The sequence below is a fragment of the Nomia melanderi genome, chromosome 2, assembly GCF_051020985.1.
Source record: "Nomia melanderi isolate GNS246 chromosome 2, iyNomMela1, whole genome shotgun sequence".
Classification (NCBI taxonomy): Eukaryota; Metazoa; Arthropoda; class Insecta; order Hymenoptera; family Halictidae; genus Nomia; species Nomia melanderi.
In genome coordinates this window covers 8,960,839-9,073,398 of record NC_135000.1, presented here as the reverse complement: position 1 = coordinate 9,073,398, position 112,560 = coordinate 8,960,839, and the positions used below count along the sequence as shown (strand labels likewise).

Sequence of the window (112,560 nt, the reverse complement as noted above, 5' to 3'; positions counted from 1 at the left end):
CCTGATCTAATTACTCTCTCGAGCGTGCCCTCGCGCCGATTCCCCCGCGCCTTTCGGTTTTCGCGTTTCGCTCGCGTCCGGATCGAATGGATTTCCTCGGATCCCGTCGCTGTGGATCCTCGTTTATGATCTTCCCGCGCTCCGGATCGATCGAGCCTTTTGCTCGGATGTTTGCCCGTTCGCTGCAACACTCGATTTTTTCCGCGATCCGCTCGGAAATTAGCTAATTGCTCCGTTATCGCGCGGTGTGGGCTGCTGGAATGTCGCGTTCGTTGGTGGATTCTATTTTTACGGAATTGCCTGTTGTTGTGGAATGGTGGGTGGAACAGTGGTTTGGGGATGGAGGGACATTGATGGGGTTTGTTGGATGTTGAGGTTCGGTTTTCGTTTGGAAGCTTGTTTGCTGGATTGTTCTGTTTGTGATTGGAGAATTGATGAATTGTACTAGTGAAATGGTGAGTTATTGAAGCATTTAGCAGTGGAAATATCAATTTTTCTCGACAATAGTTCCGAAATTATCGAATTTCTCAATTGTGGTATCCAAATAGTAAGTTGCTAGAATATTATATACTTGAAACATAAATTTTCTCCATAAACTGGTGAAATGGTGAGTTATTGAAGCATTGAGCAGTTGAAATATCAATTTTTCTGGCCAATGGTTCCAGAATTATTAAATTTCTCAATTGTGATAATTTGTGTAAGTTACTAGAATATTGTACACCTCAAATATAAATTTTCCCTATAAACACTTCAAGAATTAGTAAATTACCGAATCACACTACTAAAACACTGAATCATTCAAACGTTCTACTCTTCAAACGTAAATTTCCCTGACGAATACGTCAAAGATTAACCCTTTGCACTCGAAAGGTGACTCTCAGCACTTGATTTGATACAGCAAAACTATGAAGTTGAATATTCAGTATTTTAAATTAAAATTACATTTTGCAATGTGGAATATTTAAATAAAATATCTGTGAATTATCGTTAAATTAGTTTCAAACAATGTCGTCTATATTTCATCAGAAAATGTCTAAATATTTCTACTGAGAAACTTCCGAGTGTAAAGGGTTAATAAATCCCTCGATCGTAGCGTCAGAATCTAAAGTTACTGAAACATCCTGCCCTTCGATTATAAATTTCCCCCACGAGTACCTGAAAAATTAATAAATTCCCGGATCATATCATCAGTAACTCATCGAGCCGATCAATTCGAACCTGAACACTTCCGAGGAGAATCCAAAGTTCCAATTACAAACGAGTCGTCCCACGGTCCGGCGTTGAAATCGCCGACACTAAAAACGTGAACGTTTAGCGTGGATCGTTTCAAATTACACGAGGGAAACTGTCGTTTTCCATAAAAATTCAATAAAATCCAGCCGGAGCCTCGCGTTTCCACGAAAAAACGCGCCGGGACTTTTCGATCGCGTATGCGAAACCCGCGACGCGTGTAATTTCGCGGCGCGCAAATGATCGGTGTGCGATTCTTCGTATTTCTGTTATTTTTACATCGATAATTACAACATAACCTGTTTCTAGAGACTATCGAAATCGTAGAATTCGATTTTGAACTGAGTTTCTTTATTAAAACAAGAAACTACCCTCATTAGTGGTGTTTCTTAATATTATAACTGCCGTCAAAATGACTGGTTTCGATTCTTTTGTTTAGCAATTATTGATATCTTCAAGACATTGAATATTCGAAATGATTTTGAAAATCAATAGCTTCATTTCAGTACTATAATGAACATCTGAAGAAACTGAAAATAATCTATTGTTACAATTCTTATGGGAATTGCATATTAATCGGATTAAATACTCGGTAGTTCAGTGTTAAGAAAATTCTTTGTTAATTGATTCGAAATATGTTTCAGTAAACTCTTTATACAAACATAGCCTAAGAATTGCATAAATACAGTTATTGTTAACAAAATATAAGATTCCTGTAATATTCAAACGTTCAGACGTTCTGCACAAATTTTCAATGTTTATCAAATGAAAATAAATCGGATCTTTCTTTTCAAGTTTGCTGCTTATAAAATATTCTTCTTAACCTTTCATATCAATATAACAATCGTCCTCAAAGGGTTATGGGTACGATACAAACTTTAGTGTCTTCTCAAGCAAGTTGAAAATTTGAATTCAGTCGTTTTACAGTCCCGGGCCACAATGCACCGCGAAAACCTGGTCCGCAGGAGACGTTGCGGAACGCGGCATCTAACAGAGTGTGTCCCGAGGGTTGGTGGGACCGTCGAAAGAACCCGATGACATTCCTTGAACAAATAAGGGGCTAATAACAACATTTAAAGCGTCGCGTGTTCCCGCGGCCCGGAAGTCGGCCATTACTCAGTCGACCGGCAATCACGTAACGCTGCGTCTCGGAGAGGTTTCAATTCAAATTCCAGGCTGGAAACGGAATAGACCGTTGCTCGCGTTGTATACTGGCTGAAAAGATTGACGAAATCGACTTTTCCGAAAATTCATTCAAACATTCTACCCTTCAAACATTAATTTTTCCCTCAAATTATAGATCGAGAATCGGATTGGTTCTCGTTTAACAGTTGAAAATTGACAGTTGCAGCTTGGGATGACTAGTTTTTCATAAATTCGTTATTAGTACAGTTCGAGCTTTAATATCAGTGAAGGAAGCTTTAAGAAACTTGAAAATTTTTGTTTTATAGGTAAAATATTTGAGAAATCTTCCTTTTATAAATAGAGAACTTGAAGATCTTCGCTTTATAACTAAGAAACTCGAAAGTCTTCGTTCTACAAACAGAAAACTTGAAAATCTTCGTTTTACAAGCAAAAAACCGACGCATCAAGCGCAATTATGAAAGAAAAAGTAGAACAAGTGTCAGAACACAGAACACATGCTACGGAGAACGATATTTCAGTCGGTTTAATCCGTTTTCGCTTTCCGTTGAACGATATTCCGAAAGAAATCGCTCGACGCGCTTAACGCGACGATCGGCCGGAGCGATTTAAATTCGACGCGCCGCTTTTTTACGAGCCCGCCGCGCGACAAACGGTTTTTAACTTTTGAACAGTTATTTATTAGCCGGACGGAACACCGGGGATCACTTGTTTATTCGCCGAACTGTGGAAATCCAACGATTTTAAGGAACTTAACCAGATATTTACGAAGCTGCGCATTATCATTGACGTTGTCGTGCCCGAAACGTGTCGGAAATTGATTGTTTCAGCGAATATCGATCCTCGCCGCGATATTTTGCGACAGTTAAGCGAGAACTCGTCGGAATTTCAATTTAAACTTCGGAAAATTGATTTTCGAGTTAAAGAATTATTACATTACCGTTATTTATCCGATTCGATTAAAGCCCTCACGTGTTTTTGCCACTTCTGTGCTCGTCGATTATCATTAACCTTCTCGAGAATATTTTCCTCGGTATTCATTATCTTCTGATGAGATGTCGATGATATTTTTTGCAACTAACGTAAAGTATCTTGTAAATATCAACCCCTCGACTCGCGATATCCTGTCGAACTCGCGGAAACGTCGAACCGAGCTCAAGAAGTCCAACTGTCATTCGTTTCTCTCAAATATGAATCAGATATCACTTTTCTATTATCCAGACGGATAAGCATCAACATTCGTTTTTTTTTCTAATGAATTATTCACGACGCAATAAATCATGGAACAAGGGTTGAGTCGATTTCAATTGTTCCTCGTGGTTCTCGTCTACTGACGTTGATTTTTTGTTAATTGCTCTGGGAATCTATCATTTCTCTTGTATATTCACTATGAAATAGAAACTATTTTTGCTGTCATGAACTGATATGGTTGATTTCGAGGTTTCATTGAGAATTTCTTTGAAAAGAAATAAAACACCTTTCTCAGAGGTTTCCTTCGAGATTCGTTCAGAACCGTTTTATTTCGATATTCCATTAAATGCAGTATTCAATGTAGAATATTATAATCATCGCAATTTTCAGTCAATTCCAGTGCGAACGGTTAATCAACCGTTCCGTTGGTTCGGCTGGAATTTCCTCCGGACGTTTCGTGCAACGAAAATTGCCGCGGCGCGTTCCCCGGGACAAATAAACCGCGAAGTTCGCAAATTAATTTCGTTTGAAAGGAGACGATACCGATCTATCCGGTATTCCCGATCGTAACGGCCAGTGTGTTTCTGAAAGAAGTTCCCTCGCCGGCTTGTGCAACGTCATCGCGGTGAAAGCGGCCGTCGGCCGAGAAAATCCCCCGATCCATCGATCATTCCCAACAGAAACACAATGATATCGGTCGACGGTAATTTTCTGAATCGATGCGAACCGCTTTAAACAAATTCGAACAGCCCGGCGAGTGGAAATGACCTCTCCATGAGAACACAGATTTCACGAATTATTCGGAATCACGTGATTCCACCCTTTTCGGGTGAAGATTCTTTGAAATGCACGAAATCATCGGTAGATCAAGCTGAATTGTACATCGATTGATTAATTAAAATTTAAGGCTTAATTACCGGAATCAAATTTTTATGTTTGGAATATAAAATTACGAACAAATGATTTAGCTATTCGAACAGTAAGGAATGAGTACACGATTTCATTATTCTCTATGACTTAAACATTGAATGTTTAATTTAGCAGAATATGCAGAAGTTTTCCTATACTTTCAACAATCTTTAAAGGGTTAATAGAGGAAAAGGAAATTGCGCGTTGATCTCATGCTGTTTGAGTAATTACGTCATTTTGAATATGAACGTTTCATCTCGTCGAAATGTCGACATTGGCGTGTAAATGATTAAAGGGGTGCATCATTAGAGACGTTCTAAATATAGAATTTTCAGAGTTTTATTGACAACTTTTCTGTGTATAACCTGCTTTCTTTTTCCTAAAGTAAAATGTTACAATAGTATTATAATATTATTTTTTGATTTCTATGGAAGGTTTGAATAATGGATGATAGTGTTCGTTTTAGTAGGAAGTAATTAATTGGTAACTGGGATTGTTTGATCGAATTAGAGTCATTGGTGTACTGTTGTAGGAATGATTGGAGCAAAATTGTGGGGAATTTTGTAGTTGACTGTTTAATAAAATGCAGTTGCACGCTGAATTTATTAATCAGGTTTATCATAATTCATTTGGAAACATGATAATGAGTTTATTCATCGGAGATTTTGGTAATAACCTTGGGAATTCTAAATTTTAGGTGATCCGAGTTCGAGTTTGTTCTGCGAGCAGAAATAAGGAGAATGGAAGTTCAACAATCTGACTCCAGGTAATTCGGTTTTTTCCAAAATTAACGTAAATTTAAAATTTCGAAAGCTTGTGATAGACGTTCAAATATAATCCACTTCTCAATGGAGTTTATTCTGAAACTTTAAGAGAGAAGTTCGTTCTACACTTTAAAACTATCATTCACAATTCATTGAAAGAAGAGAAAAATCCTAGACACTATCTACATTCACTCTAAATTCATTCACTATCTATAAATCTATAAATCTAATTCACTACCAATAACACTAGAATAATAAAAAAAACTGACTAACATCCACGCTTGTTAAACTCACTTTACCACTAGATTTACGGGGATTTATTCCATATTTCATTCCATCGTCCCTAAAAGACACGTTCCTCTATATCAAGAACAGAGAAACATGTGTATTCACATAATCGTAAAAATCTACAAAAACCAGCAAATAACATTGATAAAATCCCAGTCCATAAATTCCCTGTAGATTCTAATATTAACACATTGCTTACCGGGTAATTTTCAGAAAACTAACAACGGCAATTTTCAGTGAAATCAATTTATATCATTGTATGTATATATGAACAATTCAGATATATTATTATGTAATATATTTTAACCCTTTGCGGACGGATGTCGTTTCGGTGAGATGAAAAGTTGAGATTTTGAAAACTGAGTCGTGGAAAAATGATCTAATGAGTCGAACAGTAAGAGATCAGTAGTTTTCTTTCTTTCCATTAATTAAGCGATTGATATATAATTTACCTTTATATGTTGAAGGTTTTATATGTTTCGAAGAATCTTCGTCCTCGAAGGGTTAAATAGATAGTCAATTTTCAAATTGAATATATATCTAACGCTGTGGTAATTAGCAAAGTTACATAGCTAAGTGTCTTTACAGAAAAACGAGATTTCGACGAGATGAAATGTTCATATTTGGAAGTCTAAATCGTAAACAAACGATTTAATTACTCGAACAGCAAGAGATCAGCACGTAGTGTTCTATTTTCCTATTGTTCAAGTAACTGATATATAATTTAGCTTCATCTGTTGATGGTTTTCTATATCTCCGAGAATCTCCGTCCGCAAAGGGTTAACATCTCCTCCGTTTCTCGCGAGACAAACATTTGAAAGTAGGACGCAAGTGAAACGGAAGCTCAACGTTCCCAGAGCATCCGACTTCGACGACTCGGGTGTCGATTACGATTCTACGCAAATGTTCCAGCGAGGATCGATCTTGGCAACGCGAAATCCCGCGTTCTACCCGACCGAGCGTCGACGCGGCAAAAAGGGAGGGAGCACGGAGGGAGAAGAGAGAAAAAAAAGGAAAAGAGGTGGCCACGGAAAAAAGAGAAAAAATGGTAATAGTAATTTTCCACTTGAATCGTCGGTAATTGAGGTTGCGGGCCGGCCGTCCGCCATTTTGAAGGCCTCGAACGGCCCGCGTGGGCTCGGAACACGCGTTCGCCCGGCGCGGCGCGGCGCGGCGCGTTAACTTATTAATATTAATTGTATCCTAAGCAAACAGACGGATCCAGAACACACGGGGCAGCGTAAAGCAATCAGAGCCCGGCGTTCTATCTGATTTTTGATAAAGGGAAACCAGCGAGCGCGGACGCACGCGTGTTCCTTCGTGTGTTCACGCCGCGACGATTCCATTTTTCTTCCCTTCCGCGGCTCGTTTTTCGTTTAGATCCGTTCCTCGTTGAAACCGAACGGCACGGGTGCCTTTTAAATTCACGGCATGGTCTCCTGGGAACGATAACGATAATGAAGAGGGATGGGCTGGGTGATAACACCGCTCGGGACGCGAAACCGCGTTGATAGCGACTGGTATATTCGTTTTTGTCGTTGTTATCGGTGACAACGGCGCTTCTGTTTGCGATTGGCAGCGATGATAGGGGTTGTTGAGCTTTTTGTTCTGGTTGCTGGAAACTGTGTTAAATTTTGTGGTCGATACTGGAAGTGGATGGAGGTGTTTCTGAATTCTTTGCTTGGAAAGGATGACACTGGTGAACGACGAATTACTTGGAAATCGTGATATGCGGGATAACCTGTGTAGTCAACGTGCTTAATGATGTAAGTTGATAGTAGTGCGAGGATTGTAAAATAATTGCCAGTTAGTTTGATGTTTCCATAGACTTTTGGAGTTTCTATGGAGATATTTTGAAAGGCGATTTATAGTTGACTTCTATTGTTTATGTGTTTGATCTTGTTCTGAATCTTTTAAGCTTTCATTGTTTAACGGAAATGAATGGCAATTAGCATCCTAACTGTCCATATTACTTCTTACACCTCCAGTTAATCTGATCTTCTTTATTTCGAATCATTGTTTCATATCAATTTAATCAATCTGCGTAATGCATTCACCTGAAATATTGAACTAAAGCAGCTAATTTCTCAACTCCCTTAACTATCATTTACCAAAATCCAGGCCACAATCGCAGCATCCACTATCTATCGCTAATATACACTCCATCACTCGTGCCATTCACATTTCTCCCCAATGGCAGAGGCTTGATATTAAACATCAAACTTTCTATAACGCATCAACACGCGAAGCATCGAAAGAAAATAGTTTTCCTCAATGTACACCTGCATCTAATTAGAAAGTATCAAACATCTCCAGCTAAAGACTCCAAGAGTGCAAAGGGTTAATCTCCTACTCCCCCATTCTCAACCCTCTACAGAACATTCCATCGAAACGAGACGTTCACATTCAAACTACCAACTCAACCAACCGATCCAATTCCCCAGGCTTCAACAGATCATCAGCCATTCAAGCAATCATACAATCTCCATCCACTAACTCTTCACATTCCAAGTAATCTTCAAATATTTAACCCTTTGGACGAAGATTGTTGAAAATATACAAAACCTGCAGACTGCTAAATTAAATTCTGAACGCTTAAATCATAGAGAATAAAGAAACTGTATTGATTTCTTTGAATAGTTAAATCATTTTTTCAACTTGGTACTTCAAACATGGAAATTCGACCTCAGAAAAATTTCGACGTTCGTCCTGAAATGATTTAACACTAGAACGAGCAGTTAAATCGACTTTCTGAAATTCCTCCATAAAAACTCTCAGAGTTCATTTATTCTGACTTCAATTGATCTACAGTTCAGTTTGCGTATTGTAAAACGAATTTCTATAATAATTCAAAGAAACATCTGTTATCCTTTCAATAATTTAACCCTTAGCAGTCAGACTCGACATTCTACTTTATTGCAACCTCTACCTGTTTCAACAATTTTTTCTATATTTATTTGTAGCATCACGATTGTACCATTTAAAGGTAACATTTCAACGACCCCCAAATATTCTTGGATAAATAAATAGAGCGTCATAATAAGCTGTAATTGAATGAACTAATGTGAACCTCAAAGTGAGAAACCAAGAACACTTCGGACAAGGGTTAAAGAAGAAACCAGTGGGTCACATTGACCCGTCTGCTAGTTTCAGTGTTAACCCTTTGCACTCGAAAAATTTGTCACTAGAAATATTCACTTTATTTTAATAACGAGGAATCTATTCACAAAATAAGGGGAACAATGGTATTTTATTTCCCCATTTCACGTATCGACAGATTACTCAACATTTAATGTCAAATACGGAATTTTACAATTTCAATGCACCAATCGAGTGACTGAGAGGCACCTTCGGAGTGCAAAGGGTTAATCCCAGAATACAACCCCCAACCCATCAACCTCGAAGGGTTGCTTCCTCCCCGGGTTTCCCATCTCTTGCGATGCAGACGCAGAAAACGCAGTGCAACGCGAACAAAGAGGATCTCCGCGGCGTGATCGACTTCTACGAGGGGTATCCCGGCGAAGGCATTCGATCGTTAGTTAAAGGGCAATCCGTTAAAGGTGCGGAGAGGCGAGGGAGAAGTGTTCTCGCGGTGCACAATGCCTCTAACAGAACGAACCAAGGAACGAACGAACGAACGAACGAACGAACGAACGAACGAACGGACGAACGGACGAACGAACGTCCGGAGGGTCCCGTGCCGGCAGATGAATCCTAAGCAATTTCTCGCTGGTCGGGCCTCTTTGATGCTTTGAACTCTCACCGCGCTAACCGATCCTCCTGGTAATCACGCGGCCCTCGCCACGCCCCGAAAAACACCTTCGATCCTCGGCTCTTTCGCCTCTTCTCCTCGAGCTCTCTGCCTTCGTCGCTTTAATCCTTTTCTCTCCGCAGCACCCCACCCCCCCTTCCGCCCCTGGATTGCTCCTTTTTTATCCCTCAGCGAGGGCGATCCTCCTCCGAGTCGATCCACGAAGCAGCCTCGCTCTGACCGACTTTGTGTTCTCGCTACACGTCCTCCTCGTTGAACCTCGACGACTCGTCTTTTTTCCCCTCGTCCTTTATCCGCTCCGTCCTCCTCGCTCCGCCGGCCGATACTCGAAAAACTCGCGGCCCGACGGTGTCCCGGGCACGGCACGTTTTCTTCTTAACCCGTCCGTCGCCGCCCCCGTCGTGCCCCGTTTCCTCGGTTCACGGTTTTTCTGCGCGGCACGTTCCCTTCCTCGTTCTTCCGCGCGAGTCCACCACGAGCGGTCCCTTCCCGGCCGGCCGGCCGGCCGGGTCCCGGTTTTTTCGACTTGTCCGGGACCCCTCTTCTGTTTGCTTTGCAACGGATTATTGCTGCCTCGAAATTCTACCGGAATCTGTAATTAACGAGCGCCCCGCCCGGGACTTGTCCTTCGTGGGACGACGAATCCGAAAAATTCCAAACGGCGGAGGTTTTCGGGCTGAGGTTTTCGATGATGATGATGAATTCTGATGGTTTTCTAGGTTGACCTGGGTGGAGTCCTGGCGGATGTACAAGGGGCTGAAGGGATACTGTTTGTTGACCTGGAAGTTGTCGTTTGTCGCTGTTGGTAGCTGTTTTGATGTTCGTTGAGTCAATAGCACCTGGAGCAATTAGGGGGTGTCTTGTTAGGCTACCTGTTAGGGTGAAGCTTTCAGGTTTCCTCGTCTGATTCTCGATGCTAATTCGCTATTCATCTTCCGGACGAAGTCTTAGAGAGATAGAATTTAGATACTAGACACAGCTCTATGAACTTCGTTGTCAGTCTTCGATCAGCTTCCAAGTTTTAGATTCACTCAATTTTTAGATTTATTAATCATTTGGGAGAGAGACTTATACTTCATACTTTCTCGCTGATGGTAATTAACGTCCTTTATACCTACATTCACCTGCATCGGCATTTACGTCAACGTATCAAGGTTGAACAATACATGTTACAATTTGAATGAAATGTAATTAAAACATTGTAACCAGAGAACCACAGCTCAAACGAACATTGTGTTCACAAATTTGTGAACAATTGCTCTCTGCCACACGAAAAGCAGAAGAAACTCCTGAACCCATCAACCCTTGCCCTATGATTTCTTCCTGAACCGTGACTGATCTAATTTCATTAATAATGCATTGAAAAAGAAAACTCCAATTTCAACTCGGAATTTCAATTTTGAAGCACCAATCGAAAGTTGACTGAGGCGCCTTTGGCAAAGAGTTAAATTCCATTCGAAATCCCCACAAATCTAACACAATGTTACACAGCAATCGATTAACCCTTCGCGGTCGGAGATTCTTTGAAACGTACAAAACCCTCAACAGATGAAGATAAATTATACATCAATTTCTTAAACAATAGAAAAAAAGGAAACTAAGTGCTGATCTCTTGTTCGAGTAATTAAATCATTTCTTCGCGACTTAGTCTTCCAAATATGAAAACTTCATCTCGAAACGTCGACATTCGTCCAAAGGGTTAAACTCATCGAGCAATCAGTACAAAGTTTCCTTATCCTACGATTTAAGCATTCAGTGTTCCATTTAGAATCTACATATTTCGTACTTCCAACAATCCTCGTCCAAAGGGTTTAACTCACCGAGAGCAAAGGACAAGTCGTACGGAGCACTGCTCAAAAAACGAGTCACACACACGCTGGCAAAAGGGTTGGTGGTAAATCATTGAAGAACCAGCGAAGCGGGGTGTAAAGGGGGCGAACGAAGGAGCCGAAGGAAAGCGCAAAAAGGGAAGAAGACGAAGGGGTTGGCAAAAGGAGGAGAGAAGGATGCTCCTAATTCGTAGTTCGGGGCGGGGTTTTTTCCCTCGAGAGCCCGTCGGAGGGAGCGAGAGCGGGGAGGGCGGCGAGAGAAGCCGAGGGGAATCGGGCCCGAAGGTGGACGGAGGAGAAGCGCACAAAAGCGGGCCCGAGGTATAAATTGGTTTGTTTGCCGCGGAGATAAAAGGGGCCGCTAAATGTTATCTTTAAGGTGTCGGATCAACGCAAATGTGGCTGAGTTACTCGTAATTATAGTATACACGGGGCTCGGCCCCCTCGTCTCTACCTGGCCGCGCCATATCGGTTGCACCTCTCTCCCTCTCTCTCGCGCGCCTCTCGCTTTCTCCTCAAGTCCCCCTGCGGAGCCCTCCGCCCTCCCGACGCCCCTGCACGCCTCGTTTCTCGCGCGGCGCCATTGGCGTAACCAACGGGCCCCGTTTCTCATATTCCACGTTTCCGAATATCCCGGCGTTTCCCCTCGACGTGTATCGATGTTTGCTAATTTATTTAATGACTCGGAATATTTCGCCATGTTTCCTTCGGAGTATATCGACGCGGGGCAATTTGCTTAATAAGTGAAATGCTTTTCGAGGATAGTCTCTTTAGGTGCTTTTCGTGAGATGTCTTCCTTTTGCGGTGACGGTAATCGACGACATGAGTTTACCCGGGTACTCTTTAATTGTTTGCCGTTCGAGATGGCTTCTATGTTTGGTTAAGCACTGAATTTATAGCGGCTGTTTGTTCTTTGGCTTTGCGGAGAGGTCGGATACAGGGTTTTCTGGGGTGTTTGTTTATGGCGTGCGGTATTTAGGACTTTGGGAAAGGTTAATTAAACCGTTCGCTTTCTTTTTATTGGAAATTGGGAAATGTAGCTACGAATTCCAAAAATCGCTGTTTATCGATTCAATATAGTCAGCAGTATGTTACAGTATATTAACACTAGAACTACGTACCAGTCAAAATGACTGGTTTCGATTGTTTTGTTTCACAAAAACACTGAATATTCGAAATGATCGAAAATAAATAGCTTTGACTTGAATACTATAATGAATCTGAAGAAACCGAAAATAATCCATTAGAATTTTTATAGGGATTCCATATCAGTCGTATTAAATCTTCGGTAGTTCTAGTGTTAATATTCATATTAAACTTTTACTTCATTTCACAAACTTCAAGCTTCAAACTTTTACTTCACTTATTCGTATAGTTTAAGCAACAAAACTATCCTACCTACATTAGAAGCAACAGTGAACTCTCCTCATCTTTAACCCTTAGCCCTTCAGATGGTTTTGTAATCTATCAGCAACTGCAACTAATTTTCATAGTATCCCTAGCGAAAATTAGAAATATAACATTTCGTCGATCTTTTATTTTCCTTAGTGCAAAATTTGAATGTGTGGAGAGTTTAATAATTTTAGGGTAGTTTATTTGATTCATTAAAATATCTAATATAACTGGTGCAATATTGGAGCCTAGAGTTCAAAGGGTCAACAATCCGTTGAACTTGTTTGTACACCGAGTAGAGTACACTGACTGACTGCCTCGTGACGAAGTTAGAGAACGAATGTCAGCGAGGTATTTCCGAGGCGTTACGCCAATGGGTGTGCTTTTTATCTCAGTTTCCAACAAGATGGGACTCCCCGTTGGTGTGACTTGAAACAGCCGCGCGTACAGTGGGGCCAACATTATAGCACAAAATAATAATTCATAAATTATACGCGCCGCGATCGTTTAGAGGCTTAGGTATACAGCTCACTGCACATGCAGGTGATTCCGGTGCAGGTATATCAATAAGCCCGGCTAGATATGTAGTTGTCATACCGGGTGGCGTGGAAAAAAGTAATGTTTATCCTCGTTTTTCGTGGCCTGCTCTTGTTTAATCAAATTAATGTTTTTTTTTTATCGCATACCCGCGGACAACGAATCCTGCATTGCGCAAACGACTGGTAGCATGTTGCTGTTATTTACGATCGACGTCGTTGAACGATAAATAATGATATGTCGGACAGATTCGATATTGTTTATGATACTGGGATTGTGATATTTAGTTATAACTATAACTTTGTGATATTTTTGTGATTTAGTTTCTTTGAGATTGAACATTTACGTTATAATTATATGAAAATGTGTAGACAATTTGGGAATTGTTTAGGTTTTGGAATGTTTGAAGAATTGATTGTTAACGACAATTTGCGTAGAAATTAGGATATCGCCATCTATCTCTGGAAATTAATTTCATGTTTAGAAAGTGGCTGTTAATTAGTTTCGAGATGAATGCAGAAATTTGAAATTAATAATTCCGAATTTGAGTAAACGTGTGCAATAAACAATGTTGAAGAAACTAGAGTTTTATTAGTGTCTATAAATTTATATAATGTACTACTGGTACTAATTTATAGCATAATTGTGTTATTAATTATTCCTTCGATTTTTAGATCATTTAAAAAATAATGAAATATAGAGTCATCTATTAATGTTTATAATTATATATTCAAGCTTTATATTATAGTTTCATAGAGTTAGAGAAGTCTAAAGTCTTTTTACAGTGAAAAGATTATACAAAATTAATATTATTTTAAAAATATCATGTCGACTGAAATACACGCTGCCATCTACGGCAAAATCGCCAAGCTACTCGCTGATTAGTGTCACATTTCTCCAGCAGATGACAGTAAACGTAACTTACAACATTTATGGTGTAGTTTCAGTTTCTCCATAGATGGCGTGACAGCCATATCAAACCATTGGACGGTGATCATCGATGAAATGATTGTCGTTAAACATTGCGTCTGAAGACAATTGTTAACGCTTAATATCGACTGAAGAGAATTTAAACTAACAATTTGCCGTTGGAGTTTTCATTGTAGGTAATTTACTGCTATATGAATTGTAATCCATAGTCGTTTTTGTGTGTTGCAAGAATATCGAATTTGAAGGTTATATTTCAATGACTGCACAGTATTTTTGATAGTGAAATTGCTTGAGCAGTTAATAAACGAGTGAGAAGTCGTGTAATCAGAATTAAAGAGAATGGAAGAACGCAGGGCAAATGAGACAGAATGCGAATGCAGTTTTAAGTTCCATGATTTTGCGGTGGAAATTGGTAACACAACGTTCACCTGTCATACTATTAAAATGGATGATTGCCTGTATTTGTGGGTGGGTGATTCGCATGAGAAAATAATGAATGACTTGTCCTTTGCTATTATATCGCCTTCCACAAACGAACCAATTACTACGAAAATTATTGGACCAATCTCTGACGACGTATCGAGCAATCTTGCCAAGAGATTGTCGAAGAAACTTTCGAAGCCTGTTTACGTTAGTTTTAATGCTCAGGTGGACAATATGTCCTTGCCTCTGTTGGAGAAGAAGTTGAAAGACGAACTGAATGCGTACCCAGAAGTCTTTTAACTTCGGTTTTATTGTTTTCGTTGATCAAATGTAAAAAATCAATTGTACTTTTTGTATGTTAAATTAAATATAGATTGAAACAATTTACTGGTCCATGGTACCTTTATTTTTGAAGTTTCATACTTGAATATTACTCGTAGAGATTTAGGAATAGTTCGTTCAAGACAAATTGATTTATTGGAGTTGCTCCATTTATTCTTATATATTGTGTGTTTCAAAATTCCCGCATATTTCTAGGGACAAATCTAGTGATGGAAACACCCTAGGGAGTTTCTTCGTAAGAGGAGTCCAGCCTGACTTTCATGAAGAGTTATCTTCAGACAAAGTGTCCGAAAACGCGGGTAGTTATCCATCGATTTAAACGATTACATCAAAGTGCACGTGTAATCTGTTTTCGTGTGATTTACCATGTTGCTGAAAAGTGTGGCGGTTTTTGCCGAGAGAAAAAAAATCTATGCACAAAAGTTTGCTGCATATAAGAATGTCAAGGTACGTCGTACTTTCTTTGTGTTTGTTCACGCCGAGTTCCTTTCGTTAACCTAATTAACCTAACAATCTTCAATTTTTAAATCCGTATTATGTTATAGGAACTTAATAAACATGATCGTGAGAAGATTTTGAATATTTTATGTGATTTTTTGATGAATTCAAAGTGTACCGACGATGTTGCTGAGTGTTTTCCACAATTATTACCCGCATTAGTTTCTACAAGCATACCTCTGGAGAAAGTTTCTTTCAGTGATGGAGATGTGTTTCACAAATTAAATTGTGTTATTTTAGGAAAACTTATTTCCAAGAATCGTGATTTATTAACGTACGTGTTATTTTTTTTTATGTTGTAATGTATGAGATGTTTTGTGTTTATTGTTTACATGCGATGTTACAGACCATAGAATTATTAAGGAATTACTCATTATTTAATTATAGATTTGTTCTACATTATTTCGATGTCAATCTAGCACCATTCGAGTCACTAGAAGATGATTATACTCCATCTTCTAAAAAACATAACAGAAGGAGAGCATCGTCTATTCCTGAAATTTCCGATTATGATTTAATAAAATCATGCTATGACATTCTGTGCAGTGCACCAATGCATTTTCAGCATATATGGAATTGGTCCAAGTTTTATAAATATTTGACTGCTGAAGATGAAGCTGTTAAATGGTAATGCTATTTTGGATATAATTATCTTCTACCAATGGAGTAGCAGTATCAATTGTGCTAATACATAAAGGTAATTGTTTCTAATTACTTTCCAGGGTAGCAACGAATTGTATTGTAATAGTATTAGAAATGTCAGAATCATCTAGTGTAAATCATCTGATTAACTTATTTCCAAAGAGCCATGAACTTTTTTTACTACATAGAAAAGTTAGTCAAAATAACATAACATCCGTAGACACTGATGAAATAGATGAATTGTTTAGTGATCTGAAACCGGTAGTTCCTATTGGAGGAGTCCTCCTTCCAGTCTTCAATAAATTAAAGTCTAATAAAGAAACGAATTTAATACCAGTACCATCCACCAGAAGAAATTTGCAAAATGTAGCGTTTGCAGTGTCTTCTAATAAATGTGTATGCTTAGAAGGTGTTGTTGGTTCTGGAAAGACCGCATTAGTGGATTTCCTAGCAGAGGCAACAGGCCATGATGCAAAGAATTTTGTGAAAGTACAATTAGGCGATCAAACAGACTCTAGAATGTTATTAGGAATGTATTTATGTACTGATATCCCTGGAGAATTTCTGTGGCAACCAGGCATTTTGACGGAAGCTGTATTATCTGGCAAGTGGCTACTTCTGGAAGACATTGATTGTGCCCCAACAGATGTTCTCAGCGTTATTGGGCAACTTGTTGAAAATAAAACATTATCGGTTCCTGGATACAGAGATTGTATACGTGTAAAGAGTGGATTCCAGTTATTTGTCACTGTGAGATTAGCAGCTGAAGGAGCACGCAGGTCACTCAAAATGCCCATACCATACCAGAAAGATTGGGTCAGTGTTTATGTGGAACCATTATCCAAAGAAGAACTTGTGACTGTTGTGCAAGTCTTATATCCAGTGTTACAAACAGTGGCCACAAGAATGATCGATGTATTTTTGTTGTTTTCCGTCGATAATCACGAAGATGATGCCATAAATAGTATACGAAATGCCAGACAGATTTCTACTAGGGATTTGATTAAGTGGTGCTCTAGAGCTGTTGTTGATTTTGATGTATCATCACCTGTATCCGCATTAAAAATATTTCAAGACGCTTTGGATGTCTTTTGCTGTTCCGTATCCAACTGTGGTATGTACAATAAATTTTAATCAGCTTTTGATATCCAGTTATACCTTACAGTTACTAAAAAAAGGGTGTTTACGTTACAGCTCAACGACTGAATTTAGCAATAGCAGTAGCAAACAAGTTAGGTATTATAAAAACAAAAGCAGAGTACTTTTGCAACGTGCACAAGCCATCAGTGAACATATATAAACAGAGTTTAACAGTTGGCAGGGCAAAATTGGACATAAAAAGATCCGAAAGCGTTAAACTCGCAAATAAAGGTTCGAATTTCTCTTACACAAGACCATCCGTGTGTCTCTTAGAGCGAATAGCCAGTTGTGTTGCTCAGAAGGAGCCCGTTCTTCTCGTCGGCGAGACTGGAACAGGCAAAACGAGTTGCATTCAATATCTCGCGCAAATAACGGGTAGCAAGTTAACAGTGATAAACATGAATCAACAGAGCGAGAGTACGGATTTGCTTGGCGGCTATAAACCAATAGATTTCAAGCTGCTCATGCTTCCAATTCGCGAAGAATTCGAAGTTCTGTTCCGATCGTATTTCGCGATCGAGCCTAATAAAAAGTTTCTCACCCACATTGGACATTGCTTCGAAGAGAAAAAGTGGAAGACACTGTCCACTCTGATGACTCATAGCACAGCCGCAGCATTGAAAAGATTAAGAGCAAGTCCAACGAATCAGGACACACTGAAGATGTTGAAGAAGTGGGAAATCATGGCTCAGAAATTGGAGAAACTGCAATCCCAGGTACAGAGCAATTATTCATTGGCATTTTCTTTCGTCGAGGGCGGCTTAGTGAAGGCGTTGAAGAATGGAGACTGGGTTTTACTGGACGAGATCAACTTGGCTGCCGCAGAAACATTAGACTGCCTGTCTGGCTTACTGGAGCACTCTGGCGGATCACTCTCTTTGTTAGAGCGCGGGGACAAGGAACCGATTAAAAGGCATCCGGATTTCGCAATTTTCGCGTGTATGAATCCAGCCACCGATGTTGGGAAGAAGGATCTTCCCGTGGGACTCAGGAATAGATTTACAGAATTTTTTGTCGATGAGCTTACAGAGAAGTCCGATTTACAGCTTCTTGTGACCTCGTACTTGAAAGACCTAAACCTTCCAAACGAGAAGATCGATAATATCGTTAAGTTTTACTTGAACATCAGGAAGGAGGCTGAAACGAACCTTCTCGATGGAATCGGCCATAAACCACACTATAGCTTAAGGACATTATGCAGGGCATTGAGCATATCTTCGCAGAATCCATGCGGAAACGCATTGAGATCTCTGTACGAAGCATTCTGTTTGAGTTTCCTAACACAACTGGACAGCCAGTCCTATCCGTTGGTACTAAAAATGATAGTGAAAGCTATCCTAGGCAATAAGACTGCAAGTGCACTTCTCGGGACCCCTATTCCAAGGCCACATAGTGTAGTTAGCGACAGTTATATCAATTTTGCAGGATACTGGATTCACAAGGGTGACCTTAACCCTGAAATTTCAGAGAGCGTATGTCAAGATTCTCTTCGTTCTAACATTTCCTCTTCGAAAAGGTTGGAAGCTACTGATCTGCTTTCTATTTCAGTACGTACTTACAGAGACCGTAAGACAGAACTTGAAGGATTTACTACGGGTAGTGTCCATTGGAAAAATGCCTGTGTTGTTACAAGGAGACACATCTGTCGGAAAGACCAGCTTGATCACCTATTTGGCGAAAGCCTCTGGACATATCTGTGTTAGAATTAACAATCACGAGCATACCGATCTGCAAGAGTATGTTGGTACTTACATAGCTGACTCTACTGGAAAATTAGTCTTCAAAGAGGGTATTCTAGTAGACGCCATGCGCAAAGGTACAACCTGTGCACAAATTTTATGACAGAATTATGAAGCAGGATGTAGCTTCCCTATTAAGAAACGTAAAATTCTCTTCAGGATATTGGATAATCCTGGACGAATTGAATTTGGCACCTAGCGACGTTCTGGAAGCTTTGAACAGAGTTCTCGATGACAATAGGGAATTGTACATCCCAGAGACGCAACAGGTTGTTAAGGCAAACGAGAATTTCATGCTGTTCGCCACCCAGAATCCTCCAGGATTGTATGGCGGAAGAAAGGTAGTGACTTATCACCATTTATTACCATTTAACAGAAAGGTCGTGAGCTTCATTATTTATTCATTTTGTTAGGCGTTGTCGCGCGCATTCAGAAATAGATTCGTCGAGCTGCATTTCGCTGAAATCCCACCGGTAGAGTTGGAAGAGATATTGCGCAAAAGATGTAGAATGCCGGAGACGTACTCGAAACAAGTAATCGGAGTGATGACAGAGCTTCAAGTCAGAAGAAAGAGTACTGCTACATTCGCTGGCAAGAAGGGTACGAGATAAGAAGATATTTTAACCCTCTGTAGGCCCATTTAACTTTGAAGTCACATATCAGTATATTGGCAGCTTGTTGATTTATTTCATTTTGCACTCAAAGTGGCGAATAAAATTAAGTAATCAGTTAACTTAAACTTTTACACGCCCAGGCGTGACAGTTTAACGCCATTGAAAGTTATAAAATATACTTGTTTGATGGTATGTGGATATTTATTAATTTTGCACAGCATAGATTTTGTTATAACCATGAACAAAAATTCAGCCCATAGAATTATTCCCTGCTACGATTCAAACATAATTCTTCTCACAGGGTTTATGACTCTCAGAGATCTGTTCCGCTGGGGAGAAAGATACCGACTGGCGCCTGCTCACGAGGGTGTTCTATACGATTGGAGCCAGCACTTGGCCGACGAAGGGTATCTGGTCCTTTCCTCGAAAGTTCGCTACGCCGAGGAACATTCAGAGATTATACAGGCCATAAAGAAGCATCTGAAACGAGACGTCGATCCAGAGTCTTTGTTCGTCGACAGCGAGAAGACGTCACCCGTGACTAAAGAAATCGTGAAGTCTCTTTACGGAAGCAGTGTACAGGAGTTTGAGCACGTGGTTCCTACATACCCAATGATTAAGATGGCGGTGCTGCTCACGAAGGCCTGCGAATTCAAAGAGCCAGTGCTCCTGATAGGCGAAACGGGATGCGGCAAAACGACAGTCTGCCAGATGCTGGCGAGATTCAGGAATCAAGAGCTCAGCACCATTAATTGCCACATGCACACGGAAGCCTCAGACTTCCTGGGCAGCCTTCGACCTGTTAGGGAGCACAAGGATAACCAGAAATTGTTCGAATGGGTGGACGGGCCTTTAGTGCAAGCCATGAAGGAGGGAGGTTTCTTCTTGGCGGATGAGATATCTCTGGCAGATGATAGCGTCCTTGAACGATTGAACTCTCTGTTAGGTAATAATTAACGAAATGAATTCTTGTATGGCTCCCTACATATTTTCTCGTTTTTTCACTGTAGAACCTGAACGCAAGCTTTTGATCGCCGAGAAATCGTCTGACGATGAAGACGCGACCATCACTGCACACGAGGATTTCATCTTCGTTGGTACCATGAATCCTGGTGGCGATTACGGGAAGAAAGAACTGTCACCTGCACTGAGAAACAGGTTCACCGAAATTTGGTGCGGCGGCTGTCCATCGCCCAAAGACCTCGACCTCATTATGCAACAGAACCTTCACTTTGAAGTGCAGGATTGCTCGGGTATTAAGTCAGGAATCCTGGAGTTCCTCGAGTGGCTGAAGAAAACGGAGATAGGAAAGAAGCTGGTCGTCAGTATCAGAGATGTAATGACGTGGGTGACGTTCATCAACTGCTGCGTAGACGCGAAGATGGAAGAAGCTTTCGCTTTCTACCACGGAGCCGCGGTGACGTTCATCGACGGTCTGGGATCCGGCGCCACTGCTAATGAAAAGTAAACGAGCCGAAAGTATTTCATGAATTTCAATGAAATTTATCTGCACAGCTTTTGCTTCATATAGAACGTTATGTTCCAGTCCAGCGAAGTTGAAAGAGTTCAAAGATTCGGCGACAGAGTTTATCAAACGTCGAGCATGGGACATCAGTAAAACCGAGTTGGATTTCAGCTGCGAACAAGCGGAGATAGAAACTAACGAATGCAATTTCGGCATTTCGTCGTTCTACGTGACGAAGAGTTACATGCCAATTCCGGATAACATAGGTTTCACTTTCACGAGTCCGACGATTAAAATGAACACGTTGAAAGTTCTGCGCGCTGCGTACTTGAATAAACCAATATTATTGGAGGGCAGTCCAGGAGTTGGCAAGACCGGCTTGATCTATGCTATCGCCGTAGCATCCGGGCATCGCATTCTTAGGATAAATCTCAGCGATCAGACGGTAAATCGACGGATTAACATTCGAATGAAATTATTGAGAATTGCAATTACAATCGGTGACGTTACGCAGGACATTTCTGATTTATTTGGAGCTGATTTGCCAGTCGAGGGGGGCAGGCCTGGAGAATTTTCATGGAGGGACGGCGTATTCCTCAGGGCCATGAGGAATGGCGACTGGATCCTCCTCGACGAATTAAACCTTGCCTCCCAGTCGGTCCTGGAAGGGCTGAACGCTTGCTTCGATCATCGCGGAGAAGTGTACATTCCAGAATTGACGATGAACTTCCAAGTGAACCAGAACACGCGATTCTTCGCTTGCCAGAACCCTCTGCGCCAAGGCGGAGCTAGACGCGGACTTCCAAAGTCATTTCTGAATCGTTTCACACAAGTACATAATAACCGAGTTGCTCAGAAGACAATATGGTTAAGTACAGCAAACAAAAATTCAGAAATGTGTTTCAATACATTGGTTTTTCAAATCTTTGGTTCATTCGTTTAACACTAGAACTACCGAGCAGTTCAATTGACTTTTGAAAATTTCGCTACATCTGTTCAGACTTTAATTGATTTACAATTGAATTTGCATAGTACTACATGAATTTCTTTAATAATTTAGAGAAACATTTGTTACCTTTCTAATAATTGCAAAAAGACATCAGATGGGTCATTTAATCCCTCTGGTAGTTTTAGTGTTAATCAGAGTATACAAGAATCAGAAAATATTAAGAACTGGACTTGACTCCATTGACTTCTGAGCGACTCAATGAACCACTCTAAACGTTAATTCAATCTTTCTTTAGCAATGAGTCTTATTAGTACTAATTTTGGTGTGTCTTTTAGGTTTTCATTGACGCCCCGAACCAAGAAGACTTGCTGATCATCTTGAAGAGTCAGTTCCCGCAGTTCCCCGAACTGTTACTAACCAAAATGATCACGTTCAACGAGAAAGTGTCTTCCGAAGCTGGCGTCACGTGGGCTCATTCGGGGTCACCGTGGGAGATGAACATCAGGGATCTCGTCAGGTGGTGCCAAATCACCTTGGAGGCTCGTACACCCACAGCGGTCGTACTTGACCCCGCGAGGGGTGCTCGGTTACTTTACATCGACAGAATGAGGACAGAACAAGACAGAGCGAAGGTAATTTCACCTCATTCATCCTCCGGATCTGCGTACTTAAATTCATCCTCCTTATTTGTGTAGGTGATAGAGATTTTCAATGAAGTATTCCCGTTGGAGTATTTCCCCTTGCCGGACTCAGAGTACTCTGTTTGCTTTATACGAGAGAGGGTCTTTGCAGGGCTTTATGATGTGTTATGTCGTACGCAGTCTATGGTGCTCGGGGAAGATGATTTGTTGCTACTCAGAAGTCAGAAGAATGTTTTCAGAAGCCTCGTGCAGTGCGTTCACATGAATTGGATAAGCATCCTTGTAAGTCTAGATTGTAGCGAGTAGTCAATTATTAAATTTCTTAACACTAAAACTACCGAGCAGCTCAATTGACTTTTTATAATTTCGCTATAGAAACTCCAAGAGTGCATCTGTTCAGACTTTGATTGATTTACAGTTCAATTTGCGTAGTGCTAAATTAATCAGAGAAACATTTGTTACCTTTCTAATAATTGCAAAAAGAAGACATCAGGCACGGGTCATTTGACTCCTCTGGTAGTTCTAGTGTTCATCATTTCCATAGTTACACGATTTCTTAATCATTTTTATAATTCTATAATTGTTTTATCATTTATGTATTTCTACAATGTATTGAATCGTTTTTATGATTATATTTGACGACGGTTTCTTACGGTTTATAAAATTCTTAATCAGATTGGAGACACCGGAAGCGGGAAGACCAGTCTCGTTCATCTTCTGGCGAGTGTGGCAGGGCAGAAGCTGAAAACGATCGTCGTGAATTCCGCGACGGACACCATGGAACTTTTGGGTGGCTTCGAACAGGTAAGTGCCTTTTCATTGATATTACTCTTTATCGTTTCATTCGTTCGCTTCCCCGTGGACAATGGTTAACCGTTTGAGTGCTGAACGCTGAGTGCTCTCTTGTGTTGTGCCAAAATTGTGGAGTATCAATTATAATTTTCTTACTATGTTTTTCAAGAAATAAATCAAAGTAAATTTATTTGAATATACGTTATTTTTTGATATTTTTTGTAATACAATATTTGTGATCTCATTAGATAACTACTCTTATTAATTTTTCATTTTTGGTAAATATCCAGAAAAGTTGTTTAGCATCCAAACGGTCAAGATAGATTTTAAGCGTACGGGGATAATCAAGGAGTGAATACAACGATCGCCGTTGTCAAAGATAATCTATCTTTATTTACACATACAATGACATCGAATGAATTCTTCTTTTAATAGACGCAAAATGTAAGTGCTTGTATAATCAGCGATACAAATATTGCAATCAATTCGTCGGACGATTCTCGTAAAGGTCTAGTTTTAATCCGCCAGGCACCGTTTATCAATGAACTTAAATTATAATTATCCTTAACGTTATCGCCGTTCGGATACCGTTCAACCTTCAATTAATCGTTTATAATTAAGCTTACCCGCAAGGTTCTTTATTCCCAAGTCTCCTCACGAAAGTCTTTCAAGAGAAATTGACATTGTTTCAGGGATTTTCCGGACTTGATTTCGACCAATTCATCAGAAGGGATTTCACTAAGATTTCAATTGAATTTTCTAATTAACTTAATCGTACGCAACTGAACCATGAATATTCATTCAATATACTGAAATATTTCTCAATATAACTCACATATCAAAAGCAAAACGAAATTCCAATAATTAATCAATTAAACTATTTCAATAACAACGTCATTTTTTCTTGTTCACATAATTATTCAAACGTTTAAGTTACATCTTTCTAAAACCGATTCCCTGTTAATTATGCAACTAAGAAGGCAGGAGGGGAAGGAATATTTTTCTTGGAAATTATAAGCTTCACAATCTTTTAATTGAATTCAGGGGATTGAAAGGAACGTGTATTTAACCTTTTGCACTCGGGACACTCTCAGTCACCACTTGGTTTAATACAGTAAAATTATAAAGTTTCATGTTTAATACTAAACTTTATATAACGCATCATTATGGGAAATATCAAAGTAAATTACCTTGTCCCTTAACTTATCGATTAACACGTTGAATGCCATGGGGGTCACCGGTGACCCCCAAGTAAATCGAATTACTATAATTCACTCAATTAAACGATGATTGTTCGCAAATATTTCTATATTATAAATAATGCTACCCATTGTGGTGACATTCAGTTTGATGAACGTGCAATGATAATATTCCAATTCAGTCAAATGGTTTAATATTGTATTTTTTCCATTTTGTGTATTTTGCTCTATGAAATCGTGCGGCGTTCAACGTGTTAAATTATTTACATTAGTCGCAACAAGCATCGTCTATATTTTATCAAAGAGCGTTGAATATTTCTAGTAAAAAACTTTCAGTTCAGAGTGCAAAGGGTTAATTCACATACTCCATATAAACGAAACTTATGAATTCCCTTAAGTAACTTACAGAGATCTGCGAGGAAAATATCTAACGGAGAACGCACGTCCGGAAATCCCGAAAGTTTTGCATAGAAAATATATGTGTATATAAGTATATATATTTACGAACGGATACACATATACAGGGGGTGGTTTTCGTCGTTGAAAAGTCTTATCATCCTATTTTGGCAACAGAACGTCTTATATTTCCACGGAACATTTGATTATAATACCCTCTGCATCGGTGCTCTCGACAATAACGGTTACAAATAATATTCCCTACAACAATATCGACGATCACTTAAAACAGGCACAATGCAAAGTACAGTATAATAATCAGCAAATTACAGTTTAATACAAGATCTCAAATTCCCACGAGAATATCCTACATTTCACATTTTTTTTCCATGTTTCAAAGATGGCTTCCCTTTGAACATAAAATAATGCACCGTTTCAAACGAAGCGAATCTTTTTCTTTTCCTTAAGAAATCAAGAAATTCGTCGGGAATAATTCAGTTGAAATTGGTTCTATTCCGTTGCGAGTGAAAATGAATTAAATAGAATTCGAATTAATCAAACAATCGATGAAATTAACCAAGTAGAATTGATCGAATCAAACAGAATTAATGGAACAAATCAATTAACCGTTTGAGTATCAATTTATCAGTATCGATTATAATTTTCTTACTGTATTCTTCAAGACATAAATCAAAGTAAATCTATTTAAATAAATGTTATTTCTTGATATTTCTGTGTAATAACACAATATTTATGATCTCATTAGATAAGTACTTATTAATTTTTCTATCCAAACGGTTAATAGAATTTATCAAAATCGATGAAATTAATCAAATAGAATCGACGAAATGAAACAATAAACCTAACAGAATTATTTTAACACTAGAACTGCCAAGCATTTAATACGATTAATACGTAATCCCTATAAAAATTGTAATAATTGCTTATTATCAATTTCTTCAGACATTCATTACAGTATTCAAGTGAAACTTTCAAGATCATTTCGAATATTCAATGCTTTTAACCAGTTAAGTGTAGAACTTCGTTTGAAAAATCTCTCATTGTGCGCGCAATAAAATCAAATAATGAAGTTTATACTCGTTAAATGCAGGCCAAATGCACTTAAAATATATCCTAACGAAAAACTAAAGCAAAACGAAGAAGAATTAATTTATTCAAAAAATAAATAACCCATCGTTGAAAAAGTTAGCACCATTAAGAGTTTTAAGATGACGTGTATACTTGTCAAACACAGTTAACTGGTTAAGATATCAATAATTACGAAATAAAAACGTCGAAACCAGTAATTTTGACTGATGCGATTGTCTAGTGTTAACACATTGCGTACCGGCTAATTTTCAGAAAATTGAATTGTGCGAATGGCAATTTTCACTGAGGTCAACTTATATTACTATACATAGAAAAACTCAGACATCATATTGTTATGTAATATATTTTAAATAGATAATCAATTCGAATTAAATTTTATATGTTTTTCAATGCTGCAGTAATTAGCGAAGTTGTATAGCTAAGTAAAAACGAGATTAAACGGGATTTCTCGTTACCGGTACGCAACGTGTCAATAATTCAACAGAAAGTGACAACAAACCATGGAAACCGGTGAAAACTCTTTTGGCAAACGATATTCTCCGCGCTCGTTGAATACGTCCCCTTATATGTGCACGCGCGTTCTCACGTCCGTGTATAATATATCTTGTATAATATAAGTGTATAATAACGACGATAGTAAATAATACAATACTGTAAGTACGGCCGGCGGAAAACCCGCCGGCCACTCTTGAGTCCCCCAGTTGAGTGGAAAGCTCATTTAAATGGTGCAAACTAGCTAAAACGGGCACGCCCCTAAAACGATCATTAACTTTAATCCCTAATTGGTGCGTCTAACGTTTCGATTCACATTAAGGAACTATCTTTGTCGGTGACGGTGTCGCTTCATCTCTACCAATTTTTTTTTCCTCGTTTCTCCGAATTTTCTTTTTCTTTTTTCTCTCTTGACACCTCCGCTAATGTCCGTTGTTTATTGCCGTTACCTATATATACTCAATCTAAAAGCGAAATTCTTACGTGGAAACGTGCGTAAAGTTTGGCGATCGATGGACCTACGTAACCATTGTTTTTTTTCTCCCTTTTCTGTTTTCGTCTCGGTACACGGCGAGAGAAAAGCGTTCGTTGTCTTTCGATCGTTGAATCGGAGTTTCCTTCCGATCTCCTATTAACGATTTGTTCTGTCGATGGTACCGAGCGTTTTAACCCTTTGAACTCTGTAAGCTCTAATATTGTACCAGTTACAATATTAAATATTTTAATGAATCTTAAAGAAACTACCCTAAAATTATTCGATTTTCCACACATCCAAATTTTGTACTAACAAGTTAACACTAAAACTATCGAGCAGTTCGATTGACTTTTGAACATTTCGCTGTAGAAACTCCAAGAGTGCATCTGTTCGGATTTTAATTGATTTGCAATACGATTAGCGTAGTGCCAAATGAATTTCTTTAATAATTTCTCAGAGAAACTTTTGTTAGCTTTCTAATAATTGCAAAAAGACATCAGGCGTGGGTCATTTTTTACCGTTGCCGAAATGGTTAGTGATTTCTTTTGCCATTGTAAGACTAGTACTTCGGGGAATGATTAGTTGGTTAATTAATACATATATCAGTTGATCGAAATTTTGAGGAATCTGCAGTTTGGAATATTCTTGTTTCTTTACTTTGAAATTTCGAGCAGTGTTTAGTTCGATTTGAACGTTTGGAGATTAGAAAATTAGTTAATGAATTTTTTAATTGAAAACTTCCACAATTTCGAGCTCGAAGTTGTTTGAGACGTTGGAGTTCTAGTTATATGTTACAGATTTATATTGTGAGTAGTTGTAATAGGAATTAATAGAGCATTTAATTAAAAAATTTTCAATTCAATATTAAACCTTGTGTAATATATCAACACATAAAATATCAAAGTAAAATAGTTCTGTCTCTTAATTTATAGAAGATAATCAATTGTGTTAGTTGCGAGAAATATCGTTAATATTTAGTCGGAAAGTAATGAATATTTTTAATGAAAAATATTGTCAAGTGCAAAGGGTTAATGATTGCGAATGGTTAAAAATGGTCAGTTTAATTACACAATAGTTCCACTGTTAATATCGTAATGGAGATAATATTGTTAAAGGTTTCAGTGACGCGTGAATACTTTTTTCCCACCGTGTACATCTCTTTGGCAACATCACCAGGTTTTTCTGGTTCCGCTCTTGGCGGACGGTTTCTTAAGAAAACTCGTGGCTGTCCCTTTCGTCGCGTTTTTAGAAATTCTCCGGTGTCACCGCGCGAATCTCGGAATCGTTCACTTGCAGGAGGAATTTCTGATACGAATTTTTACGGTTTTCCCGACCGCTCTGGCGATTCTTCGAATTTCACGGTCTGGCGAGCGTCCCGATTGAAAGAAAATTTTCTGTTTATTGATCGGAGTTCGTCGAGGAACTGTTGCTGTTCTTATTGGAACTTCGGTTAGTCCTTGGTTAGCGATCGAAGTGTTCTTTTAGTGTTGCGATGGTTGATGGAATAATTGATATTTGGATTTTTGGAAATTTAGAAACTTAGACATTTAGATATTTAGATATTTAGATATTTAGATATTTAGATATTTAGAAATTTAGACATTTAGACATTTAGAAATTTGGAAACTTGGATAGGTGGAAGTTTGGGGATTTGGAAATTTGGGAATGTGGATATTTGGATATCCGGATAGTTGGAAACTTGAAAATTTGGATCTTTAGATATTTGGAAATATAGACATTTAGGAACTTATAAATTTAGACATCTAGAAATTTAGACATTAAGAAACTTAGACATTTAGAAGTTTAGAAATATAGAAATTTAGAAACTTAGAAACTTAGAAACTTAGAAATTTAGAAATTAGGAGATTCAGAAATTTATATATTTAGGAATTTAGATATTTAGAAATTTGGAAACTTGGATAGTTAGAAGTTTGGGAATTTGGAAATTTGGGAAAATCGGAAAACAATTCTCCAATTGCTAACACAAGGACTAACACGTGGCTAGACCCAGCGTATTAACATCTCTCATATCAGCCCCTCAAAAGTTCATTGCACGTTCCAAGAAAGTATCCACCGATTACAAGCTGAAAGCTCTCAATGTCAGAAATTCAATGAACTTCTAAAGAATCTTCATGAAGGTATTTACAAGATTGCTCGATCTCTAGTTGAATACGAATACGAGATGTCTAGTTTGACACGAGAAAATAGGTAAAAAGAAAATTCATCGCAGAAGACCAAATTTCTGAATTCATTTCCAGCGCAATCGGTTGAACAGAAATGAATTCGGGATAGTTCAGAATTTCCTCCGTGACCTCGAAGTGGGATGAAAGAGAAAAGGAACAGTTCTAAAGGATTCACTCGCTAGGAGAGTCGCTGCTAGTTGGACTGACATTTACTTTCGAATTGTTTAACAATGGCGGTAACAAAATGCTCGATCTTCTACTACTGTCCGACTCGTAAGCGGTCGATGTACCTTTCGACCTCGCGACCAGCGTCCATGGGTCCGGCGGTATGATCATAGAGTCGTCCTGCACGTTTTATAATTCCGCGATTAATTACGACTAGTTAATCTTAAACAGAAATCGTGAGAATGGACACCTTTTATTCATGACACACAGTTAATATCGAGTTGTCGGCTCGCGTGCTAGTCAAAGTCTCGTGCAACAGCCATTGCAACAGTTAAGGCAGTTGTTTATTTTGAGAGTGGGTTGTTTTTGGTTTTTGAATAAGATTCGGTTGACGGTTGTAACTTGATTGCGTACCTTTGTGCGAAGTTAGGGGTAGAGTATGCTTGGGAAGTAGGGTTACTATGGGGAATTGGTTTTATTGATGGAGGGTGTGGGAAGTTGTCTTCGGGTGTTGTGTATTGGAAGTTGTTTGATGTTGGTGGTTGGAAATTTGGATATTTTGATATTTGCAAGTTTGGGAGTTTGGAAGTTTGGAAGTTTGGAAATATGAATATTTAGATATTTGCAAGTTTGGAAATTTAGAAATGTAGAAATTTGCAAGTTTGGGAGTTTGGAAGTTTGGATATTTGCATATTTGCAAGTTTGGAAGTTTGGGAATTTGGAAATGTGAATATTTAGGTATTTTGCAAGTTTGGAAATTTACAAGTTTAGAAATTTGTAAATTTAGAACTTTAGAACTTTAGAAATTTAGAAATTTGGATATTTGAAGATTCGAAGATTCGAAAATACGAATATTTAGATACTTGGAAGTTTAGAAATTTGAATATTCAGATATTTGAAAATTTCGATATTGTGTTCCATACAATATTGCACTCCCACATTTCCCACAAACGCACAAAGATCCACCGTCTTATCTCCAACCAGTTTGCCTCACAGCTTCATCCACATTCAAAACAAACTACTTGCGCACCCGGCAAGCAGCGAAAAGTAAATAAACAATTAGTACGTACCAAATCGATGCAACGTTTTTGCCACTGACTGTATGCAACGATTAATTCTTCAATTTCTTACCGCAGTTCCATACAAAAATCGTGTAAAATACAATTCCAATGTCTAATATCTTACGAACCGAATTAATCATTAATCGAGTTGCATAAACTCCAAAGAACAATAACCACAAAATAAAACATTAAAAAATTCATTGAGGCACAATCCAAGAAACGAAATTATTCTCAGCATTCAATTACCTTATAAAATATCTAGCAGAAATTCGTCGATCAAAAATTTTCAATTATTTTCGAGCGATGAATTTCGATTAATTCCAAGCACAGGACGGACGTTCGTAAATTTTCATGCAGAATGGCTTGTGGTCCCGTTGGTGCTATAGTAAATTACTACAACCATTCTCTACGTTCCAGTTTTTTCACGTGCTCGTAAATACGAGGGACATTGTGTCCAGCGAAATGCGACATGCAAACGTTTCCTAAATTTCAAGGAAAAAGCAACAATGTACATGCGATTCAACCCTTAGCGGACGAGGATTCTTCGAAATCGAAACTTTCAGCAGATGAAGCTGAATCACGTATCGACTGCTTAATTAACCCTTTGCGGACGAACGTCGGCATTTTGCCGGAATCAAATTTCTATGTTTGGAATACCAAATTACAAACAAATGATTTAGCTAAGGAAACTACATACTAATCTCTTGCTGTTTCAACAACTAAATCATTTGTTTGTTGCTTAGCGCTGCAACTATGAAAATTCGATCTCTCTAATGTCAACATTCGTCCGCAAAGGATTAACAGGCTCACTGATAAAGATTTAAATTAATTCCACATGCTGTCTAACAAAACACAGCAGATTCTTGGACGCCAAATTTGAGTCACTGACAACAACAGATCTTTCGATATGTCAAATTTTGAAGAATCATTTTAAACAATGCAATTCAACAATTTTTCTGGAGGACGATCATTCCTTCGAATCCATTGTGCTCTATTAAAAGTTCATTGAAGCACAAGGGTCTATTTACACGAATCAGTGAATCCCGATCATCTTCGAAATAATTGCTTTCCTCGAGATAATCTAAAATGTAGATCTAAAAAGAATTTATAATCGATGTTATAATTCTTCTTCGGGTTTGTAATTTATTAACCGAGTTTTCTATACTATTGTTGTTCGGAAAATATAGAAAAATTAAGGAATAATCGAGAAATGTAGGTGACAGTCTAGAAACATCAATGACAGAGTCATCGCGGAGACCGACACGTGTAAATAGACTCGAAGAGCTGGCTCGCGTCTCGGGAGGCTATAAAAGATAGACTCATCCCCCGCAAAGCCCCAAAAAACTGGTACAAACCCCCAAAACTCGTTTCCCGAAGGAAATCGCTCCCGCCGCCCGAATTTCGGAGCAATCCAATCAACCGCGAAGGAAACACCGCGAAAATCTGCCAATATCCTCCGCGGCATGGTCCCATCAAAACCGTGGACCGGGAATCAGAAGAATTTCCTTAGTTCCCCGGGAAACTGATCGCAAACACGGGAGCTGCATCAAGAATTCGCTCGATCGGGGTGCAAACGATCGCGGGGTGGGGAAAAAACGGGGGAATCCCGAAATTGCGAGTCTTCCTTTCATCGTTTCCCGGACGCGCGCTTCGTCCGTCCAGCGCGGGGATTGAAAACAGTTGTGAGACTGGTCCTTCGGTTCTGGAATGAGTTCTGGAGAATCGAAATGAGTTGTAAGTGTTTTCGTTGTTTTGAGTTGTGTGGGTTTGTTGATTCTGTAGTGTTTGTATTTTGGTTCGACAATGATTTTAAGAAAAGAAGAATAACTGTTGTAGAACTGGTATTTCTTGAGAATTTTATACAAACTCTATAACTGTCATTTTGCAAAAATAAGCGTTCTTTGTTGTTGTTTTGAGTTATGTGGGTTTCTTGGTTCTGTAGTTTCTGTGATTTGGTTCGGCAATGATTTAAAAAAAAAGGAGAACTGTTGTAGAACTGGTGTTTCTTGAAAATCTTATATAAATTCTGTAACTGTCATTTTGCAAAAAATAAGCGTTATTTGTTGTTCTGAATTACGTAGGTTCCTTGATTCTGTAATTCCTATGTTTCTATGTCATCAATTTCATAAAAGTTCTATAACCATCATTCCTCGGTTCCCAAAACAGTCACCGAAAAACACCAGTGATACTGTCATTTGCAAACTAACATTTCCCAATTCTACAAAACTTAAGACTCATCAATCTCAGTTTCCCATAATTGTTCCAAGAACCGAAAACCACCAGCTACAAAACCGTGATTCAAACAAACATTCAACTGTTATTTCTCGTTCTCCAAAATGATTCAAAGAACCGAAAGACAACTGCATAACTTCCGTAACACAGTGGGAACGAGATACACAACCGTTTGGAACAGTTATTTTCGGAAGCTTTTCAATCCCCGCTGGAGCGTGCAGAGAAAAGCGTGCCCGTTGATCCCCGTCGTGACAGGGGTGAAAGGTGAAAGTTTGCCGTGTAATAGCGGTGTTCCCGTGAGCAATACCAGCAAATGTTTGCCCGTCGGCGGCAACGGCGGCTTCAGAAGGGCGACGTCGGTGAGGTCCGGGCAGGTGTTAGGCTGCGCCGCGGGCGGCTCCGGCGGCGAGGGCACCGCTTCAATGGGCTCCTGGTAGCGCGGCGGTTGCACCGATTCACCCGGTATGCTGGGGCCCAGTATCCAGCTGGCGATGCCCTCGCAACAGCCGCAGAAAAACTCGGACAGACCCTGCCGCAGGCCGCGGTGCAGGCTCAGGAACAGCACCGGGTTCACGAATGCGTGGATGTACGCGATATGTAGCGTCACCTGCAACCGTTTCTCCGTTTCTTTCCAGTTCTCGGGAATCTGTAGACTTTCATAGAAGTCGAATCGAGGAATTTGTGTTTTTTCGTTGGTTGAACGGTAACGTGTGCGTTGATTCGAGGCTGAGGAATTTTTAGGTGTGCAATTTGAGTTTAGTTTCGGGAGTGTCTGTTCATTGGATTTTTGGAATGGCAATTCAACCAATTTGGGAGTTTAGATGATTTAGAACTGGTGGGTTTGAGGATTTTTTGAGGTTTCTCCGTTTCTTTCGAGTTCTCGGGAATGTCTTTTGATTGGATTTTAGGAATTGAATCTAGAAATTTGTGATTTTTTGTTGAAAATGGTTAGATGATTGGTTGAATGGTAACATGTTTGTTGATTTGATGCCGAGGAATTTTTAAGTGTGCAACTTGGGAGTTTAGATGATTTAGAATTGTTGGGTTGAGGATTTTTGAGGTTTGGAAGTTTGGATTTGGGAGTCTTGGAAGTTTGAGTTTGCAGTGTTTGAAAGGCTGTGTGACTTGGAAAGTTTCGTCTGAAATTGTGTAACTTGGGTAATTCTATAATTTGTGGTTATAGAATTTCTATAACTTGGACATTTGTGTAGATAGAACCTTTGTAACCTGAAAATTTGTATCGTTTTGATGTTCGTAACTTGTAAATCTCTATGACTCGAATATCCGCAGGTAAAATTTTTAATTTGATGTGGTTAGGACGGTTGCGACATCGTGCCGCATCCATATTCTTCGATATCAGCGCCCGGGGGTGGTTTTTCAGTGATCCACGTGAATGGGGACGCGTTGACCCATTTAGGTTACCGCGAGCTTTCTGTCTTTTTAATGAGTTCCTCTGTGTTTCGTTGTGATTCTTGTTGATTCTCGTAAGCAATTCTACACTAAATTTTGCACCAGATTCTGTATTATATGAAATTCTGTTTGCTTCTCACTGGATTCTGCTCTACACATCTTTTTTCTCTTATTCCTCGTTCTATTGGGACTTTAAATTTCGAATTTCTTGTATTGCAAACTTTCAACTGTTTGAACTTTAAGTTTCGAATTTTTTTTATTCTAAATTTCAAATTGTTTGGACTGTAAGTTTCGAATTCCTTGGATTTTAAATTCCGAATCCTTTGAACCTTAAATCTCGAAGTTCTGTGATTGTAAATTTCGAATTGTTCGAACCTCAAATTTCAAATTCCTTCGCTTGTAAATTCCGAATTGTTCAGACTTCAAATTTCAAATTCCTTTGATAGTAAATTTCGAATTGTTCAGACTTCAAATTTCAAATTCCTTCACTTGTAAATTCCGAATTGTTCAGACTTCAAATTTCAAATTCTTTAGATTGTAAATTCTAAATCGTTTATACTCGAAGTTTCAAACTTCTCAGATCGTGAATTTCGAATTGTTCTGGTAGCTCTAAACTCCGAACTTCTCGATTGTTTTTTTACCTCGTAGCCAGTTGGATTCCCAATGATAGGATGATCCACCAGTGTGACGAAGAACAGTGGTCCCCAGAAGATGCCGTAGGCCGCCGTTATCACCAGAAACATTTTCACCCTCTGCACCCCCTCCCTCTCCATCCTCTTCAAGTAGTTCCTCATTTTACGGTGCTCCTCCGCCGCTCCGCTTCTCTGAAGTGAAACTTCCTTTTCAAACGGGCCGATGCAACGTTTAGAACATTCTGAACCGGGGGCCCGGCGAAACGTGTTGCGAAATTTAGGTTGAACTTCACTTTAATTAGGCTCCTCGAGGGTCCCGCGTATTAACCCTTTCAACGCGAGCATCGTCGAATCATTAGCAAATTTTCACCGAAACTTCCGGGCGAACGATTCCATTGTTAAACTGAACGACGAGATCATTATATTCTACTCTTAAAAATTCAATCTATAAACTGTTCACTCGACTTGCTAAACGTCCAATGATTTCGCAAAAATTTTATTCCATTTGAAAACGATTCATTCAATAAACTGAACAAGATCATTGTGTTCTCTTAACTATTCAATCTATAAACTGTTCACTCGCTAAACATCCATTAATTTTGCAAAGATTTTATTCCATTAGCAAAGGATTCATTCAATAAACTGAACGACGAGATCATTGTGTTCTGTTAACAATTCAATCTATAAACTGTTTACTCGCTAAACATCCATTAATTTCGCAAAGATTTTATTCCATTTGCAAACGATTCAATATTCAAAACATTCATCCTTCAAAGTATCAATCAAATTTTAAGATTCAATCTCCAAAATTTCAGAATATTCAAAAATCTAATTCAATTTCCTTAATTCAACTTTCTCCGAATGTTACCAACTATTCGAAAGCTTCGAAGCAGTTCGAGCCTAACAACGAAAATTCAGTCTGAAATTAGAAAACACAGGGAGAAAATTAAAGAAACAATTAGAAAAAGGAGACTACAGTATGAAATAAAGGAAACTATACGGGACAAATGATCAAACGAGAAAACATCATTAGGACATCAGGTTCGAAGTTCGAATCGAAAGGGCAGAAATGAACAGAATCTCTATCCGAAATAATTTTCTACTATCGGTACGACTGCTTCCAACCTTCTGGTAGATAGCAACAAAATGGCAGCGCAACGGAAAGCGTCGTTGCTCGTAAATTGTTTTGGCGAAAGGAACGCAAAACTGGGACGTCGACGTTGATTGAAATTCGTTCCGAGGCGCCCCGTTTCATTAGTTTGCCGTGTAAACGGTGGAAATGATTTTTTGATGGCCGTGATTATTACCTTGGGCGTCCCGCCGTTCGCGGATGCGCCGGAATTTTCAGGAACCGCGTTTGTTTGCTGATTACCGGTCGCATTCACGAGAATCGTTAGCAGTGCTACTTTCACCTGACACAGAAATCGTTTCGATTAAAACAGAACACGGGTTTTCATCCGCGCGACCGGATTCCCCGGGAAATTTCGAGCGAACGCGATCGAAAGGGATCGGAAAATTAAAGTTAGGATAATTGGGGAATTAGGGAAACTTAAGTGGGATAGAAAAATGTAATGAGGAGAACTGAATGTTTACAAAATAGAGCAGGGATGAACGTTCTGTCTTTTCCTTGTCGAGTGTGTGATTCAGCTGTTTGATTGTGTTTTGTATTGGTGAGTAGTTGCCATGGAAATTGCATCGGTAAGGAGAGATTGTTTAGTTAATTGCATTTGGGGAAATATAGAATGAAATTGTGTTGACGTGTGATTTTAAGTAAGAGATTATAGAATATTGGGCTAGATTTACTGAGATTAGTTAATGGGAAATGAAATAATACTGTTGTTAGATTTGACAGTATCTCGTTTCAGAATGATATTTGATGTAATGATTTTAATGCGAGAGATTAAGAGATATTTTCTTATTCGGGGAACCGAGAAGATTGCAAATTTGTTCGTTCTAATTTGAAAATTGGAGATAATAGTTTCAAATCAGTTTTTTGAAAACCGTTTCCTCGTGGTTGAATTGTGAAAAGTCGCGAAAATAAAATTTAACTTCAAAGCAACTAATAATAACTTGAAATCGGTTTTCCAAAAACAGAAACACGAACTAAATTTAGATTTCCCCATCATTAAACCATGAAAAGTCGCAAAGATTAAATTTTACTTCCAAACAACTAATAACAGCTTAAAATCGGTTTTCTACAAACAGAAAATTCACATCTCCCTATCAGAGAACCGTGAAAAGTTGCAAAGATCAGCTTCAACTTCAAAACAACTCATAACAACTTGAAATCAGTTTTCCAAAAACAGAAACACGAACTAAATTCACATTTCCCCATCATAGAACCGTGAAAATTCGCAAAGATGAGTTTCAACTTGAAAGCAACGAATAATAAGAATTTGAAATCAGTACACTCTGCAATTTCATTGGCAGCTACTGCGATAAGACACAAAGCCTTCGTTAAGGGACGAACGTACCGCTTCGACGTTCGCTTTAGTGAGATCTTTGTGGAGTTTCCTGAGGTGTATCAGCGTGAGCGCAACGCAGATCATGTTGATGGCGATCCAGAGTGCATTCAGAATGTAATGTCGGAACGGGCCGTGCACCAAAGGGCAGCTCGGCGCGTTGTGGCCGGTCTCCGTGTTCGCGGCGAGAGCTCCGCTCAAAAATGTCGGGCCGAGGTTTATCGTGATGCTCGCGAACCAGATCATGAACGTCCCGAACAGGACGCACTGCAATCAGAAATGTCCATCTCTCAGCTACGGTTTCCATTAAAAATAAGAACTTTCATTCGAGAGGGAAACTGTGCAGAAAATTCGAGGAAATGATCTGCAACATTGTTTCTGTTTTATATTCATCAGCTTTGCAGTATGGGAAATGTAAATTTCACAGGGGTTCGTTAATGTTTGAAGTTTGGAATTTAATTCTCATTTGTCTTCGATTAATTCAATTCTCATTCATCTTTAATTCATTTATTTCCGATTCATCTTCAATTCGTGCAATTCTCATTCACCTTCAATTCATTCAATTTTCATTGATCTTCAATTCATTTAATTCTCATTTACCTTCAATTCATTCAACTCTCACTCACCTTCAATTTATTCAACTCTCATTCACCTTCAATTAATTCAACTCCCATTCACCTTCAGTTCATTCAATCCTCATTCACCTTCAGTTCATTCAATCCTCATTCACCTTCAGTTCATTCAATCCTCATTCACCTTCAATTCCATCCTCCGTTCAATCCGAAAAAGGAAGAATCGCAGAACTCGCCGGAAATTTACAGGTCGTAGAAAGTTTCCGTCGCATAAATACAGAGTGACGTCTGCGTCTCGCGAGCAGATGGCGTCCGCGGGGCGGAACCGGTGACCGAGATGTCCGGGCAGCTTCTCCGCGCCGCAACTTCCTGCCGCATGCGGCACGGAGGGCCGCGGCGCGGAAGATCCCGCAGAAAATTGGGTTTATGATACGTCAACCGGCGTATCAAAGGAAACGCCGGAGGTGCGCGCGGTCAGCAGAAACTCGCCGGCGAGATGCAACGTTTCAGGGACTCTTTCTGTCAATTACGCGATCGATACCGCACACCGGCAGCGATCCACCGAGATCTTCGGTTCATCTCGAGTTTCCTGCTCGCGATGCTGATTGCGGGGGATGTTCATTCCGCAAGGTGATTAACCCTTTGCTTTATGGTTTAGTTCGTAGCTGTGACCGATGTCACTGGCTTATCGTTAATGATTTGGTAGGGAAACGCGGAATTTCTGTGTATACGTTTAGGTCAAGGGTTACTGATAATGGGAAAGTAATGTTTACTTTATTGCATTTATTGCTTTATGGTTTAGTTCTTGGTTATGGTTGATGTAACTGGTTTGTTGTTGATGATTTAGTAGGGAAACGTCGAATTTTGGTGCTCTGTATTACGTTTAGGTCAAGGGTTACTGAGTAGTGATGGGAAAGTAATGTTTAATTTGTTTTATTTATTGCTTTATGCTTCAGTTCTTAGTTATAGTCGACATGACTGGTTTATCGTTAACGATTCATTAGAAAAAGGCGGAATTTTGATGCTCTGTGTCTACGTTTACTTCAAAGGCTAATGAGTAATAATAGGAAATTGGCATTTAATTTATATTTGGAGAATACGAATAACACTTAAGTATATAAGATTCAGCTTGAAACTTTCATCGCATACCTAACACGATATCGTAAATGTACAAAGAATTATATTGATGTTGAAGTATAAGTTGTCATGTTGAAGTATAGTAACTCATAAGATGTTGAAGTTAATCTACAACAGATTACTATAATACTATTGCTATAATTGCGGATGGCAATTTTCACTGAGGTCAACTTATATCACTACACATAGAAAAACTCCGATATCATATCGTTATGTAATATATTTTAAATAGATAACCAATTCAAAGTCACACAGCTAAGTGTCTTCACATAAAAACGAGATTTCTCTTACGCAATGTAACATTGATTTGATTGAATTTCGATCGGATCGACAGGGATCGATCGCGGCACCTGTCCAACGATGTGTCAGCACTCGGCACACGGGTTCAGCGATTAGTCCAGGTTATTTTACGAAATTCGAAAGGGCTGGCCGCCGGAAAGCGTGCAAATTGGCAGCGGAGAGAGAAAGAGAGAGTGAGAGAGAGCAGTAACACGTGCATTTGATGGAAGAATTCAGCCCGCGCGCGGGTGTAATGGAAGCGTCACCTGCATTGTTAGGGACGCGGACCCCATGGCGTACGATTGCGGTGTAAACTGTCCGCGGCGGGATGACTGCGCTTTCACAACGGAATTAATTGTGACGCGCCGTTTAGACGAGCCGCGGCCGGCGACCTTAACACGTCGCCGGACGGATCACGAGAAATTGTCGTTCAACGGCCGATCGTTGCTGGCCGACCACGGATTTATCAGGTTTTATTTGCCCTGCGTCGGGTTCCTTTGAATTTATATGCGTCGAGCTTGTTCGTTAACTCTTTGCGATCCATTCTCAATACCTTAACACGTCCCGTGCCACGGAAATTTCGGTCATATTTTGATTCAAGATGAATCAGTATTCAATTTCATATTCAAATGAAATATTAAGTTATATTCAAGTTTTTTTTTTTTAATTTTATATATTTTGATATCGTTTCTTGATGTTTTCGGTGCTTTGTAACGTATACAGCTATTGACCATGTGTCCCTTGAAAATATTTTGTTACGAAAATTAACGTGTACCACATGTGGTACACGTGGCACTAAGCGTGTTAAAATGGAGAAGATATAATATTAACACTTTGCACTCGAAAAATTTTCACTGGAAATTTTCAGTATTTTTCGACGAGGTACAGACGACACTTGAAACTAATTTAACGATAATTCACAGATAAGTTAAGCAACAAAGCTATTTTATTTAAATAATCCGCATAGCAATGCAAAGTTTAATTTAAAATACTTAATGTTCAACTTTATTCACCTCTCGAGTGCAAAGCGTTAAATATTTTAATAAATAAATTTCGAAGAACTACCCTAAGATCACTGGATCTTCTATACATCCAAATTTTGTATTAAGAAGGAAAACAAAGAAATCTAAATTGAAAAACAAAGCTATTTTAACTTAACATTTCACACTTGCAGTGATGCAAATTATTAATGCAAAGGGTTAATGAAGAATTTGTTATTAATGGATTTAGTTTTGGATTTATATGGACCACTGTTGAAGTTTGGTAGTTAATAGGTGATTAGTGACGATCAAATGATTGATTCATGATTTTTTAATGTTTTTTCTCTCGTTCTCTTGAATCTCAATGGATTGGTATTGGAATTTGTTTAGTGATTAGTTTTGAATTTACATGGATTGCTGTTGGAGCTTGCTTAATAGGCGACCAATTGATTGATTCACGATGTTTCATTATTTTTCCTCTAGTCATTTTAGATTTAAGTGGATTGATACTGAAATTTGTCGGTTAATAGTTGATTACAGGTATTCAAATGATCGATTTACCAGTTTTCATCACTTCTTCCTCTATTTTCCTTAAAATACAATTCTATTGAAATGAAAATCTACGATTTCATTCTTGATTTTTTTCCCCTTGAAATCCAATTACACTAGAACCAGATTTTTCGCGGACAGACCTGTTTTTATAGAGACGCAGGCACGTGACGTGTGTAAATATAAATTGAAATGTGGTCGAGCACACGCGTCCCAGGACACCGCGGTTTATTGAAATGTCTGACGTAATTAAAGCGGGTTAAGTAGCTCGAGGATCTTCGCGTGGATCCCCGTTTCCTGGGACGAGTTTTATGAAATTCCCTGACAGCGAGGAATACGTTTGATCGGTACGGATGAAGCGTGCTCGGGAATAAATAAAATATTATCTCAATATTTATAATAACATCGGCGAAATCGATAAAGCGACGCGTAAACAACGGCCACGCGTTATTCTAAAATGTAATTAGTATGGAAATTATATTATTCTATAATAACATTGTTATAAAAATATTCTTTCGAAATTTCAAAGCCTTCGATGAAAGAAATAACGCAATTGATCCAAATTTTTATAAAATCTTTGTAAAGTTATTATAGGAATACTCTTTCAAAATTTCAAAGCCTTCGATAAAAGAAATAATGCATCGATTGATCTACTTTTATAAAATTTCCCTAAAACACAATTATTATAAAATCCCAAAGGCTTCGTTAACAAAAATAACCAGTAATTTTTCTGAAATATCTACCAACGAATTTCTCAAATTTCCTCTGGTATTCACCGTAGCATTAATTTCCTCAATGATTTCCACATCGAATGCCTTTCAGAATATCCATAACAAAAAAAGAAGAAAACGGTGAGCAATTATTTGAACAGGTAATTCTATCGTTAATCGAACCGATGGAATTTTTGCCTGACCGTCGCGTTTACTGGAAATAATCGTCGAGTGGCACTTTCGGCCCCGCGTTTAATTCCACGAGCCGCGCTTTATATTAAGGTCTCGCTCACACTTGTTAAATCGATCCGAAACTTGAGCTCGGTTAAAAGGCCTTTTATGTTACTTAAGTCCCTTAATTAAGTTCAGCCGCGGAGAATATACGCGCGAGCGAAGGAGCTCGTGGCTTGGAACCTTTTTCATGTCTACCGTTTGAAAAACGAAACGATTCTCGATAAGAATCTCTTCTGATAACTCAATGAATTTTCAACGACAAAGGAAATCTTTTTGAAATTTATATAATCTTAATTACCAGATAATTCATTATAGAAAATCAGAAGTTGTTTTAAATAGTTCAAAGTAGAAACTCATGTTTTCTGTTAACTTTCCAGTAAATGAAAAATTTAATTTTATATTTATTATAGTTTATATTACGTGTATCTTTATAGCTGGATAGAATTCATGATTAATTACACTTTCGTAACGATTTTCCTCGAGCATTGAATCTTCGAATCCCAGACGAATCCACGAAATGGCGATTCATCTTTCTTTCGTCCAAACCGCGCCAGCTCGAGGTAAGACAATCGATCGTCTGAATCAACTTGTCGTCCAATTAGCAGGGATAATCGTTCCTTTGTAAATTTCCCTCCCGCCCGGAAATTTCCTTGTTCCACCGAAGTTTCTTCATTATCTCAAATCTGTTTCCTTCTCCTCCGAACGCTGCATTGAGTCGCATTCTCCGAGGAACTTTTACTTGAACAAATCTTAAATTCTCTATTGTACACGAATTCACCAGAATACTTCTCTTCGGACGAAATTCAAGGGAAACTTTCGTTCGACTAAACTATTCACTGCGTGTTTCGCTTGAGAAATGGACAAACATCGAACAGAAGACAATAATAATTCATTAATCCGACCAACTATTCAAAAGTTGAAACTCTGTCTCGCTAAAAATCCAACGTTGATAAACATAATCATTCCAATTCATAAAATTACAATAATAATACATATTGAACCATCAACAATCTTTGAATTAGAAACAGAATAAATTTCATACGAAATTCAAGAGAAACTTTCGTTCGACTAAACTATTCACTGCCTGTTCCACTTGAAAAATAAATAAATAAAGAAACATCGACCAGAAGACACTAATAATTCAATAATCGGACCAACTATTCAAAAGTTGAAACTCTCAGCCTCAGTAAGAATCCAACGTCGATAAACAATCATTCCAATTCATAAAATTACAATAATACACATCGAACCACCAGCAATCTTTGAACTAAAAACAGAATAAATTTCCACGCGTCTTCGCCGATTCACACCGGTCACTCGTAAATTCTATTGTACACGAATTCATCAGAATACTTCTCTTCAAACGAAATTTAAGGGAAACTTTCGTTCGACTAAACTATTGGTTTGAGAAATGAACAAACATCGACCAGAAGACACTAATAATTCATCAATCCGACCAACTATTCAAAAGTTGAAACTGCCTCGCTAAAAATCATTCCAATTCCCAAAATTACAATAATAATACACATCGAACCACCAACAACCTTTGAACCAGAAACAGAATAAATTTCCACACGAAGCTCGGCGTCGTTTTCACCGATTCACGCCGGTCACTCGTAAATTACGATAGGAGGAGCGCAACGAAAAGTGAAACCAGACATTTAGGCCAGCCAAATAATTTATCGTCGAAGGAGGAGCATTGATTCCCGTTGAATCCAGCGAGAAATCTTCGCGGCGAGCTCCGGCCGTGTTCGTTCGGCTAAGGGGTGAAAGCCAGATCGATACGGCCGAAGAAAAATGGAAATCTAAATAAAGATACGTAAACACGCTTGCCTGGGGCGAGTCCATGAGCAACGGGGCCGTCAGATCGGCCTCCTCGTCGGTCTCCGGGAAGATCGGGCTGTCGTTCAGCACTGTCGTCAGCATGTTCACCGTGGAGACCGTCACCAGCAGCAGAAACGCTGTCTCCACCAGGGAACACTTGGTCATCGGCTGACAGTTCAGGATGCTCGAACCGAGGGGCAATAAAATGGCGGCTCTCGCGCAGTCCACCATCGCCTGGTGGAACAGCAATCCTTGCGACCACCTGGGACACAATGGGAAATCATTTGGCAGCGCTGTCGTTGACACTCGGTCGATCTGGGGATGTTAACGTAACGTTTGATCTGTGTTTTGGGGAAATTCTGCTCGGATTTGTTGCCAGCTGACAGAATCGGCTGACATACTGAGTTAGCTTGTTTAGAGATGGGACCGAGGTTTCATTGGTTGATTACTGATTGTAGATTATGGTGGTCTGATTTTTGGACGGGAAGTTGATTTCACTGTTAATTAGAGTCCTAGAAACTTAATGCGTATTCTTTTGTTAATGACAGTTTTGGTATATTTGATTGGGAGTTGGAAGTGTGCTAGCATACCCTAAGTTTGGTGTTTGGAGGGATGGAGGTTTCATTGGTTGATTACTGATCGTAGGTTTCGGTGGTCTGTATTTTGAATGGGAAGATAATTTGATTGTTAATTAGGGTTCTAGAAACTTGATACGTATTCTTCTATAAGTGACAGTTTCGTTATATTTGATTGGAAATTGGATCTGTGCATACCCTAAGTTAGTTGCCCGTTCGGAATCGAATCGAAGGCTCCATTAATTAATTACTGACAGTAGGTTTCCCTATTCTTCCTCTCCGGAAATAAATTGTTTCAATCCTTAGACTCCGAGAAACTTAAAACACCTTCCTCCCAACCGTCAGCTTCATTACATTTAACGCGAATCGAATATCAGCTTCGAAAATACGCATTCTCGGTGTGCAAATAGGTTGAACTACATTTCCCTTCGACAATTGGTTATCTTTCGTTATTGAAGAATATAGACTTCGTTTCGTAGGTGAGTTACGTTGTCCCCTGTGTAACCGGGGAGATAAAGTCGATATTTCGGAGATCGTTCTCCGCTGAACGTCGAGAAGTTGAAAGGTCACGTCTCTTCGGACTATATTCCGCGGGTTGCACGAGGGCACAATCGCGAGATAGCGCGGTGTAAGTGGTCCGCCGCGGTGGTTCTCGCGGAAATTACCTGCGTAACTGTCGTTTAGCCAGGATTAGAGCCATCAGGACGAAGTTTGCCCCCATGCCGAGGGCACCGAGGCTGAATATGAGTGTGGCCTCGGTCGCTCCGCCCGGATGACACTGAAAAACCTTGGTCGCGTTCGACGACACGTTACCCGAGGCGCCGATACCAAACCTCAAATTCGCCCCTATCATCGCCACCGATGGTTCACCTGTTTAACAAAGTTTATTTGTTAATTAGCATTAGGAGATCTTTGATTGAGCTTTCAATTTTAATGGGATTATCGAATTTTTGAGGTTTAATTGTCATAGATGGTACACCTGTTTAACAAAGTTTTATTTGTTAATTAGAATTAGGACATCTAATGATTGAGCTTTCAATTTTACTGGGATTATCGAATTTTTAAGGTTTAATTGTCATAGATGATTCATCTGTTTAACAAAATTTATTCGTTAATTAGGATTAGGAGATCTTTGATTGAACTTTAAATTTCATTGAAATTTTCTAACTTTAAGGTTTAATGGTTACACATGATTCACCAGTTTAAGAAAGTTTTATTTGTTAATTGAAAATAGATCTCTGATTGAGTTTTAAATTTTATTGGGATTATCAAATTTTTAAAGTTTAATTGTCATAGATAATTCACCTGTTTACCAAAATTTTATTCATCAGTGGCAATTACGAGTTCTCCAATAAATCTGTGAATTTTGTAGGGATTATCGAATTCCCCTACTTTAATTCTCAATGATGATTCATCTGTAGAACAAAGCTTCATTCATCAGAATGCAATCACAAGGCTTTTGACAAAGCTTTCAGTTTCATATAGATCCTGAAATTCCCAAATTTTAATCGCTTTAAATGATTACCCTATCAAACAACCTTTTACTCAACTGGATTTTAGGAATCATGAAATTCCTAGGTAGTTATTTCTCATACCGAAACTCGAAAATTTCAATTAATCCCTTAACTTGCACACTCGAGTTGATTCGAGCGCGCCAAACAGGCCAAACTGTGAAAATAACAATGTGAAAGCAAAGAAAAAAAATCGTTTTATTGATATTTATCATTTACATGGGATTGTAAGCTATAACACATATTTATTCAACAATAAAATATAGCCTTTTTCCATGGAACAAAAGCGCAGTATATCAAAATTGATTGTTTTTGGCCGATTTTTTTCAAAAGAACTGTGCGTTAAGGGGTTAAACCAACTACTCAGTATCATCAACTCGAATTCACTTCTCCACCGAAAGCTTCACGTAAAATCAGAAAAAAAACTAGACCAAGGTTCAATTCCCGATGGAATCAGCGAGTTAATCGGTGGGCAGGACAACGCGACGATAAGTCACGCGCGAATTATTGAGATTAGAAGAGGAAGGAAGAAAAGCAACCGAAATTCCGCGTGCATCAACGGAATCCTCGAAGCTGTCGCAGACGCGATGGGATCGTTTCAGATAAGGCACGCTGGGAAAAGTGACCAATCATTACACCGCCTATTATACACCGGCGTTCGGAAGTTCCTTGTCCAAATCGTTTCTCGAATCGAGTCCACTTCGCATCGATGTGACGCAAATAGGGAAAAGAAAATATTGAAGTGAAAAGCTGGTACAAGTTTTACAAATGTATATTTATTACACAGCTTAACACAAGAAATAGTAATAACGAGATTTTCGAAAACAAAAGTATATTTTATTCGTTGTTACTAAATCGAGATCGCGGGTTGTAAAATATTTAACATTAATTACGTCAAATACATTGAATTACAACAATAAAAAACAAGCATTTCATTTGTTAAACATTCTGTTCGAAAACCTTCGAACAGGTTGAATTTCTAGAAAAATGTGTGAAAGATGTCGATTTTCTTATATTTTATACGTGATAATAAGAAAAAGTAACGAAAGATCTGAAAACGATCTGGTTAACTTTTGAACGCTACTGTATATAAATACAGCGTGAAATTGCAGTATTGCATTAGAGACAGCGCAACATTTGTATTATTTCCGAGAATCGAACGCTGTGCAACTGTAAACACCGGGCAGCTGATACGTTGACCCGTTCTACTGGCTCCGCGGTGCAAGCTTATTCTACTCGCTGGCCTCTAGGTATCGACCCACTCCCCTTGCCTTCGGTCAGACAGCTTTATACTACTAGTTCGACCGAAGATCCCTTTTAAACTTGCTCGATCCAAAGTGCTCTCGGTCCTTCTGGAAATTGCGTCGACATTACTTAGTTTATTGTTATTTATTGTTGCATTCGAAAATACTGCAATGTGGCTATTGATGTTGTGGTAATTGTTAATAATGAATCTATTAATGTTACTGTAATATTGGGGTTTATTACTAGTCATCACTGCAGAAATAATGATAATGGTAATAATAATAAATCTATTAGTATTACAATAATATTAGTAGACTTGTTGTTAATTATTATCACAATAATTTATTATTATCATAGAGATACTTATTATTATTATTATTTGTGCAGTGGCAACTAGTAATAATAATAATTCTTAATATTTGTGCAGAGACAGCTAGTAACAGTAATAATTCTTAATATTTGTGCAATGGCAATAGTAATAATAATAATAATTTTTATTATTTGTGCAGAGACAACTAGTAACAATAATTCTTAATATTTGTGCACAGACAACTAGCAATACCAATAATTCTTATTATTTATTAAGGCTAGCAATAACAGTAGTAATTATTCCCGTTACCACACTATCGCAAGCACATCGACACGCGAATCATCAAAACGATTGTCCCACCATCAACAAATCCAGCGAGCCAAAGCGCCGACATCTCTCCGAGCGGAACGCTTCGATCAGCCCGACAAAGTGGGTCGATAGCCAAGTAGAATAGATAAACGTCCGGCAAAACATTCTCCGTTCTATTGTCTTTGCGACGCGAGTTTCTTCTGGTCCGATGAAATATCGAGGTCCCTCTCTGTCCGGGCAGCACGGGTTTATTCCACTGGCTCGATGCCTGCCCGAAATAATGGGGTAACTCTAACGCAGCTAGTAGAACAGGTCGGCCGTTATTCAGACCGACGCACGACGCGACCGAACAGCCGTTCTCTAGATAACTTAAAAACTACGAGCGATACAAACAAATACTTCGAACAAAAGTTATAGGGTACGGACCTAAGCTTATGGTGGTTGTGTGTTTTCTTCGCGTTATGGGGATGTTATGAGGTTTTCTCAATGGTAATGCGTATTTCGCGTTTCGGTCAAGATTTTGTATAAATAGAGAAACAGTATTTATCCGTAGAAAATTGTTATTTCTCAAATGAAAATCATTTGAAATCATTTTGTCTAGTAGAGAGTAGATAACTATACATTGGTAACTTTTGATTTTCGTTATGGGAGTACTAGAATTTTCGGGATGGGGGATACAGGCGGCCGCGCTGCGAGTTACCGTCTCTTGAAATATTAACCCCCTCAAAGGTCAGTTTCTTTTAAGCTTCCATCGGCGACTGCGGTACGTCTAGTAGAAAGGTTAAGCATTATTAGAACCGGCGTATTGCTCCTGCGGCCGGCTTAAATATTCATCTCCGCCACTTGTGTTCCACTAGCTCGAGGAGTCGTGAGATTAACGCGACTGATTTCATCCGCTGAAGGCTCAGTATATTTCAAAGATTCTTCATTGGCAAAGGGTTAATCTCTTTCACAGAATATTTAAATCAATATAATCTCATCGCTCCTAATTATCTGAACATACGATACCTCACGATTAATTAACTACACGGATAATCTCAGCGAACGCGTCAACGAAAATTCTAATCGCCGTTTCCGCCAGCAATTTCCGCGAGCACCGCGCGGGATCAATGGAACGAGGTGAAACTTTCATTTCCGCTTTCGAATTAAGACGTATAACTCGGCGAGTGGCCCGTGGGTGTCTTAAGAACGAGCGGAAGCAATGGTATTCGCGATAACAATACCATTTCTACCCGACCGGGATGAAGTTCTTGTCTCCGAGGATGAACTTACGATTGCTCCACTCGCGGTTTGCTTTATTTGCGGCCGGAAACGGGCCGTAGAGATTACCCCGGCACTAGATTCAATAAAACTATCCTGAAAACTTTCGGTCCGCGCGAGCCTGATAAGAAACTTACGGGACGAAGCGTCTCGCCGCTCGAAAAACGGAAATCAACGGTAGAACTACCGAGCATTTAATGCGATTAACACATTGCGTACCGGCTACTTTTCAGAAAACTGAATTGTTCGGATGGAAGTTTTCAGTGAGATCAACTTATATTGCTGTACATACAAAAACTCAGATATATTGTTATGTAATGTATTTTAAATAGACAATCAATTTCAATCAAATTTCATATTTTTCCAAATACTATAGTAATTAGCGAAATTGCATAGCTGAGTGTCTTTATACGAAAACGAGATTTCTCGTTGCCAGTACGCAATGTGTTAATATGCAATTCCTATAAAAATTCGAACAATAGATTATTTTCGATTTCTTCGGACATTCGTTGTAGTACTCAAGTGAAACTATTTATTTTCAAAATCATTTCGAAGATATCAATAATTGTTAAACAAACAAATCGAGTCATTTTGACTGATACGGTAGTTCTAGTGTTAGTCATTTCAGATAATTAGGAGTAATGAGATTATATTGTACATTTTAAGTGGAATATTGAGACGTTGGTATATAAGTTTATGATTGTAGATTTGAGTATTCTGTGAAAGTTAACTAGTTTTAAACGAGGTATAGTTAATTGAGAAATTGGTGAATAATTTGGGAATGAAGTTATATCCTAAATTCGATATGGAATATTCGATAATTGTAATATAGGTTTATTAGAATTTTAAATATTGTAAAAGAGAAGGGCGAGAGATTTCCTAGTTACTACAAGAAAAAACACACACAGTTAAATCATTCGTTCACAACTGGGTATTCCAAACATGGAAGTTCGATCTCATCAAAATGCCGACATTCGTTCGCAAAGCGTTAACTCTTAGATCGGCAGAACCTCGAATCCCAAATTGCTGGAACAACGTTTCCGGCGCATTGTCTCTTTCATTCGCATTACTCCCTGGAAACGCTGCGCGAGGAGAGCAAGGTTTAATTAAGTTTCGTTCTGGAGAGCCGCAGGACAGCTCGTCGTCCTCATGCATAAAATAGGGATCCCGTTGACGAGGCGCGGACCTATCGCGGATTTTCCACGTTCGATCTTCCGTTTACGAGCCTATTTTCCGATGCGCCTTCCGCCCGGGGACGCGAAACTTTCCCACGGAACGTGTTTCCTCCCCTGCGAGATAACGGCGATCTCGGGTATAAGACACACGTCGTTCCGCCCGTCCTCGCTGGTAATATACGCGGCGACGCTACGTTTAACCGTGGCAACGCGTGAATCATTCGCGGGAATTGTCGCTGGAATTTCCCTCTGCGGCCGCGCGTCAATTTCTGTTGTTTCCTTGAATAATTCCGTGGGTTTCCTCGATTCGAATTTATTGTCGCTGCTTTGTCTCGGCCGACGCTTTATTCACTTTGTATGTTGTCCGAAGATTTATTTAGATCCGAGCAATGCGATGATTCTACGGAATTCTAATAAATCGTTTCGAGATGCAGATCTCTTTTGGAATTGCAGGGAACTTTCAAAGATTAATCCTTTGCACTCGAAAGATTTTCGCTGGAGATATTCAACATTTTTCGACGAGATATAGACGACATTTGAAACTAATTTAACGATAGTTCACAGATAAATTAAGTAACAAAGCTATTTTATTTAAATATTTCACACAGCAACACGAAGTTTCATTTAAAATACTAAATATTCAACTTAGAATCCATTTCCTTTTGTATTGTTCCAAATGATTGAAAGTTCGAACTTCAAGTTTAACCCTTTGCATTCGAGAGGTGATTCTCAGTCACTTGATTTGATGCAGTAAAACTAAAATTTGATATTCAATATTGAATGTACAATGCATCGGTGTGTGAAACATTGAGACAAAAAAGCTTTGTTTCTCAATTCACTTGTGATTTTTTAAAAAGCATCGTCTTTGTCTAGTTAGAAAATGTTAAATATATCTAGCGAAATATTTCCGAGCGAAATAGAAGCTAGGAACTCGAGGAGTCATTTAATTAACCTTCAGTTCAGCAATAATAAACCTGAAGGATCATTTAATTAAACATCCCTTAGTTCAGCATTTCTTCGATGAACTGAAATTATTTTATCGTCGAAATAATCGAGTAATCTATTCAGTCGAATGATCTCGTTCAAAGGTCCAATGTTCTTAGCCATTTCAGTAAGAATTTCGTCCATCTTGCGTCACCATCGTCCCGTTTCCCGTTCCCCATTCGCGGTTGCCTACCGTTTTACGGCGAACCGTTTACAAGCCATAAGACTCGCGTGCAGGGTGGAGAGAAGGTAATAAACGAATCGGAGACATTATTTGGGAATCTGAAGTACCGTCGAGAAGCGAATTATGGCCAGTTTCACTTGAACAGTCGTAGCTTACGCGTCGACGCGCCGCCATTTTGTTAAGCGCTTCCGTCGTTTCGGGTATCAGCGATCGTATCTCCGTTTCACGACGCGATTCCTGTTCCTCTTGTTTATTCCATGCCACTCGTTTAACTTTCATTCATATCGTACACGATTCTGCGTGAAAAATAAACGAATCTTTATCAACCATTCGGCGGCCATTTTGTAGACAGATCAGCCATTCCGCGATAGTGAGTTTATAAATGTTCATTGAATATATTGTTTCAGTCTAATATGTTGTATTAAAATTTTTATCCAACGAAATTGTGTAACAACGCGTTGGAAATAATGCACATATGCAATTTTAACTTCTTCGTGTGATTCTCGTTTCTTTTCGGTTCTCGTGTATATAATACAATGTATTAGAAATACTTATTATTATTATTATTTGTACAGTGACAACTAGTAATAATAATGATAATGATAGTGATAGTAGTAATGATAATGATAATGATAATGATAATGATAATGATAATGATAATGATAAGAAATCTATTAGTCTACAATAATATTAGTAGACTTGTTATTAATCATCACAGTAATTCATTATCATAGAGGTACTTATTATTATTATTTGTACAGTGACAACTAGTAATAATAATGATAATGATAATAATAAGAAATCTATTAGTATTACTACAATAATATTAGTAGACTTGTTATTAATTATCACAATAATTTATTATTATCATAGAGATAGTGTGATTCTCGTTTCTCTTCTGTTCTCGCATATATAATACAATGTTCGATGCGAATGAATAAATAAATACACGTTTATTAAGTGTTGAACTGTGAAACAGGTTGGCCATTCAAAAATGGCCAGTGAATTTTTATCACTATTTATCGACGCGCATTCCGTTGAATTTATACATCGTTTCATCCTTTGCTCCTGTTTTAACAGAAATAATCAACAGTTCGAAACAGTGTCCCGCAAAAACCGTCATTGCTCACGCGAAATTTCCATGCACGCGACGCAGCCCGACGGCGGGCAGAAATTTCTCATGAGTTTTTTAGCGACACGCAGCACGGGACAGATAAAAAGCTTAAACCGAGAATTTATGGGCGCGAAAGCAACATTTCCAGGGCCCCCGGCCAGCGAATAATGGCATAATAAACGATTACGGCTTTAATCTTGATAAACTTGGCGCGCGAGGTCGCCGGCGGAATTTTCTGAAACGGAAAACTCGATTTTCGAGTCGTCACTGGTGACCTTATTACTCCGTCAACGCATCAAACCGCGTTATCTTCAAATCTACCCATAAAAATCCATTATGAACATTAGAAACCAATGATTAACTATACAAATACACTGATTTGAAGCTTAAACCCTTCGAATCTCGAAGGATCTCGATGAAACTTCAACCAAAACGCGTGAAAACGGTCGACGAGAGAAACAATCGGCCGAAATGCAAATTCCACTGGAAACTTCCAATTAACGTGGAATTTATATACAAAGTTTCGAGTCTCGAAGTGTCGTGGAAGCGTATTTCGAGCTGGTTCTCGCGAGGAGTGTCGAAACGACGTAGAATTTCGAAGTGAAGCGGGGAAATCAAGATGGCCGACCGCTTCCGCGGAGATCGCGCCATTTACCCGCCAAAATGGCGTTTCCGGGCAGTTAGCTTTTCGGCAACTCTATTCAAAACCTGGAGAACTCCCCGTGACGGAGGAAAATGTCTGAGAAGAATGGCCGAGCGATTTTTCGCTCTTTCTTCGCGTTGTTCCGTCCGCGTTGGAGAAACTTCGGCTAAAGTTCTCGCAACTCGAATGAACTCGTTGAATCATAGACGTCGTGTTCCCAAATTTCAAGCATGTAGACGTTGAATTATTCGAAAACAGGAAAATTAAATTTTCTACTCGAAGAAACATTCGTTAAAACACTGAACTCGAATCATAGACGTCGTGTTCCCAAATTTCAAGGATAGAAATTGAATTATTCGAAAACAAAGGAAAACTCAATTTTCTATTCAAAAAAGCATGTGTTTGAACTGTATTCGTTGAATCATAGCCGTGTTCCCAAATTTCAAGGATAGAAATTGAATTATTTGGAAACAAAGGAAAACTCAATTTTCTATTCGAAAAAGCATTCGTTAAGACATTCATGACTTCGAAGTATTCGATAATAATCATTCGAAGCTAACAGAAATGAAATCGCTTGATGTTTATGATAAAATCAATTTAATAACGATTGATTGTGTTTAACATATAAAATTAGAGCGTAATAAAGGTCTCCAAGGATTTTAAAATTACAAAGAAGCTAAGCTCCTTTATCCCATGAATTTTCAGCGTCATCGCTCAGCTGCTTCTCCTGCGAAAAGAAGTTCCTTTGATCTCGTTTCTTCCTTCAACTACTGCACGTTAGATTGCAATATAAATTCCAGAATACCTCAGTACATTCCGGTAACCGATTTTAATAAACCATTACCATCGCGAGGAGCGAGTACACACTTCGAGCAACTTTTTCCTTCGGAAGATCTGTCGCTGACGTTTCGTTTCCGAGTTAATTGCGAGAAACTTTCATTTCCACATCGAATGCTTTATAGAAAATTTAATTTATTGGTAGCAAAAGTTTCTTGCGATTACCTCGAAATACAAAATGTCAGCAACGGTTTTTTCAGAGGAAAAAGTCGCTCGAAATCGGCAATCTTTGCATAAACAATGTCTCAAGGTTTCATTAGAATCGGTTACCAGATCTAACACAGTTTCTAAACAGCTCTGAAAATTCAAGATTCAATTAATCGATATCGCTGCTACATCGATCAATCGATTCTATCGATCCTCTATATTTATGTCGGCGTCGCCGAACAGTCGAGCCGAGAAAATTGAAAAATTTCGGGCGAAGAACGCGCGGAGCGGGTTATTCGATTTTATTGGCGCGTAAAAATCGAACGTTTTTTCCCGCCGCGGTTTATACGGGGACGAATTTTGATTTAGACTCGATAGCGCGCGCACCGCGCTAGATGGGATCTACTTCCGCGCGAAACAAGGTCGGAAGGTGCAAAGTTATTTCGAAGTTTCGGAATTTCGGGTGATATTGAATCGCGACCGTTCGGAAATTATTGCGGCCGTACCTCGTAAAGTTCCGCCGGAAGCTGGACGCGCTCCCGAAACTTTCGGGGCCCGACTTTTAACTTAATTCGGAACGTTCGTTTATTATTTTACCCCGAAACTCGGCGATCCTCTTGAAAATTTCGTTCTCGGGCTCGTTTCCGTTGGGACGAGCAAGGAAACATGCTCCGTCGTGTTATCATTGGGTAATTGCAGGCAAACAGCGTTTGGAAAGATGAGCAACGAACAGTGCAAAGTTCAGGGTTTTTATCGTGTCTTTAATCATCCAAAGAAGTGGAAAATTTGAAAGTTTCTTAGAAAATACGATTTTTCATGATTTTGTTGTCAGTTGGATTTTTGGAAGTTCATTGAAGTGTCTATAGTCAATTGATGATAATTTTGTCGAGTTTCAAGCCTGAAATGCGTAGAATACCTAATTAGCACTATTAACCCTTTGCACTGCAGAAGTTTTTATAATATTCAATATTTTCTAATGAGATACAGATGAGATTTTCTCAGATCGAATTAAGAAATCTCACATTAACCCTTTGCACTCGAGGATATTTTTCTCAACAAATATTCATTATTTTCTGATGAATTATCAATGATATGTTTTACAACTAGCATAAGGAAATACCTTGCATAAATTAAGTAACAGAACTATTTTATTTCGGTGTTCCATGTGTTGATCCATTATATAAAAATTTAATATTGAATTCTAAATTTTATCATTTTCATGGGTCAAATCAAAATGGCGACTAAACGGCGCCTCTCCAGTGCAAAGGGTTAAAAATTTAGTACTAACCCTTTGCACTCGAAAGTTTTTCACTAGAAATATTCAATATTTGATGAGATACAGACGACGTTCTTTGAAACTAATTAACGAGGAAACATATATAAATTAAGAAGGATAGTTATTTTATTTCAATATTCCACATATTGATGCATCATGCAAAGCTTAATATTATATATAAGACTTTATAATTTTGCAAATCAAATCAAGTGGTGACTGAGAGTCACCTCTCGAGTGCAAAGGGTTAAATATCAAAGTTTACAGTTTTGCTGTGTCAAATTTGGTGACTTAGGGCTTCTTTAGTGCAGAGAGTTAAAATTATAGAAAACTCTATTCTTCCGTCCGAATATCACTTCGGACATTCTCGTCGCGTGTTCGTTAATTTCAAAAAGGAAACTCGAAGAAGCGAATCGGTTCGCATTGTTCTTTTCGAAATTACGCTGGCCACCGCCCAACACGTATCCCCGTATCTGCGGGATCGAGACAGATTGTTCAGCTCTCGCGGATTTCGTTGTTGCTAGCCGGGGAAAGATATCGAGCACTCGTGTGTCCTCCCTTTGTGAGCTTATTTTTCTGATCCTTCGTTGCGCCACGTCAGCTTTGAGAGACACCGCCGAAAGACGACCTAAATAATAGGGAAACCTTAGGAACCCTTTTATTACAGTTTCTCATATCGAATTCACCCTTTTCAAACGTTCATCAAATGTTAACCCTTTGCACTCAAGTTATTTTATTTCAATATTCCATGTATTGATGTATCATACAAAGTTTAATATTATATATAAGACTTTATAATTTTGCAAATCAAATCAAGTAGTGACTGAGAATCACTTCTCAGAGAGAAGAAATTAAAAATGTTATTACAAACAGGTGAATTACATATTCATTTAAAAGTGAAATTAACATACTGGCTATTTTTCAGAAAATGAATTGTTCGTATGGAAATTTTCCGTGAGAACTTATAACGTTATACGTACAAAAACTCAGATATATTGTTATGTAATGTATTTTAAATAGATAATCAATTCGAATCAAATTTCATATTTTTTTAAGTACTATAGTAATTAGCAAAATTGCATAGCTAAGCGTCTGTATATAAAAACGAGATTTGTTGCCAGTACGCAAAGATAAAAATTAGTAATTAGCAACTACTTTTCCAAACTTCTGATTTCTTACTAATTAACATTCGCTGTTTCAAATGAAATATATAGAACTACTTAATTACAAGGAAATTGTGAATGCAAAATCCAAAATATCTGAAAATTCCGATCTTTTCCGAATCAGTGTCAGTTCCTGTTTATTTATATTTTTCCCAAGTCGAGATGTTAGAAAATGGCGTGGTTGTTGGCACCCGAGCGACTCGGTTGTTAACAAGAGAATTCCTAAAGTTCACCTATATTTAGGAGGTTTCTAGGTGGGGCGTCTATCTTTAATCTCTTCCTCCATTTTCGCGGAACGGGGAAAAATTATTTTATTAATGCGCAGCTGTTCCGTTCGCTGGCGCGATGCACCGACCCGGTATTCAACGTTTATCTTCTTTATCGAACAGCTGCCTCTATGGAACTCCGTTTTAATCGGTGTTATTTATCGCTGTTTGTCGTTGCTCGTTGACGGTTATCGTCGGCCATCGTTGTTTGCTACTATTTCATCTTGTTTACCCTCGCTTCGTGTTGTTTCATCGTGTGTATTATTTATTATTTTTTAATCCTACTCATCGTCGTTTATTATTATTTAATCCTATTATTATCTAACCTCATTCATCATTTATCTTATTTATTTCTACCTTCCACTCGTTTTTATTAATATTTCGTCAATCTTCGTCATTATTTACTATGCTCTATCTTCATTGATTATTATCCAACATTATTCACAATTTTCCTATTTATTTATACCTTCCATTCGTCTTTTCACTTTCCGTTTCCTCCAACTTACAATTATTTAATTTTATTTCTACCTTCCATTCATTTTTATCAATATTTCTTCAATCTTCATCATTCTTTACCATGTAACTTGCTCATCATTCCTCATTTTTCCCTTACTCCTACGAATTCCCCATTCTTATTTACTCAATAATTTCATCTTATCCATCGTTCCCCTTTCATTTATCCTCCCAGCTCTCCCTCGCGTTTCCTCTGCTCCACTATTATTTACACCGCCACGGAAAATTCTCCGATCCCGTTTCTCCTCTGTCTCCGAGAAACGGCTGCTTAACATGGCAGAACGTCTGCCAGAGCGGACGCGTTCATTGTCCATTTCCTTTTTTATGATACTTCTATCCGCTTTAGAGGCTGTTTATATTATCTGTAAATTGCACGGTTACTACCGTAGCCGCTCGGACAAGCGAAACTCGCCGGGAACGATATTTCCCGTGTAACAATAAACGAAAAACAGTCGACGAGACGATTGTCCGAACGAACGGTTCATTTTTTTTCCACGAGAATTCCCGTGTTTGCATTGAAAAATACCACGGGATTGTTCGCTCGTTCGCGTTTTCAGTTGTCCCGTTCGCCCGGCGTCGCGTGCAGCGTATAATTTAATGAATAATATCCCGGCGGACTTGAATTAATGACTTTATTCTGGTACGGAGATCATTCGCTGCGGCCAAACAGAGAGTTTAACGCGTTGATGCGACGCATAGCTGCGTGAAATTCATTACAGTGTTCCGTTTAACGATTCAGCCGTTATTTTGCGGCAATTCTGACGGAAAACTTCAATGGGAAACGTAAATTCCTGTTTAATGGGCGATTCGTTTGTCTGTGATCGACCAGTCGCGTGATGGACGTCGCAGGTAAACGTTTGGCTTCGATTTTGAATGGAGATCTTCGAGGTTTTAGTAATTAATCGAGTCGTTTCTGTTTGAGTTTGATATAATCGGATCGTTGCAGAGAATGTTCTCGTATTGAACCTTAATTGTGGGGAATAATAGTTGGATATTATGTATTTTATCGATCTATTTCGAGGAGATAAGCTTTCATTGTTTTTGGATTAGTAATATTGCAATTATTACTGTCGGTAATTATTAATGGCATTGTAATATTAATTATCGTTGATGATAATAATGATTGTTATTATCATTACCAAAGAATATTAATGGTAATAGTGATTATCAATATTCAGAAGTATTAATTACTTCCAATCATTGATACTAATAAATCTTTCACAAACATTCTTACATTAATTCAATGCTACTATTGCCTTCATCACTATCAATAATTAATAGTCACTCATATCAACAACACTATCAATCAAAACAATATTAACCCTTTGCACTCGAAAATTACTTCGCTAGATATATTCTTCATTCTGTAATGAAATATCAATGATATGTTTTATAATTAATATTGTTATAAATATAGGAATTAAGGGATAGAACTATTCTATTTTAACGTTTAATGGATAATTAAGTTAAATGAAATTTAATATTGAACATCAGAGTTTGTAATTTTTCTGTATCAAACCAAATGGCGACTGTGAGTCGCCTCTCAAGTGCAAAGGGTTAATCCCTTCCAATCACCAATATTCAGTTAATCCCAGAACATTCCATCCCCACTCTCGAGTCTTCATAAATAAAATTTAAACTACTCCCAGCCAGCCAATTATTCCATCACCTTTCTATCTCTCGTAACGAGGAACAAAATGAAAATCAGACACGTCTGGGACGTGCGAAGACTGACGTATTTTAGTCGAGAGCCGGCTAATAGAGCGCCGGTCGCGAGTTGGAGGAGCGCTCGCGAGATGCACGACGAGAGGAACCGTATTATCCTGAAACCAAAGTCATGTTACTCGTCCAATAACTTCCGCAAATACACGCGGCGCATTGTGCCGAAACACTCAAGCCAAGAGGCGGCCCCGAGTTCCCAGGTTTCATTTCTGCGCCGCAGTTTCACCTGGCCGTTCACGAGTTTTTCGAGTTGATTGTACACTCCTCGAGAATACCCCGGTTAATTCCGGCTTACGCAGCGGAATTAAACCGATTAACCTGTTAACCGTGTAATTTAATTTGAAAAATTTCTCCTCTTGCGCGCTATAAAGTGAAAAGTGTATATTTGTCAAACGCTGTACGAATGCGCCTAGGGTATATTTTAATGAAAAACCAAAGCGAAAGAAAGAATTACATGTTTATGTGAAGAAATAAAGAATTCATCGCTGAAAGAATTGGTATAATTTTGATTTTAAGGTGACAATTGTTGTGATTATTACTTTGTTTACTAGCGTCTTTGCGAAAGCGAAGCTTGCACAGGGGCTTCTAATGCTAATGAATTTTAACTTTGAGTTTTTGGGCTGGGAGTATAGAAGATGCAACGTGAAAGTTTGATAATCACTTGTTTATCTTTGTTTTTTTGCGGAGCAGCTTCAGAAGGAGGTTCTATATTGGTTTTTATATTGTGGATTTTAGATACATTTTGATATTGATAAATTGTGATTTTGTGACCTTCGAGAGTTGAAGGAATGGAGATTTCTAAGTATGAATTTCTTAATAATGGTTTCTCTGTTTATTTTTGTTCGATTTTGTATAGTTTTGCTTGTTGATTGTTTTATATTTAGAATTCTGTGTTTATTTAGTTATTCATTCTCGTAGAATTGTTTTAAATTTAGATTTCTGTATCTATTTAGCGATTAAATTTTATGGAGAACGATTTGAAGTTTATTCTCTGTTTATTTAGTTATTCATTCTTATAGAATTGTTTTAAATTTAGATTTCTGTATCTATTTAGCGATTAAATTTTATAGAGAACGATTTGAAATTGTCTATTTACACTTAGAATTCTCTAACTTCATTACACTCTCGTTCTAATCACCTCGCGAGAAAAAAGCTCCCAAACAATAGTTCCCCAATATTAATAAAGTTCATTTCCGCCATGTTCGAAGCGGAAAAAGAGAAATAAAAACGTCCGTGTAAAAGTTGCCGCGAACGCCGATAACAATTCATATTTTCGTCCCGAAAATACCATCAATTTTCCACGCACAGCCGCGCGTACGGACAGATTTCCATTGAAACGTCGCCGGCGGTCGCGTGTTCCTTTCAATCCTTTTATCGTTCCGTGTTTTTAATTCGTCGGCGGTTATTTTTATCATTAATGATCGCTGGAGGTGTCGCTTTCATCCCAAATGAAACGAATTTAATGCTGTTTCACGGTTCATCTCGTACTCGCCTTGGAAAACGTCCACATTTTCACTTATTGTCACATCAACACTAATTCCTGGCTTCTCCTTAATCAACCATTACACAAATTAATTATTCGCCTCCTTAATAATCGAAGAAATGGTCACTTCAATGCGTAAACTGAATGATAAGTCAGAATCTCAGTGAACAATAGATTATTTTCACTTTCTTCAGGCATTCATTATAGTACTGAAACGAAACTATTTATTTTCAAAATCATTTCGAATATTCAATGCTTCGAAGATATCAATAATTGCTAAACAAACAATCGAAACCAGTCATTTTGACTACGGTAGTTCTAGTGTTAACGTTTTCATGAAAACAGGAAAGGCAATTCGATTACTGTCAACTGGATTAATAATTAATCTAATTAGTAAAAGAAAATATTGCTACTGAGAATAATAATTATTCCTCCCTTTAGCAGTGAATTATTTAGTTTCACTTTATTCAATGTTCTGGCGTTTGCACACTTTCTTTGAAAATTTTATTTATTCTCTTGATAGTAATGTTATTAATATTATAATCAACAGTGTCTGTTGTTCATTTTATTCGAAATTTATGTATCGACGTGTTATCGAGTGTTATTTTGTTCCTTATTCAGTTGCATTATTCAATCCGCGGAGAACACGGGGAATCCAATCAGCGCGATTGGTAATTAAATCACAGTGTTTTTCTGTTCGAATGAATATTCATTTCGTAGAAGAAGGAACACTGGACTCCATCCTCGCGTTTGGTCTTGTTTGTTTGTTCCCTAACTTGAATCTCGTCGCATAATTCCGGCGATTTTCACGGGGAACTTCTTATTTCGCTTGTTTTCGCGAGCACGGCACAAGCTACGAAATATTTGCGTTACCTTTGCGTTCGCGCGTTTCGTTCGTTGGAAGCTTCGTAACGAACGTACGGAGATATTCATTTTCGACGGAGAGCATATAGAATTCCTTGTATTACTCGATTCTCTTGCGAATCGACCTAGAAAGTTTCAAGATTTATTTGCATTCACGATAACTTCCATAACATGCTACAATTCTGAAGAAAATTATCAATTTGACAAATTTGAACGTTATTTATTTATTTTTCATATGTATGAAATATTAATTGTCTATTGTCAACCTTTGATCTTTTAAATAAAAGTTTTAATCTTTTAATTGTTAAAATTTGTCGAATTAGATTAATTTCCTTCAGGATTATGGCGCGATGTTACAGTAAATGTTATCATGAGTAAATCTTGAAACTTCCTAGGTCTATTTACAAGAGAATCTGTTAATACAAGCATCTATATTAATTTTAACCCTTCGTGGACGAAGATTGTTTAGAGTATATAGAATCTTCTGCAGAATCTGCGAAATTAGATATTTAATGATTGACCAATAGGGAATAAGGAAACTATGTACTGATTCCTTGCTATTTGAGTAGTTGAATCATTTGTTTGCGACTTGGTAAGAGCAATCTCTTCGATTCATTCGACAGTCATTAAGTTAACTAAATTAACCCACATGATTAATCCCGTTACACTCGAGAAACGTCTCGAATTTGCTCCAGCAACGTTAAATTAGAAAATTTAAAATTCACCGTTCAATTCCATCGAGCACGGTCGCGAGAGAGACAGGTCAAAGGGTTAATTGTCGTCGAACCGGTGTCATTGTGCCAGCAATTCTTAGTAATCAGAGGCAGCGACACGAAAGGGTTCCCGATGGGAAAAGAGAGCGTTCTCCCAGGCGTTATGAAGCTCCGAGTTCGAAGCATACCGCAGGACACGTTCCCGTGCTGCCCCGAAGGAATTTGTGAGTCAATTGCGGCACACCGCCTCAAACGGAGGCCAGCACCCCGAAAACTTGTTGCGCTAAATTCCCATAATATTCTTGCCGGCTGCGGGTCGCGGACCGCGTTTAAACTTCTTTCAACTTTGACACGGCTTCCCGTCCGACGCGTTTCGCGTTCATTCGAGGATTAGTTTGGAAAAGATGACCTTCAACCCTTAGCACTCCAGATTGTTCTGTAATCTATCAGAAACTACAACTAATTTTTATTTTGAAAATTAGAAAATTAGAAATGTTGTAACATTTCTTCGATCTTTTATTTTCCTTCTTAGTAGAAAATTAGGGTGTGTGGAAAATCGAATAATTTTAGGGTAGTTTCTTTGAGATTCATTAAAGTATTTAATATCATAGCTGGTGCAATATTGGAGTCTACAGAGTTCAAAGGGTTAATATGGAGGGAAACCCTTAGGCAATTTAATGGTGCAATTAATTACAATTTCAAATCTTTACACTGGCATGTCACGTTCGTTTAACATTCAAATCGGTATGAAACAGATTGCCTTTAACATGGAAATAAAGCGTTTGCTAGTTTGACGATCTATTAAATTCATTTTAATTTTAAATCTTTGGACGTTGACATTTTATAGAAACTTGAGGAATAGGGATTGAGGATTTTTTTTAGAAATGCAGAGTTTTAATATATTTCTGAAGAGAAACTTTCTCACGATTTCTTTTGAAATATCACCGTTCGATTTTCCTTCTCCCCGTTTAATCGCGACGCATCAATTAAGATTAAATCGCAGGAAGACTCCCTGGGAATCGGAGCGGATAATTTCGCGAAATTGATAATTCCATTCATCTTCCGAGCTTTAATGCGTTTCGCGTTAGTTTGGACTGGTTGGGAAAGATTTTCGATAATTTCGATTTCGCTTTGATTGTTCAGAGCCTTTATTCTTTCTGAATAGATCTCGCGTTAGTTGCAGATGCTTTAAACGAATGACCTACACCAATGATTTTCAAAATATCTTTCGTCAATTAAACCACAACTTATTCAATACTCTTCTGTGCCTATAAACAGCTCAAGAATTCAATTTCAAACATGTCAAAGTTTCATATTTAATCTCTTGATCCTCTACTGTTTGAATAATTCAATTACTTGGCACATTACATTTGAAATGTGAAAGCTTGATATTTAATATTAAATTTTGTGTAACGCATCAATATGTGAAGTATCGATAGAAAATAGTCTTCAATGTACTTGTTATTTCTCTCCAACCCGATTTCACAAAATGTCCGCATCTCGTTAAAAACTATCGAGTATTCCCCCTATTAGCTATCATCTCCCAATAATTCAATTATTTAATACATTGTATTTGAAATATGAAAGCTTGATATTTAATATTAAATTTTGTGTAACGCATCAATATGTGAAGCATCGATAAAAAATAGTCTTCTCAATGAAGAACTTCCGGAGTGCAAAGGGTTAATGATCGCCTAATAATTCAATTATTCAATACACTATATTTAAAACATAAAAGTCCGATGTTTAATAGAGAAATCGAAGCGGATAATTCCGCCGGCGTTGCGACAGGTGTGAAAATATTAGCGCAGGACCGGCTCGATCGAGGAGCTGTTACACCTCGGCACAGAGGCGAGCGGCGTCCGCCCGGGGGTGGAAATCGATTACATTCTTTTGAAGGGGTTTGAAAGGATCTTAAAAGCGGCGAGATATCGGATCCCCGTTGGAATAGCGCTACACGGAAATTCAAGACGGTCGCTTACAGCCCAATTTTCTCGGCCCTTTGTGGGCCGGCGAGGGAGAAAAAAACGGGGGGGGGGGTGGCGACGGGAAAAGCTGAAGAGAAGGGTAGTGAAAAAAAAGACGGAAAACGAAAGATGATGAAAAAGGTCCGTCGACAAAAATTTTTCACCGCAACGGTCGGCGAGGCTAAATTGTTCATGAAGAAGGAATCTCGGAATGGCGGTCTACTTGCTCGCCGGCCCCGCTCAAAGGCTAAACACATTTTCCGGGGCACTTAAGCGCGGCTAATACACTCGTTTTAGTTAAGAACGGGGGCGAGAGGGATTCCCCGAGTTCCGACTCGGTTCTTTAGTATTATAATACGCGCAAGAGGCGATGGGGTTAGCTGTTCGGTTGTTTGGGAGAGTTGTGGCGGTAATTGGCGGCATTGTGTTGATTGCGTTGTAATTTCTTGTGTAATTGTCGAGTCGTGAGAATGTAAAATTAGTTGTTTTAATGTTATTGTATTGGAATTAGTAAGTATTTAATAATATTGTAATCGCAATTTTCTATTGGGTTTAATGCGATTGAGATTTGATATGGGATTTGGGGTAATTGAAATTTAATATTGTGATTTAGTGTAACTTAAATGTTATATTGTTGATAATTGAAATAGATTGCAATTTAGTAGAATTGTAATTGTATTTTTTAGTATTGTTTGGTTGACAAGTGAATTCTATTTATCGATTATATCTATTACTAATTAGCCGTTGTTCATTCGAACGGAGTGATTACATGATTATTCGCGTGAAACGTTAATTGCATCGGACTCGTTTGCAGCGAGGACGTTAGTGTCTCTTAATTAACGTGAATAATCATAGCAAAAGAAATCATTAATAATTTACGTAGAGAACAACAATTCGATATATCGTTAATAATCTAACACAGTTTAATCACCGTTTAATCACACAATATACAATGATATTAATAAGAAATAAATTACTAATCAATTCTAAGCGTATTCAAAGTTCTAACAATACGAAAATTATCACAGACAAAGAGTAAAACGGTTAATTGAATCAGAGTTTCCAGCCGTAAAGCGGGAAAACAATTTTTGAGTGTCGAGCACCCGGCGGGGTTGTTAATTATCCCGGTGATTTCAATTGGACAGGTCGACGCGGCGTTATTATTTCATTGGAATAATTCACGCGTTACCATTGTCCCGTTCGGATGAGCTCGTCATTATCGGTGTCGTCGATCGATTAACGCTCGATTGGCTCCTCTTTAATTGGAAACCGGCGTCCTTTGTTTGGACACGTGTACCCTGCGCTACTTGCCCATTCTGACCCTGGTTTAGGGGGTGTTAACATGTTCGCTGCCACCGGAATTTTTGCTGATTTTTTTAGAATATTAGTGATGATGCTTTGTATAATGTTATTGCTACTGGTTCATTGAATATTATTATTAACATTATATAAACGTTGACTTAATGGAATATTCTTTGTAGATCCTATGCTAATCAAAGAGTAAACCTCTTTCAGTATTTCAATTCAAATCTCGTAACGTAAATTCCATATTGAACATCGAATTCCATCGTTCCTCTATATCAAATCATATATCGACTTCACAGAACTTTCTTCACAGAATTCCCACGCTAGTCTAGTAGTAAATATTCTGTTTTAAATCCCATCAGATATAATATTCAACTCGAATTCCATTCTTCCTCTATAATAAATCATACATCGTTTTAATAAAACATTCTTCCTGAAAATTCTACGTCAATCAAATAATAAATCTGCTACTTCAAATTAGATAATACCAATCTTAGACTACTCAAATAATAAACATTCTGCTTCAAACCACATAACATCAAATATCGAATTCTATTATTCTCCTACATCAAATCATCGCCTTAATAAAAAATTTATTATAATAATATATTCTCCAAAAAAACTCCTCCGATAATCAAAGAATAAATATTCCGCTTGAAATCCCATCAACTATAAGATTCAACATCAAATTCCATTATTCCCCTACATCAAACTATACACCCCTTTAATAAAACACTCTCTAAAAAAACTCCTCCGCTAATCAAAGAATAAATATTCCGCTCGAAATCCCATCAACTACAACGTGGAACATCGAGTTTAACCCTCTCTCTATATCAAATCAAACGTCGGCCGAGAGTCGGCCGTCGGGTTAATGGAACATAGCTTCGGGGATGATCGTTGAAACAAACGCAGGTACATATACCGAGCGTGTTAAACATATTCCCGGCGTGGTCTCGCGGCGCTCGTTAAATAATTCCGTGGGCCCGTAACGTCGTTCCGTTTTAATGGCGTGTTCGACTTGGAAATGAGCGCGCCGGCCCCGTTACGTAAATTTTAAATAAATATCGGCAGCCCGCCGCCGGCCGCGTTTCCGATATTTAAATGGCGCCCCTTGAAATCCTGGCCTCGGCCAAACGACGGATTTCCACAAACATTATTAAACGCGGTGTCCGATCTTGATCGGGGCTAGTTCGATATTAACTCTCTCGCGACACGGGTAAGTTGTTTCGTTGTTGAGATAGGGGGATTATGATTATAATAAATGAATGGATGTAGTTGTTGGTTTATTGATGGTATTGTTATCGAGATTTCAAGCTGATTTTCGATGGAGTTCATTCTGTTCGAGGGTAGTAATTTTTGATTGTGAAATAGTGGTGGTGAATTATAGGGAATTGTAAGAATAGGAATGATAAGGATAGTTGTAGTAAATTATAGTAAATAGTGATAATAGTCGTGACAGTAGTAATAGTGAATAATAGAAAATAGTAAGAATAGGAGTAACAGTGGTCATGGTAAATTATAAATAACGATAATAACCATGACAATAGTAGTAAATAATAGAAAACAGTAAAAACAGAAGCAACAGTAGTCACAGTAAATTATAATGGCGATAACCATGACAATAGTAATAGTAAATAATAGGAAATAATAATAATAGTAAACAATCAACAGCAAATACTGATGAACAAATTCCAAACAACATCAGTGACTTTCATTCCTCGAAGACCAAAAAATTCATTCGAATTCCACAATTAACCATGAACAATTGCCAACTACAATCAAAGTTCGCTGAAAGTTAGATTACAGTTTCTTCAGCTGTCGCGAGAATAAAAATATCTGAATGATTCCGTTGCGCGCGAACTTTCGGGATGAATCGACGGAAGCCGGCAATTAGTTTCCCAGCTGGACAAGTTCCTCAGCTTTTCTGGAGCGCAGCCGTTCCGTTTCCACCTTGGAATTAACAATTCACCTTCGGCCGGAAGGGAAACGTTCCTCCTCTTTGGCTCTCCGCGCAACGTAGGGTCGAAGGGCGAATGATTAGCGAGAATTCAACTGGAATTCGGCGCGTCCCGGTTTCCCGCGGAAGATAAACGAGAACTCCGCCCGCGCGGTTTTGCAACTGGAGCAACCGGTTTCTTTCGCCTGGCAAATGTTTTCTTCTCCTCGACTCGAGTGGACGGTCCGAACAATCGACGCTTTTTAACCAGTTAACCGTGGAATTCAGTCGGAAAAACCTCTGGTTCTGCGCAGTGAAATTAAAAAATGGAGCGTGCACTCGTCGAACGCAGGATGAATGCGCGTAGAGTAGATTTTAACCCTTTGACCCTTTGACGAAGATTCTTTAAAGTATACAAAATCTTCTGCAGAGTTTGCCAAGTTACTTTTCTTAAGTTAGTTAGTTGGTTAGTTTCTAATTGGTTTATTTTTGTGTTTTTTGTAGTTAACATGGATTAATTTAAATCATTTCAATCGTTGACAGCGCTGGAATTAAAAATTTGAACAGAAGAGTGTCAAGTTGTTGATTAGACTTTGTTTGTCATACTTTATGTCATTTCCAATTACTTCGTTTCTAATTGATTTATTCTTGTCATTTTTGTAATTGACCTCGATTAATTTGAATCATTTCAATCGTTGACAGCGCTGGAATTAAAAATGTGAACACAAGAGTTTCAAGTTGTTGATCAGACTTTGTTTGTCATACTTTGTGTCGTTTTCAGTTACTTCGTTTCTGATTGGTTCCTTAATTACTGGAATAGTTGTAGAATGTTTGCGTCAATCCCATTGCTTCCGATAGATTCCGATAGATTCCGTAGCTTCTCTTCCCATGAAATTATTCCAGTGACGCCGAACAGCGGCGCGTTTCGTTGAAAATTCGCCGGTTTCCTCCGGCCGCGAACTTCCGCGGAACTGGACAGCTTGTGATAGCAGTTTTCTTATTGATGACGCGCGCGGGGGCGTCGCCGACCGTTTAAACTTTGCAAACCGGAAGTTCCCCCTTTCCCAGCGGGGTATTTTCAACGCGACGCGTCTCGTCGATTGAAAGGCGCGTGAAACGATTAGAGCCGCGCGATTTCTGTGGAATTCAACGTCGGAGAGAACTTTTTAGAGTTCTAGCGTTCTCTGGGATCTTTTTTAGCGAAGATTTAGTATTCTTTAGTGAACTTTTCCGGAAGTTTCAGAATTTTTTAGTAATCTAGTACTTTAAACGTTTGCGGACGAATGTCGAAACTTTGCTAAGATCAAACTTCCATGTTTGGAATATTCAGTTGTGAATGATTTAACTATTCGAACAGCAAGAAATCAGTACAGTTTCCTTATTCTCAGTGATTTAAGCATTCAGTGTTTAATTTAGCTGAATTTGCAAAAGGTTTTGTATACTTTCAATAATCTTCATTCTGCAAAGGGTTAATAGATTCATGTACCTTCCAGTAATTTTCTAATGAGTTTGTCTTAATATTTTTTTAGTAAGTTCTAGTATTTAATAATTTAATACTTCAGTAAGTTAGCATTTAGTAATTTACTGCTTCAGTGAATTTCTGTATCTTCTAATTGTTTAGTAAGTTCTAGTATTTAATAGTTTAATATTTCAGTAAGTTCCAGTATTTAGTAATTGACTGTTTCAATGAATTCCAGTATCTTCTAATTGTCCAGCAAGTTCTATCATTTCTTAGTAAGCTTTAATATGTTAAAAGCTTCTAAGAGCTTTTCAACATTCACTCTCCGCAGAACGATATCCAGTTCTCCCTTGAAAAAACGAGCCCTTCGCTCCCGGAACACTTACTTGCTATAAATATTCATAATTTCCCGGTGAAACGTCGATGCCATTATGCAAAGTTTGATATTAAACACCCCTCCAGTTGCGAAGGGTTAAAAAATGCAACGATCACACGTTGCATTTCCACGTTAATACACTCCGAAACGCGGGTGATAGTTGGCTCGAGCAGTTAATTAAAAAAAGATGGGATTCTGAAGCAGCGGTTACGTGCCCGGCCGAATGAAAAATGCAGCCGTTTCATTTAAATAATATATGAAGCCCGCGGAGTAATGGTTTGCTTATGTAAATGCCTCAAGTTCTCGCGCAAGTTCCTCCGCCATCTTGGATGGCCGAGTAAATACGTCCGATTTACATATGTACAAAGTTCCTTCCAAAGAATTCAATTATGTAAACAATGTAACGCTACATTTTCTTGTTTCTCAACGTTCGAAACTTCGATGTATAATTTATAAATTACAGGTCCTTACGCAAAACTCCGATTCTTAAGAATATAATCAAACCGAAATTGTACCATAGGAATTCATTTTCCCTATCGAATATTATGCAGATACTTTGAATATTTCAAATACTATCTGAATCTACATTTTCTGTGATTTTCCAACTTCAAATTATATATGAGTACAATCTATAATTGAAATGGAAATTTCCCTCCTACACTGTAGTACAGAAAATTCAATTTTCAATTCAAATCTCACCATACTACACTATACAAAATTCAAACGTTCAATGTTCAATTCAAATCTCCCCATACTACGCTACATAAAATTCAAACGTTCAATTTTCAATTCAAATTACATATGAACACAATCTATAATTAAAACAGAATCTTCCTTCCTCCACTATAGAACACAAACTTCGAACGTTCAATTTTCAATTCAAATCTCACATATAGTAAAAACCCCAAGCCTTCAATTTCCAATTCGAGTCTTCCACACTACACGAAACTACAAACACGCCAATTGAATTTTCCATGAACCAGATCCCCAACGCTTCCAGGCAGCCCGCGCAGCAAAGGGTTAAGCAACAACGGCAAGTTCCCAGTTCGAGCATAGCCCAACAGTTCCCGTAAAATTCGCCTGACCGCGGCGCGATAAATAATTTCCGGTCGCGCCGACGTGTATCGCGAACGGCATAAAATATTAGTCCTTAATTTCTCTGCCAAACAATCGGTGCATCCAGTTACTCGGTCGCGCGCTGCGTTTCACGGTGAAACATCATCTGACTAGAGCAAACACGATCGCCGCGCGCAAATAGAAATATTTAGCGTCGGGATTTATTAATTAACCATAATTCCGCATTGCCGTAACGCGGACGCTCGCCCCATAAATTCGCCTCGTCTTTTATTCCACCCGTGGGAGAGACCGACCGATTGTCCCCGATCCTCGAAATATTATACAGGCCGCACGCCACCCCCGCCCGGCGAGTGTCCCGATTTCGCGTCTCCTGCGCCGCCGGGTTCTTTTGACACTTTGACTGCCGTGTCGGCTGAACTCGCGACACGATTTTTTCCCGCGCGCTTGGAAACGAATTCGCCCGGCGACAATGCGTCGAACGAACGGCTCTTTGGTAGCGGCGATTGCGTTAGCGTGGAAGTTGTTTATTGAGGACGGCGCGTTTGACGAGTGAATTTGGGAATGAAGTTTCTCGGTGATAATTGGATTGGACTTTTGTGCGATTTTGGAAGTTGGAGTGGATGTGTAGGATGCGGAGGATATTGGGAGGTGGGCTTAGAGCCTGAATGTAAGTTTTGAAGCTTTGAAATTCGAGGTTTCAAGTTTCTAAGCTTCAAGTATCAGTGCTGCAAGTTTTGAAGTGTTAATACTGCTACTTTCGAGGCTTTAAGTATCAATGCTGCAACTTTCAAAGCTTCGAGTATCAATGCTGCAACTTTCAAAGCTTCAAGTATCAGTGCTGCAACTTTCAAAGCTTCCAGTATCAGTGCTACAACTTTCAAAGCTTCAAGTATCAATGCTGCAACTTTCAAAGCTTCGAGTATCAGTGCTACAACTTTCAAAGCTTCAAGTATCAATGCTGCAACTTTCAAAGCTTCAAGTATCGATGCTCCAACTTTCAAAGCTTCAAGTATCAGTGCTGCAACTTTCAAAGCTTCGAGTATTAATGCTGAAACTTTCAAAGCTTCGAGTATCAATGCTTCAACTTTCAAAGCTTCAGGCATCAATTCTGCAACTTCTAAGGCTTCAGAGTTTCAAGTTTTAAAGCTTCAAGTACCAATGCAACAACTTTCAAATCTTCAAACACTAAAGCTTCAAATCTCCAACTTTAAACCCTCAAAGTCTCAACTTTCAATTTTAAACTTCCCAACATTAAAGCTCCAAGTTCATCTCGAAACCTGCAGGCTCACCTACAAACTACCAAGCCTCAAAGAGCTCTCACAGGAAAGTTACGAATCGAATTTCCACGGATATCCGAGAATTCCTTGTAATCTTCGCAAACGTCCATCACTCCTTCAATAATCGAATTCGATTTCACGTTGCCCTGTCTTCGTTTCGCAGTTCCCGTGGAAAAAGAATAAAGACCATCCGAGCGTTCCGCGGAAGAAGATTATTAAAGTTTCCTGCGCCGGAGGCTTCGTCACGAGATTATCTCCCGATGAGAACGTGTTTCACGGAGATTCACGGGAGAGATTACGGTCCCTGGGACGTCGGGCCGGTAGGCCAGGTGACGGCGATTTGTCTTTCGCGCCGTTTGCTGCAAAGGATCCACGACCCCGCGTCCTGTGACCTCTTTCCCTGTTCGCGCGCCATTGTGTGTCCGGGCACTTCGGCTGATGTCCCTGTGCGCCAACGCGAAAAATTTCGAGAAATATGTTCGCTGATAAGAGAATCGTCTCTCTACACGATAGGCGCTTTGTTTAGCTACCCCTTTCGGTCGCGGCGGAACGGAGGACCGCGTATCCGCCGAATTCATTGACCTGATTGCGGCATCGAGGCTTCAAACGTTTTTCGAGTGCTTCTCGTTCACTGATCATTATTTGTGGGATTAATTCCGCGTTAATCCATTACAGTCTGCTTACAGTATGTATCTTCTAGTGTACTGCATTCTCTTCTAAATCGAACGAAATGAGAAACGAAAATAAATAATGATTCATGCGAAGCTACATGTACCGGAGAAGCTCATAATTATCACGGAACGTACGAAAAGGCCATTCGCTGTCTCGGGAATAATAATAACCCGCAATTCCGTCGAACTGAATAAAACTACCCCCGTCAACTTTAACGTTGCTCGGTTTAATTTTCCCGCGCTTAATTCCGCCCGCTGTAACGAGACTTGACTTAATTTAACTGCGGCCCGCCTCCCTTTTTCATCGCGGCAGGAACTTTTGGTTTATCACGCAGTAAAAAAAAAGATTCGAGTGCTCTGAGAATTGCTTATTCATTTATTCCGATTCGTTCATTATGATTCCCTCCCGAGCGCAGGCGCCGGTAATTAATTGAAATATTTTCGAAGGGAAAGTCCGGCGACTAATTGAAATAGTTTTCATTGTAATTTGGAACGTGTCGGCACGTTGCTCGAAATATTTTAAATTTCTGGAACATTTTCAAAGTCCACTGATTGAAACGTTTTTAGTTATAATTTGAAACGTTTTCAAACATTTCGCGAAGCGTTATCAAATGGAAATGTTTTTCATTGTTGAAATGTAGTCACTTTCGAAACGAAGGTTCGACGATTAGTTTTCATTCAATTCTATTTTCCTATTAATCGAGCGACTCACGTTTAGATTCGCAGTTTACATCGGTTTAAGCTTTGATATTACATTAACGGTTTACGTTAATTCCGGTTTAACGCGGTATCATAGGCAAATAGCAATTTCGCGCAATTTCCCGTGCATTACACGCCTGTGTCCGCTGACAATTGTCGCAGCTGCCTCTGTCGCGCTCGAAATAGTCCGAGGGTTATAGTAAAGTGGTTGTTGTACCGTAATTATAGGAAATAACAATTCAGCTTACCAAAATCGAGGCGACATTAACGGTCCCAGCGCGACGCCACGATATTCACGCTAAAAGTCAATCTCGAATCCGTCATTTCGAAATTACGGAATCTCCGAGACCGAAACAACACGATTTCACGCAACAATCCACGTTGCAGAACTTCCGGGTGCTCGAAATTAATGATAACAAGATCAGATGTGCCATTCGTCAAGGGAAACGAGAGAAAAACGCGTCGAAACTCGGGCAAATCTGGTTCCAGTGAAACAAGTCGGGGTAATGAAGATAAAACTGAATTTATCTCGGAGCGTTCCGGTCAATCGAGCCGATCGCACGAAAATTGCCGCCATGAATCAAAGCGGCCGATAAAAAACTCGCTAGAAAAAATACTTGTCTCTCGGACCCATCGGGTTTTAATAAATTTCGCTCGATTCCGCTTCGCGCGGGAACGGGAGGACGTATCATTGCGTTTTCGGTTCGACCGGCTATTGATTTATCGTATCGATAGATTTTGTTTCGAGGTATGCACACAGAATTTCCAGATAAGAGTTTAATGATGTAAAGATGTAGCAAATTTATTTATTTCGATTGGAGTCACTTAAAAACAGGTTTGCATCAGTGCAAGTAAATAAATTTAACACGGTGGTCATCGAACACTGCTTTCAAAATGCCTGAAAACAATTGCAATAGAAAACTTAGTATCAAACACAAATATTTAGTAACACATCAAATGTGTTAATAAATAGATGAGGCAACGAATAAGTAAATAAGCAAGTAAATAACGTATTGAACAAGCAATACAATAAATGACAAATATTCGATCATCGTACAGAGCTGAAAGCTCCAAAAAGATACAGCGAATCCAAACAGACGAGTCGAAACGAACAAAACAGTTCCGATACATCGTGTCAATAGCGTCCGCGACGCGAAACGAGCAGCTCGGCATCCGCCATTTTGTCGGGACTGGCCGTCGCAGCGCGGCCGCGTGTGCCCCGCCGCGGCGCTCATTCTCCAGGCTCTAACGGCCACAATTTTGTGATTCATCGGGCGAGATCGCGATTTACGGTCGCCCTCGAGGCACAGTTTCGATTCTTTAGCGGAAACGGAAGTCCGTTGGCCGGCCGCTGCGAATGTAGATGAAATTGTCCTCGGTTGCCCGGCTAAGAAATCGAATACTGCGCCGTGCGCGCGACGCGGCCGGGAACTGGCAAGACAAATTCGCCGGAATCGGTAAACAGACCACGGAACCGGAAACGCCGACGAAAGGATTTCCCCCGAGGATCAATTGAATAGCGCGGCCGACGGAATTCTTCGGGAACTTCCGTAATTATACGGAGTGTACGATTTGTTCTGGTCTAGTTTCGGGGAAAACAAGCTTCTGGCGTTTGTGTTTTGTCGTGGAAGTGTAACATCGGTGTTTGTACTTTCTTTTGTACTCGGATAAGTAAATAGAAATTTAATTTGAGAAAGTCGTGCTTGCGTTTTTGGAGAAAACAAGCTTCTAGGGAGTAGTGACTTTATTAGAAATTTATTTTGATTGCTGTGTGTTTCTGTGTTTGGTAATAACAGTTTCAAGTGATACTTGTATTTTCTCGGGTAAATAGTAATACGGTGTCTTTTGTTGATGATCTGAAAGTTTCTCTTGTTTTTCCTGGCTACGATAACTTGCTGGCAGCTCGCTGGTTTTAGGAACACCCTGTAGTTGGAAGATATTGTTCGCGAGCACGTTTCTTTTAACTTGAGACCATTCCGCGAGTAGGGAGAAGGGAACGCGCGAAAACAAAAAGCGAAACGAGTCTGTTTCGCGCCTTTCGCGTCCCGTTTCAGCCATTCATTGTATGCAGACGATAGCGTCTAGCTGCTGGAGGCTTTTTCTCGCTTTGAACCCGCCGGCAAAGCTGCAACGCTGTGGATCGACTTTATCGACACCCGTCGTTTAGTTTTAAAGCTCTAAAGCTGGAACCTTTACTTCTTAATTTTTGAGTTTCGAACTTTGAAGCTTCTAACTTCAGTGATAAAGATTCAAGTTTTAAATTTCAAATTTGAAAGTTTCAAGTTTCAAGTTTTGAAGTTTCAGTTTTCAAGTTCGAAGTACAAAGCTTCAGTTTTTTAAGTTTCAATATTCAACTTCGAAGTTGAAAGCTTCAACTTTTAATTTGAAACTTAAAAGTTTCAAATTTCAAACCGCAAACTTGCCAGTTCCAAACCGCGAAGCTCCCAAATCCGACCGTTCACCTGTCAAACTTCCAAATTCCGAGCTGGAAGTCTCTGGTTTTAAGGTTCAAGCGTGAGATTTTCGTGAGTACCGTCGCCAGGCGAGAAATTACGTGACACGTGCATTTCATCCAGATTTAACGCGCCGGCATTAAGGGAATTAAATCCGACTATTATTATATTTCCATTAAAAATGAGGCAGAAAATTATTCTCCCGAAATACTTGTGGAATAAGATTTAATTTCCACCCTGCAATTACACTCGTTATCTCTTTAACACTAGAACTACCATTTAATACGATTAATATACAATTCATATAAAAATTGTAACAATAGATTATTTTCATCTATCGAGACTTTAATTAATTTACAATTCACTTTGCGCATCGCTAAATTCTTATTGCTAATTGATATTGCTAAATCTTCGATACATCCTCGCAAAAACTTCTGTTATTTTCTTAATCACTGAAAAAAGAAGTGAAACTATTTTCAAAATCATTTCGAATATTCAATGCTTCGAATATATCAATAATTACTAAACAAAAAATCGAAACCAGTCATTTTGACTGGTATTTCTAGTGTTAAATAATTCTTCTACAACAAAGGCCAATTATTTCCTCATGCTATAATAACAACAGCCACAATGTGTGTCTTCTCGGCGAATCGTTTATAAACAACTGTTATACAACGATACGAATTTATCAGAGATTTAGTGGCCATAAAGCACGTCCGACGGTTTATTATAACTTTCTCAATTTGAACTTTCAATATGAGGTTGTAAATCACCGTCCCGCGGCGTAATACACGTGAAAAACAGGTTGACGACGTTACGACCTCATCATCTTCGTCATATCCCGAAATATTACTCCGCGAAACAGCGGAATCTAGGGGCGCAGTATTGAAAATTAAGTTCCGGGGGACTCGTGCGTGCTCTATGTTTATTATATGCAAATTGAATGCCGTACAGTTCCGGCATTCTCAAAGGATATCGAGCCGGAGGTAACTGCTGGCGCATTATAGAGTTATTAACCCTCTCGTGTCGTTCGGACCGAGTTATCCTGAGAACGATCCCCTATTCTCGTAGCTGGGTGTTTCCTTCTAAAAATAAATAAATCAATTCATCGCGATCGGTTTACACGTAGCCGACTAGAGACGCGGGCGGGCTCCTTTTCTTTAATTGACCTTTGACCAGCTTTCCATTCCGCTATCCTTCGCGAATTGTCGATGATTAACTTGGGAATTGAGGATTTAGTCGAATCTTGGAATTGTTATGGTTTGAAATATTGATATGTTAACATGTTTAAATTTTCGAAGCTGTGAAGCTTCACATTCTCGGAGCTGCAAAGCTACAAATTTTCAAAGGTTCAGAGCTACAAATTTTCAAAGCTTCGAACTTCTAAATTATCAGATTCACGAAGTTTCAAAGCCTCGACGCATCAAATTTTCGAATTCTCGAAGCTCCAAATTTCCACAGTTTCAAAGCTTCAAAGTCACAAAGCTCCAACTTATCAAATTCGCAAAGCTTCAAAGCCTCAACGCACCAAATTTACAAATCCTCAACGCACCAAATTTTCAAATCCCCAACGCACCAAATCTTCAAATTCCCGAAGCTCCAAATTCCCCCAATTCAAAGCTCCAAACTCTCAAATCTCCAAATTCCCAAACCTCCAAATCTCCAAACGTTCAGATTATCATAATCATCAAATCACCGAATCCTCAGATCCTAAAATTCCAAACCCCCGAAGCTCCAACTTCGGATCGCCGAAAGCACAACTAGAAAAGCAAAAGTGCAATAATCAATAGTCAATGCATGTTCCTATCGCGTGCATTCCGCGCTTCCCACGGCCGCGGAAAAAACCACGGTCCAATTACGAGATCTCTCTTCTGGATCTCGAAGAATATTAACGGAACAATCAGCCGGCAGGCTAATACGCGGGTTAATGAATTACAGGCGAAGGTGCACGAAAATTACAGCGCGGCGAGCGAGACGGAGACACGATGGCGTATCGATGGCCGGTAATTCTTAATTAACGGTTAATTATGACGGAAGCCCGCTCGTTCACTTAAGTCCGACTTGAAGGTTAATTAGCCCGAAGTGCCCGGACGATTGAATTGATAGGAAACGCTGGGAAAGTTCACACGTGCGCGAGGCGTGTCTCGGACTCTGACACACTTTCCGGGGAAGTTCAAATCGGGGGTACGTTCGCGCGGTTGCTTTACTGAAAAAATCGGGAAAAATGGGAAAAATGGGGAACGTGATCCTTAAAGTACTTCCACGCGTCGCGTTAATTAATTTCCCCGGCCGGTGGGAATAATTAATGAACGGAGGATTCGATGCTTCGATGTTTTATGCAATAACGTTCTGTTGCTTTCAATTGTAATCACTTATTAACCCTTTGCACTCCAGAGGCTCTGGGTCACCAAATGATTTGACAAACTGTAAACTTTGATATTTAATGTTAAACTTTGTATAATGCATCGATGTACGAAATATCGAAAAAATAGTTCCCTTCCTCGATGCATGTGAGATTTCTTAATTCAACCTAAGAAAATGTCATCTATGTCTCATTAGAAAATATTGAATATTTCCGGTGAACGTCTGGAGTGCTAAGGGTTAATTTATTTTGCGTTATTAAGAAGGTGAACTGCATTTATTGTATGATTTATTATAAATGATTTTCGGAGTTTTAATTAAAATTGAAAAGTTTGTCTTCCGTTGGTTATAGGGATTGCATTGTTTCTCGATGGTAATTGAATTTTCGGAGAATTTCATTGGATGGAAGCTTATTTACTTTGTTGGTATACGATTCTGGTTTTATGGAATTTTTCTTTTTAATATTTGAGGAGGGTAGATGATGGAGAAGTTAATCTGCTTAGCTAGTTGCAGCTTTTTTGCCTGGTGCAGTTGTCGAGTCGATTTATGATCGATATCGGAGCTGTTCGTCGCGATAAACTCTTTCAGCGGCATTGGAAAAAGGATAATTAAAGGCTGTTTAACTTTTCCACTGAAATTTATCGGTGAAATTGGGCGTTCAAGCGCGACGTTCCATTAAAATCGCCCAGCCTCGAATGGAATATCATCGTCGTCGCAGTTTTCGTTGAAATTTACGTTGAATCATGCTAGAGTTTTCTATTTTTTTGTTGTTGCGCGAATAATTCCCAGCGCATTAATAAATGCAAGAGCGTTCACACGCCAGAAAAGTATTTTAATACAAGTTGTATTGAAAGTTTCACGGTTTTTTCTGGGGAATCGAAGAACTCGCGACGTTTCGTGTTTTATTCGAGATGAGTTGCTTAATAATGTAAATGATTGTAATTATTACGTGTTAATGAAAGCAAACGACAGATTTATTATGCAATTTTTAGTGTACTAGAGAATGAATTGTTGGGTTTCAAGTTTGAAGTTTTCAAGTTCTAAATTTCGAACTTCAAAGCTTAAGCTAAGTTTTAAAATTCAAAGTTCCATGTTTCAAATTGAAAATTGCCAGGTCTTAAGTTCCAAAATTCAAGCTTAAAAGTTCTATGTTCCAAAATTCCAAGCTCTAACTTTTAAATCCTCAAACTTCAAGTTCCAGCTGTTAATGTTACAAATTTCAACGTTCAAACTTCAAGTTCTAACTTCTCTCAATTTGAAATTTAGTGAGATTGTCCTCAGAATTGAAAAAATTCCGCTGAAACCCGCATTTCCAAGGCATTCGTGAATTACAGTTGAAGAGCGAAGTCTCGCGAACGAACGGCCGCCACGTCAGACGCATAAATCCGATTAAGACCGTCATATCAGAAGATTACTCCCGCTAATCCGGCAACATTCGTTTCCTTAATAAATTCGTCCGCGCAAACCGGAGAAGCTCAACGAAATGAACATCGTACGAACAAGTATCACGCGATTCGAATAAGCCTTCCGTAATTAACACAGTCAAATGAAAAATTCAACTCTGTTAATTTTAACAAGCTTTCTCGTTGATCCTAAAACCGAAAATTATTTCGATCGATCTAAATGTCGATCCAAAAGATCCAAGCTTGATTACTTTACTTATTTAGTACTTTATTCGTTACTTCATTTATTTATTACTTCATTCGTTACTTCATTCATTTATTACTTTATTCATTACTTCACTTATTCGTTACTTCATTCATTTATTAATGTTCATTACTTCACTTATTCGTTACGTCATTCATTTATTAATTATTCATTACTTCACTTATTCGTTACTTTATTTATTTATTACTTTATTCGTTACTTCATTCATTTATTACTTTATTCATTACTTCACTGATTCGTTACTTCAACGAATGAAACGATAATTGATAAAAATTGAAAAGAAAACGCTAGCCGAGCAGCACGTTCCTCAATGGATTATTGTCCGCAGGGAAGCGTCATTATAATCCCGCCTAACCAGAAACCGACCCTTCGTTAGCGTATCACGCCACCGTTGCCGTTCCTGCCAACCCCTGAAACTTAATCAGAGTCCGTCGTCCTCCGTGTCGAAATAATCTGCGCTAATATCGTAAATATCGGAAGATTCCCTCCGATCCACTGACCTCGAAACCCACTGAAACTCATTAAGAAACGTAACTTACTATACGTCCCACTTTTTACGCCATTTCTTTATTGTATCTCATTCCATTGTTCCATTCTAGCAGCCAATTCAGGTGAAACTTATATTCCGAAACATTTTCATCCCCTTGAAACAATGAATGATCTTCGTTCAATTCTCATGATTACAATCCTCCAATTCTAAAATACTTCCTTTCTCTTACTTTCTTCAGGCAATTAATCGCTCCGTCTTAATTGTTAATTAAGTTACATAAATATTAAGTTATATAGATAATTGAATTTCTTGCACTTCCATAAGTCGACAGACTAAATTCTACTGATCCCAAGCATTCCAAAATCTTTTCGCATCATTACCTCGAGACAATCAACCACCCCCTAGTTCATGATTAATTCCCTGCCATAATTCAACAAACCCTGGAATTCACCCCAAACACACCCCAAATCATCTGAAAGTAATCTCCCTCGTTCTTGTCTCGAGACAAATCGTCCCAATGTTGACTCATCATTAACTTCCCATACTTAACCCGTTGCACTCGAGAGGTGACTGTAGTTACTTGATTCGATACAAAAACTATAAAGTTGAATATTTAATATTGCAAATTGAAATATTGAAATAAAACACCTTTGTTGCTTGATTTATCTATGAATTATCGTTAGATTAGTTTCAAACGATACGACCTATGTCTCGTCAGGAAATGAATATTTCCATTGAAAAACTGTCGAGTGCAAAGGGTTGATTCGCAAGTCACCCCCCAGTCCCAATCACTCCGAGCATTCCAAACAATTTCCCGTGGAACGGTTCCTCAAGACAAGGAATAATCCGATTCACCCAGCACCAGCTACCGCCTAATAAAGCATTAACCCAGATCCTCCGGCTGTGGAGGGCCAACTACACCCCTCTACGCACCGTTGGCTGCGTGTGTGCGTGTTATTCCTCACCCAGTCCACCCCGTGGTCGCGTCCCTTGCTGCGGGACTGAAATCCGGCGGCCGTGCTAATAATCGGCCGTCCTTTCATCCCCGTGTTGTCCCTGTGTCACGTCCGCTCCGGGGGTGTGTCTCCGTGAAAATTCACCATATTTACAACCCCAACATCTCACCGCCCTCCTCCGCCGCCACCGTCCGGCTTCGCCGCACTCCTGCAACTCGTAACCGCCACGTTTCCCCCGAGAACCGAGATCAACCCCTTGGAAAATCCTCGAATCTTCCCGGCGACCCGGTAGAAAGAAGATCCGCGTACGGTAGCGAAGTCGGGAGACGCGGAAAAACAATTTGAAAATAAATCGGCCGGAGTGCGGGAACACTTGGCGCGTGTAAGGGATGAATGGGGATAAGCGGACAGAGGGTTTCCCGTTCGGTTCCGTGGGTTTTTTCAAAGTGACGGCGGAAAAATGGAGGAAAAGTCGCAAGATTCCTCCGCGATTCTCTCGGCTCGGGGTGCGAGAGAGCACTGAGTAACGAGTGGATGGAGCCCCTGGCGCGGGGGATGCACGCCACCCCCGCGGATCGACGCGCGCGCGTATTTCGAGCGTGTTCCCGGTGTTGTTTCGACAAAGGGGACGAAGGGGGTGGGTTTTAACGGAGGGATACCTACCGATGGCTCGTCTAGTGGCACTCGGGGGTTTCAACCCCCGCAACTCCGTCCAACGATCCGGCAAGATAAATTCCGACGCCTCGGATTATACTTGGCGGTCCGATCTCTCTTGATGCGGGGCGGCGGCGACGGCGGCCGATGTGGGTTATGGGGTTCTTCGCTGTTCTGTTTGTTTGACCGTTGGACGGTCGGTTTTCGGGTTTCTGCTTTCTGATCTTTGAGTTTCTGATTTGCAAATGTTCTAATATTCTAATTTTACAATTGTCAAATGTTCAAATTTTCAAATGTGCCAATTTGTCAATCCTCAAACGTTCAAACATTCTAATTTTCCAATTTTCAAATTTTCAGATGTTCAAATGCCCTAATTTCCCAATTGTCAAACGTTCAAGCGTTCCAACGTTCAAATTTTCCAATCTTCAAACGTTCAAACAGTCTAGTTCTCCAATCACCAACCTTTTCAACTTCCAAAATGCTCTAACATTCTAATTCTCCAACTGTAAAGCGTTAAAATGCCCTAATTTCCCGATTGTTAATCATTCAAGCGTTCCAACGTTCAACTTTTCAAACATCCTAACACTCTAATTCCCAAATGTGCCAATTTTCCAATCAAACTCCCCTGCCATTCGGGATTAAAATCCACGTGCCTCCATCCAGCGATCCGAGAAGACAAATTCCGATGCTTCGGATTATACTTGGCGGTCTGCTCTCTTGATGATATTCGGGGGTGGGAGCGGGCACTGCGGTCTTTGAACCCCGAGGGGCTACTTTACCCCTCCTACGCCAGTTTCGAGGGCCGATCGTGTCCCGTTACGTGAGAACGACGCATTGTCCGAGCCAGTTCGATTCCAATTCCGGGTGAAAGTGACAATCAACCCCTTGCACCCGACAATTTTATTCAGAATAAATATGTAACACTTTCCCCGATGAAATTTGAATGACACCTTCAAGTAACTCGAGGAAACAAATTATGGAACAAACATACTTTATTTCAATATTTAACCAGTTAAAGAAAGTTAAAGTTAACACAGTTTGTGTTTGAGTCTTAATGGTGCTTTTTCAACGATGGATTATTTATTTTTTGAGACAAACATGTAATTCTTCTTCGTCTCGTTTTAGTTTCTCGTTAGGATATATTTTAAGCGCATTTGAAGTGCAATGAGAGATTTTTCAAACTAAATTCCACAGTTAAGTGGTTAATATTAACATTAGTATTAATATTCAATTAACTTCAACTTGAAACGTACACCTCTCACGTTGCGAAATTAAACATTCTACACACAGTACTTCCAAATATTTGAAACTCAATAATTATTTAACACATTGTTGACCGGCGATTTTACGCAGTAGTTAAATCGAGTAATTCGAGTAATTAAATCATTCTTTCGTGACTTAGTCTTCGGAATATGAAAATTTCATCTCACCGGAATGCCGAGATTCTTCGAAATGTAAAAAACCTTCAACAGATGAAGCTAAATTATATATCAATTACTTGAACAATAGAAAAATAGAAAACTACATACTAATCTTTTGCTATTCCAGCAATTAAATCATTCTTTTGCGACTTAGTCTTCCAAATATGAACGTTTCATCCCGAAATGTCGACATTAGTCCGCAAAGATTAATGTATGTTAATGTACTCCACACAACATTCAACTAAAATTAATTTAAACAAAACTCGCGTCACGCGAATTTCCCTTCGATTCGGTAGTCCTCTCCGAGCAGGATTAATAACGGATTCCCCGACTGTTTACCAAGATGAAAAATTCTTCAGCGTTTCTCGCCGGGGGTCGTGGACTTAATGGCGACGTTAATTAAAAGCAGAACGATCGTCCGGCCGAGCGCCGTCCGCGAAATCGTCGGAAAGCTGAATTCTTCGACTAATATTGAACATTGAAATTCGATACGCGGCAGAGGGGAACGGATGTAAATCAATTTCTATGTAATTTCTGTCGCGATCCGGCTGGAATTAATCGCCGCAATTAATTCCGGGGGCGGAGGACCGTCGTTCCTTTCGAATTCATTAACGGAATTCATTCTCGCGCCGTTCCAGTTCGCCGGAAAAATATTTACATTTCGAGGCTGGCGCTGTTGTGTGTATTGCACTCTTTATTTTCGAACAACTGTTTACCAGCGGAGGCTGGAGGGTTGATTTTGTCTTGTTTTAGGGGTGGTACCTCTTCGTGCTGCTCTGGTTAATCCCCTCTGGTGTGCGATAGATAGTTGGCAATGTAGGTTGTAATTTATTATTTATTGTTTGGCGTTTTGGAATTTCGAGTATTCGAATTTGTGATTTTGTTAGTTGTCGCGTTTTATGGTATTGTTGTTTATAGTGGTGGAATCTGTGAAATTGCAATTTGCAATATTTGAAAGTATGATCTTCGAATTCTGAATTTTCTGGTTCGCAATTTTGCAATTTTTAATACTGTAATTTAAGATTTCACAATTTAGGATATTGCAATTTAAAATATTAGAATTTGGGATATTGCAATTTAAAATATTAGAATTTAGGATATTGCAATTTATAGTGTTGCATATTTTATATCGCGATTTGCAATATTGGAAACTACAATCTTCAAATTTTGAATTTTCTGGTTCGCAATTTTGCAATTTATGATACTGTAATTTAAAATTTCACAATTTAGCGTATTGCAGTTTGAAGTATTACAATTCAGGATATTGCAATTTATAGTGTTGCAATTTATATCGCGATTAGTGCAATTCTGCAGTTTATAATACTGTAATTTATAACGTCGTTATTTATAGCCTTTCCAGTTTCTAATTTTTAATTTATAACTCTCGTCTTCTTCACGGTTCACAAGATCAACCCCCAATTTGAAATTCCAGAAGTTAATAATAATAATTAGATAAGAAACCGAACCGAGAATCAAATTTCCTCGTGGGGGATGGTTTTCCGAATAATCGAATTTCAAAGTTCGTCACGTCCACAGTGGGACTCTTCGAGAAGTAGGTTCCATAAGTCACGAACGGAGTTTCGGTTCACTTGCGCAGCTTCTCTGCGGATCTTTAAATAGAAAAACTGTCTTCCAGATCTGTGAGCAATTTTTCCGTGAAAAATGAACCCCTGCTGGATGCATTTCGAATATTAGTCGGATAAATGCATTTTTTTCATTCTTTCGAACACGTGCATTCCGCTAAATGGTTAACCGAGTTGAAAAAAAATTCAATGAATTACACGGAGTAACAGATGCAGTCGAAGAGTCACTCGATACTCAAGAATAATTAACGCAGTCGTTAACGATTCCATAATTAAACGAAGTATCTCGCGACGAACTCGAAAACATTGCTTGTATCATTAATTTCTCAAATGTCTTCATTTCCAAAATTCAAATTTCTAGATAAACCACTTCTCCAATCTTCCAATTACCAATTTCTCAACAAATTACTAATCGTCAACCCTTAATTCAAACCTCAGATCGATTTTCCGTTTCCCTGTTCATACCGTACCAATATGGAGCGCGCAAAAATCTTGAAAACCCATCAAAAATTTCGAATGTACAATAAAAAATTTACTTAACAAGGTCACTAGAAATCGTGACCATGATGCACCGCGATGTCCCCGAGCCGCCGAACGCGTTAAAGTAGAGGAGGAACCGGAAGCAGTCGGCGCAATCAAGTTTATAGGGCGCGCGCGTTGCCGGCTGCCGATGGAAAAATACTTTCCCTTCGCTCTGATTGTTTCAGGGGCGAAACTTAGGCATCGCGGGGGTGCGCGGGGGTCGACGGAGTCGGCCGTGTAATGAATTAGAACCGGGGAGTAGTGCTGGGCGTAAATTTAGAGCCTGAAATATTCATGCGACCGTTCGAGGGGCAGCCCTGAAAAGTTAAACGCGAGCGTTTCCGCCGGAGAAACGGCGTATCCAGGGCCGTCTTATTATTGGATTCGAGAAGTGGACCGGTACCGTGCTCGACAATCATCGAACAACCGGAAATAAAAAATAACGAGGCCCATTTGCCTGCCACGAGCCGTCGAGAGACTGCCGAGCGGAAGAACGGCGGAACTGAGAAATCCGCTAAATGGACGTTTGTTTATCGAATTTCGAACTTCCCGGGCGGTTTTTCCGCGTGTTGCAGGCAACTTCGGATGTTGGTTATTTATTAATCTTGTAAAAGTTCGGTTTTGACCGTTGTTTTTCATCTGGTGGACGAAAGTTCGAGTGAATTTGGTGTTTTAAGGAGATGTTTTCGGGCGACATTGACGATTTGGGAATGTTATCTGGTAACTATGTTGATGTTTTGGTAGTTCTGTCGGAGAACTACATTTTTGACTGTCTGTTGAACAGTATTTGATAGGTTAAGTATGTTTTTGTTGTTTAGTTTGCGATTTGAGACGAAATCATGGGTTAATTGTCGAGTTTTAACGTGATATCCGTGTAAATGGTGTCAGCTCATTCGCTGATTATTTTTTATTTGAATTTTTATTACGGATTCCTGTGGTACTTGTTACAATGAAGTGATAATTTATGTAAGGAAATCAATTGTTACGTTAATATTTAACGCAAACCGTTTAGAAATGGTCGATTTAAGAACTGCCGGGCATCGTGATCGAAATTTATCGGAAAATTGCGAATTCCATGCATGTATTCGCCGGGAACGTCGATAATCGAGCAACTACGAGTGTCGTCCGTTCGATCATCGAAAGTTTGATTAGTTAATGACAACGTGGCCCATGAAAAATAAAAGAAACACAGCCAAACGAAAAATTCCCGAGCAACGTGCTGAATCCCGCATCCGAATTGCCAACTTTGGCCGGAGTTGCAGGACCAGTAGCGCGGAAACAATTGTTTTGTAATTGTTCGCTGCAGGCTCTTCTGACTAATTAACTACCATCGCTGTATTTAGCGTATGTTTATCATCATTAACTTTATCGCGCTGGAATCATTACACTGTTCCACAAAATTGCAATGGAGAAGTCATCGACATTTGAACCTCTGCAACTTCACCATAAAAAGTCGTGCGACATTGTACCTGGGCTCATTTTAAAGGGTGAACCTCCTACTTTCAAACCTGACAAGTCACTTTTATCTATTACAATTTTTCCGCATATAACAGCTGAGACAGCGAACATACTTTCTCGTTTTTAAAATAGCACCGCTTCAAACGCCTCGACGAACGTCGAGCAATTTTTCCCAACACTGAAACCACTACAGATTTAAAGATTAACCTCTCCCCTTTGCAACGACCCCTTAAAACTGAACGTACTACTTTCCCTCGCCGTTTTATTCAACCTGAAGCGTAAAATGTACCCGTAAAATTCATAAAATTCGAAAACCGACAGAGTACGATCGCCTGTTCAGCCATTGTGTACAGAGACGAAATCACGGGGAAATGTGGCTTATGGGAAGCGAAAGTAGAAGCTTCAAGCTTTGAAATGAACCCAGGCGGAATATCGTACGATTTTTTATGGCGATCTGACAGAGGGTCTAAGGTCGACGTTAGTTTTATTGAAATTGAACGGTGTAATTTGTTGAAATATTTTAATAATAATTCATGATTTGCAGGGACCATTCCGAATGTAATCGGGTGGGAACGAGCGTTACATAAACGTGTTTATAAAGTTCCGCTGTCGTGTTCCGGAGTTGCGGTGCAAGTGGGTTAAACTTCGAGACCAAGTCTCGCCGGGTAATAAGATTCGCGATCCTAAATGATATTTGGGATTACTCTTTGCTAAGCCTCGTGTAATCGTCCGGAGGTGACGGTGTATACGCCGGCTAAATCATTAAACCGTCTCGCGGAGATTTAATTGAATTCCCCATAAAATAATCCCACGGAACTTGGATTAATCTTGTCGATTCGTTTGTTCGCGCCTCCGCGCGCATTCAATCACGGGAAATTGATATAACATAAATCAGTGTCGCCGCTGTGGTTGCTGATTCGATTGGAGCTTGAATAATTCAATGGAGAACCTCTGCGCGTTCTGATATTCTAAAATTCTCAGATACTAAACTTCGAAAATTCTCAGATACTAAGCTTCCGTAGTGCCGAATTTCCAAAATTTTTAAATTACAAAATTCTAAAATATGGAACTTCTAAGATTCTGAGATACCAAGTTTCTAGAATTCTAAGATACCAAATTTCTACAATTCTGAGATACCGAATTTTTAAATTTGTAAAATTCCAAAATTCTAAAATATGAAGCTTCTAAACTTCTGTAATACCCAACTTCTAAAATTCTAAAATTCTAAAATATGGAACTTCTAAACTTTCACAATACCAAACCTCTAAAATCCCAAACATCCGAAATACAAGAATTTCAAACTACAAACACCCCAAAATTCCCACATTCTAAAACTTCCAAATATTCCAAAGGTTCCAAAAACCTCAAATTCGAAATCTCACCTAATCTACCTAAAACTCGAGCTACAAACCATACTAAAGAACGTATCCAGAAATTGGGATAACGCGAAACTTCCCCAGAAAACCTTTAAAAGCACTACAAGGGCGGATTGCTCGAACATTTAAAAATGTTCTGGAGACCGAACATTAATCGCATTGTTACAAGGGAGGTCTAATAACGCATTCGAGCAAATGAATTTATCAACGCGTCGGAGTGGCCCGAAACGCAGGATCATCGCAGGGCCGCTAAAAACGGAAGCGCCGTGGTACAAATGAATTTACGAGGCAGCGCGAGCGACAAAAATTACCGGGAACGGAAGCTGTCCGCGGGACAAAGGAATTTATCAACGAGTCGTTAACATCGGGAGCGGAAGGGAAAGTACCGTCGCTTGCTAGGAACCTGGCACTCGCGAAGCAAATGAAATTGATCTTTCCTCTATCGCAGGTTCATATTTTATTTCTTTAAAATTAAAAACCTAAAAGTTTCTCAGGAAATCCATTGAAACAACTGCGAAAGTTTCAAATGAACTAGTTCAATAATTTTACTGTCAATCATTGAATCTATAATCGTCTGACTGATTCCTAGATACAGATTCGAGAATCACGATGTATCAAATAATTGAATTATTAGGGGATCATTAACCCTTTGCACTCCAGAAGTTCTTCATTGGAAATACTCAATATTTCCAAACGAGATGCGGACATTTTGTGAAATCGACTTAGCGAGAAGTCGCAGGTACATCGAAGAAGACTATTTTCTCTCGATTTTTCACGTAATGATACGTCACACAAAATTAATCGTTTCGAAAACCGGTCGAATAATGCCAAGCGGCGCGATCGCGCTTCTTTCGCTTCAGTTTCGAAACTGAATGAAGCTTTCCTGTTTCGACAGAAACAAATTTTAAATAGTGCAATCGTTACATTTTTCCAGTCTTGGGTAATAAGGAGAATGAAAATGAATAATTAGAAGGAAAAGAAGTAAATGAGCTTCATCTGATTCTACGAACCGATAGACTGCCACTTTTGGGCACTGTTACAGAGAAGCGCCATCGCGCCGCTTGGGACTCAAAGCTTAAACATCAAACTCTACGATTCTACTGTGTCAAATCAATTGAAAGGCGCCGAGATGCAAACAATTAACCCTCTATCTCTAACATTCCGAAGTTACTCGAGATTTCCCCGCCGACGATTTCGAACGCTGCCCGCGTGAAAGGTTGATCCGCAGAGCTCTCGATTCCGCGACAACCGTCTTGGCTCGCGTTTTTGCTTTCGTACGCGCGGCACTTGGCACTAATCTCGCAATTACAGGTTGTATCGATCCTCTTCGCGGCCGGCCGCGCCATTTTGCGTTCGCCGGGGCGCCGCGACACCGTGGATTCCGACGGTTCCCCGTGGAAATCGGCTGCCCGGCTGAAAATAAACGAGCGGATCTTGGGAGCGAAGCCGGCGGGTTTATTTTCAGGTGGAACGCGGCCTCGTTACCACGCCGGAACGGCCGGGAATTAATTAATTCTCGCGTTCGAGGGGAATCCGGGCTCCGCGGCTTCCGTTTCTGGCCCTTCATTTGCTTTGTCGGCCGGCCGGCAGCTCGCGTTTTTCAATTTTACGCATCGCGGCCTTTCTTCGGCCCCGTTCCGCTTCCCTCTCGCGGAGTTTTACTCTTTCACCCGCGTCTCGAGCGGAGTTCCCTTTTGCATGGGGTAGGTTAAATATTTGTTCGATACACACGCCCGAATTCTTGATTTTCAGTGGACTTTCGGCGGACGTTCGCCGAAAATGGATGGGAACGATGGTGAAATAAGGTGAACTTCGGTCGATGCTTTTTTCGGGTGGCTTGTTGAGCTTTCTACTTTCGGCGGGAAAGTGGAACAGTTGGTGCTTGGGATTTGAATTGTTGAGTTTCGGGAGTTATTTGGAATTATCGAGTATGGGGGATTGTGAGAGAAGTAAGGGTTAGGGTTGATGGAGAATTGGGATGTCGATGGTCGTTTCGAATTACACTTCTGTAATACCAAATTTCTAAAATTCTGAAATATGAGATTTCTAAACTTTTATGATACCAAGCTTCTGAATTTCCAAAATTCTAAAATATGAAACTTCTAAAATTCTGAGGTACCAAGTTTCTAAAATTCCGAAATACCAAATTTCTAGAATCCTGAGATACCAAACTTCTAGACTTCTGTAATGCCAAACTTCTAAAATTCTAAAATACGAAGCTTCTAAACTTCTGTAATACCAAACATCTAGAATTCTAAAATTCCAAATTCTAAAATATGAAACTTCTAAAATTCTGAGGTACCAACTTCGAAATTTCTGTAGTGCCAAACTTCTAAATTTCCAAAATTCTAAAATATGAAACTTCTACACTTCTGTAATACCAAACCTCTAAAACCCCAAACATCCAAAACACAAGAATTTCAAACTACAAACACCCTAAAATTCTACCATTCCAAAACTTTCAAGGATTCAATTTTCCCCATTCCTTTTCCTATTTCCTCCCCATTTGTTCTTTTTCTGTTTATTCCTCAATTCCTCATTTCCCAGTCGAACAGCCAGCGCGATCGCGGTCTCCCACGAAGACAGCGGCGCGTCCCCCGTGATCATTTTAATGACAAATCCTTTATTCGCCGGCCGCGAGGCGTTCACCAGTAGCCCTTTAACATCTAATGAGAACAGCGCCGGCTTTCAATCTCGCCGGCGCGAAAGGACACATTAGAAAGAATGAAATCCACGTCCCAAATGCGATATCCGCTCCGGGGCAACGGTTGACCGGCGGCTGGCCGACGCGCCGCTTCAAAACTCCTCTACGTGCCTCCCCGGCCCGGGATCATTAAGAAGCGATCCTTATTTCACGCGACAGTAGATTTATCTCCCTTGTCGCGGGAACGAGACGGTAATAGAATTCATTTGTCCCGTCGTTACCGCGACGGGGAACGATCAATCTCGAAACGTATTGTCTTCCACCATCCTCGCTGAACCGTGCTGCCTTCAGAACAGTCGGAGAAATACCTCCGCAAACATTTTATTCGGGGATTTCCCCGGATTTCTGCGTGAAATTACGAAATGTTCGGTCGAGATGTCGTTCCTCTTTTGACTACTGTAACTTTCCCGTGAAAAGTCGCGCGATAGTCTTCCTAGGCTCGTTTTAAAGGGGGTAGTTTCTAGTTTGTGTCCTGTAAGTTAGGTTTTTCTACGGTGTTCTTTCTCTATGTAGCGAACCTGACGGCGGACGTACTTTTTTACTATTGAAACTTTATGAATTTTACGGTACGCTTTACGTTTCTGGTTGAATAAAACCGCGAGGGAAAGTGGCGCGTTCAGTTTTAAGGGGTCGTTGCAAAGGGGGGAGGTTAATGTTTAAATCTGCTGTGGTTTCAGTGTTGGTAAAAATTGTTCGACGTTCGTCGAGGCGTTTGAAGCGGTGCTGTTTTAAAAACGAGAAAGTATGCTCGCTGTCTCGGCTGTTATATGCAGAAGAATTATAATAGATAAAAGTGACTTGTCAGGTGCGAAAGTAGAAGGTTCACCCTTTAAAATGAGCCTAGGTACAATATCGCACGAGTTTCTATAACAAAATTATAGTAATTCAAAGGTAGAAACTTTTTCGATTACAATTTAGTGGTCTTTTGACTGTTTTAATCGATATATTCCAATATATTTCGACTATTTCGAAGCAAGGTTCAATTAATCTCCTTTAATTGATAAAATATAAGTCGTAAGTTATGGTTTCGTTCATATGGAAGTCACGTGACGGCGGTAAATTGCAAATTTTCGTGCTTTTAGCGTCGTTCATGGAGGGTTTAATTGGTTAAGAAGGGAATTAAAGTGTACAGCTTCATTAAAGTTCGCACGTTATTGCATTTCACGGTGGCACGCTCGCTACGAGCATAAATTTACAGCTTAATGATCGGTGGTAATGACTCAGCCGGCTCGGGAAATGTTCGAGGAGGAATGTTGTCCACAGGCTATAGATAAAAGAGATGCGGTCTCCGCAGTGCCGTAGAAAATCAATCGCGGAGAAGGGAAAGGGTCGGAGCGTATGGGGTTTAGCATGACAAACTTAATACGTCTTTAATTCGGTCGTTTCGCCGACTTTCGATGGGGGAACGCGCGTTTCACTTTGTCACGTTTAACAATCGTTTGTCGTCGAATTAAAACGTCGATGGTGGGATTGGTTTTAATCGGTTTTCTTGGGGATACTTTTGGGAAACGATTGATTTAAAGCTTTGAAAAAAGAGAAATGATATCTAAGTAGATTTTTATCTGGAAGAATTGAAGATCATTCAATTTCTTACGTAATTTTCTCCATGACTTAAAAACCAAGTAATTAATTAACGATTGAATGCTTAATGGCAAGTAGAAATAAAATTCCAATCCGAACTCTGATAACTAATCACAGATGAATAATGTTTAATTACATCAGAAAATTGAAATAATTAAACTCCTTGAAATCTCCATGAATTGACACATTTGTTATACTTTTGTATGTTATACTTTTGTTATACTTTGATATTTAAGTAGATTTCTTTCATCTAGAATTGAAGATAATTCAATTTCCTACGTAATCTTCTCCACGACTTAAAAACCAAGTAATTAACGATTGAATGCTTAATAGCAAGTAGAAACAAAATTCCAGCCCAAAAGCGAAAGAACTCCAGACTCCAATAATTAATCACAAAAGAGTAACGTTTAATCACGCAAAAAAATTGAAATAATTAAACTCCCCTAAAATCCGCACGAATTGACGCAGAAACCATGAAGGAGGGAAAGAAAGATCCACGCGAAGACCGCTGTCGGTCAAGATTATTCTTGGTGGGGTGAAATCAAAGTGATTGATGCGTCTCCGTTGACCCCATCCCCTTCGGAGTATGGATTTTTCGGCGTCCATCTTTGCCACGGGATTCCCCCTATCTGTGTGTAACAAACCTGATAACATGGCATTCGACTCGCGAAGGCAGCCCATCTCTCCCCTAAATCGATTCCGAGGAAGGACTCGATCTTGCTCGTTACCGTGCAGCCGCATCGTCGGATCGATCGACAATAAAACGAGGGAAACTCGCTGGCGACGGGAAACGAATTTCAAAACGGCATCAACAAACTAAACGACGCGGTCGAATATCGAAGAATAACTAGATGTTCTGCTTATGCTTTTTTTTTCGTGAATCTGGCAGCTGAGAGTCGTATAAACTGCATCGAAGCGCGATGATTCTCGTAATGTTTCTTTCGAATAATCATTCTCTATTGTTAGTTCGTGTTCTAATTATATTCTTACTCATTTTAATTTACTAATTATTTGTAGATTACCGATCTTTATACAAATTTCGATTTTCGCAAGTTATTTCCGAGAAAATGGTGAAAGTTCTTTTTATCGTTCAGAATAATTCTTGCAACTCTAGTTTTTAAACTCTATTTCCTAATTATTGCTAGATTACTGATCTTTATACAATTTTCGATCTCTATAAATTATTTTCTAGAAACCTAATTAAAGAAGTTCCTTTCATCGTTCAGAATATTTCTTTCAACTCTAAACTCTAAACTCTATTTCCTAATTATTACTAGATTGCTGATCTTCGTACAAATTTCGATTTCTATAAATCATTTTCGAGAAACCTAATTAAAGGGGAAGTTCCTTTCACCGTTCAGAATCATCCTTGCAACTCTATTTCTTAGTTTCTCTGTTTTAACCCTTTGAAACATACAAAACCTTCAACATACGAAGTTACATTATACATCAATTGCTTAATTAGTAAAAAGAAAGAAAACTACGTGCTAATCTCTTACTGTTTGACTAATTAGATTATTTTTCCACGACATAGTCTTCCAAATATGAAAGTTTCATCTCATCAAACTACCTACATAGGTCCGCAAATGGTTAATTACTAAAACAGCAGGAGATCAATACATAGTCTCCTTTTCCAATTATCTAATCAACCGATATATAATTTAGCTTCATCTGTTTCATCGTCATTCTATATTTCAAAGAAGCTTCGTCTTCAAAGGGTTGAACAGTACACTTTCATCATAAATTCATAAACACATGCACTGCAGCAGAAACTAACTACGATTTATAATATCCAATGCAATCTACAGCATCGCGCATTCATAACGTCTGATAACATTCGAGAAGTTACGCGGAATTAAGCGGTCTCTCTGTCCGCTTCCGGGACCTTATTTAATTCGGAGTTTTCATCGAATTTCCCTATGTCAATGCGGATTTCCATGGAGCCCCGCGCGGTCTAATAATAAAATTCGAATCTCATCACGTCCGCCGGAATTATTCGTCCCAGATTCGGTCTAAGTTCCGCCGTTGCTACACGGCTCGTGAGCGGAATTACAATTAACAGTTTAAGGCAGCTAATAACAGATTTATTCGATTCGTTTCTGCTCGCTTCTTCGATCTCTTTACTTTGCGAGCAACGTTTAACCCCTTGGGGACGAATATTCGCGTTTGTCGAGATGGAATTTTCATATTTGGAATACTGAGTTGCTCGCAAGTAATTTCTTCGATATCTGCGCTTGATGAGACTAGTTTGTTGATAATTTAGTAGAGAAAGATGAGAATTTGATGATTTCTGTGTCTACGTTTACTTTGATGGCTGAGGACTGATAATGAGCAAGCGACGATTCATTTATATGAGAAATAACATTTAGTCGATGAAATTTTATTATTTATTTTATCTTATCTTATTTTATATTATTTTATTTTATTTCATATTATCTTATTTTATATTATTTTATTTTATTTTGTCTTATCCTACTTTATTTCATATTATCTCATTTTATATTATATTATTTTATTTTATTTTATTTTATTTTATTTTATTTTATTTTATTTTATACTATATTATATTATTTTATTTTACTTTATCTTATCTTATCCTATTACATTTCATTTCATATCATTGTATTATTTATATGATTTCATTTTATTATTTATTTCATTTCATTCCATCTTGTTCGTTTCATTACTAAAATGTCCATCCGAAGTCCAATCGGATATTACACGAGAAGGGATTAATCAAACGGAGATGAATCCGTACAGTTTCTTTCCCCATTATCGAAATACCTGATCAATAATTAGACTTCATCTGCGAACGTCTGTACACGTCAAAGACTCCCCGTTCTCAAAGAGTTAAACGATCAAAGAGTTCGGTAAGCCGGAAACGCGGAAACGCTAACGAATGAAGCCGTTCCAACGGAGGACTCGAGCGAACCTTTTCCATCGCGTTTTTCACGTTGCAGACGGATTGCGATCGACACTTCTCAACTAATGAGTTAATAAGTTAATGAATTAGTGAGTTAGTGAGTTAGGTAAATTGTTGCATTAATGACTCACCTGAATCATTGAGTTAGTAAGTTAATAAATCCATCCAAATTCTCAAGCTAAGTTCACTCTATCAGCCAAATCAACTGATTGAATGAAACAAACGGATTACGATCGGCACTTCTGAGCTAATGAGTTAACGAATTAGTAAGTTAGTGAGTTAGTGAGTTAGGTGAATTGTTGGGTTAATGATCCACCTGAATCATTAGTTAACAAGCTAGTAAACCCATTCAAATTCTCAAGTGAATCAACGATCAAAGAGATCGGTAAGCTGGAAACGGGGAAACGCTAACGAATGAAGCCGTTTCAACGGAGGATTCGAGCGAACCATTCTCCATCGCGTTTTTCACGTTGCAGACGGATTACGATCGACACTTCGAGGAATTGCTGGATCGCACCGAGACGCTGTTAATCGAAATCCTGAGGAGGATGCTGCTGGAGGGCTGTTTGGATCAGGTGTCCTATTACCATGCTCTCCTGGAGAACGTCCGACATTTGTCTAAAGGTACCTTATCTCTTTCGTTTCGTGATCTCACCGAGTCGCTTTACTTTTGTCGAAACTATTCCTTCTTCTATTTTTTTTCTCCTCCGCGGGAAAGGGTAGAATTAGGGTATTAGCGGAGAGGTAAATCGAAACGGTGGAATAATTGGGTGAAATGGTAATGAAATGGGAATAATAAACCGATGGAGCTGGATGTCAGTGAAATGGGAATGACCAGGTGATGGGATGGGACGGTGATAAAATAGAAACGGAATAGTCAAATAGAAGTAATGAAAGAATTGAATGAGAGGGTAGTGAAATGGGAATAGTAAAATAATAAAGTAGACGTAATGAAGTAATGGAATAGTGGCGAAATAATAATGGAGTAGAAATAATTAACTACTGTAGAAATAGTAATGTAGAAATAATAGAAGAATGAAATGAGGAAAACGCTGATTATATAGAAATAATTAAGTACTACTGTAGAAATAGTAATGTAGAAATACTAAAATAGTGGTGGAATAAATAATGAAATAAGGGAAACGTTGATGATATAGAAATAATTAATTACTACTGTAGAAATAATAATGTAGAAATAATAAAAGAATAGTGAATAATGAAATAAGGAAAACGCCGATGATATAGAAATAGTTAATTACTGCTGTAGAAATAATAGAAGAATAGTAAAATAGGAATAATTCAATAAGGAAACAAAATTCTAATAAAATAGAAGCAATTATACTCTAAAATATAACTAACACAGAAATAATAAAGGAACAGCGAAATAGACTCAAAATAGAATCACAAAAACATCAAAATAGAGAAATTCCCAAATTCAGTTCACGAAATCAAACATTACCAAAACGAACGCACTAAAGCAACAATAAAAAAGAGGAAAATTACCCCAGATACCCAATCTTGAACTACCACATCCCAAAGATGACTCGCCAACGGAACAAAGATTACTCTCCCAGAAAAACAGCCCCATTCGGAACGTTTGCAATTGCCTTCGTACGTTTTCGCTCGTCGATATTCACGATCCGCGATGTTTCCCTTCCCACGGTATAGACGACGGTAGAACAAAGGAGACGACGATGTCCACGGAAACGGAACTGTTCCTCCGTAAAACCGAGGAATTATCGAAGCTGGTGTCGGTCATGAAAATGCTGTCGCGCGAACGCGAGGCGGAGCTGCAGCAGATCAAGCAGAAGCTGGCCGATCTGTTGGTCGCCGTGAAAAAAGAGAAATGTTTGAACGCTGGCGGGAAGTTCGAGTGGGTTGACAGCGTGCTCGTCAAGGTAAATATTGTCTTTGTTTCATCTTAACGCTACGTTTCCGGGCATTTATTGTTCACTTCATTCTATTATTCCTAAAAGAATTGATGCTCGTTTATTTAGATTGTGGAAACTGGAGATTTGTCAGTATGATCGCATCAATTAAAAATCGGCGTAAACATTTGCAAAATAATATTTCTAAAATCCAATATGCGTCAATTTGACGCGTTCCGTAAACCTAGTGTTAACGGCCCGACGCCGCCGCGGAACGCCTGCGAACGCGATTTCCGGTTTGCTCGCGGTCGCCGACGATTAATTCGACGCGTCGTTCGGCGAATTTGCGAGCCTGGCGACTGAGCCCTTTTGTTATTTTATTCTTTGTTACGAGAAGCTTCTTATTATTTTATATTGTTTCGTTGAACACGCTGAATGCTGCGCGTTTGAATGAAAGGAATATAATATGAAATTATATTGAATCGTTTCATTGCGCATTTATCTCGGGTAATGTCACCGTGTTAGTATTGTTTAAAGTATAAACATTTTTTTAATATAAAAAGGTTGCAAATAATCATCGTTTCATTCACTGGATTACAGCATTGCATTCACCATGGCATTCAAGGTGTTAACCCCTTGCTTTTCAATATCGTGTCAGACTCGTTGCGAAGATTTCTAATGTGGTTTCACACGTGTAAATGTTATTCAGTTCTTTTAAGTTCAAATGCAACATTATTTTTCTTGTTAGAGTGGAGCATAGAATAGAGCATAGAATCATTTGTTCTGATAGTGTATTAACGAAAAGTAGTTCTAACAAGTGCAATTGCTAAATTAAATCGTAGGACAAAGGGTTAATTGGTCTGTGGGACGCGACGCAGAAGGGATGCCTCAGGTATACTCGGTTTATTACCACTTGGGATTCGGGTGATTCGCGGGCGGACGATAATGACCTACAGAATCATGCCCCGTGTTGACAGGATTAGTATTTAAGGTGATTGTAAGGCGTTTGGGGTGCAGTGTAGTTTGAGAGTCGAGAGGAGTAGGTCAGAGTAGACCAACGTCGAACAGCTACTGCGTAGAATAGATTAAAACAGATAGTTTAGTTTAATTCTAGTTCAGCTAAATTCTGTTTAAATAAAATTACAATTACACCTGTGCTTTTGGATTGTTCTAGGGAGTTGCTATGGCTCTTTCGTCGATGATTAGAGATGGTTATAGATAATTTTTAGTGGAGTATTTTTAGACATTCATTTTTATTACGAAGCTTCTAGTGTCGCTTGAAATTTAATATATTTAGTTTTCGTAGAAAGCAACTGAGTTTATAGAATTATTTTAGAGACTTAATTGAATTCAATTCTAAGGATCAATATCGATAACTATATTCTTCAATTGGTAAAGAATATTTCTATTAGTTTGTCGAATGTTAAGAAGCTTCTAGTATCACTTGAAATTTAATACATTTAGTTTTCGTAGAAAGCAACTGAGTTTATAGAATTATTTTAGAGACTTAATTGAATTCAATTCTAAGGATCAATATCGATAACTATATTCTTCAATTGGTAAAGAATATTTCTATTAGTTTGTCGAATGTTAAGAAGCTTCTAGTGTCACTTGAAATTTAGTATATTTAGTTTTCGTAGAAAGCAACTGAGTTTATAGAATTATTTTAGAGACTTAATTGAATTCAATTCTAAGGATCAATATTGATAACAAAAATTGTTCAATTGGTAATATTTCTAAGTATTAGTTTGTCGAATATTACGAAGCTTCTAGTATCACTTGAAATTTAATACATTTAGTTTTCATAGAATTTCGATAGCTAAATTTTTCAATTAGTAAAGAATATTTCTAAGCATTAGTTTCTTGAAAATGTACATTCGCTGAACGCTTTATAAAGGATAACAATATCAAATTATTCCGATTAATATCGAATTTAATAAAATTCCAAGGAATTTCAACATTGCCTCGATAGTTAGAGGCAATTTCTAGTTGATAACGGAGATTTTGAAGATCGAACATCGATATTCCAGATGTTAGGACGCTTTTACCGCGCGATCAATCATTTTTACGAGGACAATAACACGTGTCGGTCGTTACTTAACCCACGCTCTTTCCAGTGTCTACAAAATGGCACCTGGCTGCTGCTCGACCAAGTAAATCTCTGCAGTCCGGCGGTATTGGACCGATTGAACGGGCTGCTGGAGCCGAACGGTATCCTGGCAATAAGCGAGAAAGGTGTCGACGAGCATGGGAACGCGTTCGCCATCAAGCCCCACCCGAACTTCCGGTTGTTCTTCACTATGAACCCTCGTTACGGCGAGATCTCCAGGTAATCCGGCGCCATTAGAGGAATTCACGCTGATCTTACCTATTCCCGGTCTCGATGGTCCGAGCATGATTGTAAAAAATTCATTTCCATCGTAGTCTCGTCGAAATCCAAAATAAAATGTCGGAAAAGAAAGAGGAAACGCTTCGCGAATTAGAAAGGAACAGAATTGCAAGCTTTTACATTTTGTTCTTGGTAAATTGCGATTCTGTAAGAAGTTTTTAGTTTGGTTATCAGTGTTTATTGTGGAGTAGTGTAAATTTTGGGATTGAGGGAGATAATAGAAGCTATCAGTTCATTATTTATTTTCTATTAATGTTATTTCAGAATTGCGAGAAGTAACAATGAAGTCCAAGTATTTGTGTATTACTTATTCCATAGACATATTCATTCTCAGTAAATCATAATTTTATAGCCATCTTTATCCAATCTATTTATCAATATTTATTAGAATATTTCAATAATCAATCAATCTTAATTAGGAATAAATAACAACGAAGTCCAAATGTTTACATATTCTTCTTTAACACTAAAACTACCAAGAACTTCAATTGACTTTTGAAAATTTCGCTATAGAAACTCCAAGAGTGCATCTGTTCAGACTTTAATTGATTTAAAATTCAATTTGCGTGCTAAATGAATTTCTTCAATAATTTCCCAGAGAAACATTTGTTACCTTTCTAATAATTGTAAAAAGAAGACATCAGTCATGGTAGTTTTAGTGTTAAATTACAATTGCTCGACAATCTCTATCCACATAGTTCTTTCTCTTTTGTTACGTTTATTTATTTATTATTTATTTATCTATTTATTTTGTATCTATTTATTTCTTTCCTTATTTTTGTTTGTTTTCTACGTTACTATAATTTATAAATATCATCATACAATTGCACAACAATCCCTATCCACATAGTTCTTTCTCTTTTGTTGCGTTTATTTATTTATTATTTATTTATCTATTTACTTTGTATCTATTTATCTTTCCTTATTTTTGTTTGTTTTCTACGTTACTATTATTTATAAATATCATCTTACAATTGTACGACAATCCCAATCCACATACATTAATAATTCTCCCAATTAATCGACGCATTATCACTGTCGCAGAGCCATGCGCAACAGAGGCGTGGAGATCGTGATCTTGCCAGCATCATCATTGCAAGAGTACAATGCGTTGGACATCAGATCGTTGCTGGCTAAATGCGGCGTGCGACGTGCGACGCAGCAGAGTGCCCTCATGAAGGTCCACGATTATTTGCACGATAAACAATTCCGTCTGGACGAGCTGCTGCGGGCGGCTTCGTTTACCAACCAGCAAGTGACCAAAGGGTTCACGTTCGAGGAATCAGTGCGGAACTCTTATCGCGAGGTCTTGGCTACCCTCGACCCGAGGTCGAAGAGAGAAGCGATGGGAAAGGTCGAAGAGATACTGTCCTCTTTCAATAGAGAGGATCGGTCGGTTGACGATTTGTATGACTTTGACGCGATTAGTCCCGCCACTTCCGATCTTTGTAGGAATTCTGCGCTCGCGTTCGTCGATCAGCAGGTGTTCTTGTTGAGGACTGCTGTGAAGATGCTGAGGTAAGCGGGCCTGGTGAATTATGAGTTGGGTGGATTGTTGAGTTGATCGGTTGATGAATTTATGGGTTGGTGAGTTGGGAAATTGTTGGGTTAATGAGGGAGGTGAGTTGTTGAGTTAATGAGTTAATGGATTAGTGAGTTAGATGAATTGTTGAGTCAATGAGTTAATGAATTAGTGAGTTAGATGAATTGTTGAGTCAATGAGTTAATGAATTAGCGAGTTAGATGAATTGTTGAGTCAATGAGTTAATGAATTAGCGAGTTAGATAAATTGTTGAGGTAATGAGTTAATGAATTAGCGAGTTAGATGAATTGTTGAGTCAATGAGTTAATGAATTAGCGAGTTAGATGAATTTTTGAGTCAATGAGTTAATGAATTAGCAAGTTAGATCTATCTATCTAAATCATTAAGTTAACAAGGTAGTAGATTCAGCAAAATTCTAGTTTAAAACAGTGTCGTCTATATCTCGTCGAAAAATGTTAAATATTTCCACTGAAAAACTTTGTAGTGCAAAGGGTTAAAGAAAGAATAATATATGTACCACATGAATTCACCTCTGACCTCTGTCATCAAAATAAATCGCCATCCTTCCCACTGCAGGGGGTTCGAAATTAATTTACCCTGCTCGAAGGAATTCACTTACGTACAATCTCGTCCGATCGACTTTTCCAGATACGACCCGGCGAAAATACATTTCGACCTGTTCGAGAAACCTCCGGTTACGGACACCAAGGAATTCGTGAAGCTCCTTTTGCTCGATTTCTACGGGAGATCATCGTTCACCGACAAGGAGTTCCGGCGCGCCCGGTGCTCGTCTATTTTCGGGAAAAATGACTCCGACAGTTTCGGGAAACTCGCCGAGGTTCTCTACAAGAGAGTGAACGAGTTGAACATCTTCTTCCATAAGAATGCGTCTCTGGAGTTTTCGCTCGGCTGGCATCAGAACAACCTCATGCTCGCCTTGTATTTCTCGGCGATGACATTCGACTGCGAGTCGCGGGTCATTCAGAGAGATGATAACATCATGCTGCTGATGGATTACTCGCTTGCCGCCACGAAGGGTGAGAGTTGCCTCGCAACTTTGCGTTTGTTCAGCGAGTAATACTCGCGTTTATGTACATTTAATGGTTGTTATGGGATAATTAATACTGGATTGACGGAATAAGTCAATTTGACTCTTGTTGAATTTCGTAAATATTTGGTAAATGTTCGAATACTTCAATGCTTGAATATTTGAATATTTGTATATTTGAGTGTTTCAATGTTGGAATATTTGAATATTTGTATATTTGAGTATTTCAATGTTTCAATGTTTCAATGTCCGAGTATCTCAATCTCTACATTCGAGACATAAAAGCCCAAAATTTCATTACAAACTAATTAACCAAATACTCTCCAAGCTTCCATCGAATCACTAATTCCCTTCTTCCAGGTGATCTAACCAGCAACCTGCTAGACAACTACATCATCGTCAACTTCGTAAAAATACTGGAGAACTCAGCGGATGTCATTAACTGTTCCCTCCATAACCCAAACCTGTACATCACCAGCCTCAACTACGTGGTACTCCGAGATCTCTTAAAATGGTACCGAAGATTCTACGACCTAGGGACCATCCCATTAGTCGACAAGACCCAGGGCACCTTCTTCGACCTGCGAGAAATCACTTCACAATTGGAAATCCACTACGAGTGGCTATCAGAGTTATTCGACAAGCTGACCTCCGTGTTGGAAGCAAGTCCTTCCGACCCTCGGGATCCACAACAATGGAATGACTCGTTAGACCAATACTTCAACTCCACAACGGACGTAAACAAGCGGCACAGCATTCAAGACAACATCCGGACATTTCTGCCGGCGCCGCAGCCACATTTCACAGAAGAGACGATGAGGTTCCACGAGAAATTGAGGTCGACCTCGAGAATGCTCGAGGTCACGGACGAGGACCTGATCGAGCTGTCGAAGACGCGGCTGAAGATCGCCTCGCTGGCTCTGCCGGAGAACAGAAGGGCCAGAGGGAAATTGATTGAAATCCTCGCGGAGAGCTTCCGGGATGACCGAGCCATCGAAAACTCGGAGGAGCTGGAGAATATCGCCGCAGAGATCGTGACACTCAAAGAGATCGGTGCAAAAGAGGTTAACAGGCTCAAGGACTGCTGGGAGATCGAGATATGGCCGATCTACGAGTTTTTCTTCATGACTTACGCTCTGTACTTTCAAAAGAAGCTGAGCAAGCAGCTGGTCTCGGAATGCTCGCAAGGGAATGATGGAGATGATGGTTTGGTGATTTGGGAGGAATTGAATGGAGGTTCTTGCGACGAGGATATTGATGGGGATTATGATAAACGGACACTTGAGAAGTTTGAGACCGTTCCGACGATACCTGTTCGTTTGATCGGTTTAATGAAGAGTTTGAATTCGGAAGAGCTGCCTAAGAAACGGAGGATCTGCTTGCTCTTCGAGTTTTCCGCTTTGCTCGAGGACTTCTCGCTGCGCACGGCTGCTTCGGGGAACTGCGACGCTTTTCTGCAGCTGTTTGACCAAAAGGAGAAGAAGGATAAGGAGGATGCGAATGAGGATATAAATAAGGACACGAGTGAGGATATGAACAAGGATAAGGATAGCAACGTTGATTGTGAGGTATGTTTGTTAACACATTGCGTACCGGCTAATTTTCAAAAAACTGAATTGTGCGAATGGCAATTTTCACTGAAGTCAACTTATATCACTATACATAGAAAAACTCAGATATATTGTTATGTAATATATTTTAAATAGATAATCAATTCGAATTAAATTTTATATTTTTTCAATGCTGTGGTAATTAGCGAAGTTGCGTAGCTAAGTGTCTTTATATAAAAACGAGATTTCTCGTTACCGGTACGCAATGTGTTAAGGCATTTGTAAACATTGTTAACCCTTCGCGGGCGATTCTCCAAAGTGTAAGAAGCTTAGATTAGATAACAAATTAGATACTGAATGCGTCAGTAACAGAGAATAAGGAAATGTACTGATTTCTGCTTGACCAGTGAAATGATTTGCTTGCACAATGCTTGGCATTCGTCAAAGGGTTAATTATTCATTACTGAATGCGCCGGAATTGAAAATATTACTATCAAATGTTGCAATATTATTAACCCCTTGTCTTATGATTTCTTTCTGAACTCTGATCGATACGGCTACTTTGTCATTAATAATTTATTTGAAAAAGAAAAATTTTAAACATATGTTATGCCTATATCTCCATTTAAGTATAATAGTTGATTACAGAGGAATAATATTTACTTTGCATTCGAATGAACCGAGTAATATATATATATTTATTGAATCATGTTGAAAATCTTCATCATGAGTCTCACTCGTTGTTGTAGAGCAAGGGGTTAAAATTCAATAATTCCTAACTTTCAGATGAACTGCTTCAACACGTGGACCCTCTGGAAGCTGATCTCCGAGCTGCTCCCGCTGCATTCCGGGACCAAGGCTCAAACGATCAATCTCAGGAATCACGTTAACAAAAAGAAACTGTGGAGCGCAGTGCGGACGATGGTCTGGCGGAATTCTAAGGTGTTCGGTTCGAAGGAGTTCGACCCGCACTTGAACGACAGGGTCACTTTCTTGTCCACAGCGAATTACTGCATGTCCTGCATCAGACGAGCGATGAAGGACTACAAGCCTGTACCGAACAACGACAAAGAGCAGACGGTGAAGAGTCAGCTCGACGGTCTGCTGGAACTTCTGCAAGAAGCAGTGACGAGTCTGAAAAGTTCAGACGACAAGCTGATGCGATGTAAAGGTTGGATAATCCTTGGCCAGCTGCAGCTCTTCGTCTTTAAGAACGTGGGAGCCATAGATCCCGTGCAGAGGATGGCCCTGATGTCGAAGTACACTCGCGAGAACATCACCGAGCTGGAGCACCTGATGCTGATCGAGAATCTCCAGAGAACCGTGCTAGGTGTCCGCCTGCTTCAGCACCAGGAGCTGGCGATCGTGAACCATCTGCAGAGGTTGTCCAAGGAAATGAAGAATTTCGAGGGTTTCCAAGCGGCGAGGCCGACGTCGGGTTTCCTGGACCTGAAGGAGGAGATCCAACGCTTCAGCAACATCGTCGCCTCGGACTCGGCCATCTCGCAGCACGTGAAGTCGATGGAGGCGACCTACCAGGATACAGAAGGAGACGTTCTGGAGAAAGGGGCGACCTTGGAGAAAGTCAAGGTCTGGAGGAAATCAGTAAGACGGTTCTGGCAGAAGCTGGAGAGGAAGTTTCTAACTGGTTTCCCGGATTTGGTGTTGCCTATCATCAGCGCTGTCTCGAATCTGCACCACGGTGTCTCCCTGCTGCTGCAGTGCGAGAATTCCCACAATTCCCCCTGCGATTCCTCGGTGAACCGTTACCTGAGTTTCCCCCTGACGATGAGCCTCGACAATCATTACATTTCCGAGATCTGCGACGCCTTCATAGGCGACCGTTACGATAAAATAGCAGAAGACGACAGGCAGTTTAACCTGCAATACAGGGTGGTACTGGTTGCTCTTCGAGAATTAGAGAACTGGTCCACTGTCGCGAGAGCTTATAATGGCCACATGTCGGATGACGAGTACGCTCCGATATTCGACAAATTATGCATTGCATGGTACACGGCCAGGTGTGTCACGGGCATATCGCTGACGGAGAAGAGTTGGTACGTAGTGAAGGAGGATGAGAAGGAGGCGGAGAGGAAGGAGGAGGAAGAGTACCGGAGCCTGTTCCCCAGCTACCAGCAGGACTTCCTGGAGCTGGGAGCCCCGGCTTCCCAGAAGCCATCAGAGGCTAGTATCAAGATAGATGACTGCGTCGAGGTTCCTCATAAGTTAGAGCAGGAGGCTGTGAGGAGTATCCAGACCATGTTTGACAATTGGGACAGTGTAAATTTTAGCTACTTGGAGGCGTTGACGAGTAGATCAAGGAATTCGAAGGAACCACAGCATTTGGAACGCTCGGAAACAGATTTCGTTAGTCCCTTGGTGCAACGGTTCCAGTTGTTCAGCGAGGGCGTTGGAACGGGGCAGACAAACTGGCGCACACCGTTGATCAGCAGCATGTCTGTCCTGATGTCGACAAAGTCGGATTCACGGGTTGGACGCAAGGACGTCTACGATTTTTATAGAGACCCAAACGTCAGTGAGGCGGAGGAATGTTATCCGTACCTTGAGAGGCTTACCGAGAGGGTCGACAGCTTCCTGGAGGAGTGGCCAGAGAATCCCCTCTTGTATTCCGTCAAGCAGATCATCGAGAGGCTGCTGGGCTTCCCGATCGACTCGTCGTTGCTCAGGTTCCTGGTAGGCTTCGAGTTGCTGCTGAACAAGATCCAGCAATGGGAGGAGAACGCCCGTTCCGACGTCAGCCTGGCAGAGTTCATCGAGTTCCTCGGCAGGAAGATCCTTTATTGGAGGAAACTCGAGCTGTCCAGGTGGAAGGACTCGCTGGAGATCCTCGAGGATGACCTGAGAGCGGAGTCTTCCAAGTGGTGGTTCCTGATGTACCGTTGGCTATCGGTAATTTCAACCGCAGAGTGTCCTTTCTCCGAATTCATCAATAACAGGGAATACTACACGACGATGTTCACCGAGCTCCTGACGAAATCACCTTTAATCCAATTCGAACCCAGGCTTCGACTGCTTTACACTCTGTATCAGTACAGTCACATGGCCCATCCTTGCGAGGTGTCCCATATGCTCTGGAACATTTACCATCGTTACCGTCCATTTCTGAACGGCGTGAGGAACAAGATAAAGTCGATGAAAGAACCGATCGCCAGAAAGGTGAGGGACACCGTCAAGATCACCAGGTGGAACGACGTCAGCTACTGGTCTGTGAAGAACACCGCCGAGAAGACGCGCAGAACGCTGCACAAGCTGGCGAAAGAGTACCGGAAGTGTCTGCAGGAGCACGTCGCTGCCCACTTGACCGTGCCAACCGGTCCGGAATCGTTGGACTCGTTCGTCAGCAGAGATCTAGGCCCTGCTGATTTCTTGGTGCAACTTGGAACCGGTGAACTGCGCAAAGGCGAGAAACTGGCTCTGAAAGCTCGCCAGTTCTGCGAGGATATTTTCAGCAAGCGCGGGTACTCCCAGATCAGACACGACATTGAGGCTTTCATAGAGGACAGCCTGGAGGAGAGCAAGAAGTTGAGGAGCTTACAAGTGGACAAGACTCTGACGAAAGAGAAGCAACGGTCGCAAGCGAAGAGCATCCTCCAGCAGAAGAAATTGGCGTTGTCGAATTACTTCAAGTCGCTGAACAAGCTTGGACTGTCTTACCGAGCCGGCGACTTAGCCTGGCGGTGTGAGACGTATGATGACGTGGAGTTGGCTTCGTTGTTGGAGCCGAAGAATATGTGGTACCTCGCGCTGGACAAGGATCTGTATGGAAACATAGACAGAGGGTTCGTCGAGCAAGCGTCCGACGCTGAGAAATATTATTTCGAGTCCTTGATCAAGTTCGGCTTCCTGGACAGCATCTTGAAGTCCGGGAAAAGCGACATTGGAACGCGGAACATGGAGCGTTTGCGGGGATACTCCGTTCATCTGATCGTCCTGGCCAACGAGCAGAAGAGGATGATTTCTGAGTTTCTCTACCAATCCCTCATTAATCTTAAAAGTGAAATGTGGAGTGTCCACAAGTACGTGGAAACTTGGAGGAAATCCGACACGTTGTATATCACCGAGAGGGACGTTAACGACATGGAGTCATTGAATGTGCAGAATTTCCTTCAATGGCTGGAACTGACCATGAAGCAGATCGTTGTCTATTTGGAAAGCTGTCCTTCGGAGCCTGTCGACGAGGAAAGTCTCCTTGACATGAACAAGGGAGCGAGACCCGTTTCAAGACAGAGCGCTGTCGATTCGGCAGTGCTCGTAAAGGACGCCCTGAAAGTGGTAGCGAGTTTGTCGCAGGAGTTCTACGAGTGTTTCGAAGTCGCGCTCAGACGTAGCTACGGTCTGTCTTTGTTGATGCAGAGGGAGAACGTTGATTTCCTTAGGACATGCTTTCGGAAGATCAACGAGGTGAAGGAGAAAATGGTCAGTCTGAATTCCGTGTTCACAGAGGATCATCCTGTCGCTTGCCATGTTCGTTGCATCGTGGAGAACATCACCAGCAAGACTAAGTGCTTTGAGTCCTTAATGGACTTACTGATGAAGAACAAGGATGATGTGTATACTTACATTATAAACCAAGAGGAATATCAGTTGAAGAAACTTGTCGACTCTTTGCTTCTTGGGATTCAGAAGCAGCTTCGACGAAGCACTCGGGCAACGAATAAAGGGAGAAAGGATGTCGAAGAAGAATCTGAAGAGGAGTCTGAAAAGAATTTGTTGACGGGAAGATTGGTAAGGTCGTTGATATGGGATCTTAGATGTATAAAAGTGGACTGCCAGAAGGTTGATATCAGTAAGCTCATGATTCACCGAAGTATTACTTTTTGGAAGAGGTAAATTCCTTTCTCGCAGCTTTATTCTGTTATACGGATACCAGAGAATTAATAATATTATTCCTTTCAGGACACTTCCGCAGCACTTGCCACTGCTGCAACAATTCAGCCTTCTGGTTCATTATTATATGTATGAGCTGATAGCTTCCTACCGTCTGACTTGCAAGCTACTTTATCTACAGTTGAACGTCTTCCTTGAGTTAGCGAAGAACGGTTTCTGCCAGCCGGAAGACGCTCCTGATGCCGAAGAGAGCCAAGATGGTGGTCCAAGCGAGGGAGGAATGGGATTGGCTGACGGTGAAGGGACAAAAGACGTTTCAGACAGAATAGAATCTGAGGATCAGTTAGAGGACACGATAGGTCCTAACGAAGAGAAACAGGAGAGTGAGAAGAAGGACTGCAAGGAGGAAGACAAAGGTATCGAGATGTCGGAGAACTTTGACAGTCATCAGCAGGACTTAAATCCTGATGAACAAGAGGAAAGCGACGAGGACGGTACTGACGATCTTGATAAGGAAATGGGGAAACTTGATTATCCTGATAAGACAGTTGATGAAGAGCTGTGGAAGGACGACGAGGAGGAAGAAAAGGAAGAGGATCAAGAAGAGAAGAATGAGGAAAAGAAGGGCAACGGGGAGGAGACAGGTGAGCAGGAAATGGGAGGAAAAGATGGGGCTGAGGATAAAGATAAGAACGAGGATGGAGAAAGGGAGCAGGAAGGTGGGATGAAAGAAGAGGAGAAGAAGGAAATCGACGAATTCAAGGAGCCCGAGGTAAACGATGACCAGATAGACCCTTATCATGGGAAACAGCAGCCAGAGATCGAGCCGGAAGCGTTTAACCTCCCAGAGGACATTAATTTGGACGACGAAACGAAAGAGGACAAGGACAATGAAGATCAAGAAGAAAATCCGTTTGATATAGATCAGATAAAGGAGTCTAAAGCCCCAGAAGAAAAGGAACCAGAAGAGTCCAAAGAAGATGGTCAAGAGGAAGATGAACATAGGAATGATGATACTGATGAAGATGGTACTGATGCAGAGGAGGATCCTCGAGCTGATACTGATAAGAAGGACGAGACAGAAGCTAGTAAAGAGGATAAGGATAATGATGTGCCAGAGGAGAGTATGGAGGAAGACAAGCAACCAGAGGAAGAGAAAGTGTCAGCCAGTTTGGACGCGAGCAGCAAAGAAATGGATGCTTCGCAGGAAGTCGAGTCGAGGAAAGATGGCTCCAGAGATGCTGTCGAAAGCCAGTCAGACGACAAGAACATGGAAACCGAGTCGACGGAGATCAGTGCAGATGATAAAAAGGATAAAGGTAGTTTTCGTTAGTCTCATTTTAACCCTTTGCACTGGACAGGTTTTCCTTGGAAATATACATTCTTCAGTGAGATATGAACGATGATGTTTCTAATTAAGGAATGTGGAAGCATAGGTAAATGAAGACTGTTTCTAAAGGTGCCAGAAGACTTGAAATTGTAACTTGAAATTATTTTACAAGCTTAGTCGTATATTCTGAATTGACTTTACTGCTTTCCTGATTGTAAAATTGACAGTGGCCAATTTTACAGCATAGAATGGCCAATTTTACAGTATAGAATGGCCAAAGTTCAATTGAGAAAAAATCATTGAACTGAAAATAATTTGAATTGAAAGCTAACTTAATAATTAAGCTAATTTATCTGAATGTCTCACATATTGACACATTGTACAGAGTATATTATATATAAGACGATAGTTTTGATACATCAAATCTAATGACTTAGAGTCACCTCTCCAGTGCAAAGGATTAAATAGTTTTTTTTTTCGCAAACAGTTCTCATCTTGTCATTGTGAAATCTTTTAGGAACCGGTCAGGCGCAAACGGAACAGCGACAAGGGCATTCCGGCGGTAAGAAGGAAGAGAACGCCCCCACTTCCGGTGAAGAGAAGTCATCCAAGCCAATTGAGAAGCGAAGGAAGCCAGGACAGAGCGATGAGAACCGTAGTCTGCTAGACGACGAAACTCAGCCGTCTGCAAAGAAGTTGAAAACTGGACTGATGCGTGACGAGCCGGATGATCAAGCGGAGAAGGAGAATGACGCTGACAATGGTGGCGCGAGTGAAACCTATGAACACATTAAAAAGTCAGAAGCCTTTGATGAAGTGGTCTTCGACGCTGCCACCGAGGAGCAGACTAAACAGCAGGCGTCAAATATAGAAGGTTGCTAACAATTAGCTAATTTATAACAATTTTTAATCTAAGCAATTCAATGAAATGATTTAACCCCAGAGTTTCAACATGATTCAACAAATATATATATTAGTTAACTCGAATTCAAAGTAAATATTCCTCTGTAATCAATTATTATACTTAAAGGAAACATAGGCATAACATATGAGAATTTTTCTCTTTTTCCAATAAATTATTAATGACAAAGTAGCCGTATTGATCACAGTTGAGAAATCACAGGTCAAGGGGTTAATATACTTCTCCCATTTTGTGTTTTGCTTCATGGAATTGTTTGACTCTTAACTAAGTTATACATGTATGACAATGTTTCTCATCATTTACTTTATTCCCATTCAATTTTAGATGAACAAATGGATGATCAGCCGGATGATGTCGATATCAAACTGTACGAAGATCCTACACCTGAAGAAGAAGAAGAAAAGAAGGTAGAGAAGGAACGGTCTTCCAAAGTACATGACAGTGAAAAAGAGAAATCGTCTCGTGGGAAAGGTGAAAGGTCCGATGTCACTGAAGAGACTGAAGCGACAGAAGTGACAGGTGAAGTTGAGGGTGAGATAGTGGAGACAAGTCGCGTTCTACGTGGCAGTGAGTCCACCTTCCATACAAACTTGCCAGAACCAGAATCATTGAGCATTTCCACCGAGGATATCGCGAAGAAGAGGTCTGAGATTGTGGACATGTTAGTTCAGTGGAGTCGACAGTCATCGTCCGTCGAAGCAGCGAATGCTTGGAGCTCTATCAGTACACTGACGGAGTCAGCTGCCAGAGAACTCAGTGAGAAATTGCGTCTGGTGTTGGAACCGACGTTGACGACCAGGTTGAAAGGTGACTATAGGACAGGCAAGCGCATAAACATGAGAAAGGTAATCCCTTACATTGCCAGCGAATTCCGGAAGGACAAGATTTGGCTGAGACGCACGAAACCCTCGAAGAGGGATTACCAGATTGTATTGGCGATTGACGACTCCAGCAGCATGGCGGATAATCACTCGAAGGAACTGGCCTTCGAGTCACTCTCGTTGATCGGCAAAGCGTTGACGTATTTAGAAGTTGGTCAGTTTTCTGTCGTCAGCTTCGGGGAACAGGTGAACATCATTCATCCGTTCGGGGAGAACTTCACCGAGGAAAGTGGCGCAAGGTGTGTATACAAGGAATTAACCCTCTGCACTCTCAGAAATTATAATCCCCAAAATTAAAAGATGAATCCTCCCAAATTATAAGTGAAAGGTTCAAAATGTTGAATGAGGTATTAACACATGAAACAGAAATAATTCTGCCCCATAATTTAAGATGTTCCTCTATGTAAGTTGCAAATATTGTTAATATTTCATCAGAAATTAATGAATGTAATGAAAACTATTCTTGAGTGCACGGGGTTAACTTGCCTTAACGTGTCAGGCTCGTGAAGATTTTCAATATGATTTAACAAACAGTCACAAATATTATTCTGTAATTAATTATAATCAAGAGCAAAGTAAACATAGAGTATGTCTACAACTTGTCTCTTTCCAATGAATTATTCAAGACAAAGTAGTCCTATCAGAGTTGAAAAAGTGATCATAGGGCAAGGGGTTAATTGCTTTTAATGGACCAATTATCAATTATGATCAATTATGATCAATTAACTAATCACATGTGATCCAACTTACAGATTGATTCAAGAGATGAAGTTTGAACAGAAGAAGACAATGATTGGTCAACTGCTAGACTACGCGATAGACATGTTATCATCCCAGAGCAGTTCCACTGACAGTGCAAAGTTGATAACCATCTTGTCCGATGGTAGAGGAATATTCTCTGAGGGAGTGGAGAAGGTGAACGCAGCTGTGAGAAGAGCCAAGCTGCTAAATATCTTCCTAGTCTTCATAATCGTTGACAACCCTCTCAACAAGGTAAGAAATTCTAGTCTCACAATGTTGGTACCATAGATAATTAATGATAAAATCATTAATTATGTTGCAGAATTCAATACTGGATATCAGGATGCCAGTTTTCGAGAGTGGCAAGCTGCTGGGCATTCGATCTTACATGGACAACTTCCCATTCCCATTTTATATTATTCTACGACACATGGACACTTTGCCAGCGGTACTCAGCGATGCCTTAAGGCAGTGGTTCGAAATTGTCGGTAGAATTGACACGTAACTCGCTGACTCGCGTTGTGCATTTCATTTATATTCCCATTATATCATTCCCATATTATAAGATACGACATAGTAATTATTTAATTATTCAAATAAACGACGTGCTGAACTGAACCACCGTGTCTTTCTTTTCAACTGTAAACATCGTTTATGACCTGGGACTCTGATCGTTAGGCTGATGACCGTGCCCGAGTCGATAAGATTAGTATTTAAGATCATTGTAAGGCGTTTGGGGTGCAGTGTAGTTTTGAGAGTCGAGGGGAGTAGGTCAGTGTAGACCAGCGTTGAACAGTGTAGTCGTAGAATAGATTAGGATAGAATAGATTAGAATAGATAGATAGATAGAATAGATCAAAATAAATTAGAATAGGCTAGGTTTACGGGTATTTATTGCAT

The 112,560-nt window shown here is 39.5% G+C and overlaps 3 protein-coding genes across 7 annotated transcripts; 2 read left to right on the top strand and 1 right to left on the bottom strand.

Annotated features, from left to right (window-relative positions):
- Positions 1–14,021: 14,021 nt before the first annotated feature.
- Positions 14,022–112,278, top strand: LOC116425333 (midasin). 2 transcript variants are annotated; one of them, XM_031972923.2, is made up of 28 exons: positions 14,022–14,157; positions 14,946–15,197; positions 15,296–15,522; positions 15,636–15,875; positions 15,971–17,004; positions 17,085–18,502; positions 18,579–18,846; positions 18,929–19,110; positions 19,183–19,369; positions 19,685–20,329; positions 20,394–20,847; positions 20,930–21,293; positions 21,363–21,680; positions 22,133–22,429; positions 22,493–22,720; positions 23,114–23,242; positions 95,017–95,164; positions 96,209–96,438; positions 98,526–98,737; positions 99,842–100,315; positions 100,989–101,377; positions 101,749–102,956; positions 103,725–107,785; positions 107,856–109,105; positions 109,634–109,990; positions 110,363–111,158; positions 111,672–111,912; positions 111,983–112,278. In XM_031972923.2, exons 2-28 carry the CDS (start codon positions 15,117–15,119, stop codon positions 112,163–112,165), a joined length of 15,621 nt encoding a protein of 5,206 aa, XP_031828783.2. In that variant the 5' UTR covers positions 14,022–14,157; positions 14,946–15,116; the 3' UTR covers positions 112,166–112,278. The 2 variants fall into 2 exon arrangements, with proteins under 2 accessions (XP_031828783.2, XP_031828776.2); XM_031972916.2 differs by having other exon boundaries at positions 14,022–14,161.
- Positions 14,325–14,708, top strand: LOC143174266 (proteasome assembly chaperone 4). The gene has a single exon (XM_076364952.1). It carries the CDS (start codon positions 14,325–14,327, stop codon positions 14,706–14,708), a length of 384 nt encoding a protein of 127 aa, XP_076221067.1.
- LOC116425350 (uncharacterized) lies at positions 23,601–80,823 on the bottom strand. Of its 4 annotated transcripts, none has more exons than XM_076374205.1 (8): positions 80,296–80,823; positions 44,573–44,777; positions 43,342–43,594; positions 37,060–37,314; positions 35,893–35,997; positions 34,595–34,777; positions 32,851–33,150; positions 23,601–29,430 (listed from the first exon to the last, which is right to left on the bottom strand). In XM_076374205.1, the coding sequence occupies exons 2-8, from the start codon at positions 44,758–44,760 to the stop codon at positions 29,257–29,259; spliced, it is 1,458 nt and encodes a 485-aa protein (XP_076230320.1). In that variant the 5' UTR covers positions 44,761–44,777; positions 80,296–80,823; the 3' UTR covers positions 23,601–29,256. The 4 variants fall into 4 exon arrangements, with proteins under 4 accessions (XP_076230320.1, XP_031828792.1, XP_076230321.1 ...); XM_031972932.2 differs by having other exon boundaries at positions 80,328–80,823; XM_076374207.1 differs by having other exon boundaries at positions 29,291–29,472; positions 80,328–80,823.
- Positions 112,279–112,560: the final 282 nt, after the last annotated feature.

Coding starts and splice junctions, on each gene's coding strand:
- LOC116425333 (XM_031972923.2), top strand. CDS start 15,117: ATGTTGCTGAAAAGTGTGGCGGTTTTTGCCGAGAGAAAAAAAATCTAT. Junction 18,847..18,928: donor AGTAGACGCCATGCGCAAAG/GTACAACCTGTG, acceptor AATTCTCTTCAG/GATATTGGATAATCCTGGAC. Junction 21,681..22,132: donor TTCTGAATCGTTTCACACAA/GTACATAATAAC, acceptor TGTGTCTTTTAG/GTTTTCATTGACGCCCCGAA.
- LOC143174266 (XM_076364952.1), top strand. CDS start 14,325: ATGGAAGAACGCAGGGCAAATGAGACAGAATGCGAATGCAGTTTTAAG.
- LOC116425350 (XM_076374205.1), bottom strand. CDS start 44,760: ATGATAGGGGCGAATTTGAGGTTTGGTATCGGCGCCTCGGGTAACGTG. Junction 35,998..37,059: donor CTAAAGCGAACGTCGAAGCG/GTACGTTCGTCC, acceptor TTTCTGTGTCAG/GTGAAAGTAGCACTGCTAAC. Junction 33,151..34,594: donor GGAATCCAACTGGCTACGAG/GTAAAAAAACAA, acceptor AAACGGTTGCAG/GTGACGCTACATATCGCGTA.